This window comes from Filicampus tigris, chromosome 17, assembly GCF_054856515.1.
Source record: "Filicampus tigris isolate MCC_2025a chromosome 17, RoL_Ftig_1.0, whole genome shotgun sequence".
In the NCBI taxonomy this organism is placed as follows: domain Eukaryota; kingdom Metazoa; phylum Chordata; class Actinopteri; order Syngnathiformes; family Syngnathidae; genus Filicampus; species Filicampus tigris.
Window position 1 is genome coordinate 2,807,595 of NC_141233.1, and position 122,388 is coordinate 2,929,982.

General features: G+C 39.9%; 3 protein-coding genes across 7 annotated transcripts; 2 read left to right on the top strand and 1 right to left on the bottom strand.

Moving 5' to 3' along the window:
• Positions 1-5,118: 5,118 nt before the first annotated feature.
• arhgap32b (Rho GTPase activating protein 32b) lies at positions 5,119-103,747 on the top strand. 5 transcript variants are annotated; one of them, XM_086012840.1, is made up of 26 exons: positions 5,119-5,312; positions 5,422-5,537; positions 30,659-30,831; positions 42,108-42,213; positions 46,878-46,972; positions 47,230-47,314; positions 61,182-61,268; positions 66,463-66,600; positions 68,392-68,484; positions 70,428-70,550; positions 70,852-70,929; positions 75,045-75,126; positions 76,246-76,296; positions 76,568-76,642; positions 88,297-88,446; positions 91,663-91,765; positions 93,248-93,392; positions 93,461-93,543; positions 94,316-94,423; positions 95,724-95,869; positions 95,963-96,164; positions 96,419-96,564; positions 96,677-96,751; positions 97,075-97,860; positions 98,546-99,189; positions 100,487-103,747. In XM_086012840.1, exons 3-26 carry the CDS (start codon positions 30,743-30,745, stop codon positions 102,581-102,583), a joined length of 5,787 nt encoding a protein of 1,928 aa, XP_085868966.1. In that variant the 5' UTR covers positions 5,119-5,312; positions 5,422-5,537; positions 30,659-30,742; the 3' UTR covers positions 102,584-103,747. The 5 variants fall into 5 exon arrangements, with proteins under 5 accessions (XP_085868966.1, XP_085868967.1, XP_085868968.1 ...); XM_086012841.1 differs by lacking the exon at positions 76,246-76,296; XM_086012842.1 differs by lacking the exons at positions 76,246-76,296; positions 76,568-76,642.
• A 3,049-nt stretch (positions 103,748-106,796) lies between these two features.
• Positions 106,797-112,769, top strand: h3f3c (H3 histone, family 3C). Its single transcript, XM_086012766.1, has 4 exons — positions 106,797-106,962; positions 108,052-108,196; positions 108,480-108,633; positions 111,603-112,769. The coding sequence occupies exons 2-4, from the start codon at positions 108,069-108,071 to the stop codon at positions 111,729-111,731; spliced, it is 411 nt and encodes a 136-aa protein (XP_085868892.1). The 5' UTR covers positions 106,797-106,962; positions 108,052-108,068; the 3' UTR covers positions 111,732-112,769.
• Positions 112,770-114,896: 2,127 nt separating this feature from the next.
• On the bottom strand, positions 114,897-119,892 carry crx (cone-rod homeobox). The gene is made up of 3 exons (XM_086012823.1): positions 119,505-119,892; positions 117,886-118,037; positions 114,897-117,261 (listed from the first exon to the last, which is right to left on the bottom strand). The coding sequence occupies exons 1-3, from the start codon at positions 119,599-119,601 to the stop codon at positions 116,623-116,625; spliced, it is 888 nt and encodes a 295-aa protein (XP_085868949.1). The 5' UTR covers positions 119,602-119,892; the 3' UTR covers positions 114,897-116,622.
• Positions 119,893-122,388: the final 2,496 nt, after the last annotated feature.

Sequence of the window (122,388 nt, forward strand, 5' to 3'; positions counted from 1 at the left end):
TCTTTTTTCGGGCGGCACGGTGGTCGACTGGTTAGCACGTCTGCCTCACAGTTCAGAGGTCGTGGGTTCGATCCTGGCTCCGGCCTCCCTGTGTGGAGTTTGCATGTTCTCCCCGTGCTTGCATGGGTTTTCTCCGGGCACTCCGGTTTCCTCCCACATTCCAAAAACATGCATGGTAGGTTGATTGGACACTCTAAATTGCCCCTAGGTGTGATTGTGAGTGCGGATGTTTGTCTCTGTGTGCCCTGCGATTGGCTGGCAACCGATTCAGGGTGTCCCCCGCCTGCTGCCCGAAGACTGCTGGGATAGGCTCCAGCACGCCCGCGACCCTTGTGAGGATAAGCGGTATAGATAATGGATGGATGGATGTTCTTTTTTCATAACCATGTTGAACATTTTGCACGTGTCCCTGAGATGTCTGTCCACTTTGTCATTATGGGGTAACTTACCAGATTGCTGGAGAAACTGGAACTTTGAGAAACCCTCTTAAGTTTTCACTCACATTAGTACCAGCATCGTATCTTTCATGGAGGTTAAAACAGGGGATAGTTGCAGAATAGACACTTATATTTTGTATATTTCATAAAATTGTGTATACTGTACATGTATTCTGAGTGGGCGGCACGGTGGCCGACTGGTTAGCACGTCCACCTCACAGTTTAGAGGTCGTGGGTTCGATCCCGACTCCGGCCTCCCTGTGTGTGGAGTTAGTATGTTCTCCCCGTGCCTGGCGTGGGTTTTCTACGGGTACTCCAGTTTCCTCCCGTTTCCTCCTACATTCCAAAAACATGCATGGTAAGTTGATTGGACACTCTAAATTGCCCCTAGGTGTGATAGTGATTGTGTATGTTTGTTTGTCTCTGTGTGCCCTGTGATTAGCTGGCAACCAATTCAGGGTGTCCCCCGCCTACTGCCCGGAGACAGCTAGGATAGGCTTCAGCACGCCCGCGACCCTTGTGAGGATAAGTGGTGTAGATAATGGATGGATGGATGTATTCTGAGTGTGGATGTTATGATTAACATGTCCACTCTGTAAAAGTGAAACACAATTGGATATAAAAAGCCTTTCAAAAATTCAAGCTATATTTGTTGAGCAGTACACAGTAGCTTGCTAACAGAATTATGAAGGTTCGCTCATTAAATGCTAACATTAGCCAAAAATGTCCACGCTGTCATTGTCCACCCTCCTTTCAGCAAGCTCACATATTTGGCTTTTTGCATGCTGTGCATTGTCTGCATGCAGGTTATTAAAAAAAAAAAAAGCAATTGCGGGCAATTGACCAATACAATATAAAACAATATTTTCAAATTGCTGAAAGTAGGTAAAGACTTTCCAACACCTCGAAAGAATATGTGACAAAATATTGTTTTTGGTGGATCACTACTAGTGCTGATGCAGTCAATGTGAAATGCACAGTGGAATATTTTTAGTGATGTCTTTTTGCTGTTACTCTTTTTGAATTGAAATGGCTTTTTCCTTTTGAAAGTTTTAATCAGATTTGTTTTCCCCCCTCAACACTTTCATCTTTCTTCTTCCTCTGATGTTCCTTGCCCTGGTACAACTCGGATGAAGGGGAAACTATACCAACATCATGGGACAGCATTTTGGAAAAAGGTAAGAGAGCGATGAGGGCCAGTTGGGTGTTTTGATGTGGCACTGACATAGTTGCACACGCCAATTACAACAAAAATGACCACTTGCACAGTATCCTCATGTCTGCATAATAGGTGTTGCAGATGAACAGAACGACAAATGATAGTTTTCAATATACTGTACAATAAGTTCATTATTAATAATCTGTAGTGGTGTAGCCCTGTACTGCATTAAACTACGGAGCCAGTTGACTTCGGGTCAGTTTAGCAGCTAGCCTAGCATAGCCTCTAATGCGCAGCTGTTTGAGAGACGACAGTACGTCAGAGACGGAGAAACCGTGCTTAGTATCAAAAACTGATTTTAGGTATTTGTATTACAAGCGAATTTCAAAGCAATTCCATTAAACCCACCCACGGCTGAAAACGCTCCCTTTGTTGCTTTTGTTTTTCCGGAAAATGACCCGTACTGTACATAAACACGCATTTTTAAAAAATGCCTTCCCTCGCAAAAAACTTTGCGTTATCTCGCAAATCTTTGCGAAGGAATGCAAAGTTGTTGTTTTTTTACTTCCATGTTATGACCTTAGGGGCTCCGTATCAAACAGAGAGCTGTTGCTAATATTTGTTTACGTTCTCATGTAATGAATTAAGGTAACCACACTATCAGGCACAGATGAAGATTATGATGCAGTACGGAGCAATGTTATCTTTCTCAAGGGAAATATTTGATACAGCTCTTTTGATGTTATCATATTGTCATCGATGTGTCACGATTCCAATCCAGGTCAGAGAAAGTGGGTGGATTGCATCAGGAAGGGCCGTTATTTCACCCAATTTGGATTACTTTTGACCCAGCATTTTTAAGAGTGTACCATTCCACTGGCCTCCCTTTCATTGACACACACATATACTCTGTATTGCTGCAACTGACCTTCATTTCACGCCTCACCAGTGCATGCTTTTACCTCTCCAGGTTCTCTTCTGAATGTTTCCCACACTCACCGCGGATCACAGTGTCATCTGGTAACATCATAGTCCACGGAGACACGCAAGACGCTTGGCCTGTCATCCGAGCAGGCTTCATTAGTCATTTGGGTGGAATCCGCCTCATTAATATTCCATTCACTTGTAACAATGGATGTGGCTGACCCTGTTTTTGGATCTTATTTGTTGGAGACTAAAACAGGCGGAGCATGGGAAGACTATGAAAACTCTATAAAGGAAAGGCTGGATTCAAGATCCAAAACGAGTACCGCTCGAATGTGAGCCAGGCGAGCTAATTATTATGACATGATGTTACACCGGAAATGGGCATTTGAATATTGTCATGAGGTAAAGCTGCGCCTGCAGTGTCACAGAACCTAGTTTGGCTGCAGACTCATCTTCTGCCTGCATGATTATTGTCTTTGTGTAAGCTGCTAAACCTTTTTAAAATAGAGATTACACTGCGGGAACAGACTACAATATTATCTGCCGACGACAGTTGTTGCAACTGAATTAAATGCATTCATACTATAGAACAATGTGAGATCATTTCAGTCCTGGATGTTTGGGTCAGTCAAAAGGAGAAAAAAAAAGGGAAGGTTATTTAAATAAGCGCTCTAGTCAAGTAGATTCGGGGTTATTTAGTTCCTCATAAATTCCATAACAAAACAACTTCCTGTTTTCTTGGAAATTGCCAAGGAACTAAACTTTCTTTTGTTAGTCAGTCAAATAAAAAACAGTGGCACATTGTTTTTCTGAGGGCTGAATTTACGAAGGCTCTTCACTTTTATCTTCAGTCTGAGGCAGTCTCTCACCAAGGCCTGTAAACATGTCAAGAGAAGTAAAACAGGCCAATCCTCATTTGTCTGTAACAAGAATGAGCAGATGTAAAGAGATATGATTGGGGAAACTTGAAGTCATCCTCTTTTCCTTACTCAATTCTTCCTATGACAATAAAATAGAGCTAAATATGTCTTGTGTACGGTTTGGACAATGCTACAGTTGCACCAGTAGACAACCGATCACTCATACTCACACCGATGGACTAAACCTAATATGCTTGTTTTTTGAAAGTAGGAGTGAAACTTGAAAACATGGCCGGCCGGAGTCGTGAATCGAACGCCAAACCTCAGAACTGTACACACCATAGTGGGGCTAATTTTACATAAACGTCAGAGTTTCACTCTAGGCTGTCTTAAGTTTAAGAGCCACTTTCAACTGATGGCCAGAGTCCTGTGTTGTGCCATGCTTTGTAGCCCACAGTTGATTTTGTCGATTCAGATACAGTGTGTAAAGTGTATTACACTTCTTGACTCTTAGGGTGTTTTGATGAAATATTATGTTACAGACATTTTATTAAGACACTTGGAAATTTTTATAAATCGTGGGGGGGGAATGCGCAATTTGTCCGCCTTTAATGTATTTTGGAATGTTGCTCTTTGCATCGCTGTTTTCAGGTATGTTATTTATTTCTTGCTTTAGGTTATTGTGCATTCCAAAATGTGTTTTCTTTCCCCCCCATTCCTCTCTGTGAATAAAGTTTCAGAAGAAAATTTCTACTTGTCTACTGAGTGCTACTGTATGTTCTCTTATCACATTCCTAACTCCAGACTCTGGATTTCTGTTATCTTAAAAACAATAGATGGGTGGTTGGCTGCAGACAGTGATGACAGTGGGATGGGTAAGTGATCATCAGTAAACTGTAAAATTCTGCGAATTTAAGTTTATTTTTTATATAAACTGTTTTTTTCCATTAAAGTACAATAACGCAAAGGGTCTATAACTGTACTTTATTCAAACATGTTAATAAGGCATTCTGCTTTTTCAAAAATAATTATTTTGTTCTTTTTAATTATCTTTTTAAAGTAAAATTTGGCAACAGTTTTTAAACTATTATACTTGATCAAGAAAATAATTGAATATGATTGCCTTGCTTCACTAGTGCTTACACCCACAGGTGTTGTATATGTGTGGCAAGTAATTCTTTTTTGTCTTTTATCATTTTTTTATGAAACCCTTTGCTTGATTAATTTACTGATTATTTGATTGATTGGTTGATTGATTGAATAATAGCAAACATGTAAGCGTTTGTTTATTGATGTCTTTGATTTGAGTTTTGTACATTTGTTGAAAATTCATGTATTTTTTGGGATTTTCTTTTTTTTAATTAAACCAATACCATTACATGTTATTTTATTTTATACATGTCAACGACACTTAATTTGATATATATAATATATATAATAAATAAAGGATTATTTAAAGTGGAAGCGAATTACGAATATTGTATAAATATTTGAAAAGAAATAAAATGAATTAAAATGGGGCATTTAGTTACATTAAACAAACAAATGATTTCAATAGAATTATCGACGTCTTGTCTCACTAGTGTGAAAGAAAGTACGAAAAAAAGAGAAAGAATGCAGGATTGGTTTGTTGTCCACTACACATTAGATTGCAATGTGTCCCTTTCTTTGTAGTGATTATGTTGAAACCAATATTTCCAACTCCCGCGAATGCAACACTGCCTGAGCGCTCCTGCTCTGCTCCAGCTCGTAAATGTGATCACTTTCCTACTTGTGCTCCCGTTGCACATGGAGGGAGAAACCGGACACTTTTTATTTCAAACCTGAAAACAGTCAGCTGTGAATCAAAACCCAATGCTATACGACGAGATATGTGATTTGAAGGAAATTATAATCCTCCACACACGGAAATTTGACTGGAAACTGCTGGTGAGTCTCGGGGGAGTCTTTTTGTTATGTTGGCGCCGTTTCGTTCAAATAGGTAGGACACATTAAAATGACCTCAAAAGACGTTCTATCATGTCTTTTCGGACTAAAGATGGAATGTGGACAGAATCGGTGCTAAGGGAACGACCAGACGCAGACAGCGAAAGCTAAACTCGTCTCGCCATCCGACGGGTGGTCGTCAAACGCCACAGGATCGACCGAACGGAGGTACTTGTGGTTGTGCACACTCATGTTACCTACCCTCTTGTCATGTGGCCTCTGTCTGTCCCCTACCTATTATATTGCTCCATATTAGTTTCGGTCAGTGTTTTGAGACCAGACACGGAGTCTAGTCTGCTCGTGTGAAATGGCGTGCATGTGTGAAAGAGCCTCTCGCCCCACTCGTGGTGTGCATTGATTTGGCTAATTCACGATCCCTTTATTTTAGCTTCTGTTCTGCTTCAATGTTCATTTTTGTTCCGAGTACGTTTTGTTTTCTGTCATGAATGCTGTCTAACATGTTGTCCGGTCTGCTGGGCCAGGACAGTATGCGGACTGCGGAGTGCTATGCAATTATTATTTTAGATTGACAGTAAGGCTGAACTATTTTGTTCTACTGTAACTGCGATTTTTTTTTTCTCCGATTGTGATTCAAACAGGAAGTCAACCCCAAAATGTTCTTTACAATAATATGTTCTGTGCGCCTCCACTTGTCTAAAAACGGCATTCCGATTAATGTTGCATTTGTGGAATATGATCTAAGCAGTAAAATCCACCTGTTTTTAGACATTTCAGGAGGCCACCGTTTTGCCAATGTCTGTCGACTGAAAATTACATCAGTTGCTCAGGGCTCAGGTAACGATCAATCACGTCTCACTTGTTTTCTGAAGCTGAGCCATGATTGGTCATTACCTGAGCCCTGAGAAACCTGAGCCCTGAGCAACTGTGATGATTTTCAGTCAACAGCAAGTGGCAAAATGGTCGCCCCCTGAGATGGCTAAAAACGGGTGGATTTTATTGCTTAACTCATATTCCATGAACGCAATTCTAATAGAATCCCGTGTTTCAACTTGTAGGCCTGCATCGAACATATTCTTGGCAAGAAACATTTGGGGTTGACTTCACTTTTATCTCATTCACTGCCAGACATTTTCAGACGGTCTTTTACTCTAACCTTGGTAAAAATTTGAAAAAAAATATAAATAAGTTCCTAAGATTGAATGGCTGGACTGTGAAAAGACAAATACATTTGTCAATGGCATTGAGTGAGTTAATGTGATTTTTATTTTTTTTTCAAGGTCCTTTTCCCATGTATTCTTTTTAACAAACGCAAGCAATACATTCATCTGTATTACAATAAAACATTAGATTTATCATACATTTATGTTTTGGTCTTATAGGTTAGGCGTATTCTTAAAATAAAGACAAATGAACTGTGAATTAATGAGACAGTTATTTATGTAGTTCAAATAGAGTTATCAACTTACTAAACCCATTGATTTGGAGTCTTTTAAGCGTTCACTACAACAACTCAACTTTATTTATAAAGTACTTTAAAACCACCATTGCCGCATACGAAGTGCAGTACTTGGTGTAAAAATCGGTCATACAATAACGAAGGCATGAAAAACAGAAAACACCACAAAACATTAAAAGAATACCAAATACAGTAAAAGCCATAAATAAAAAATGTGTTTTAAGTTGTGTTTTAAAAATGGGCAGAGGGGGCTTGCCTAATGTTTAGCGAGAGGTCATTCCAAAGAGAGACATTTAAAGAGAGAAAACAAAATTCTACCTAACAAGTATGGTGTAACATAACAAATAGACATAATTAGTAAGTCAGAAGTCAGATTACAACAATTATGCAAACAAATTTGTGACTTTATCACTTCTACTTGTAATGTTTCATGAAACAATGATATGTAAACATGTGGACTGCATTTAAGAACCTAGACTATAGACAGTATATAGATACATAAATAAATAAAATATGCTTACTGCATATATACTGTATTCTGGTATATACAATAAAGACAATATGCAAATGACATTTTACTACACTGAATGTTGATTTTGAATTTGAATAATTGTTCAGCCCTTGTTGACAATGGAATGTGTTTGCGGTGTTCTCACATTGGAGTTGCATAGTAGATGAAATGCACCATGACTATCTGCAAGCCATCCGTCTGCTAAATTAGCATTCTCAGACTGCCGTATTCGGTTGATAAAGTAATGGTAGATGACATAGAAGACATGAATTCCAATAAAAATGAATAAAAAGCAGTTTGTCAAGAAATGTTCTTCATCAAGAAAATATCCTAGTCCTCGAACAGTTAGCAATTCCCCAAAAAATAAAAACAAAAACTGACCTCTATCGGTGCGCGATATATATCGTTATCGATATCATCATCAATCTTGCTTTCACGATGTGTAATTTTACATTATCGAGTAGTAATACTGCCTCGAAAAGCGAGTCAGCTGACGGCCGCAAAGTACAAGGAAATGCTGAAAATCAGTGTGCATTGACGGCAGAGGAGGAGGAAGTGATAATTTGCGGAATCAGCGGACAGGACCCGGTCATGTGACTCTGTCTGCACTGCAGCCGAGCTGTTTCAGATATGGAGGAGTGTCGAGCGAGGATTCATAGTGAGACGCGAGTCCACGTCGTCCATAGTCTATAAATGGTTTCGGGTTGACAAGACTGACGTCGGTGGGAATCATATTGTTAGATTTTTTATTTTTTTTTTAATATCGAGATTTTTTTTTTTTTTTTGCCCATATCGCCCACCCCTAGTCTACATATCACAGTGATGAATGAGTGGGAAAATGTACTTTTTGATAAATTGCAGTTTTGTTATTCAACTTTATTCTGAATATGGTGGCTAATGTATGAGAATAATGGGTGTTGTCATGACGTCTTTTTTTTCCCTCGCTGGGTGACACTTCCGTCACATATCAAATAATTTTTTTCCCATTCTAGTTGGCAGTGGTACACCAGTACTTACTCAAAATGTCACATCATTATGGAATAACAGCAGAGACATTTAAATGACATAAATATTCCCCAAAATCAATGTAAGTCTACACATAATTTTTTGTTCTTCATTGTTGAATATTGCCATAGAATATCATTATGTTTTGCAGAAGCTGTATTTAGCAATTTAAAAGAGATATTGTTCACAAACGCTGTCTATCCACAATTGGTCTGTGAAGCAAGTGCAGATTTAAAATATTTTTTGTAGAATATCGTCAAATTATCGTTATCGAGTTTTTAGAAAAAATATAGATTTTTATATTTTTGTTTTTTGCCCATATCGCCTACCCCTAACATATTTTTTGTTAAGATCGGAAAAACCTACTGTGTATTATTTATGAGGTGAGGGCTTTCTGTTTGTAAGTCTCTTTTAAAATAATCAGACTTTTAAATAAGGCCTTGGATCCCTACGCGACTGTGGGAAAGCTCCTCTTTCCCCGCACGTCATTTGATCCAAAGTTCTTCAGGCTTCTGATGCTTCATACCACATATTAGATTAAGGCTTAATCAGATATACACGGAGGCCCTTAATTCCTGTTTAACTAGTCAGACTAATCAGAACTGTTTTGGGGAACATGACCACACAAAACTTTCTCTGTGGATACAGCAATGGTGGGCATCATATGATAATTTAGTTAGGAATTGCCTTGCTTAAAGGCATTGTGAGCAAAGTATTCTCAGGAAGACAAAGTGTTTGCCAATGATTTCCCTTTTGCAAGTTCTCACAACCAGCAAGACTAATGAATTACTACTTTGCACTAGGGCTGCCATGATTAGTCGACTAATCACGACGACGTCGACGATCAAAATCGGCGATAATTAATTTTAATCATCGACGCGTCATTTATTTATATATTTATTTACTTGGCACATTATTTTTCTTTCGAGATTGCCGCTTCTCCCGCTGGCTGTTTTCCTATCTGCAACGCACATGCGCAGTGGTGGTAATCCGAGTGATGTAAACAGAAGCATTGAGGGTAAAGTAGTGTAAAGCTGTAAGCCTGGTTTACACTGCAAGGGCTAATTCGTGTTGGCAACAGAGTCCGAAAGTTACGGCGCATTTCACCAGATATACTCAATACAATGCAAACCTGCCTTTCATGGCAACACGATGGGATGCCCAATCATTTAAAAAAAGGAAGCCAGTTATGGCTTATGCCTGATTTCATATCTGACACAGGCACAGTTGTGTCTAGAACCTAGCTGCAGTTAGCATACACACGTTACGGTATGTTTGATGTAACGCTCCTATTTGGTACGCTAACACGTCGTAGCATCTTCTATGGATTAAGCAGCCATTATTCAGTAAACTCGTGTTGATTAACAACCAACACTCTGTATGTTTATGCCCGTGGTGGACATCAAAGCAGGAAGCGCATGCTTGCTCCGTCTCTCTCTCTTACTAGCGAATGGAGTGATGCGTTCATGAACTGGGAAATATCAGCACTCAACACAAAAACGACATATGTGCATCACATAACAATAAAATCTATAATTAAGTTTGTTGTAATGTACTATGTAATAGTGCCAAAAAAAAGGTCTTCCTTTTTTTGTTACAGGTGCATACCACATTTTGATTGTGTAGATCAATTTACTACTTTTAAATTATGCATACCAGTCAAAAGAATAACAAAACCTTTTTGATAAAGTTTAAATTAACACAAAATTAAAAACCAATACAAGTGTTTATTTCAGTTTTCTTTAGCACAGAGCATTTGCCCGATTTACTCCTCTGATTTCACTACCTTCCGTTAAAAAAAAAAAATCCCAAGAAGATTGGTGCCCAAGAAGAGTGAAATATGTATACAAGTACTTCTTTTTGTATTCATAGATAATTTCACTGGATTAGTGCAACTCTGCATAGTGTATAGTTTTGGTTCAATTTTAAAACGCACTAAATAATTACAGCTAAAAAATTTTAAGGCCAGAGTATCGCCATCAATTTAAGTTGCTCCTCTATAAACATGTCAGGAATGATGGCTTGAGTTGCAAAGTTTAATACAAGTTGAATGTACTATCATCTTGTCTTCATGATTAGTTTGTACATAAAGGAAGATGTAAGCGAATGATGCTTATTATAAGAGCAGCGATTTGCCGCGATTTATATATTATCCGATTAGTCGACTAATCGTGACTACTGTTGGTGATTAGTTGACTAGCAAAATAATCGTTTGTGGCAGCCCTACTTTGCACCCAAAACATTGCAAAGCTACTTCTGCCATGATTACAGCAATAGTTGACGAGCCACACTACATTATTTTTGTTGTTGTTGTCAAGGTCACGGTTCAGCACATACTCGGTGCAACAGGCAGTGTTTGGGTTTTATGAATGTAAATAAATATGTGCACTGAGAGCCATGTTAGCATTCCAAGCATGTTGAAACTTGATTCAATTCAGCCGTTTAGTGTAATGCACAGGCGTCAAACTCCGGTCCTCCGGGGCCACGCTCCTGCTTGTTTTAGATTTCTCCCTCCTCCAACACACTCGATTCAAATGATCATCTCATCAGCGAGCTCTGCAGGAGCCTGTTAATGATTCCGATCATGTGAATCTGGTGTGTTGGAGGAAGAAACGTCTAAACCTGGGGTGTCCAACCTCGGTCCACGTGGGCCCCTATCCAGCATGTTTTAGATGTCTCCCTCCTCCAATGCACCCGATTCAAATGATCACCTCATCAGCAAGCTCTGGGAAGCCCGATAACAATCCTGATCATCAGGTGCGTTGGAGGAGGCAGACATCTAAAACATGCTGGATAGGGGCCCTCGAGGACCAAAGTTTGAGATCCAAGGCTCGAAATAGAATTTTTTTTTTTCGTTGTGGAGCAGTTTTCCGAATCAGTGGCCTCTGGCTTCAGCAGCAAGGGGCTTGTTGATAATCCATTCGCCCGTGCCTGAGGTCGCTAACCGCGACGGAGGTTAATTCATTTCCGATTCCGGTTCAATTTATGGCTGTTCTCACCAAAAGACAATTTATTAATTGTCCTGTTATTTTTCTGTTCAAAGTTGGATGTTGTCCACTTTAACGTGGTTGCAGCTAGACATCTGTGAAAAGTTTAATTGATCACACAAGCACTTAGTATCAGTGTTAAACGCACTAGCCGTGTCACTCATCGGTTAGCTTAGCATTTAGCATGACTCTCTGTCCTCTGACATCATCCCTTCGTGAGTGTGACTGATACTTGTCGGAAATGTAGCTTCTTTGTCGCTACAAAGGAGACAATTACTAACTTAGGAGCGACTCTGCAACGTGTTTAAGCGCACTAGTAACCAGCCGAAGCTTTTTCTAGCTAACTGCTTCTGCGCAAATATCACAGAGCTTCCCTTCACCTCCTGACTACCTGCGTAGGTGACTTGAGCCCAGCTCTCTGTGGTTCTTTTTCTTCTAATGCTTTCTTTTGACTCATATCTTGGAGTTTGAGTACCAGTTTTGCTAATCAGAATGTATTAATGAAGCGCAAAGTATAAATTTTGATGTGAAACAACTAATTTGGAGCTTTGGACACCTGTGTCACTTTGAGCTGGAGGTATGAATCCACTCGCATCAGCTCTCTACTTTGCTCACTCTTTACTATTATGTTAAAATTATGCTGCCGTATGTATGCGTGCATCCAAATATGTGTGTATGATGCCGCCATGATTGTTTACAACCCTGCTCAGATGCTGATTGGCTGACACAGACGATACATTCCACCAATTTCAAATGAAGCGTTTACGCACAGTTTGCAGTGAAACTGCCGTTTGCATATTTTTACATTTACCTTTATAAACATGTAACGCCATGTGAGCGGGTTTGATGTAACTCAGGTTAGAAGTAAGTTAGTCTATTTTGGGCGCAGGATCGATCAATGGTAGGTTCAAGAGACATTGGTCTTTAAAATGTATGAGCATTCCTTGATTGTGCATCAAAATAATCTTTCATGCACGAAACAGCCCAACCTCTCAAAGATTTCCTGGTTTGACTCTTTCTGGGAGGCCATGCACAAATCCGGCCTTGACCTTTGACCCCAAGCTTTAGATACTGGTGCATTGTGAGGGGGCTCGGCATGCGTTCCTTTGCCAATGCTCTTTAATTATGCGTAGTGCTAACCGGGCCGCCCTCAGAAATTCTCCTATACATGCAAAGAGCTGCAGCCTTTCCAAGCCTAGTGTGAAAAAGCATTTCCCTCCTGGCCCCCTGTCTGCCTAGTAGCCTCCGAGGGTGCCGTGACATTCCCAAAGAGTTGCCAGTCTCCCGTAAACAATCCTGGCATTGACACAGGCGCTGATTAGGAAATTGCAGAGCTATTTCCACAAAGGCACAGTGGTGAATAATGAGATCAGGATTCAACAAAATGGTTTTCATTCATGACTTTTTCTGGCAATGACTTGTGTTATAGGGGAACACTTTTTAGGAAGCCATGTAGCTGGAAATATAGCAAGATAAAATCAGTAAAAGTCGTGTGTAAAATCCAGGAGCATTCCCTTTCTAATCTTCAAGAATTACCGTTTTTTTCCAAACATTGTCATATTGCTATTCCGCATGAACTGATCCGTCATCAAATTCATTTATTTTGGAAAAAATACTCATTAATTACATAATTACTAAGGATGGTCATTGAGTACGTTTCACATTTTGAACCCGTTCAGTTCAGATTCTCGGTACCTGGGAATTAATACTCGTACTTTTGTTCTGTTGTTTGTGGTAATAAATGTCAATTTATTTCACAATTAAATTTTTTTTTTTAATTGTTTTTCAAAAATATAAAATATAAAAATATAAAATTTGACTAATAACAAAACAACATTTTAATTTAAAACAAATCAGCGAGAGGATGGAATAAAAATAGGGTTAACAACATTTTACAATTAATAAAGTATAAATAATACAAACAATAAATGAATATTGTAAAATACAAAGCGCAAAGCAAAGTTCTTTGCATTGAGCCGGAATAAGGAGTTACAGTATACACATATACCATCATTGAATATTCATTCAAGTTGAATATTCATTGAGTATTGAATAGTCATTGCAAATCTGAGGGTATGGATACTTTGACTCCTTATTGCTGCTGAACAAAAAAAATACATCTCTGAAAATTTTATTTTTTAGAGAACATGTGAGAGACTATACTCAATTTCAAGGTTAAATTATTTGTCAAAAGGTCAAGTAACTGAAATATGCCGATCATGCTAATTCAGCCACGGCTCAGACAGATTTTTTATGCACGGTTAAGACGTGAAGTAATCGTTAGTGATGTCTCCATGAAATTAGATATTAAAGCCCCGCCTCATAATTCCCCCCAAATACTGTATTTATTTCTACCTGCTACCTAATCGCTTGACTGTATAAATGCCCCGACGCGCTGGACCACATTTACTTCCGCAAACACAACGACGGGATCGAGTGACGTCGACCGTCTCTTCTTCTGCGCGTGCGGGCCACTTTCGTGACGCATGTGTTCATACAGCAAAGACCGAGGTCGCATTTATAATGTAATATGAACGCTTACACAAAAAATTGAGCATTAAGACCTGCGGTGTGAACCTAGCCTTAGTATCCCCCGCCCCCTACTATGTGGGCGGGGGAGCAATTCTCTCGCTTGGTGCCTAGCTTGTTTACAGAGGAAGAGAGAGGTGTGAGGAACAAGATGCGTGATAATGCAGCGTTTAATCGACTAGTAAAATACTAAACGTTTAATAAATCGTAGACGGTTAAACGACTAGTCGCGCACATCCCTAGTATAAACCTCACCTTTAAAGAAGGTCCCTCAAGGGGAAATTCAACTCTTATTCAGATGTATACTTTGTGATTCTTTGTGTCATCTTCTTGCACCTGATCATCCTGGAAGGGGGATCCTCCAACTGCGGTCCCTTCTCAAGGTTTCTCACTTTTCCCCCAAATGTTTGTTTTTTTTAGTTTTTCCTTGCCCTCCTCGGGGTTAAGATCAGGGAATGTCGTGTATATGATCTGGTGCATATGTGAAGCCCTTTGAGACTTTCTTGTGATTAAGGGCTATATAAATAAATTGGACTTGACTTGATTCACACCACACAGAATGAGGTTACACACATGCAGGCATGCAAGGAGAGACTTAAGTGACAGTGCCACAGAAAGAGTGCTGTAACCCTTTTTTTTTCTGGAAAAAAACTTTTTTTATGCCGGCAATTATAACAAGCGTCAATTATTCTCGGATTTTTACTGTTCGCGGTCGGGCTGAAGAGTAGAAATATGTTAACGAGTATTTCTTTTTGTAATTACATGGTATTCTTGCTGAAACTTTTCATGGTGCGTAGTTTCTGGTTCCATTTTAAAATGTACTAAACATTTACAGCTAAATATTTGAAGGTCACAGTATGGCCTTCAATTTAATTTGTACCATTGTTTATAAACATGTCAGGAATATTGGTACAAGATGCAAAGTTTAATTAATGCTTAATTTCTTGATAATCCTTATTTTTAGTTTGCACATATGATGGCTCGATATAGGAAAGTATTTTTACGTGCATTAGTTCTTGGTAAAGGTAAGTAAACATTTGTATTAGATGCTTGTCTTGCATAAAAGCCATGTCTGCTACATACTGTGGGCTGTAGTTTAGAGAAAGGTCTGCGTGAGGTCAAGATTTTATGGTATAAAAACACCGTACGACATGCCAATCTGTCCTCGGCTTTCATCCCTGACAGCTTCTGATGCATTGCATAACCATTTTTTCCCACCAAATAAGATGATATAATGTCGTTGTTCGGCCATCGTTGTAATGTAGTAGCTTCGCATATATGGCCGTTGGGCAGTCGGAGAACGTATGTGGGCCAGATGTAAAATATTGAGTCCTTTAATTTGATTGATAACAGTTCTTTGAAGTTTACCAATGTGAATTACATTAGGTGATTCTGTTATAGCTCTTTAGAGTAGAACATATAGCCTAATCCAAGTCAAATTAAAGTTATTTCTCATGGGTACGGACTTCAAAAAACACATTGTTCATATCATGCCTTCATATGAACAATTCAATTTGGATAACATACGTTATAGGGAACTTTAGTAAAACGTGATGACATGCAGAAACATCAGTTACATTCAACTCTGCAGTGCTGCACTATTCAATTCTCGCCAGTGTTTTTATCTCGCTCTGATGGCTCACACCACCCTCCTTTGTATTCATGTAATGAAGGTGAATTGAATTAACGGGGTGACTTTTCTGACATCCAGTCTCAAGAGGCCGAATATTTCATGCGGGAGAGAGAACCACAGATGACACAAATGAGGAGATAAAAACTTAGCTAGCCTAACCTAGCTTGTTTAACTGTAGTTAATTTTAGAAGGGGGATGTTGACTTCACGACAACGCAAGATGGAGATGCACGATGGACAGAATTAAGTTCAGTGCCTGTCAGTATGGAAAATCAAAGGGCTTTGGAGATTATAGAAGAGTGGAAGCTCTGTGGTTGAACAAAATCCGTCTGTGATCTCCAATTTGTTCATATTTCAAAACAAATTGCCCCAAAACATATATGTAGAATCCAGTCGAACTGGTGCCATTATAAAACCTGTGTAAATTTTTTTTCAAAACATTCTTAAAGTTTATACAGGTTTAAAAGAAGTAGGGCTTGGGGAAAAAAGTTGACCAACTTGGTTGTGCTAACCCCAAAAATTGCTCGACACCAAAATGTATGCCGTGAAACCATTAATTATTCATTTTAAAACCATATTTGCAATCAGAATCAATGTTTCATGTTTCTGAACGGACATTTGTTGCTGCGGATGGCCAGACGCACGTCCCACTCTTCTGTCAACAAATATGAATTATGCCCAGGGTTTGGGGTTGATTTTCTTTCCCTTAAAATTGACCAAATTAAAGTTTTAGGTCCTTACTGCGAAGTTGAGCTGGGGCAGCCTGCAGCTATCATATATTTTGGTATTTGGATATTCTACTGAAAATTCTATCAGGTTTTCGAATAAATATATAATATTTTTTTTCAAAAAGACCAAAAAACACATTTCCACAACCAACTGGAACCGGAATCGAATCGAAGAACCGGAATCTGATCTGGAATCGCCCAAATTCATAACAGGGGGATTTTGCTGCTTAATTCATATTCCACAACCACAGTATTAATCAGAAAGCTATTTTTAGACTACGTAGACCACAAAGAACCAAATTTTTAGACTACGTAGACCACATAGAACATAATCTTGTAAAGAAAATTTTTTTGTTGACTTTTTCTTTAATTATAAAAAATAAAAATACGTTGTGCTTGTGCAAGTCGGAATTGCTTTCCCTTGAATTTAGGTTAGTACACAGGTATAGCCATGAATTCAATTGTGCAAAGATGCTGAATATGAAACAATCACTAAATCTTAAAATATTATATCATAAATATATATGGGTCCGGTAACGTTCCGGACAGGGCCACCACCTAAAAAGGCTTAAATATCGGACCCTGCATAGCTCTTCAAAACAAACAATAGCCAATAGGGTGAATGCCTATTTAGCTAGCATTGTAACATAACCACCTGCTATCTAATGGACGAGCGATGTTCATGTTTTTTGTTTTTTTTTTACTTTTGTCAGACGTAAAGGAGAGGCCCCTCCTCTTCTCCATTGTGGTTGGGTGCGAATAAAGGAGCTATGTTTGTTGTATCATGGGATTGAATCGCTGCGTAAAACATGAGGCGAACGTAGCATTACATCGAGGATGCCAATGATCATGAAGGAGGGCGACCTGTGCTGGTGGCGCTCTGATAGGCTTTATTGGATCGTCGTTATTTTGCATTTCGGCTGTTATGTCTTCTTAATTTGCCGATCGGATCCGCGAATTAAGACATTAGAGTTCCAATGTTTCCCATGTTGATGGTCCTCACCAGTAAGATTAATTAAAAAAAAAAAACTTGTTACGAATAAACTGGCTGGATGTCAATTCAACAAAATCCCGTTTAATTGAGTCCCACATGGTCCATAATGTGGTAATACCCATGGGTGCACATAACTGATACGCAGATACGCATGCGCAAGAGAAATCACTGACGCATACCGTCATTTGCGTCACCACGCGCATTTGCGTACCTGTACACACAAGTGGTGCACTGCAACGAATCCTCTTTGACCCGTGATCGGTCATCAAAGCATAAAAAATCATCACGGTTCGGGACGGGCACAATCCGCAGAATGGTTGGTGAAAAAAACTGTGCGCGTTCACATTAAGGAGACAGCAAAGGAAGTTGAAAAACCTCAAGACGTAAGTCGCATGTACAAGAGCCTTTTGCAAACATACTCAATGAACACACTGCCTCCGCAAAGGCCAACTTCAAAATAAAGCTTACCAAATGGTACAATGAGTCATTGATGCCAATGCCTTAGTGGACTTTTACTTTGAAGTTGGCCCGTGTGGTGGCGTAACGGCTAACATGACTTCCGTTTTAGACATTAAGGCAGTTTTAACGCTTTCCACCAACACTAACGCAATGTCATCCCGAAATCATATTTAGTCTCTAATTTAGGATGTGAACAAACCGCTGGTTAATTACGCTGTCTGTATGATATGGTACAAGTCTCTGGCGTTAGTGGCTAGCAGCTGTTATCATTAGCTGGTAGTTCAACAGCTGTTCCTTGGGTTACAGTACCCTTTTTTTTTTTTCATTCATTCATTATCCGTACCGCTTATCCTCACAAGGGTCGCGGGCGTGCTGGAGCCTATCCCAGCTGTCTTTGGGCAGTAGGCGGGGGACACCCTGAATTGGTTGCCAGCCAATCGTAGGGCACACAGAGACAAACATCCGCACTCACAATCACACCTAGGGGCAATTTAGACAGTCCAATCAACTTACCATGCATGTTTTTGGAAATGTGGGAGGAAACCGGAGTACCCGGAGAAAACCCACGCAGGCACGGGGAGAACATGCAAACTCCACACAGGGAGGCCGGAGCCGGGATCGAACCCACAACCTCTGAACTGTGAGGCGGACGTGCTAACCAGTCGACCACCGTGCCGCCCCTTTTTAAAAAAAAATGTTTTCAATATTGTTGACCAAGATTACTTAGTGATGTGCTGCCTATGTTGAAAGGAAGGTGCCTTAAATTGTACTTTAAGGTCTTTTTCATTATGAAAAAATAAAATAAAATTAAAATCAAACTGTGTCTTCATTTATTTTATAAAAACACTTTTGCTCTATAAATAATTCTAAGAAAACATTCAGCTCAAAATGTCTGGCAGGATACCTTGGAATTTATACACTGTATCACTTACAAAGTAAGAATATATCCTGCATTATATTGCGTTAAGTTGTGTTCTTATATCCTAAATGGCCATTTTAGACATCAGGAGTTGATTTTTTTTTTTTTTTTTTTTTATGGGCAAAAGCGTTTTATAAAATAAATAAAGACAAAGTTCTATTTATCTTTTCTTTTTTTTCTGATCCAAAAAAACGATCCGATACGTGACTCAAAATCCCTGACTGATCCGAACCGTGACTTATGTGATCCGTTGGACCACTAGTGCGTACCAAAGACAATCTCCTGGAACTCATGTGAGTACCCCATGGAAAAAATTATGTGCACCCCTGGTAATACGTCACCAGAGAGAATTACATTAGGTGCGTTTCCCTTCTGTGTCCACAAGGTGCCCCCGACGATCTACTACAGGTGTACTGTGTAGTTTCACCAGAACGACTTTAAATAAGTTGAACCGGAAGTTCAATGGGTTCCCTGTGCAAGACAATGTTAACATTTATTAAAAACGTAATTTTTAAATTTCTTTTTAAATTCTATGATGACCAAGTGAGCTACGTGCCAATTGTGAGTCCAGTTTCATTGATAACGCACGTTCAATGAAATAGATAGATACATTATTTCACGCCAGTTGCACGCACTATTTCTTCAGTGCATTCTGATACGCGAGTCAGCAGGATTTGAAAAGTGCACAGTCCAGCTGCTCATTTGTTGGTGTCTACCGTGCCTCCAAAGTAACGGTGTAACATGACGGCCATTGTTCACCATTCAGTGTTAATTTTTGTATGTACAATTGGTCATTTGTTCCGGTTTTTCAACTGAATATCTTTGTATGAAGGTGTTCAAGTGTAAAAATAAATAATTGCTGCTCAAAATTTTTTAAATGTTTTTTTTTTTAATACTTGAGTGCTCAGTGCTCGGTGCCCAAGGACCTATTATACAATGGAGTAGACCACGACATTGAACAATCTCTTGTGAACAAAGAGCAGAGTGAACTACCTTTATCTATTCGTAGCACACTGCAGGAAGGTTTGATTTGAAGTATATATCATTTTTACCTGGTTTTGAACATGTTTACTTGTGGGCTCTCATTTCACACTCCTGGATTATACTTTCTGACCACCACCCATATACATTACCTGTGGCGGGCTGCCACAAATGAATTTTGGCCACCATTTATAGATTTTGGCGCGGCCTGTCACTATGTAACATTTGTACAGTATTAAGTTTCTCTCGCTGCTGTGAGAAGCCACTCTGCTCCTTTTTACGTCTGCCAATCGATACCACTGTTTTGCTTTCTCGGATCATACTGCAAATACAGTACCTCAATTGACTGAACTACCCAAAATACAAATCTGAGAATTAATCCTAGTGGTATCAGAGGACTCAACTCAAACAGTATTGATCCAAGTGCCACTGCAGTAGGCGTACTGTCCATCTTGTCACAGCACACTCAGTGCTCTTTTTTTGTTGGATTTGTGTATATTTTATCTTGGAAACACAACTCCTTGGGCAAAATCTGAGTGCAGTCATCAGGATCCTCTGAGTTAAGTATTATGCTGCGAAAAGTCTATTACAGGAAGTGAATTGACCACAAGCATGATGATTGATTTTCAACCCCCCACCACCCTGCTCCCACCACACACCACATGATTCAGAGAGGGTCACTGTATTTACTCAATTGTCCGCGCTTACTTTTTTTAAGTTGTGTACATTTACTTTGTTAAACAAATAAAAATATATGCAACTGTCTCTAAATGTGACAACCGCGCAATTTTGGTTTTGCCGTTGAAGACATCCTTCATCAAGTGAGTGAAAACTGTTGACATTTTACTATCAACAAGCAAGCGTTTCTTGAAACATATCCCGTACTTTTCAAGAAATGCAAGCAATTTGACCAAGCTTTTCCTGTTTTTGTCTCCTGATATAACAGGACACACAGTAGTAGTCATTTTAACATAATCTTGAACTACTTTATTGAGAATAATTTTGAACATGCCTACTCGTGCTGAGCGATTTTAGGAAAAGATGTAATTGTGATTTTTTTTTTTTTTCTGGCAGATGTTGTGATTTTGATTCGAGTTCCGATTTTCTTCAAATCAAGCTTCAGTACAATATTCACTACAGTAACATTTACAAACCTAAAAGAAAATGACAACATACCATCAAAACATTCAAAGCTATTACTGGTACTCTAATAATTATGGCATTTTTAGAGCCGATTAATCTCTACATTTTTCCATCGATTAATTAAATACTTGGAAAAAAAAATATTTTGCAGTGACAGTGTATAAAAAAACATTTTCCCTCAATACTGTTTTTTAGTTTGTATTGTTTAGTAATTAGTGTTGTACTCAGTCACCTTTTTGAAACTGATTCAGTTATTGGTTTAGTTACAGTTTTCCAAAGTAAAAGCAGATGTTTGTAAATGCTTATTTTGAGTAAACACAAACGATGGTAAGTCTGCTTTCATGAAGAACTATATTAATCAACGAATAATTACAGTTGAGAGGCTGAAATCAGAGGATTTGGGCAATTTTAACCTCTATAACGGCTCTAAATGTTTACTTTATTATTATTATTATAATAGTTGTTGATTAATTTGATAATCGATTAATTGTCGATTAATCGATATATTTTGACGTCTCTGCTACTACTGTAAAGACACTGGTTGTTGCGACCCTTAACTCATTCATTGCCAGACATTTTCAGACCCTCTTTTACCCTAACATTTGAAAAAAATTGTTTGTTTATGCTGGTATGTCATTAGCGTGATATACTTTGCGAATCGGATGTTAAGACGGAGCAAACTGTCGGTGCAAATAAAGTGCAATTGAAGGTACTATCGGCAGCCGCGGTTCATTCTTCGTGAAATCGGTGCTACGGTGTGAAGCTTACACTTCAGCCCTACAGTTCACAACTTCTTGGCAATGCAAAAACTGCAAATAGGTATTACAGCTTCATGTTTTATTTTGATGCATTGTGCCATTGGAAACATGTTCAAAAAGTTCAAATCAGGATGTACAGCTGGAGTTAAAAATATCATGCTGGATTTATAAACATATTTCATTTGCATCGACTATTTTGGACAAAGAAATGGTTACACTCTAACCTGAAAAGATAGTCGTACAATACTTGATGAAGTGGCAGTCATATCGCACTGACTTAGTCAACATGTCCGACATTGCTGCTAGTTGGTGTGAGTGATGTGACAGTTGATATCCATGTGACGACTGTGGCGTATGGCAGATGGTTGCTCAGGAAAGTGCTTCATAAAATGTTTATATATTGTACATTTTGGATGAATAGGCCCAAAAGACAGGATTTATGCCACCGTTTGTGGAGTGTAGTTCTGGTCAATGCACTTAAGTGGACAGAGAGCAGCTCTGACAAGACATTATTCTGGGCTCATTAATCAGAGGAAGGGGAGGCAAGGTAATGTAGACATGACAAGCATGGAAGGACCCAATCGCTGAACCGTGAATTTGTGCCAGCCTGTCTTTCTGTCACACTTGAATTAAACATCTCTCTGATACACTTGAATGAACTTACAATCTTGTGGTAATATGGAGAATTTACTTTCATCACTTTTCAGGACATCCCAAAAATGGCACGTTTGTTCAACCATTAACATTGCATCGTCAAAGAAAGCAAGCCATTCTTTATACTTTGGCTTGGTGTATCATTTGCAAAATTAACACATAAATGCACATATGGATTGACCAAGAGTAAAGGTCTGCAAAAAAAAAAAAAAGTACAAAATATATTTAGCAAATTGTGACATAGGAGGTTTTGGCCTGACGTCAGTGATGTTTTTTGCATACCCGGATTGTCTGGTTCCTATTTCTGTTTATTTTCTTTTTGGTGGTTTGGAATGGGTCAATCATGGAATCTCTCTTGGTTTTTTACAGTTCTCATAACTGAGTCATATTTTGTTGTCGTATACCTGCGCTTTTATAGACCACTAGCAGCCACATTTCATCACGTTCTAGTTTCATTTCCCCAAAAGTTCGTTTGTATCATCACAATGGAACAAAAAATAGCTTGGATCTAGGGTTCTTAATATGATGTGTGAACTGAAGTACAGTTTAAATGAGAAGCGGATTAGGCCAAAAGTGGAGCACCAAAAGAAAATCCTCATAGGTTTAGTGATGCGCAGTCGGTCTGTTTCAACAGCTTTCACTTACCATGTGGGCATATCAAAATGATCATAACAGTGTTGATTTGGCACAATATCAGTGTTGCATCACAACCCTCAATTTCACTTTAGTGGAACTAAACCCTAGATTGGACATTTGTGCTTCGTAGCCAGGGGACCGGGACAATTTTGACAAGCAAATTGGTACTTTGTTGGTGTGGCGAATATGGGAAATATTTACGTCGCCCCTCCCTGTTTCAACTCATCATCGGTGATGTGGATTTGTGTTATGAATTAGAATACGTGTTGTCACGACACTAAAATTCTGACTTTGACACAATACAAATACATTCATAAAGTATTTCGATACAGGAGCTGAAAGGATAGCATGGCAAAATTAATTGCAGCGTCAAATGTAACCACAAGATTGTTCATCACAAAATAATTCAAACTCATTTGACTTTTAATTGAAGTCTTTAAAATGTGTCACTTGTTAACCTGTCGCTTTATGAATTTGTGATAGGATCTAGGCAAGCGATGTAGATGTGTTCCTGCTAGGGATGTCACAATATCGGCAATATCGTGATATCATAATATTAAAATGGCCATGATATCGTCGTCGTCATGCCACGATATTAATAGCGGCAAATCTGTTTAAAAGCCCCGCTATTCTGTGGATTTTTCTTCCACCACTAGGGGCGGTCTAACCGGAATTATAATACAATACAATACAATTGCCATTAACAAGATGTGACTCCAGGTGGAGGAGTTCAACAGGCGAGGGCGCTATGCACTAGGTTATAAATTACGTGGTATGCGGAAGTAGAGCTTTTCAGGTTGGCGTAAACTGACAAACTCGAGTGGCAGCGGGCAGTGAAATGAAGACAAGTACTTAATTTTCTCTTGGTTCTGTTCTGTTTTAATCAGCAAAGTTGCTGCCGTGTTAAAAGGAAAGAATCTGTTCAAGTAAATACATGTACATTTACAGTTCAAAATCGTTCTGTAAATGCAGTAAATATCTAATTTTTCAACATGGATAGGTGCGGCCTATATATGTGCGGCTTATTATATGTTTTTTTTCATTATTTTTTTTAAAACAGAGTGGGTGCACTTGTCTTGTGTTGAGTTCAGACTGACCCCAGAATTGACTTGAAAAATTGGACGTTTTTGACCCCAACACAATACGAGGGATAAGGAACATGTTCAAAATTCCCTTGCAACAAAGAAAAGTACAGGCGAACATCCGATGAACGTCTGACGACCCTTTGGCAAACCTTTACGACCTTAACCCTGACGTGAACACATTTTTTTCTTTTTTTTACCTTCGTCACCAGTAGGAAATATTCGCTCTTCATTGGGATAGGGGCTTAAAGGAACAGGTTGTAAAAGACATTCAGCTATAAAATATTGTGTTCTGCAGCGGATGCAGTTCCACAATGTGTTAATTCTCTTAATCTGTCCCCTTTTGTTCCACAACTGGCTCCTCTCCACCTCTAACAAGCAAAGAAAGAGAGTCCTCCTCAGTCTATCTTGTCCAATCCCTCTGCCTCATTTGAAAACAGACTGTTCTAATACATTCATATGCAAATTCGCTAGTGATGTCATCCACACATTTTTGAGTCAGCTCTTGGTGTAATCAGCGACAACTGCTTCAGCTCATCTTGCAGTTCACCATACTCAATATGATTGTTAGGTAAGGTTGAGCACCAAAATGTATTGATTGACCTCGTTAGTATATATTTTTTTAGTTATTATCATTATTTTAAGCGACTTCCGGAGTTGAAAGGCCCGTCCGTCCCTGCTGACTTGCACTGTTTCCCTTGACTTCATGGCTGCTAAAAAAGAGTGGAGCTAGTTCACAAAGGCACATTCAGCCAGGCCTGACATTAACGGTAGCGCGATGGCTCTGGGCCAGTATTGCACTTTGTCGGGCCACCACCTACTTGACAGACGACCGGGCCAGATTCCATTGGACATCGGCATTGAACTATGGAAAAATAAATCAAAACTCTTCGAGAATTTAAAAAATATGAATGCAACATACTCAGGCTATGTTCACAAAATTACATTTAAACTGTAAAACATAACACATCCAACCACATATCTGCAGTGACAGAGGAAAATGAAATCTCTTTTATCTCTTTCACCTGCTTGTATAAGGCTGGAATGGCTGTTAAGGAAATAATTTTTTTTGGGCAATTCATACTGCCTACCATTTCTTTAAATGCTGGTTCTTCAACACTGTTGAATGGGTACATATCTTTCACTACGTAGCCGGTAACGTTATCTGCGAGCCATTGTGATTGCAAGCTATCAGCAAATGGACGGCCCTCCATGTCCCGTGTTGTTTTCTGTTCCCAGCTGAAGAAATTGGGTTTTAAATGGACTTTGAGGTTTGTTGTAGTGGGACTTTCTTCATACAAATGTGACATACCAGCTCGTTGATGTTAGTTCATCTGGCTTGAATCCAAAATGTTTCCATTGTGATATTAGACTCATGAACAAGTTCCATTTATGCCACTCAAATTCCTGTAATTGTATAACAACAGCCGAAGGAAAACATAGCTTCGAGCACGCTAATTCTTTCTTTCTCTATGACGCAATGCTGTTTGCGCCGTCTGTGTTTTAGGGCGTGTGTGTGTGTGTGTGTGTGTGCGTGTGTGTGTGTGTGTGAGTCCCGCTTCCCACAGCGGCAAGCAAGTTGAGTGACAGGAGAGGAAATGAAGCAGTGCAACTGAATGTTGATGACCTGTGTAAACAAACATGCATGTTAATGACAATTAATCAAGTCTGGAAAAAACTATCGTCCTTTGTATTTATAGAACGATGAGTCGATATAGTAATTATTGTGACCTTACCGTAGCCCAAAGAGATGGAGATACCATTATTTTTTTTTTCCATTGAAGTTGGTGGTCGGAAACGCTAACGGAGGCCTGTTTAAAATGATAGTCGGACCGGTCTATAGACGATTACTATTTGGTCCGGCCGGACAAAATGGCGGATAAACGGACGGCGGAAGGGTAACTCGGTTGTAGGCAAAAGGCAATAAACGGACCGCAAATCTTTTGTAAAATGCCCAGCTCTGATAAAACGTTGGATTATTCTGAAGAAGCCTGATGTACAGTAAATATTATTGGAGATCTTTGAAGGATGTTGAAACATGCAATCTGAATAAGGCATTACTTATTTAGTTAGCCATTTTGTCACTTCTGTTGACTGAAAATGACATCACAACTGCTCAGGGCTTGGGTAACAACCAATCCTGACTGACCTGTTTTCTGAAGCTGAGCTGTGAGATGGCTAAAAAAGGGGTTGATTTTGGTGCTTATAACTTATATTCCACAAAAGCAATATTTATCAGAATGCCGTGTTTCAGCTAGTGGGCCTGCCGGGAACATATTCTTGGAAAAAAAAAAAAGTTTGGGGGTTGATTTCCTTCTTTGAACTCATATCCCACTGAGGGGCGAACATTTGTGAGTGTTGGTGAAGGTAGCAAATGTGCGTTCACGTCAGTGCTTTGGGGTTCGTTCAAGATCACAAATGTTCGTCAACAGTTTTAGTGTTTGTTCAAAATTCCCTTGTGACAAGAAAGGCACAGGCCAACGTCTGAAGAACATTTGGCGAACATTTGGGACCTTGAACAAACACCCCCGAGAACGCAACATATGCTACCTTCACAAACACTCACACAAACATTCGACCTCAGTGGGATATGGGTTTTTTCCTTTTTAAACAGGTTATTGCTTTAGTTTATATGATTAAGAAATCAGATTTAGACAACTATCAAATTATTTACATGTAGAGGTGGGCGATATGTATTGTTATCGATATCTTTGTCAATCTTGCTTTCACGATATGTAATTTTACATTATCGAGTATTAGTACTGCCTCTAAAAGCATAACGTCTCGAGTCAGTCGACGGCCGCAAAGTATGACGAAATGCTGAAAAATCAGTGTGCATTGACGGCAGAGGAGGAGGAAGTGATAATCATTCGCCGAATCAGCGGGCAGGACCCGGTCACGTGATTCTGTCCGCACTGCAGCCGAGCTGTTTCAAATATGTAGGAGTGTCGAACGGGGATTCATAGCGAGGCGCTAGTCCACGTCGTCCGTCGTCTGTAAATGGTTTGACATTGACAAGACTGACGTCGGCGGGAATAACATTGTTAGATGTGCCAAAACGGTCACCGCGAAGAGCAATTCTGTTGCACCCCAAGCCATATGGATTACGAGGAAAACTTGGCGACAGCGCAAGCGCGCTAAACAAAAACCTTAAACACACACATCCAGAAAACAGTCGCAGAGTTGAACCAACTAATATAAATGCACGCACGCAATCATGCACACGCACACTCAGTACTTTAGCGAGCAAGGCAAACGTGACATCCTGGATCATCGGATAATATCCAGTTTACATTCTTTGAGTCCGCATCATTCCTAACTAGCCTGTATTCACGAGGAATGCTGCACAAACTACGACGGTTTATTAGTGTGACGCCAGGATACACCCAAACATGAATAAAGTCACAAGTCACAAGTCTACATATCACAGCGATGAAGGACTGGGAAAATGCACTTTTCGGTGAAGTGCAGTTTTGTTATTCAACTTTATTCTGAATACAGTGGCCAATGTATGAGAATGGGTGTTGTCATGACGATGTCTTTTTTTCTCTCATTGGGTGACACTTAGTCACACGTCACATATCAAATAAATTTTTCTCATTCTTTTTGCTGTAGTTAATTCCTTTTTCTCATTATGATTCCTCTAGTAGTTGGCAGTGGTAGACCAGTACTTACTGCAGCTCAAAATGTCACATCATTATGGAATAACAGCAGAGACAGCATTTAAATGACAGAAATATTCCCAAAAAGCAATGCAAGTCTATACATAATTTTTGTTTTTTATCGCTAAATATTGTCATAGAATATTATTATGTTTTGCAGAAGCGGTATTTAGCAATTTAAAAGAGATGTTGTTCACAAACGCTGTTTATCCACAATTGGTCTGTGAAGCAAGTGCAGCTTTAAAATATTTTTTGTAGAATATCGTCAAATTATCATTATCAAGGTTTTTTTTTTTTTGCCCATATCGCCCACCCCTATGTACATGTACTGGTTGAAAATGACCTGATCTTATAGCTGATGAGGTATAATGCACACCTATATAATAAACTAAAGGAATTTTCCCATTTTTCTTAAGAAACCTGAGGTTGTTCTAATTGTTTTGTAAAACGGTGTTGATTTTCCTAATGTACTTTATACTGCATATTTCTTTTGTTTTTTTATTTTTTCTAACAAAGGAAAAACACAAACTTATTTATGTTAATTGTGCTAGGATTTTACTGGTCTGGGCCACATGACTTCAAATTAGTCTGTATGTTGCCCCAAAACTCCAATGAATTTGACACCTGTGGTTCAAAGTGTTCTTTTCATCAAATTACTACCATGTATAGTAAAAATTTGTTTCAAAGAATACAAATAAGTATTTTGTCATTATTAATTTTTCTTTACACCAAATTCTTTGCACATCCCAATTCTGTCATTTCTTCCTTTGTGTTTCTTCTCAACCAAATTCCCATTTCACAAAGATTGTATGTACTTGAGCCTTAGGAGAAGCTGTTGATAAAATAGACTTTTTTTCATTTCATAATCCGTGAACAAATTTGTTGTTCAAGTAGAGAAATAACCATAAATTGGCCTGCACTGCACCCCCACAATCATTTAGTTTGGAATCCCTTGCTGACACATTTACATTTATTAATGTCGACATCTACAATTGGCTAGCGGCCAGTCCAGAGTGTACCCCGCATCTCGCTTGATGTCAGCCGGGATAGGATCCAGTACAACCGCGTTCCTAGTAAAAATAAGTGGTATAGAAGATGAATGGATAACATTTTTGGGTTGACTTCCCCTTTAAAAAACAACAACAAAAACTAATCATGAAATGATTAGAATAAAATATTTTCTATTTTAGTTACCTGGTCTTATTTTCATTTTCAATCCAATATCATCATTAAAATGAATAAAATAGCGAATGAATGAATGAATGAATGAATAAAAAATGTCTGTGCCTTCAGCGACTACGCTTACATTAATTGCTGATAATTGCATAATTGATAATTGCTTAATTGCAGGCAGTTGGTGGGAGCCCGCACATGAGACATTTCTTGTCTTTATTCCACAAATATACAGTATGTGTTTTATCACACACGTACCCTATGTCTAATATATAAACATCAGACATGCAGTTATGATACCAGACAATGGACAATTTTATAATTATATAAATAGAATCTTAAGACCAAACGCTTTTTAATTTGAAAAAAGAGAGCTCAGCAAAAAAAAAAAAAAAAAAAAGGAATAAACTTGAATTTATATTAAATATTTTTTGTTTTTTCTTGCCGTCACATTGATGATCAGTGTGGAATAATTAAATATAATAACACACTATAAAATAATCAAACATAATAACATAACATAATTAAACTGTTTGAAAAGAATGAATACGGGAGATACGTAATGTTACATTGCATTTAATGTTTACACCATCCAGGGGAGATGAAGAGTCTGTGAACGCTTCTTTGTTATTGCCATTTCAACGCAAAAATAGCTTGCCTACTGAAAATCTATTTGTTTTTGCAATTAGTGTCTCTACTGCTGGACACTGCTGTTTTTGCTTTAAGCATGACCTTCCATACGGAGCACAGCGTGAGCGCTCTCAGAAACAATGAATACTGTAAAGCCCCACGCAACCAATTCATAGCCTTGCGATAGCCGCTCTACAACTCCACGATCAATGCACTATCTCTCCTTGATTAATATCCGGTGTAATCGGTTTAGCCTTAGCTGAATATGTTTTGGATATATGTAAATATTATTTTATTAATATTATGTTCAATAACACTTTTTTTAAGACCCATACCGGTATGAGTATTCACTCTTGAGTACTCACCGATACCAAGTACCGATATCACTAGTTTACTTGTACAATTTACATAACATTTCACTTGCCACAATGACAGATAATTTTTAACAAAGACCTTTCTGTCTTTCCGGCGCACATGATGTTTCACCAATGTGTTAAACGGCAGCAGTGTAGCACCAATTACTGGGAAGGAAAACTTATTCGATGTCAGATTTTTTTTAAAATTATTTGCCTTAGGTATCGATGGCTGTTATCGGCATCCTGATACGTTGCAATACGGCCATTATCGGGCCGATAACTTGCCCATACCTGGTAATTATACATATTATGTGTGTATATGTACAGCATATATAGTTAATAAAACATGATTCTTTTGCGGTCTAGCAGACTGGCTTAGACAATGGCACAGTAATAGATAGAAAACCGGCTGCTTAACTGCGTTCTGTGTGTATCCTCTCCACCTACGCTTCTTGCTCCTTGCCCCCTCCCCTCCTTGCCGTCACTCTCCTGTGTGTGCAATGCATCGTCAGTGATGGCTATCGACTTTTCTCTGTTTCACATTTATACTTGCAAAGCAATGAATTATTGTTTTTATGGGTTTCGAGATCATTCAATAGGTAAGCAGCAGGCTGGTAGAAATCGGATTTTAACATGGAAATGGATGGAAGATCGAGACGTCAGGCACCACAGGATACCAAGCAGTGCAGCCAATGTGTCTATTTAACTGTTGATTTATGCTGGGTTTTATAGGCCAGAATCTGCAACAAATGAAACCAGTGCTAAACCATGCTCTAAAAATCTCGATTTGCTGGAATTATTTGATGCACAGGCCGCATATGCGTTTAATGTTTTTTTTCTTATTTACCCACTTTTATCCCCATGCCAAATGACACTTTGCCCTTTTTGCATGTCTGTCACAATCCTAGACACCCCGAGCCCTCAGCATCCTTCCTCTTGCATCTATATATATGATTTATTTTATGTCATCCGTCTTTTTCCCTACCCCTACTCCCCTCCCTCTTTCTCTCCCTCCTCCCCATTTTTCTGGCAGGCTGCACATCTCTCTCTCTCTCTCTCTCTCTCTCTCTCCCTCTCGACTTCTCTGGCAGGCTACACATTGCGGTGAGTCAGTATCATGGAGGCAGGCAGCGGGGCTGCCGCAGCGGTGGGGAGTGCAGCACTTGGACTGCTGGGAGCCACATCCAGCCTTGACATCTTGGACAGGTAGGCCTACTGTAAGCAGCCGCACGCACATGCACGAGATGAAACTCCAAACCATTTATGCACCAGAGTGAAGTGGCGATGGAGATGATTGTGTGAGTTAAGAGACCACACCTTAGGTTGTGCTTAGGGTCCTCATGCTAGTTTGGAGTCAGAAGTGGATTTATAGTAATGATTGACTATACGCATGTGATTCATCCACTGATTGAGAGGCAGATGCTCAGGATGTGTCAGTTTGCTGTTTGTATGAGTGTGAACACGCGTGTGCGGGAGTGTTAATGACAGAAGAGGGTGTTACTTGTCTTTCCGTATGCTTGAAGGAGAAATGATACGAGTATATGCATGCAGGGGAGGAGGAGGTGGAGGTGGAGGAGGCATTGCTCAACATGCCCGAGCACTGTAGCTGAGTTAGTAGATTGAAATTGCATAGTCACCATCACACCTCCTTATTTAGTCCCCACCCACATCACATGCCTTCGACCTGTAGTAACTCGGTGACAGACGTCAATAACTGCCACCACTGGAAAGAAGATTCCCTTAATCGAATGACCGCCCTTAACTAGCAGCTCAACTACCAGTGTCTCCATTGACAGCCCAAGTGTATTAGCTTTCAGCTAGTTACGTCATTGCTACACTAACACCTAGATAACCGTGCACTGTCATCATGCATACACTCTCAAGCATTTACATGCGCAAATGCTTTATTGCACACTAGGGATAGACCGATATGGGTTTTTCAGGGCCGATACCGACACCGATCATTAGTTGTCCAGGAGGCCGATAACCGATATTTGAAGCCGATATTAATATGCATAAAAAAGAAAAAAATAATTTTAGAATAATAAAAACTCCAGCTTTTGACTGCTTATATGACTTTAAGCACATGTTTATTAAACAGCTTTTGTGATTTGCAATATGTTAACGTTTTTTTTTTATAAATTAGAAAATGGACAACTTAGTTTTAAAATTCTAACAAAATGTGCAGGGAGCGCCCAAGCTCAGCAGAATGTCTTATAAAGTTAAATGAAAACATACAATTAAATACAGTATCTCCTTTAAGTTTACAATAGAAATAGTTTCCCCCAAATTCAATATACTGTAATATAAATGTTCATCTTTCACGTATCACTTATTATCTTTGTTTTAAAGTTCAAAAACAAAAAATCCTCAACGGCGAAATGAACATCTCATCAACGCGACTGTCATCCCTCCGTTTCTTTTTGTGGGAGTTCCTTTATTCTTGCGTATCTCATATGCAGCTGCCGTCTTCGTCATCCTGGCTTTCTGTGGCAGAAAGTCTGTGACACAAGCACAGCCATTACTGACTTTCACTCGCAGTGCTTTATTATGAATTTCTCCATCAGCTTTAATGTGGCTTACAAACACAGACACATACACTCACATGCATTCACTCACGTCTTATTCCCTATCAATTTTATCAGCAACCTTATTTCAAGTGGTTCAGCCTTTCTCCACAGCCATGGGGTTGACGCAGCAAATTAATAATAGCTAGTTGGGAGCTTTCCTGCGAGCTAACTACTAGCGGGGGGAGGCAGCTTTATTTATACAGCACATTTAATACACAAGGTAACTTGATGTGTTTTGCACGGAATTAACATTGCTCTAAATTCAAGTGATTCACACTTAAGGCATGTGTAGAGTAACTGATAGTGAGCAGAGGTGCTGCTTCACTTGTGTTTATATAACGTTATTGGGCTCATAGTAATGTTACAAATAGTTGTGAGATTTACTGTATTACAATTTTGTCAACGTCTGTAGCCTTAACTTACCTTCTCTCACTGGACCGTTTGCAATATTTTCTCCTCTTACGGTACGTGCGTCAGTCTTGAAACTCAGTGGTCTTGTTCAACTCTCGAAGCAGCAAGCAGCTTTGACTGCTGATTGGCTGTTATCCACTGCACGAGCAACCAATCAGATGGTGCTGTGGGCGGGTCAATGCCGGACACAGCCTCAGGAGACAGCAGAGACGTGCGCTGAGGCTATGAGAGCCAAAATAACTGAGTTTTTAATTAATCGGCCACCAAATAAAAATAAATAAAAAAGGCAGATGTTGATAATCGCCAAAATGCCAAATATCGCCCCCGATAATCGGCCCGACCGATAATCAGTCTATCTCTATTGCACACACACACACACACACAAAAACCGAGCTACTCAAGGACATTTTGGGCCAAATAGTTTTGGCAAAGGGCTAGTGCATACAAACACACAAAACCCAAATTCATCTTATTTGTTACTCGCCATGATTCCCCATGCTTTGGAGGCTTTCCTATTCCCTGCTGCGTGCACGGGGGATATCACTCATCACGTCCACATTACATTTAATCATTACATTCCGCCAGTGAGTTTTAACTAACTTCCTACACCTTTTGTGGGAATCTCCTTTGAAATGTATCGTGCGGAGGACATTAAGGCTACTGCTATACATTTAGCTCCACTTCCCTCACTTTGTGTTTCAACTAATTACTGCTCATATTGTCACTCTTAGCAGGTCTATAAACTGCACCTACCCATGTCCTTCATTCTATAAATTTGAAAATAAATATCAGTCTGTAATTTTACTTTTGCCTCCATGTAGCTCAGCCCCCACCTGCTCACAGCACAGTGTTGTAACAGTCCTGAACTAGGTCTAAATCCTGCCCCAGGGTTACCATGGCAGCAGTAGCTTAGCATACATTAGACAGTGGTTCAGTATTGCTACAAAAAGCCAGTGATTGAAAAGCAGCGAAAATAAAGGCTGAAAAGGAATGAAGTGGAGACTGGGTAATTGTGAGCTACCTCTGTCTGCTCATTTGAAGACAGTCTACGCTAGCTTTTGCATTTAAAAATATTCAGTTAAATTGCCTGGTTTATGTCATTGAACATACTTTAAGTGGACTGAGCTCAGTTTTGACACAGCCAAAACGTTTGCCAGGGTTTCCAAGCCTCTCCAAAAAGTAATAATGTATGTGTTAATATTTGAAGGTGCAGGATGCAATGTTTCAATAACATATCGACATTCAAACATGCAATTCAGTTAAAGTGACTGGATGCTTAAATATTCTCCATCTCATCCCCATGCAGTCGTTTCTAATGTTCACACAGCACTTTATAGATTGAAATTAATTTTATTGGTCAGTGCATTTCCATAAAACCTCACATTGAATTTTTAAGTTGTACCAGATAATTTTTTGCTGCCCTACTGTGGCTGCTGCAGCAGCAGATGGGGTCCATTGAAAATGAATGAGAGGGCTGCGCTGCGTGAGCATGGCCGAAGGCAGTTTTGCTGCATCAACAAAAAACAAAAAAGCTCCACATAAAACGTCTAATCCTTTTTTTACTTAAAACTAGTTCATATCACAGAGGAGCTTCCACTTGCATCCACAGCAGTATAAATGACCCTTCCCTACATAATAGTATATTGCCAGCTTTGTAATTTGGAAAGTAGGCCCAAGAATATCTGTTTTGGCGTTGCTGTGTCATGCCGTCTATAAATGGTAAATGGGCTGTTACTTGTATATAGTGCTTTTCCACCTTTGGTATTCACATCACTTCAGACTGTACCTCATTTACCTACTGATGACGCAGCATCAGGAGCAACTGGGTGGGGGTTCAGTATATTGCTCAAGGACACTTCCACACGGTCACAATGGCCACGGTGTCAAACCCCACAGCCTCTGGGATGGAAGACGACCACTCTACCACTGAGCCAAGCCGCCCCCATACAAAATATATTAAAATTATATTCTTTAGAAGTTATCTTTTTGGAGAATAAACTCAAAAGTAATGTAAAATGTGTTTTTCATTTTTCACTTAAAAAAAATAAAAGCATTAAAAAAAAACACTAAGGTGCTGATACTTCATCAACAAAACATGCTGAAGTTCAAAATGGCACCATGCTGCAGTTTCTAAATTATTGCATATGGGAAAGGCAGATTTAGATTCAATCAGTTTTAGAAACTTCTAAACAAGAGTCCCTCTCTAAATTCTATTTTTTCTAAATTCATATTCATAAATTCTGTGATCAAAATCAATGTTGTTGTGACTTTTTTTTTTTTTAATCTTTCCGATATTTCCGAATTTCTAATTATGTTGCGTTTAGCATTTTCCACATATAGGGCAAATTAAGAGTTATGGTCGTAACACAGTACTGCTATTATTGTCCATAGAGGGCATCAAAAATAGCTAAATAAATATAAGATATATATGTATGGATAGATAAGACCCCCCTGAACATTTTGAGTGGTTGAAAGTGAAAAAGTATTTAGAAATGGCTGAGTTAAAACACTTCAAAGGCAGTGCCATTTTTTGTAACAAATACCGTAAGTGTAGTGTTTTTAGGAAAACTGCCATTTTCGAAAATACAGAGGTGCAAAAAAAATTTTTTGTTATGGTTTATTTACTTATTCAAGGCTCTATTTATGTCATATGAAATATTTGAATTTGAATTTGTTTTTAGATACATATACAGCGTAGTTAGGTTTGCTATTAGGACAACACTGCTATTATTGTCCATAGAGGGCATCAAAAATACAAAATGAAAAATAAAAACTATATATGTATGGATAGCTAAGCCAATTCTCGCTCTCTTAGCCAATGAAATGCATCAGAATATACATACATACCTACATATACATACGATGTGGCAATTCGTGAGTTGTCGGAGCATACCCGTAATTTTTTCGAGGAGTAATGGCGGACACCGTTGATCGCGGTAGTTCTGCTATAAGTTACGGCAGCGATATAGATGACACGCTCGCAGACTTTAAAGCCCTGAAACCATCCAAACATGATGTCCAGTTAAGATATATGTTCGTAGACAATGACGTTTTCAACGCCTTTGTAAGAGAATACAGCATGGTAATTACCACTCGATTTTTTAAAATTAAAAATAGTGCTTCACTTGCATCTTCGATTGAAACAGTAAAGATTAATAAACTCGTGCCTGCATGAAAGCCATATGTCTAAGATCTCAAATTCTTTTGGAATTATGTTTCTATCTGCTACAGGGGCTGAGATATTAATTATCTTGTAGGTGGCGAAAATGTTAGATCTTCTAGGGTGACTGCAAAGACGACCGCAGGTTTTAGAGAGATGTCTTACGAGGGTCTTCAGGCTTTAATGGGTTAAAGCAGTGGTCTTCAATCTTGTCCCTCGAGGGCCGGTGTCCTGCCTGTTTTCCATCTCATCCTGCTGCAACACACCTTATTCAAATGGTCAGATAATCAGCAAGGTATGCTGAAGCTGGGTAACGATCCTGACCATTTGAATCAGGTGTGTGTTCGAGCAGGGAGAGATGGAAAACAGGAAAGACGCCAGCCCTCGAGGAACAGGATTGAAGACCCCTGTATTAAAGATTACAAGTTCAGATAAATTCAACTAGTGGGTTTTTTTGTGTTTTTGATGTGTTGAACCCTTGAATTCAGCCGTTTCTATCTAACCATTCAGTCTTTTTGATGAGTTGAACCTTGAGTTGAGCCTTTTCCTTATCCATTCGGTCATTGCTAATTACTGCATATAAGGTATATCACACACGCATGCAGTCTAATAATAAACCTGAGTAAATAAGCATACTAATAAGAAGTTGGTAATTTTAGTGGTGGCATGCATCCACGCGTGTTCATTCCAGAACTGCTAACATGATAGGCTTCATAAACATAAATCATAGACCCTTAAATTGGCTCCTTGCCTGTGTTTGTCTGAGCTAATTGATGCTTAATTGCTTCTGAAATGGATTTGCTCAATCTTGTGTGACAAATGCTTGTCGAGATTCAGTACGTATGACTGGCTGTGATTTTGCGCATAAAAAGGAAAATAGTTTCATTTTAAGTTTGACCGGCATGTACTTTCAATCTAAAACACAAACAGAAAATAGTTACACCTTTCTATATGGACCAAGACATAACATTTGCAATATTACTTTACTCTTTCAAGCTTTTTATTGTTTTACTGTATTACTGTAGTAGTTTACGGTATTACTTTAGTAAATGTATGCACACAAGAATTACACAAACCATTGTTACTCCTTCCACATGACATGTCTCAGCCAATCAAATAGCTTAATTCAGAGCAGCACTGAGAGAGTGGACAAAACGTTGGAGGAAAAGGAAGTTCTGTGTAAACCAGGGCTTGGAAATATGGCCTTTATATGCTGTATTTTTCCAGACGATAAGGCACACTTAAAATCCTTAAATTTTCTTACGGTGCGCCTTGTAATCCCGCGCGTTTTATGTATGGATGTCGGCTTTTCAGTTCGTCATCTTTAATTCAAATTCCTTCCGATTTACTTTCACGCATCTAATCGCTAGCAGGCGTACATGTTTTCATCATACCGGAACTAGAACTGTGTCTGTGTTTAATAGTCATGTAGTCCTACTAGTCTAATCCTTCAGCACCGTGAGGAGGTAAATGATAGCCAGTTTCCAATAGCTGCTGGGACCGAGGAAAAAAGGTTGGATAGTGGTGAGTGCATTGACTATAAACCAAGATAACATTTAGCATTAGCCAAAGTACCGTATTTTCACGACCAAAAGGCGCAACGTATTAAAAGGCGGAATCTCAGTTACGGGTGCTATTTCTGTATTTTACTCATACACAAGGAGCACCGTATTATTGGGCGCAGGCATGGTAAAACATACGATAGCTTAAAACACACTGTAGCATGCATGCACACTAAAACATATACTAGCAAGTATGCTAACTTATGTTTTTAAAAAAGCAGCGGGAGCAAAACTGAGTTCAGTTGTTTTTTATTTAAACATTTAACAATGTACTCACGTAATTGTCAGTGATTAACTGTCATCCACAAATCCATCAAAGTCCTCATCTTCGGTATCCGAAACGAACAACTGGGCAAGCTCTCCATTAAACACGCCAGGTTTGCTTTCGTCATTGTCCGAGTCAGTCTCGTTGCCGTGCGGCTCCTCGGAAACAATGCCGGCTTTTACGAAAGCTCGCACAACAGTGCAAGCAGACACTTTAGCCCAAGTATCCACATCCATTCACAAATTGTAGCGTAACTTGCCCGGCGCTGCCTCCCAGTCTTTGTGAAGCTGTGTTCGCTGTCCATCATCCATCGCTCCCACGCCAAGTTTGAACGCCCTATTTACGCCAATGTCCAGTGGTTGGTTAAGCCTCCGGAAATAATGGCAAGCTCGGAGTTCATTTGCTTCACTTGGTTTTTCACAGCGGCTGTGAGATGGCCGCGCATGGAGTGACAGATTAACAGCGACGGTGACGCGTGGAAAAAAAACATCCGGTCTCTTTGGCTAGGTTCACACCGAAGTCTTAATGCTCAATTCGGAATTTTTTTTAAATTGTTGTTTAAAATTCTGCTGTATGAACACATGCATGACGAAAGTGACCTGCATGCGGGACGACGTCACTCCCGACGTGTTTGCGGAAGTAAATGTGGTCCAACATGTCGGGCTATTTATACAGTGAAGCGATTAGGCATGCAGTACAAATAAATACAGTATTTGGGGAAAGTCAGCCGCAGTCTCCTCGTTCATCCAGCCCTTTCGATTGGCCTTGATGATGACTCCGACCGGAAACCTTTCTTTAGGCAGCGTCTTCCGCTTAAAAATCACCATAGGTGGCAGTTTCTCTCCATTACAATGGCAACCAAGCACAACAGTAAAAGCCAACTTCTCATGCCCTGTTGAGCATATTGCTACCGTGCTGGTCCCCTTCTTCTCCAAAGTGTGGTTCATCGGGATGTCGAAAGTGAGCGGCACCTCGTCCATGTTGGTGATGTGGTTGGCCCGGATGCGTTTGTCTGCAATCTTTTTACTACAGTAGGAGCGGAAGATGGCCAGCTTTTCCTTGTAATCCGCCGGAAGGTGCTGCGCCACGGTGGTCCTTGCCGGGATGTCTAACAATGTGATATGTTGTTGTTGTTGTTATAAGTTACGCCAATAGGGGGCAAATCATGCACTGTTGAGAGAGTAGTAGCCGAACGTGTAACAGGTTGTTGACGCTGATAAACTGCATGTTCGAATTAATGCCGTCCGAGTTGGGCCATAGCAAAGAAGCTGGACGTGTTTTTTATTAAAAAGACCCACACTTTAACAGGGTGTATAGATGGCGTGTCTCTTCGTGGGTACCGTTTTCAATGTTTTTATGCACAATGAATGCATATACTTGATACCTACTGGGGCGTGCTTTAGCGACCTCTGTCACGCCCACCCTTCTCCCTTTAACGTCCGCATGGTGTCCTCACTCACGTTCGCCTTTTCTCTATATAACCAGTAGGCAGCAAATGCTCCCAGTCATTCAAACGCAGCGCTCAACAAAGTCACATAACATTCACATATATTGGAACTCGGTGCACACATAAGCCGCACTGCATCATAAGGCGCACCGTCCATTTTGGAGAAAATCTTAGCCTTTTAAGTGCACCTTATAGTCATGAAAATACGGTAATAACACAACCACCGGCCACCAGATTGACTTGCAATGTCCTCAATTTTATTTATTTTTTTGGTCTGTCGGAGGATCCCCTCCTCGTCTCCGCTCAAAGCAACCCCTGTGTAGCTGCACGGCGAACAATGCAAGCAAGATGCACGTACCCAATATTTTGTGTCTGCTCGCATTCTAGCGTAATAGCGCTAAATCTATCAAATAAACCTACAGTTAAATCAATGCCATCTTTCTGCTACGGGTAACCAAGGAGCCAAACTTAGCGAACGTAGTTCCTCCTCTTCATGACTACAGCATGTGCAATGCACTTACTTTGTCACTTGAGGGAAAAATTGGTGGTAGGCTTGTGACGTGTGGTCTCTCTGAGGCACCGTAGTGGTCATGCTTCAAAATGCACACACCTCAAGTTTAGGTTCTAGCATTCTGTTAGTTCACCACCAGATGACATTAAATTCTACATATTGGGCCTTTAACAAAGATAATGCGCCTTATATATGAAAATTTATTAAAATAGACTAGTTCATTTATGTTGCGCCTTATAATACACCTAATAGTCCGAAAACTACGGTAACAGTTCAGATTTTTTTCCGCCAAAATTCTATTTCTGAATTTAATCTTTTTTTTTTCAAGTTTGGTAAGATATAATTTTTTTTTGCCTTGGTTTACAATGTAGTGATGTGATTCTCAAAGTTTTATGTGGGTTCCCTCTAACTATAAAAAAAGCCACAAAAAAAAAACTCACCGCCTAAAAATGTGGTTCATTTGAATTCAACTTTCAAGTTACATACATTTGCATTTAATCTTTAAGGACTGTTTGTTGTCAAACGTATTTCCAGGTGCAGTTTTTATTTAACTATCATGTGAAGTTCATTTTCATTAAATCCATCCATTATCCGAACCTCTTATCCTCACATGGGCCACGGGCATGCTGGAGCCTATCCCAGCTGTCTTCAGGCAGTCGGCGGAATACACCCTGAACTGGTTGCCAGCCAATCACAGGGCACCCATAGACAAACAACCATTCAGACATAGGGCCAATTTTTAGAGTTTTCAATTAACCTACCATGCATGTTTTTGGAATGTGGGAGGAAATCGGAGCACCCGGAGAAAACCTACACAAGCACAGGGAGAACATACAAACTCCACACAGGAAGGCCAGAGCCCGGATTCGAATCGAGGACCTCTGCACTGTGAGGCAGACTTGCTAACCAGTCGACCAACTGACCGCTTTAATTGATTCTTTTTTTTTTTATCATTATATTATGTTTGAATGCAGTGTTCAAGTTCAAACAGTGCATAATGTTACACAGTGGCTCTCAATAATATTAAATAAACATTTTAGGACTTAAAACCCTCTCGCGCTCCTGTATTGGTTGGTAATGATGGTGGTACTTGGAGGCCTCAGTATTTTTTTTAGGTGATACATTGTGTAAAAAGAGAACCACTGTTGTAGTGTATTGTTGTTTGAGCAGATGCTACTAAGCATAGTAGTTTGCTGTTACATGCCTTCTCACACAGGAATCCACGGAATGCCTTGGGCGCCCCCACACATAAGAACAGAGAAGGGTGATAGTGGGCATGTGAAACTGAATTATTAGCTTTATTCTGCTTTGTTTACCTACATCTGTAGTCCTCAAGCATTAACTTGTGAGTGAGACTTAAGATTGCCATTAGTGCTGTTTAAGATGAGGCATGTGTGTCAGTGCCAGAAAATGTGAAGTTATTGCTCACCACTCTGCGTTTAACAAGAATCTAACCCATGAAAGGCAGAAGCTGTCTCAGATTGCATCCACATTAAAACCGTCAATCTCATTGGTATTGTCATTTTGAGTACCGTACATTCTTTTTATGACTTCTTACATTTGCCTTTCGTTAAGTGCAGTAAATTTACCAGTCGTTTTACAACTAAATCCCCACAAGAGCAAGTAAAAGGTTTCAAAGGGACAAAATAGATGATTGGGGGGAATAACAATCGATAGCAGCATCAATAATACTAATAGTAGCTTGCACTGTAGACCATCTCACCATGAATTCACACATACTTCCAGGTGGCCGAAGACAGATCTTCCCTCTGCTAAACAAAGCCTTACATTAATTTGACGAAGGCAGAGTGATTGAGAAAGCAGGTGAAGTGGCTTGAATGATGGTTTTAGCCTTTTTCTCTACCACCAGAGTTTGATTGTCATTTGAAAAGCTCTTATGTGATGTGAACTGGTAGCCGGTGGGCCTTAATTTACATTTTATGTTTGTCAGAAATAGGTGTGGTGGTTCAGACATGTTTGCTGAGATTAATTTTGACAGTGAAATGGATAACGCGTTATAGGGCTGACAGTAACTAGCAGCTAGCTGCTAAATCGATGAAAGACAACCGAACCAAATGTTTTATACATACCTGTGAGAAAATGCCTTGCACAAACCTGATAGTGGAGGTTTGGTTCCTGGTTTGTCCCTTGCACCACCATTAGACAGACTTACAATCTTCTCTGTACATATTTATATATTTACTTGATTCATCCTCCTCACCCACAAATTCCACTGGGTTTATTTCAAGTTTTTGTCATCATTTTCAGTTGAGGTCAGCAGTAATACCCCAATACCTGTTTTTTTCCCCAAACCTTATGAAAAGGTCTAAACCCATGGTGGACATAAACAATTCTGATCTGGTTCACAAAGAAGCACCAGAAGTTGTTACTTGGTGTTTATTTTTTTCTCAACCCTTACCTGGATGACACAGTGAAAGAGCTATTTTAAATGTAATATTTAGAAGCATTTAACAACTCAGGGAGTATAGTGTCTATTATTGTATATTTGGCGAAAAAGAGTCAAAAGATTTATTGTATTGTGTTTTATGCATGCAGGGGCCTTCGACTTGGACGGCCTCTGGAGGACGACGACATTGTGCCTGAATTGGCTCACATTCATCCCAGAGAGAGACCTGACTGGGAAGAGACCATTAGTGCCATGGTTAGACACACAAATAGATACATGTACACTTACATGCACACTCCATCATGATGATGATTTGAACTATGGGTCCTTTTCTTAGTCACATTTTCGTTGAAAAAAATTAAGAAAAATGTGTATGATTAGCTATCTTTCTCTTCTGTATAGAGAATGTGTGCTCTGCTCCTCAAACACAACCACACATGGAAGATTCATGAAGAGGGCTGATGGCTAACTAACTGATGTATTGCTGCTCTTTGCACGAGTATATATTTACTCACCACTTCTATTATTTTCATCACCATTCATCATTTCTTGCTAACTAACAAGGCTCATACTCTTTAGAGGTAGGACCGTTTAGTTATTTGTATGTGACAGAAAACCTGCAGGATAAATAAAACATATTTTTTCATATACAAGAAACCTTAAACACTAAACAGTATAAATTTTTCTATAAACTCAGGTTTGGGTTTGACTTCTTGCAACAGTATGGTGAAAATGAGGCCATCTCCATGGTAACATGCAGACGTGGTGCCTGCGTTGTTGGAGTCTATTGCGGTTGCCTTCTTTGACTGGGCACGAGGGAGAGAATCAACAAGCACACCGTGCTAATGAATATTGAATTTAAAGGCCTTTTCTGTCTACTTGTCTTAATTCAACATTTGATAGTGCACTTAGACTCTACGATAGTAGCATACATTATTCATGTCTCTGGTGGTTAAAGGAAGTGTCAAGAAGCGCTCAGCAACTTAGTGTTAACTGTCACATCAGCCTTGTTGCGTATACACTGTGTTCTTTAGCTGTATGCTGTTTTTTTTTTTTTTTTTTACCAGTTTCTTAAATAGTCACTGTAATTTACAAAGAATATTTTTTTTGATAATCAACTATATTAGCTTCTATAGTAATTGTTGTTTCAACAAAACTATCACAACAAAACAGTGATTGGTTTTTTTTTTTTTTTCAAAATTACTGAGTTGTACCAATTATAGTTTTCCAAGTTTTTATTAAAAAACACACAACTATGTTTTGAACACCAAACATCAAAGCGGGTCATTCCAAAGAGATCATTAAAAACAACAACAACAAAAAAACGCCAGCTAACCTCCCCTACTATGAAATTATTAGAAACTCCAAATTTTTGCAGAGGTAATTTTGGCACCTTTAGAAACCCTATAGGGCCCTACCATCTTATTCCCTATTATTGTTTTGAAAAGCTGGTCAGGAGACACACAACCCAAGGACTGTCACCCTCATTCGACTCCCAGGTCCAACAGGTCAACTGATGATGCTGTAGCCCAAGCGTTACACACAACCTTGACACATTTGGAACAGAAGAAAAGTCAAGCCAGGATGCTTTTCATCGACTTCAGATGGGCATTTAATACTTATTTAAATTGAACAACCTCTGTCTTCCTTCCGTACGCGGCCTGTCTTTGGATCAAGGACCTCCTTAAGCATCCACCCACAAAAAGTCATCGCTCTTCAGCCTTTAGCCTCAACCCTGGCTCCCCACAAGAACGTGTGCTGAGTACAGATAGGGATTCAGGAAAAAAAGTTTTCAACATAAAGCAACAAACACATTTGAGGCAGTACAGGTCAGAGTTCTGGAGGAGATCAATCTGTTTGACAAAAATGGTTCTCCTCCTGTGAGTCCTGCAGGCTGACTACCATAGCCTGTGACTGGATGGCAACCTCTCGACTGTCTTCGAGAAAGCGTGGGAGGGGTTTCAAGATCCGAGCAGTCATGCGAACTTAGCTGCTCATAAACAGTAGTCAGGGTCCAGTGATCCTTGAGCACCCCTTGACTGCCCTATGTGGGCGGTTCTTCTGCAGGTGGATTGAATAGTATCGACAGACCATCAAGAACATGATAGGCTCGCCCACCCAAGCACCTCCATCAAATTTTGCGATGATACAACAGAGGTTGAGGTTCACCACAGGGATGAAGAGTCCACCCCCAGGGATCATGATGAAAATACCTTCATCTTGGTGCAGAAAACAATAACATGTTCATCAACAACACTAATACTAAAGAAACTTAAAAGATAGATCTTATCTTCAGCCCAGAAACATCAACAGTGATTGTATGGACCCTGTCTGTAAATTTCTGGGCCTGCCACTGAATGAGGACCTAACCTGGAAAACAAAAGCACCAGAGACTCCACTTTTTGAGGGTCCTGCGAAACAAAGCCCTTGCCAAGCATCTTCTCATGTTCTTGTGTAGGTGCTCTTTGGATAGTGTACTGATATACTGCATTCCACTATTGTGGTTTAGGAATGACATTGCACAGAAAAAGGCAACGCTCCAAAGGATTAGCAACATACCACCCCAAAAAATTATCAGTTGTGAATTGGTGGTTCCTTAGAGGAGATGTTTGGGCAACATACTGAAGGACTCATCCCACTCACCAAATTTACCTATTTCAACTGCTATCAGGAAGGTGGTATAGGACAATAAAAGCGAGATCAAACAGACTGAGAAAGAGCACCTGTCACTGGGCTGGTACAATAATAAATGAACACTGGATTCTTTATTACTCTCACTTCCATTAACCAGGAGTTATGTGCAGGGAGGCACATAAACATTTTGGCATGGTTAGGGTTATGTCCCTGAATGATTCACATAATTTTGGTTTGCTGATGTCATGCAATAATTAATCAAACATTATGTGATTTATCGTACATCTTACATGGACATTTAAATGGGCATGTAGACACTGATCAAATGTATGTGATTGCAATTCTCCGCTGGTAATCGTACGAGCAATATTCATTATAAAAGACATCTGACACAAAATGGCTGAGGTTCAAGAGCGGATCAGTCCTTTTCACTGCTGTCCAGTGTCGTCCTCAGAGCACATCTGACCGAGTGGCAATAGGTCAGCACAAGGGCACATTCTGCGCTCAAATGTTTAGTTTTAAGGTCAACGCCTAATACACTAATCTAACTCTTGTCCCAAAACATGTGCTCGCATTGCCCAAAAAATGCGAGCGTGAGCGCTCTCACGCTCACAAATTCAGCATTAAGCATTATAAAGGGGTATGCCGCGGGAGGAACTGTAAGGTAAATAAAACACATGGCATAGCTTTAGAAGAGTTGTAGGCGGTGTGTGGGTACATTTCTATATGCGGTTCTCAGAGTGGGGAATTAAGTCTTGCACATTGCTGTGGAGGTTCCAAATGTTCGGCGAAGTCTGAAAGCTCGGTTGGCATCGCCATCAGATGCCTGTGATACTGTACTTTGACAGGATGTGATGTGCCCATATGCAAAGGAGTAACACTCTTCTTATTTTTGTTTACTTTTTATTCTTTATTTTTTTATACTCCGTAAATTAGCTGATTACAAATAGATTTAGGAAAATCAAGTTTGTCACAAAGAGGGGGGCAGAGAGACACAGTTATTATGATGGCCATGCTGATACTCGCTATTTTGACCGATTTTCTTCAGTTTTATGATGTCATTATATTTGCCTGAACGGTACCTACAAAAATAATGCTATAAACAAGAGCGCATTCAAGTGGGGTGCATGTGTGCTGAAAATCTTCATGCGCACACCAGATTCAATTCATTCAGATTGTGTCAGTGCACATTCATGTACCAAGCATAGGGCAGCCAGCGCAAGCCAGTATGACGGCAGTCACAACGAATGCTTCTGAGGACCAACTTCAAAATAAAAGCCTAACAAATTGGCATAAAAAATTGATACTACCATTGTCAACCGGATCCACTAGACTTCTTCCTTTGCGGGCTGCGCTAAATCAGCTATCTGATCATGCGGTCACATACAGTACTGCAAGCAATACATTTTTTTTAAGTGGCCAAATGAAAAACTGAAACAGTTGTTGAGGGCCATGCCAACACGCTAACTCTGTTGTGTTAAAGCGGAAGTCGACTGGACAGTGTTTTCAGGTATATGTTCGATGCAGGCCCACTAGTTGAAACATGGCAATATTACTAATATGAAACTATGAGTTAAACAGCAAACTCCACCCGTTCTTAGCCATCTCAGGGGGTGGCCATTTTGTCATTTCTGTCAACTGAAAATGACATCACAAACTCTCAGGGCTCAAATAACGACCAATCACGGCTCACCTGTTTTCTGAAGCTGAGCTATGATTGGTCGTTAGATGGATAAAAAAGAGATGGATAAAAACGGGTGGATTTTGTTGCTTAACTGATATTCCAGAAACACAGTATTAATCAGAATGCTGTGTTTCAACTAGTGGGCCCGCATAGAACATATTCTTAAAAAATATATGTTTGGGTTGACTTCTTCTTTAAATGTTTAAATATGAATTTAATGTCTTTTCATAAAGCAAACATTTTTATTGTTTTAATAAGATGCCACCGGTGAAGTCATGGTGTACACTACAGTATGTTGTTGTAACTAGGAAATGAAAATGACAATGAAAACTGGTGAAAAAAAATGTGTCACATTAAAATTACATCTACACATATAAACATTAAATTTCATTTGTGTCTAATGTCTTTATGTATAAACTTAAAACTCTGGATCTCTGTCAGAATTCCTCAAGCATTGTTTTGAAGCGTGAATTGCGATATCCGGAAGAGTTGTGCCATAATAATAATACTTAAACATTAACAATCAGTGAAACTAACATAATGTCCATCCCTTGTTATTACCACGAGCACAACAAAGTTTGTTTTCTGTGTGAATTTTCAGGCAAGAAGTGCTGAGATCCCCGAGCTGCGGAGCGAGCCCCTCATGCGCTCATGCAGCAGCAGCACAGCAAGCATGAAGGTCAAGAATGTAAAGAAGTTAGTAGACACTCCACTGCAAAGATACAACACCCTACTTGTCTGCCTTTCTTCTTTGTTTTAATCATGTGTGTGCATCTCTTCTCACATGCTGTTTAACGCCTCTTTTCTCCTTCTTGAATTTTTCCCCATCCTGGAGTCTATTTCTATCTGCAACCTCTTATTACTTTCGCTGTATGCACTAAACTCTGTGTTTTACTCTCAAGTGTTACTATGAAGTAGTGACTGACTGCACTCTGTATGTGTTTTTCACTTAGACTTTGCTTCACCAAGGGCCACTTCCCTAAATTGGCGGAATGTGCTCATTTCCATTATGAAAATGTCGACTTTGGCACAATACAGGTAATCCATGTTTTCCCATCATTTTGCTTATTACCGTATCATTGTTATAATATGAAGCCAGTGTGATATACTACTTTTTTTTTCTTCTTTGTTGATTTCTTTTTTTTTTTTTTTGGAGGGGGGCGGGGGGTCATAAAATACAGTGCATTTATATACAGTATTGCGCACACACAAAATACCTTTCCACATATTTCACATGATCAGAGTCATACTCTGACAGGCACAAATCATACTGCAAAATCTTGCGCCATTTCATGATTACAAATTCAATCTTTATCTTCAATCTATTTTTTGTCACAGTTCAGTGTTTAAAATTAATCAGCATGGTACTCTGTATTAATTTTCTTTGCAAAATTATTTGTAAATGTGTGAGACATTTATATAATTATTTATCAGTATCAATGTTCACAATATTCAATGATTTTGTCTGATTGACAGTATTCACATCAATGACGTAATATGTATTCAAAATCTTTGTGTGTGTGTGTATATAATCATATTTGAAAATGGGACATATCATTGGAGGTGGGTTTTTAGTATAGTCTGGCATTAACACTTAGATGCCCATCCTTTCCAGTATCCTCACCTCTTCTGTTATGAAGCCAGTAGGGGTCAGCAGTCAGCCAATTTGATCTTAAGTTCTGTTTGACCGAATGAACTTGATTCACCTGCAGCACAACCATTGCTCTAATTTGGGTTACTTGTTTCAAAATGGGATCTACCTGGTTTGTCAGTAGTTTGTCTTAGGTGACAGTAAGTATAGTGCTTCTTGTATTGTTTTCTAGTAGTGCTGCCATTTAGTCCGCTGGTATTCACCAGCCCTTTGGCTGCTTGGGTTCAGTGAACATCATCTCAAGCAAAACATCAATATAGTTTGTCTTTTGTTTTGTTTGATATTGCCTTATTTTACCTTTATTTCCTTTTTTATTGTGTTGTGTGCCTTATAGTCATTTGCCCTTATGGATTTTGATTGTGTTTTTTTTTTTAAACATTTTTTTGGGATGATTTTGTTCAAGTCAGTCAACAAATTGCCATCAGTGTTCCAGATAATGTTTTTCTTTTATGACATATGTATAATCTTCTTCAGACCTCTCGGACCTCAACCTATTGTTGACTTATATATTGTACTGACTAGCCAGGACAAAGGCACCAGACCGTTTTCCCACATTGCGTGTTGATTTCCGTTGTATGGTCCTCAACATTGTTCTCCACTTTGCCATCAGTGATACGTTCCTTTGAAGGCATCACAAAAGAAACCAAAGCCAAAACGCTTGTAGAGTTAATTCTTTAGATGCTCGTGAAGCTAATGAATATGAATTTGTCCGTATCCCCCCCAAACTGTAAGGATACACTCTGATAAAAGAATGTTGAGGCAACTGAAATGAACTTTCTTTGTAATAACCTTGATAGACTGGATGATTCATGCCAAAGCACATGATCCAGCTGACTATGTGCTTTTGGAATAAGGTTTCTGCTTCAAAACAACATGCATATTATGTTTACACACACTAAAAAACTATTTGAATAACAGCTGTGAAGGGGAGCTTCACTCATCTCAATAACGGTTTGCACCATTTAAACAGCCCTAGGTTTTTTTTTGTTTTGTTTTTTTTAAACATGCGCAGTCATGCAGCTAATTAAGACTGACACCTTGGTCAGCCTACCTTGTAGACCAGCTCACCGTGTGGTGCTGCATGGCTGATGCATTAGTTGCAGCTCGCTTTAGGCTCTGACGTGACAGGCTTAGCCTGAATGTGTGTGCACTTCATTTAGTCTGTGCTCTTACCATCCATCCATCTTTCTATCGATCTTCCCCCCCATCATTTGCCTGTGTCCGCCCCATTGGCTGAAGCACCATGACACAATATGCTCCAACTGTTCTCTCACCATCTTCACACAAAAGACCAAGAGTGACGCAAAGAAATGAATACCCTTTCCCAGTGAGATCCAATCCATCAACTGTGCCGTGATGCTCCGAGGCGAGCGCACACCCAGCCTTGCAAATTACAAACACGGGTTTAACCCAAAGGTCAAACAATTTGATTGTTTTGAAATCTTGATTGTTGAGTCTCTTGGTCTAGACAAAGCAATGTTGGGCTATTGCCCGCAAATAAGATGATGTTAAGCCCCTGTCACATGTTCTCACAAAAGAGATCTGTGGATTTCTAGCTGAGGATGATGTAACTGTTTGGACCCAGCACTGCCCTGGTTTGAGGAAACAAAAGAGCAGTTGGAGTGTACACATTCTCACCCCCCTTTTCCCTCTGCTCATGTGCCTCACACATTCAGTCGATTCGCCCATCCCCTTTATTGTGTATGCGTTTGATTTTTCTCACGCAACTGGAAGGATCAAGCGAAAATGTGCTTTTTTAAGACATTGATGATGCCTCATACCTTGTCGCTTGTCAGTATGCATCCTTTTTTTTGTGTGGATTAGCATTTAGGTAAACAGGTTGGTATTATTATGAAGTATTTTAAGTTATTATAAAAGTAATAATTTACTTGAGACATCATTGTGTTCATGGAGGTTACCATTAGTTGTACTCACTTTATCTTCATTTGCACTGTACATACATTATCCAGCACCACAGCAAAAATAATAGCTATTACGTGTGCAAAGAGAATAATGCAGACAACCATTCACACCTTCAGGCAATTTCAAGTTATCGATTAACCTAAGATGAATATTTTTTGGGAATGTGAGAGGAAGTCAGTACCCAGAAAATCGTTTGGAAGCGTGGGCATAAATTTGATATTTTGCCAGTTTCATAGGCCAAAATATTTTCGAACAACTATTAGATGTGTTTGAAAAAAAAAAAAAAAAAAAAGTATCAATTATGTGAATGTCCATGTTCCAGAAATCTGTCTGTTGGCCATGTGCATCCGTTCTTCCATGATGATGTTCTTCCTAGAATTTGGCCACTGAACTGACGCCCAGCTGGTCAGCAAGAAACATCACCGGTGCAAACATTTCTTTCAAGCATGCACACATTTTGGCCATGGAATTTTCATGCGTCACATACTGAACTGAAGTAATTTATTTTCCTTTACTCCTTGACACTTGACAAGCCTCCCTGTCCTTTTCTGACATTTTAAATGCCGGGGTGGCCGCTTGAGTAAATGCTTCCCAAAAGGAGACCTGAAATCATGTTTGGAACACATTACCCCTCTCATACAGGAAGTTGACAAGAGGAATTTTTAGGGGGTGAAGTGAGACAATTTATTTCATTTACTTGTTTGACAATTCTTCTATACATTACCTAAATTAGCATTTCCCAAGCTTTATTGAGCCAAGGCAACCATTTTACATGAGAAAAAATTCACACTATCAAACAAAAATGTTACAAAAAGTATCAATACCTGAGTATAAGGCGCTAATATAATACGCCACCCCGCCCCACCCCAGAATCAACCATGAAAACTATTTTTTTCCCCCGATTTGTTGGTATCCTGTAGTATCGGAGTGAATAATATGAATGAATAAAGATTCAAAACATGCTTGTGGGCTAATGTGGCTATCTGATCCACGACCATACAGACTATTATAACTGCAGCATACGAACACAGACCATGTACCGTATTTTCCGGACTATAAGCCGCACTGTTATATAAGCCACACCTATGTTGAAAAATTAGATATTTACTGCATTTACAGAACGATTTTGAACTGTAAATGTACATGTATGTACCTGAACAGATTCTTTCCTTAACAGTGCCTTTCAACACGGCAGAAACTTTGCTGATTAAACGGAACAAAACCAAGAGAAAATAAACGTACGTATCTTCATTCCACTGCCCCCCGCCAATCCAGTTTGTCAGCTCTACTTCCGCATACCATGTAAAACATAACCTAGTACATAGCGCCCTCGCTTGTTGAACTCCTCCACCTGCAGTCACATCTTGTTCATGGCAATTGTATTGTATTGTATTATAATTCCGGTTAGAGTGCCCCGAGTGGTGGAAGAAAAATCCACAGAATAGCGGGACTTTTAAACAGATTCCCAAACCGTGTTTGGGAATCACTGATCTAAAGAAAAAATGAAGGGAAGGTGAAGCATGGAAGAAATTGTGCACTTATGACATTTAATGCCCAATCCCACCTAATGCACTCTATCATCTGAACTCCTTCAGTATAACACTGCTCATTCTGTCTGAGAAGCATCCTACACTAAACATTTTGTCTCATAGTGGGATATGTTTTGTGAGCTCGATCCAAGTCATGATCTCACTTGTGTTGCATTTGCATTTCCTTCAAATGAACTGCCCAAATCCAATTCAATGTAACTGTCCCTTAATTTATTTCAATTTTTTTTTTCCATCATTAACGTGACCTATAACCTGTATAACCCAATTGATGTAATTGAAATAAAATAAACAACTAAGATGTGGTTTCACAAGTGTGCCACCCTTATAATTAGTGCGACTATTCAGCATTAACAGTCACATTCAAACTCAATTTAAATGGGAGTGAGCACACAGCTGCCACAATTTAAAGTGCCTCCGATTATCACCAAATAAAGTTAAGCCGTTTAATATGCTCTTCCTGACATTTTTTTTATGTCGTATCTTCAAGCACAAGCCAGTGTCGGCAGATAACTTCCACAGCATCAGAAGGATCTCGTTGTTCAAATGTATCAGTCAGCAGAAGGGTGCAAACAAATTTTCAAGATATCAAATGTACCATAAAACACAGTGAAGAGAAAATATGGCACCACAGTGACCAAAAAAAATAAATAAATAACTGTCCCTCCCTCCAAACTGATGACAAGACTGGAAGAAAACCGGTCAGGGAAGAGGCCGACAGTAACAATGAAGGAGCTTCAAGAGTTTCTTGCAAGTACTGGCTGTACATGTGACACCAATATCCCGTCTTCTTCATATACCTGGGTAACAAGTGGAAGCCTTGTTTTACAAAGAAAACTATCCAAGCCTGGCTACATTTGGCAAAGAACATACTTGAAAAAACAAAAAAACATAACTGTGCTGCTGCTCGAAAGCAAAAAACATTTGGGGCAGGAAAAGCCTACTAGAACACCCAAGATCGATCTTGGTTTTGTCAGAGGCACTTTCAAGGGTGGCAGGGGTGTGATGACTTCCATTTAACATGTTTTTGCAACCAAGACCGTAGTAAGGATAAGCGGTTCGGAAAATGAATGGATGGCTCTATCTACAACAGGCCAGCACTTGGGAAATCCCTCTTTGGAGGCCATCATGTGGGGAAGAAAAATAAATCAGTCTTTCATACTTATCTTCAAACAACCCATCCTTCCATTTCATGTTCAAAAGTTCTACTAATAAAAAAGCTTCCACAGTGTCGATGATAGACGTCTTGGGTAATAAAAAATGTTCTGCTCAAGAACAACTTGTATTTAATCCTAGTTTTGTGTTTCTTTGTGCCATCGATCACAGGCGGCTCTGTGACAGGACGGTGGATTAAAGTCTTCTTGAATAAACGCCTCTGACTTTTGCATTGTATATTAAATTATCCTTGCTTTTGAATTGTTCTTATTGTTGAGTTAGCCATACCGTTCTGACCGTTCTGTATAGAGATGTGCTAATTATTGACCGCATAGCTACTATAAGTAAGGCTAGGTTCACACCGCAGGCAAATGCGACCCGGATTGGATTTTTTTGCACATATTGTGACCTGTATCTGATTTTTTTTTATGACCGTCTGAACGGCTCAATTCCAATTTTTTCAAATGTGACCTGGGTCGCTTTCGCTTTCATATGTGGTCCTAGATCGGATACGTGTCCGATTTTTTTCAATGCGGCCGCGGTCTGAACGGCCAGGTCGCTTATATCCGACTTTGACATCATCCGCAGCCCAAAATGCGCTCGGCGCAGGCAGAGGGGAAGTGCTGGCAGCAGAGGAAAGGCGATCGTAGTAATTCAGGCATGGTTCAGATCGATTCATTTTTTACACACGGTTATGACATGACGTCATCGTTAGTGATGTCTCCATGAAATGAGATATTAAAGCCTCCCCTCATAATTTCCCCCAAATACTGTATTTATTTCTACCTCCTACCTAATCGCTTCGCTGTAGAAATGCCCCGACACGCTGGACCACATTTACTTCCGCAAACACAACGTCGGGACTCGGGAGTGACGTCGTTTCTTCTTCTGCGCATGCGGGTTACTTTGGCGACGCATGTGTTCATACAGCAGACAAGACCGAGGTCGCATTTAAAAAGTAATATGAATGTTTACACAAACGAATCCTATTTTTTTCAAAAAATCTGAATTGAGCAATAAGACCTGCGGTGTCAACCTAGCCTTATATGAGGCACTCTCTGTGGATTGGAGTTTGGGTTACATGTTATGTTAGGGCTGTGCAATTAATCGAAATTAATTTACAAAAACATTCCAAAGACCTGCGATGTGAACCAAGCCTAAGAGACCAAGAATAGTCAGCGGTCCCCCAATGCGGGGACGTGTCTGAGGTGAAGTTGCATAAATAAATCAGCACGTTTGTCACAAAAGTGTTGATTCTGTGTATACAATTTAGAGGCCAGTTCTTAAACTTTGAGACTCTTACAGATGTCTTGATGCAATGAGTAGACTCTGTCTGGGAAGATGTCATCATGTCACATATTCGTGTCTGAACTATTACATTTTCTGAATGTCATCTTAAAATCTTGGCTACTGTGACAGTATTTGCTTGAATATCTTATAAAAGACAAAGACCTGCAAGTGTTTCTTTTTTCATGTTTTGAACCGTGGCTACCTCCTTAATTCTTCATACTTGCCAAACTCCACCTCCTAAGAAAACATCACTGGCTAGACCTGGAACAGTATACCGGATATTACTTTATGCACTTGTCTTCAGTGGAATGTGGCACAGGGGGTTTTAATGGACTATCTTATTTATTTTATTTGCCAGGAGTTATACCTTATACAGGTATTTGCGAATAGCTTTGGGGAGATACAGAGTGCATTATAAATGATTGCAATAAGTTTCTCAAAAACCTCAGTCATTAAAATTGTGGAAGTTACTAATAGTCTTCTTCATGCATGCCTTGATGAACACTGGAGGTCAAGATTTTATAGTAGTTAAAGGGGAAGTAAACCCAACCATTTTTTTCAACAATATGTTCTATGCAGGCTCACTAGTTGAAACAAGGCATTCTGATTAATATTGCCTTTGTGCAATATGAAAAATCCACCCGTTTTAGCCATCTCACTGGGCGGCCATTTTGTCAATTCTTTCGACGGAAAATGACATCACAGTTGCTCAGGGCTCAGATAACAACCAATCATGGATCAGCATCAAAAAACAGGTGAGCTGTGATTGGTCAATATCTGAGCCCTGAGCAACAGTGATGTCATTTTCAGTCGACAGAAGTGACAAAATGGCCGGCACCTGAGATGGCTTAAAGCGGGCGCATTTTGCTGCTTAAAGCGGAAGTCAACCCAGACATATTTTTTTCAAGAATATGTTCCCAGCAGGCCCACTAGTTGAAACACGGCATTCTGCTTAATTTTGAGTTTGTGGAATATAAGTTAAGCAACAAAATGCACTTGTTTTTAGCCATCTCTGGAGGCGGCAATTTTGTCTTCTGTCGACTGAAAACGACATCTCACTTGCTCAGGGCTCAGATATTGACCAATCACAGCTCACCTGTTTTCTGAAGCTGATCCATGATTGGTTGTTACCTGAGCCCTGAGCAACTGTGATGTCATTTTCAGTCGAGAATCACAACTGCTCACAACGACCAATCACGGCTCAGATTCAGAAAACAGGTCAGCCGTTTCCACAAACGCAAAATTAATCAGAATGCCGTGTTTTAACTAGTGGGCCTGTTGGGAACATATTCTTGAAAAAAATATGTTTGGGTTGACTTCCGCTTTAACTCATATTCCACTAACTTGTTTCAACTAGTGGTCCTGCATAAAACATATTCTGGAAAAAATTGGTTTGGGTAGACTTCCTCTTTAAGGCACACTGAAGTTATGAATAATTGAAAGTGAGAGATGTCTTCTAAAAGTGGATTGATTGGTATCTCAATGTCGTGTGGTTGCCTTTCCTGGGAAATATCTGAGAGGTCAGGTCACAGTTTTAATTTTTTCATACTATATCTCTTCTACCCATCTCTGGCATAGCAGGCCAGTGCAAGGTTGAAATAAGTGGGTCAACAATGGATTGTCATTTTGATATTCATAAGCAGATTTGTGCTCAAGAATAATTTGATTCACATGCTGCCACTCAAATCAAACAATTTTTCACGAAAGCTGGAGCAATTTTCAGAGCTTTTTTTTTTTCTAAAGCTTTTTTTAAGATTTCCTTTTATTGTGAAAGGGACAAGCGCACGATGACAACACACACCACAGCGAGTGTGTGACCACTGCAGGTTCCAGGCGGCTGCCTAGTGACCTCTCCTGGCTCTCATGTTGTCCTCGGTGGGTGCAGTCGTTTGGCTTTACTGTTTTCCCGCCCCCCTCACCAGCAATGGGGTTTTGCAGTTAAATTGGTAATGGAAAATAATTAATCACAGCTGATGCAATCTACAGCATTCTTTTTTTTAAGTATTTGGCTGCAATTTGAGAGCATGGCTGGGACACGTTTTGATGAGTTCATGTGAGTATGGTAGACTGCTTCTTTTTTTTAAAGTTGAGTGACTTTTTAATTGCGGAAATAGAACGCTCACAGCTAGATGAGATTCTGCTTTGTTCATCAATGTCAGGAATAATCAAATCTGAATTGAAGCCCTCAGTAGCTGTGAAGTCTAAGACTTGCACGGTCTGCGGAGTTCCTGAGCACTGTGCAAGAAGGCAGTCAAGGGGGAGGACCGTGCATGTGGAGGGAAAGAAACGAGTTTTTCCGCAAGTGCACCCATCCTCCCCACTTTTTTCTTTATTTTCACCCCCATTTACCTCCTGCCCCCTTTCCCCTTGCATGTCCTTGTTCTCTCTGGCGCTCTCCCTTCATCCTCGCTCTTTGTCCCGGGAATGTACCAACCAGGGAGGAGAAGATGAGGACAGGAGGGGGAGGGGTGAAGTAGCATGTCAGACATGGGGTGAGGAGGAAGAAGGGAGAGAATAGCATGTGGGATAGAGAACACACATGGTACGGACTGCGGAGAAAACAGACGGAAAGTTTTTTTTCTTTTTCTTTTTTTCATTTCTGGTGCTGATTTAATGTAGTGGCCACATAGTGTTATTGTTCGCTAGACCACAAAGAGAGAAAGCTCAAAAGCAAACGAAAGAAGAATCAGGATTGGACATCACAATGACAGGATGGCTGCCAGGGCCAAATGGTGGAGATGAAAGCTCTCCAGTTGAGGAATCAACCATTTTAACATCACCTCCAGTCCTCTAAAGCCGCAAGTATTATTCTCTCCTTTTTCTTTATGTCACCGAGAGAGCTCATACTGTTTGTGGAACAATCAGCAGCGCTAGTATTTAACGTCCTGCCCATTGGAATTGTGCTCCGGACGGCTGAAACTGGACTCTGTGAGACGGGATGAGAACAAGAGACTGGAGACAGGTGTTGGGCATTAAAGGAGGGGGAACATGTTGGTGTGAATCTCCACTGCATGAAGGGGAAGGAAAGTGTGGCAGCTAAGACGTCAAATGCATGAAATCCACACTTGACATTGCTGTGAGTACTCAAGTGTTGTGGTGTGTTCTTTTCCTTCAATTTTATACTATCACCATAGTTTGCACTGGACAACTTGAACATCAACTTGCTACTTTATGGAAAATCACTCTTATGAATGGCATATATTTTCCATTCCATTCTGTTTTGATTTTGCTCCCAAATTGCTCTCGTCTCGGGGCTGGGAAGCTCCGGTGCCCTGAAATGTCATTACAGTTCAAAAGAGTGTCTTGCTCCTTTCTTGAAGCTTTTTCACTGTTTTCATTGCCCCTGTGCCCGTTGTTAAAATGGCACACAAATTTGAAGACATTGACATCTGCTACAAAAGTTCCTCATTGATTACTATGTAGGATTTTGTTGTGCACAGGTTGGAGTCACATAAATATTAATATAATTCTCCCCAGGTCAAAACATGTATGTCAACCTTTGCGATGATGGTTGACATCCTTTCCAGAATACCTTTCAGTCTGAGTGGCATTTAATCTTATTGTGCTTGTAATGTAGGCCAACTACTCGCCAAAAGCAGAAGCACTTGCTAGCCTATAATGTTATTTCCATTGGAGATCAAATTGCTGTTTTGAGCAGTCTTGTGTTTATGGTTTCCTGTTCTGTGTATCTTTAGAACCACTTTTAATAGCGTGTGCTGTTCGGGTGCAGCTGTGAGTCAACCTGCTGGCTTTTTGCTTTCGAGCCTCTTTTAATGATAGTCAATTTGTAATTATTTGATTTTTGTCAGGGTCTGCTGTGGTCTTTTTTTTTTTTTTTTTTTTTTTAACTGTACTCTATACGATAGTCATTGTGTACACCGGGGTCACGAATGTGGTGCCCGCGGACACCAGGTAGCCCTCAAGGACCCCATGAGTAGCCTGTTCTAAAACTAGCTTACTAGCATGGGCCTGTTCTAAAACTACCTTACCAGCGATGGGACAATGTGATTTTCTAGGCATGTGGTACAAGTGATCATTTGAAAATGTAACCACTGGCAGAGTTAATAGTGTTGCATATTGATATTTATCTATTTCCAAATTATTGTGAGATCTCATGAACTGTAAAGATACTCTATTGACCTATTTTCATTCTGCGGCTTCATTTTAATTAAACTCACTTTCCAAATTCTCCAAACCTCCCCGTTCTTATTGTAGACACTTTTGTACAATAGTTACACTTGCCTTCATTTGACCTTAGTTCAACACTTTGATTTCAAACAGAGATGTCACAATAAGCTCCTTCCTTAGAAAGCACTCTTATGTAAGATTACTTGGATGAAGGTGCTTGTTAGACACTCTATTCATACGGCTGAAGAAGAAATTGTCATCACACATGTTTCATATTTGACCCAACTAAGTGACAGGACAATTTGAGAATTTTCTTTTTTAGCACTGCTTAGGTCGCCCTTGTCACCCACTGATCTCCCTTAAACTTCCTGGGATCATGCTCCTTTCCCATTCTCTTTTCCTTCCATTGCGATTGCTTAGCACAGACACATTACCAAATATTTTTGTTTTCAAATAATGTATTTTATACTATCACTGCCAATCCAGAATCAGCAGAGGAGCTTACTAAACAGAAAAAAACCCTCACTAATACTCTGGGATCTGCTTATTCAAATAATTTGTCAACTCAGCTTTTCTCACCCACTCAAAACTATTACCGTTGCCTATGTGGCCTTACAAAAACTGCACAATGCAAAAACAAAACATTATCTGTAATTAGAAAACTATTTTGGAGAAGATTTGTGCATTTTAGTATCTGCATGTCTCTTTTATAACTGTAGAAAACAGAGAATACCAGGCTCTTATTGCTGCTTTATTTGTACAAATGCTTTTGCTATATAAAATTGTATTGTATTGTATTGTGTAAGGGTACGGTCGGTTAATGGGAACTGATTGGTCGGCAGAGAATTGTTACTTCGCTGGTACAATTGGAATGTGTATCTGCCTCGCATTCGCAGTTTCTGTTTGAGTATGTAAATGTGTTTAGGAGATTTTGTTACAGTCTGATGGTTGAAGTTTTTGGCCATAATTCCAAAAGGTAAATTTGGTGCAAACACAACTCTGCTCATCATCAAAAGAGCGTCATAGCTATATTACAGTACAGCGAAGCATGGTGCTGGCAGCATCATGCTTTAGGGCTGTTTTTTTTTTATTTTTTTTATTTTAATACAGCTTGAACACAGGCCTCAGACAAGGTTGATGGAATTGTGAAAAGTTCAAAATAGCGGTCAGAAAACTTAAGGCTTCTGCTAGAAAATAGCAAGTGACCTACTATAACATCTGGAGTTTATTTGGGATTATGGTAATCATAGACACTTTATGTGATGCCATGTGTTTGCTGAATCTAGTTTAACAGGAGTTTGAATGTGATTGGTTAATTCTGAACACTGCCACATCCCAGGTCAGCACCCTTGTGCAAACACATTATTTTAGTTGTTTATTTTGTACTTTCACTCATGAAAATATTTAGGAGAAGCAAATCTATTGAGTTGTAAATATTATGTCTATTATATATATTTGTCTTGGTCTCAGTTTTTTTTAATATCACAAAAACCTGTCGTTTGAACGGGGGTGTCATTTCAACTTCTTGTATATCCTCTGTACATTTGAGTTTCTTATTTTCTTTGTTGAATTGACTGAGTTCCATGCTTTTCTGCTTCTATGATACCACATTGTTTATGGAGCTCATACAGCTTTCTGTCACGCTGATCCTTCATCAGCTACTAGCCGACGGTGCATGGAAACACTAACCAAATCAGGGAGTAGTGTACCAGACCATGCCCACATGAATTTAAACGAGCCCAAACGTGGCTGCGCTAAATTCAAGTGCAAATACCTGGCACTACTACCTTCTTGAGCGGGGCAAAAAAAAGGATATCTCGAAAATATTTACTGAGTAAGTCGATCCTTGCGATATTACTGGCGGCTAGAAAGATTTTATGCTTTCATTAATCAGCACATTGGAAAGGCCACACCTCGCTCATTATCCTCTACTGGTGTCATTCATAAATTTTAAGTCCATCAACCAACAGAAGACGGGGCTCAGAACTGTCATTTTGGACACTTCATCATTTAAAGTGGAAGTCAACCCAAACCTATTTTTTTCAAGAATATGTTCTATGCAAGCCCAATAGTTGAAAAAGGGCATTCTCATAAATATTGCGTTTGTGGGACAAGAGTTAATGCACTTGTTTTTAGCCATCTCAGGGGGCAGCCATTTTGCCACTTCTGTTAACTGAAAATGACATCACAACTGCTCAGGTAACGACCAATCATGGCTGACCTGCTTTCTGAAGCTGAGTAGTGATTGGTCGTTACCTGAGCCCTGAGTAGTTGTGATGTCATTTTCAGTCGACAGAAATAACAAATTGGCCACCCACTGAGATGGCTAAAAAGGGGTGGATTTCGCTGCTTAACTCATATTCAACAAACACAATATTAAACAGAATTCCGTGTTTCAACGAGTGGGCCTGCTGGGAACATATATTCTTGAAAAAATATGTTTGGGTTGATTTCCTCTTTAAGTGCCTTCAACTATTTTGTTGACATACCAGGAGCAACATTTTGATTTCTGGAAGGAAAGTGTAATTCAATGCCGGAACATATTACAGTCACATCAGTGGCACAAGTGTATTTTAGTTCCAGCTTGCGGGATATGTTTTTGAGTGAAAGCGGGTCAATAAGGAGTTGACAGAACCAATGACATTCGAAAGAAACAAACTGGAACTGTGGTCTTTGTTGAATGGAACCATCAAAACATCAATCAAGTTATGTCTGTTTATATCCGCTACATATTTTAGATGTAACGATGTGGTTTATGGTCATCTTTCGCACGTATTCAGTTCCCGAAGCATCACACGCTGTTCTTTTCAAGTTGTTCTACTTTGAAGAAAGTAGGAAACAATAGCCTTTTGAACAAAACTAGATGCACCGCTCTTGTCATCATTGGATTGAAGCTAATGAGTGACGATAGGGGAACTTCTGTTTCCTTCTGATTAAGATGTAATATCCTCAGACATTAAGTAGCTTCAAAGTGAGGGACACCCTTACTATCATAGTTTGACATGACAGCTAATTAATTGCAGTCTTGTATTTACGCGAATTCACTAAAAGCCAGTCTTAAATAATAGGAGAAAGGTCTTGGTTTATTGGTTTTATTTTCTAGGTTTTGGATGATGGCCCGAACCTTGGCCATGAGAATCCACTTAAAAAAAAAACACACATTGGTACACCAATGAAACTGTGAAATCATAATTACTTTGTTGTCTTTCAGTTGTCTCTCGGCGATGAGCAGAGTGAAGTGACACGAAACGGCCATGAGTCCAAGGAGCTTGTGTACTTGGTTCACATTTACTGTCAGGTGAGGCTTCATTTCATGAGTCATCATAAAGCAGTACAGACACGCACTTTAATGTTTTTAACACTAACACACAAAAATGTATCCAAGGGATTTAAGTTCAGAAAGAGATTCTGATATACAAAACCCTCCTCAGAGCAGAGACTAAAATAATACCTGGGTTGATTAAGTCATTATTTTAAAAGATCTAATCTCCTGAATTGAATTGGAAAGAGCAATAAAAAACAAACAGTTGGGCTAGTGAGCTATTCATTCATTTATTTGTTGGGGAGGGGTGCTGAAAAAGGTCCCAACTTTTTTTGAAAATTGAAAAATAGGAAAATCCACTATGGCCCTGGACGTGACGCTATATGTGGCTGGGTGAAATCTTCCCAACTTTCTTTCAAATGTGTGCAGATGACCTGGAAATCATAGCAGTAAATGATTACAGGCCAATTGCACTTACCTCTCTGGTAATGAAAGGCTTAAAAAAAATAAATAAATAAATAAAAAAGTCAGAAAAACTGCATCCATTACCGTTTGGCTATCAAGTGGGTGATGGTGAACGAGACACTAAGCTCTTAATTTCCCGTAATGTACAAGTATCTTGAACACCCTGAACCCCATGCAAGACTTTTATATGATTATTTTAATTCTGCTTTTAATGAGATGCAGCCACATTTTTAATTTAAAGGTTAACCTCTCATTTTATGCTACCATTCAGATTTTATTGATGATCCTAAACTTTTTAACAGGCAGACTGCAACAGGTTTTTGTGAATGGACCCAGGTCCTTAGTCATGCTCAAACACAGGCTCTGTCCTTTCTCTCCTTCTTTTTATCTTTTCCATGGCCAACTGCAGATCCTCTTACCAGAACGGTCATCTTGTCAAATTTACAGATGACACAGTCTTACAGTTTTTTCTTCACGGCCACCAATCAAATCATGGCTGTGCCTTCCCCAAATTTGTAAAATTTTGTAATGATAACTTGTATGAGTAGTAGCTATAGTGAAGAGGTAGGAATAGTTATCTTTAGTTATAGTTAATCATATTAGGTGTTTGGGACCAAGTTTGACTTCACTGAGAGCCTTATTAGGCAACCAAATTAAAGAATTAATGTGCTGGCAGTTGAAATATGTTATGTCCTTTTTTATCACGATTTTATGGAAAGTCTTTTAAGATATTCTTTTATATCATCACTGTCCTGTGAAAAACACGTATGCCCAATTTTTTAAATGTTCACGTTAACGCGATGTCTGTAACACAGAAACACCAATTAACGTAAAAATAAGAGAGAAAAAAATGCATGTGTTTTTCACAGGACAGCGACGACATGCTGTCTATAAAAGACAAGAAGTGTCTGAATTAGATCATGAGAATGTGATCTAACCCATTTTAAGCTCCCTTTGAACAGTGTGGGTAGTGTAAAAAGCAAACCAAATTTGAACCCAATTACCTGATCATGTTAATTTGCAGTCATGCCCTCAGGTCGATGGTATTATTTGCAGATGCGGAAAAGAAACGGTAAACTAAAGAATTTGAACACTTCTGCCAAAAAACTGCTAAATGCAAAAGAATGTGCACTAAACCGAGAATCATTCCGCTTCCCGTTCTCCTGTACGGTCACTAGTTGCGGTTGTTGATATAAGGATGATATGTTTATTATTTATTTCCTTTAGAGTGCTAAATATGTTTTTTGTTCGTTGAACTGGTTGACCTTAAACTGAATTTTCCTTTTGGGACTAATAAAGTATTCTGAATCTGTATCAAAAGAATGGCTGCGGAAAAGGGATGCACAGTTTCCAAGTTTTAAACAGAGCACATTTTGTGGCGTATTGTCTTTCTTGACTTCATCATTGATCCTGATTCTTCATCAAAGGGGGTTAAGATCGGGGATGTCGTTAATATGTTGTCAGCTATGGGCATGTGAAGCACTTTGAAACTTTCTTGTGATTAAGGGCTATATAAATAAATTTGACTTGACTTGGCTTGACTTGAAATGATAGTCTTTATCATTAATTGTTATGGATGAAAGAAGTGTGCTGCTTTACATGCTGGCCTTCATTTTTCCACCCGGTTGAACATTCACTGTTTGGTTGCATTTCTCTATATAATTTGACATGTGTACTTCTGCATAAGATGTCATAAACCCAAACAAACAGACCTAGTCCAGCTGCAGAGTAGTTTTGCTACTCCTGTGACATTTTTTATTTTTTTCTCATACGTTTCCATCCGCAGAGGGTATTCCTTTTCCTCGTCCTTGGCAATGACACACAAGTATGTGACTGTTTGGTTGGAAATTCCATCTACTTGGAGCCACTGGAAAATTGTTAGATCTTCCCCAGAACTTTAGAAAAAAAGACGGCAACTCACAAAGAGTTGAGTTTCGAGTTTGAATAGAAACAGTGGTCCAGCACAGTCAGAACAATTTATTTCCACAGAGCCAGACGTGGAGGGTAACTGGAGTCCCAGTATGAAAGTGGGGCAGTAAAGCTTAATGTGTTCACTGAGCCCGCAGAGACTTTTCAGCCCCGCCTGCCACAGCCAGTGCTTTAAACACCACAAGAATCAGTGGGTTGAGTGGTGTGCTGCACAGACCTTGGCCCCAGTACAAACGGATCTTTTTAGGCCATATCAAAGCAAAAGTCATTTTCCACCACAAGTTTCTCTCATTTGGATTGGCAATTTAGAGAGTTGGTAGAGACAAGAAAAAAAAGAATGACTATCTTGTATGTGGCCTTACATTCATAATGGTAAATGTAGGGCAAACGTCTTATGGTTGCTCCGCATTTTGCTGTGACGACCTTAGTCATGGATTGCTTTCGCACGCAGAAGCAACACTGGGGACAGAAACAGAAAACAGTGCCTGTTGAAAGGGATTATTGCAGAAGTGTCTTAATCCAGATACTGGTGTTTTTCTGCAATGTCAAGTTATTGATGACATAAAAAGCCTGGAATAGGTGCACATAAATGTTAGAAGGTCAGGTGATAGGGAAGTAACAGTTTTCTTTTTCATTTTGACTTTGAAAGTTTGGGCTGCTTGTATTTGTAACCCGCACAACATATGAGAATGCTGGGGGGGGGTTCCCAAGGTTGCACTGCAAATGATTGACACTCATTTGGGTTTGTTTGCCCATCCTGGAGGATGGAGAACAGATCATTCTGGGGGGCGGACAGTGCTAGTGATGCCACGGCGACTCATAATACCCCCAAAAATAATTCCTATTTCCACCTAATTCAAGTATTGTCTTCATTTAGTCGGTCACGCAACGCAACTGCGTGGCATCCTTCGCTATACAAACGGTGCCTCGTTGAATGGAACCAATGGGGAACAAGAACACATTGCAAAATAATGAACATATGTTTAAAATGTGTCACAAATGAACCCTTAAACTCTTTGAATTATTGACAGAATTCAGCACACCCGGTCCGGGCATCAGTGAGCTCTCTAGCTCATAGCAGGTAGCTTTAGAACCCAACTTTCTCCGTGTGTCCGTTCGGCGCACCCTGCAAAATTAGTATGTGTGCGTATACAGTGTGTGCGTCTTGTTCCTCCGCATGGAGTTTAATGTCTGCAATAAGCGTGAGAGTTTACAGCCATGTTTGTCTGTCTGTGTCTCTGTATTCATGTAAAAGATGTCAAAGATTTTTAAAAAATAAATAAATAAGGTACAGTGTGTACCCAGGGTCAGTAGAATCTCTTCTAAAGTTAACTAAAAATTTGAATAAATCATTCCTTGAAGTTAACACTGTTTTAAATTGATTTATTCTCTTCCATCAATTAAAAAAAAAAAAGGCCCATACCGATATTTGCCAAAATGTCAAAAATCGGCACCGATAATCGGCCCGGCTAATAATCGGTCCATCCCTAACTTTGACTGCCATTAATAAATTTTGGCGCTGCTACCTGTCAATATGTAACTATTGTATTAACTTCCTGTTGCTGCTGCTCTGCAACTTCTGTGTGTCTGCGAATCAATAGCCTTTCCTTTCTGGTAAAATATTGCAAATATAGTACCTCAAACAGCTTAAAGTATCAAAATGATCATTATTTAAGTTTGAGAAACGATCTTATCAGTGGCATTCACATTTTTGCCAGTATCTATCCGCCCAAATTAAATCAGCAGGGATAATGGCTGTCTCGTCACAGAACACTTAATAAGTGCTGTCTTTGTTGTATTTGTGTGTGTTTTTGTTTGGAAACGGCACCCTAAAGTTGGGCAAAACCTACGTTTTACGTGCAATCATAAAGTCAATTTTCCATAATGTGTCCCCTTGTGCAAGTAATTGTGTGAAGGCCAATTAGTGTCACAACTCACTAATTGCAGAAGAACAAACAAAAATGTCAGTCACATAAATTAGCTTGCTATACAAAAGAAGAAGGCACTGATTAGCATTCGGACTTGAAATCACAGAGAGAATTATGTTTGTTTTTTTTGTTTTTTTTTTAATCTTAAACCCGCAGTGTCAGGTAGTTTTAGTTGTTGGATTGAGGGTAGGGCTTAGGAGGGTAAACTTCCCTCAACTGTAACTTTCAGTGTTGACTTTGAGGTCAATAAACATTAGGCTGGACCTTTTTTTTATTGTTTGTTCCTTGTTACTAACAATCAGATAACAAACTAATCCTTCCAAGCGGGCTAACTTGTGTAATAACATACAGTTTGTACGTTTGCTACGTTCATCAGAGATGGAGATATTAATTGGGCATTAAAGGGGGAAATCAACCTGCAAATACAATAATTACAATCATATGTTTTATGCAGGCCCAATAATCCAAACGCGGCATTCGGGGTGATATTGTGTTTGTGGAACATGAGTTAAGTAATAAAATCCACCCATTTTTGTCCATCTCAGAGGGCGGCCATTTTGCCACTTGCTGTCGGATGAAAATGACATCACAGTTGTTCAGGACTCAGGTAAGAACCAATCATGGCTCAGCTTCAGAAAGCAGGTGGGCCGTGATTGGTCGTTACCTGAACTGTGGTATCATTTTCAGTCGACAGCAAGTGACAAAATGGCCGCCCCCTGAGATGGACAAAAACAGGTGGATTTTGCTGCTTAACTCATATTCCACAAATGCATAGAACATATTGTAAAGAACATTTTGGGGTTGACTTCCTCTTTAAGTAGCTTTTAGTTAAGTTACCTGCTCACACACACACAAAATAATCATTACTGCTCTGTTCCTTTGACTCACTCAGTGTTTTCTTTTTGAAGGGCCGAAGCTGGATTGTGAAACGTAGCTATGAGGATTTTCGTGTCTTGGACAAGCACCTGCACCTTTGCATATATGACCGCCGTTTCTCTCAGCTGCCTGAGCTGCCAAGACTTGACAGTTTGACTGATCAACCAGAGGTGAGCTCTTAAAAGTCTGTGTCTGTGTGCATGCGTGCATGTGGACTGTAAATAACTTTTCGTAGGATGTCGCATGACAGTGTTAAACCTTCTCCAGAAACTCAATTTTATGGGTTTAGTGTTCCAACAAACTGACTCATAGTCATAAACAAAATAAATGTCAGTCAAAAATGAAAAAAATCTCTCTCCAATACTTCTTAGTGATCTGTGAAATACAGTTGATATACATACATACTATATACATACTGAAAGATGCATTCATTAATGTAACAATAACAACAATAATTGAAGTAATGTTTTCTTTGGAATATACACTCAATTAAAAAAAAAAGTATTGATAAACTTGCCCATCAAGCAGATATGTTACTAATTTCATTTAGCTTCTGAATCTTCTCAGCTGCCTGAGGTCCCTTCACCCTGCTTCTGTTTGCTAGTCTTATGCCCAGTTGTTGTTGTTGTTGTTGTTGTTGTTGTTGTTGTTGTTGTTTATGGAGGTGAATATTCCACCATAGTTTCAGCAAAACTCTTGAAGCAGAAGATGAGACGCTATGGCTGTGCCCTTGGGTGTATAAGAATGATTAACAGATCGTTAGTCACGCCTTCTGTCTTTGGTTGGTTGTTTTTCTTTGGCCGCGGTGGTTGGTGGCAAAACATATTAAGATAGGTTCACACCGCAGGCAAATGTGACCCAGATCAGATTTTTTTGCCCATAAGCGACCTGTATCTGATTTTTTTATGACAGTCTGAACGGCTCAATTCTGATTTTTTTCAAATCCGACCTGGGTCGCTTTCATATGTGGTCCTAAATCGGATACGTATCTGATTTTTTTCAATGCGGCAGTGGTCTGAACGGTATATCCGACATTGACGTCATCCGGAGCCCAAAATGCGCTCGGCGCAGGAAGAGGGAAAGTGCTGGCAGCATGGAATCGAATCTCCAAAGTTGTTTTGAGTAACACCATTGACTTTATAGTTTACTTTAATCCCACTTGAAACATGAAGCATAAAGTGGACATTTATGGCGATTGTAGTAATTCAGCCACGGCTCAGATCGATTCATTTTTTACGCACGGTTATGACATGACGTCATCGTTTGTGACGTCTCCATGAAATGAGATATTAAAGCCTCCCCTCATAATTTCCCCCAAATACTGTATTTATTTCTACCTGCTACCTAATCGCTTGACTGTAGAAATGCCCCGACGCGCTGGACCACATTTACTTCCGCAAACACGTCGGGAGTGACGTCGTCTCTTCTTCTGCGTATGTGGGTCACTTTGAGTTCATACAGCACACAAGATCAAGGTCGCATTTCTAATGTAATATGATTGCTGACACAAAAAAATCGGATTTTGTCATGTCATGTGTGTCACATTCCACACCGCTTATTCTTTACGGGGTTGTGGGGAGGTGCTGGATTCTATCCCAGCTGACTATGGGCGAAAGGCAGACTACACCCTGAACTGGTCGCCAGCCAGTCGCAGGGCACACACAGACACTGTCACTGAGCGGGAACCGATCCCACGCTGCCCGCACACAACTCAGGCCGCACACCACTACGCCATCGGCGACCAAAATCTTTTTTTTTTTTTTTTTTTTTTAATCCGAATTGAGCATTAAGACCTGCGGTGTGAACCTAGCCTTATAGGCACAAGATGAGACCAGTGAGCGCTTTATTTTACAAATCATTTTACTCACGCACCACTGTCAAGTCATACTAACATTTTTACCATGAGGCGACATTTTATTTTTTTGATTACAAGTTCCCTCTGTTTTTTTCTTCCATGTTAGTCTGTTTCCCAAATGTTGTTGGGTTACCTCTCCCGGCTTTCGGCCATTGCTGACAACAAGATAAACTGTGGGCCTGCCCTCACATGGATGGAGGTATGTATACGCTTTCCTCATTTGCAGAAGAATCAGTGTCTGGCAGTGGAAATAAATCGAATGATTAAATAGACTTCCGCGATGCTTGAATAGTCATGCCACCTGTGTTCAAATTTTCACCGGCCCACAGCCTCTGGCATAAAGTTAAAGTGTGGCCCGTCAGCACTGTTGACTACAGTACAAAAAAGCTATTTTATATTTCACCAGAAGATGGCAGCAGACTCGTGGCTGCGCTCTCAGGTGCGCTCGGAAATATGCTCCAAGTTTGCCTCTCCGAATTCAACACTCTCAGAGTTGAGTTTGGCGGATTTTGGAACGCACCCCTTGCTGCATGACCCTTGTGTGACCCTTTCCAGCCCATTTCTTAAATGTAGACTGTAGCGAAGAAAAAGAAAGTTGAAAGAGAGGGCGGTCGCTTCCCAGGACAAGAGGAAATCGGAATTTCTTTTTGCACTGAATTACAAAACAACTGTTTTCAAGGAATTCCATATCAAGAGTCATTACCAGATGAAACATGCAAACTGTGACAAGGTGAATGCAAACCATGCTGCACGATGTGGGTTTATAATTTGCTGAATGTTCACACTTAAGCGTTTTGTATTGTGATTATAATGGGGTCAGTGTAACAAACGGAGCTGAAAGTGAACCACATTATTGACCTAACTTTACATACACAGTTAGCACTTAGCTTTAGCCAGCTAACCTGAACACAGTTCACACAGTTGAGTCTCACATGGAAATGTACTGTTTGGTGCTAATAATGGTAGCAGAGGCTGTATGCATGTGATGATATTCATGTTATTTAATTGTGTGTTTGTCTTGGTGGTATCAGCGACCACACTGTAGTGGCATGGCGAGACAGAGAGACACTTCGAAGAAGATCTAACAAGAGATATCTTCTTTGCCTTTTGTCTCTCTTGAAATGTACAGCCACTGTTTTTAAGATTCAATGGGCGATTTTTCTGATAATTGCGCATCTTTTGTCTGAAAAAAAAAATGCTATGGTGTAGGACTGGCTGAAGAGCACCTGTTGCGGGTGGATCATATTTCATTTACTCTGCTGTGCATGTATAATTGAACACATGCACGCAGGTGGAAGCAGCCTATGAGTTACATTTCTTGAAAAGAAAAACATTGTATTCTTCTTCATACTTACTAGGCCTGCAACGAAAGATTATTTCAATAATCGATTAATCTGTTTATTTTGGCAATTAATCATTGAATTGGATTGAAAAATGTTTAATTTCCATCACTTTATTCAAAAACTGGTCATTATTACAAATTGACAGTGCAGAAAATGCAAAAACTTTAATTAAGATTCAGTTACTGTTTTTTTCCGTAATTTGTTAGAAAATAGGCAAACGTGTTGATTAATGTTTTCCAAAGTAAAAGCAAATGTTTTGTTTTGGTTCAATACAAATAATCATCTGCTTTCATGAAGGATGACAAAAATTGGAGAAAATCTACTGTTGATAAAATGAAATTATGAGTGCTTGGACAATTCTAGATTAAAAAAGATCTCAACGATTAATCAGTTATCAAAAATAATCATCGATTCATTTGGTTAATGATTAGTTGCTGATAAATCGGTAATCGTTGCACCTCTAGTAATTATGTTTTGAGGTGAATAAACAAACTCTTGCAGATGTTTTGCCTAAATTGGTTAATACAATACATTTTAACACTACCCTATTATGTGGGAGGAGCCTGACTCAGCAGTATTGTGTGTAATAGACTCAGTGTTGACTAACGTTTCCACCCGTGATTCCTTCATCTGCCGAGTTGCTATTTCTTTTTTGGATTCTCTTTTAAAGTAATCAGATAACCTTAAGTCTGTGTTGCATGTTTTGTATTTTTTCATTTGTGACATTTTAAATCTGTCGTGTAAGCATTGCAATGACTCAGTTAGAGCCCCACAGGAATAATGTATGTTGGTTTTCCAGGTTGACAATAAGGGAAATCATCTTTTGGTTCATGAAGAGTCATCCATCAACGTGCCAGCAATCGCAGCTGCCCATGTCATCAAGCGCTACATTGCACAGGCTTCAGATGAGCTGTCCTTTGAGGTGACACCAATACACAACACTGTCTCTCAATCTCTCACTCAGACTGACTGACAGCACACAGAGAATGCATTCCATTTCAACTTTATAGTTCTCAAGACAAAAAAAAATACAGCTGAAAACTCATCGTATCTTCCAGGAAAAGTGCTCAATTTTGCAGGTGAAACTAAACATGTTTGCTAGAGCCCAAGCCTGGAAATCCTGTCGTTTTAAAACAATCCTTGTGCAATTGTAGCACAGGATTTTTTGCACGCCACAGTTTACATCTGCAAAGTGACAATAACCTATTTCCTCTTGCTTCCAGGTTGGTGATATTGTGTCAGTGATTGACATGCCTCCTAAAGAGGACACCACATGGTGGAGGGGGAAGCACGGCTTTCAGGTGTGCCATTCAAAGCAACATACACTATGTTTACATGCGGTCAATATTCGGGTTTCTGAAAGATTCCGAATTACCCGTTTTTAAATGTGTGAACCGATAGTAGGGCTGTTCGATTTTGTCTATTAAGAAAATCCTAATTATTTTCTCTCAAACACGGTTTTACGATTACGATTTTATTTGTAAAATAAAAAAATAACGAAAAATGAAGTATTTTGAATGTCATGTCATGTCATCTTCCAAACCGCTTATCCTATATAGGGTCGCGGGAAGTTGCTGGAGCCTATCCCAGCCGTCAATGGGCGAAGGCAGACTACACCCCGAACTGGTCGCCAGCCAGTCGCAGGGCACACATAGACACTGTCACTGAGCGGGAATCGATCCCACGCTGCCCGCACACAACTCAGGCGTGTGTACCACTACACTATCAGCGGACTGTATTTTGAATGTCTTTTATTTAAACTGAATTTTTCTTTCTTTGAACTCAAAATGCCAGTCAATTTAACTTAATACACACATACAATCCATTGGGATTAACAGCATTTTACTTACACAATAGATTTCAGATCTGTTCTTAACTAAACCAATAATGAAAGAAGAAATTGCATATACCATCTGAAACGAAATCATCAACATGAGAGAAGGTAGACAGTCAAGTCTGTAAATCAAACAGTCTGTCAGCAAGTCATTTTGCCAACTAGCTAGTGACTAGCTTTTCACCTTTCTCCCTGGTCTTAATTAAACATAAATCAATGATTAGTGAAAAATTGTCACTCAATAATACAATGCACTGTCAAGCTTAAATATGGATGCATAGTCCAGCTGGACCAGAAATCCGTTGTAGAGGAGAAAAAAAAATGGACGACTTTCAGACATTGAGTTACTTGCTCACAGGTTGTGTTGTACATGCAGGGCACACACTACACTACAGATCTATTTTTGCCTGATTTATTAACTAAACTCTCACTTGCCTGAGCAAATAGCAGAATCGCCGGTAGCCATGGATGTTGTTGTTGTTTCGGACTGTGCGCTCGTGGGAGGAAGCGGAAATGCAGAGGAAACTACGGTGGCTTAGATACACCAAAAATAACAAAATCGAACGTGCCAATTTGAACGTTTTTAACATCGTTTTCCCGAAAATTCGGTTTCGGTTCAAAATCGCTTAATCGAGCAGCCCTAACCGATAGTTACTCCTGTATACATGGTAAATTGAAATGGATTGGAATATCCCGATCCAAACCACGACATACGGGTAAAGTCATGGCGCAAATAGATGCCATTTCCGTTTCTTACTTAATAAAACGCATTATATTCATGACACCCACCACAATAATAAAACAGTGGTTTTCCTCTTCGCTCCAAAAGTGTGGTTCTGTGCTGCGTCTGACTTACGCCATGTTTATATTCCTCTGCTTGTTTTTGTTTTCTGGTGAGTTGCGCGCCAGACTTATATACACACACAACTTGAAATCTCCACAGAGAAATCAATGTATTCAAGTTGGGCTCACTTTGTGAGTAGCAACCTAAAATGGCTGCTGGTGGCCTCATTACTTCAATATTGACTTGCTGTCGACTGAAAATGACATCACAGTTGCTCAGGGCTCGGGTAACGACCAATCACGGCTCACCTGTTTTCTGAAGCTGAGCCATGATTGCTCTTTCCCTGCGCCCTGAGCAACAGTGATGTCATTTTCAGTCGACAGCCAGTGACACAATGCCCCCTGAGATGGACAAAAATGGGTGTATTTTACTGCTTAACTCATATTCCACAAATGCAGTATTAATCACAATAACATGTTTACTAGGGGTGTTACGGTATGCTAAATCACGTTTCGGTTCGGTTTCTTGGAAACTTCAGTTCGATATTTTTTCGGTACAAAACAATTATTTTTTTTTTTTTTAATATGTTTATTTTGAAAAGATGACAAGTAAACGGTGCATGTTTTCGAAAAAATAAATAAAAGCGAACAATTCGGGTCATATTCTAAAAAAAAATTACACTAGAATAAAAAAATTTACTAACAATAAAGATTTCTTAATTTTGTAAACTATTAAGACACTGAAATCTTTGAACACTCACCAGCAACAGCCTATGGCACATCTAAGTATTCAAGTTAAAGACAAGTTGTCATTACAGTACATGTATACACTTTTTGTAACCCTAACCCACTTTTTGTAATGAAAAGAATACATACAACAATTACAATTATTGCTAACGATATCAAAACTATTTTTATAATGAAAAAAATACAATAACTGTAAAAAGTCTTTATGAAATTATATACACTTTTTAGGCATTGAAATCTTTGAATGTTTAACAGCATATTGTAATGAGTTGGGTTATCTGTGTTGTGGTCGGATTTGTGTTTTGCTGAGTTGTGATGGTTCCGAGGTTCATGAACGCATCGTACGGCTAGCGAGAGGAGCAGCGAAGAACGAAGCCGTTTTAAGTGCATTATTTTAGACGTGCTAGCTGCAACATAGCCGCCAATCTCATGTAGCAATGTCGGCACACAACTTTGGGACTTATCCACGTCCCTTTCCTCATCTGCGATTTTAACAGGAAAGCCACAATGTTCCCAAACAGGAGAGCTCAGTGTTCGGGTGGACCTTTTTAGCTGGCTTGTTTGCGTATGCCATAATAATGCCATTTATCCACGCATTTATGATTTATCACGGCTTCTGGCGTACTGGCTCCTCTTTTGTGCCGCGACACTACTCTCCCGCGAGCAACAGTCAATAGCGTCCGTGCGTAAAATCATGCTAATAATAAAAACTGATCAGAAACAAAACATTCCATACCGAAACGTATTAATACACCCACGTATACCGTTATAACCCTAATGTTTACACTAGTGGAGGTGCATAGAACATATTATTGTAAAGAACACATTTGGGTTGACTTCCCCTTTAAATGCTTTTGTAAAACACAGTAAATCCTATGTGTAATTGATAATTGAACACAGTGTACCCGTTTTCAAATAAATCTGAACTTTCTCTCACCCTCTGCCCAACTTTCTCTGCAATGCCCTTTTGATCATGCTTGGCTCTTTGCCTACAAGAAGTCTGACATTTTAGCGCGCTGCCGGAGTTATGGGCATCAGGATGTTTCTCATTAGTTTGTTGCTATTTCTGAAGTGTTGTTGGTTGGCAAAAATCTAGAGAGAGCCTTGTCTGTCAGTTTAAAGCTCATGTCAGGGGGCATGTTTGGAAATATATCGCTGGTGAACATAGAGTTGGGATTATGCTGTGCCTTTGCTCTACTTGATTGAAGCTTAATGTTTTTGGGATGATCTGAACGTGGCACCTAGACGTTAATGTCACTGGAAGTACATTTGGGAGTAGAGAAGTGAAATAGTGAATTTTTCCCATATTAATTAATGGGTTAGATGATCATGCCTCTGATGGTTCCTTGTAAATTAAGGATAAATGAACTAAAAACCTAGATTAGATGCTCAAAACAAAATGTATTATGTTTGAACTGAGTTCCAAATGTTTTGTGATGTTTGGCTTTTTACCCGTGTCTGTGGGCACAACTCAGCCGTCAACAATTTTAATGAAACTTTTAAGGTCCTTATGGGTCAATTGATACTTGTGTTGCAGCTATTATTTATAGTGTATAACATAGGGCTGCTCGATTATGAAAAATATATTACCGGTAATCACGATTATTTTGGTAATAAGTGAAATCACGATCATTTGTTTTTTTGGTACAAAACAAAAAAATGTTAAGTGGAAAAAATATAAAGACAAATAAATGTAAGTAAGTACCTTTGGGCCCAAACAAAATTTATAAAAGTAGTTATAATTTTATTTTTTTTAAAAGGAGCAAATGTATGACTTCCTTGTGTAAACAAAGTAAGTTGAATATAAATGCATATTAATAATCGGGTTTTACGATTATGCCAATTTTGTAATCGTGGTGTGTAATAATCGTAATTCTAAATGAATTTAGATTAATTGCACAGTCCTAACATAACATAAAACCCTAACTTCAATCCACAGAAAGTGCCTCATATAAGACACTCAGGTGTTGGCCTCAACGGAGACTTTCAGTCATTGTGCTCCAAGACTGATTTTCTTCTGGTTTGTTTTGTACTTTCTCTCACTCCCTCCAGGTTGGCTACTTTCCCAGTGAGTGTGTGGAGCTCATAAATGATAAAGTGCCACAGTCCATGACCAACTCTGTGCCGAAGCCAGGTACTCTTCTCCTTTACTTTCAACCCATTCATTGAAATGTTGTCAGAAGGAAGTAATTGTTGATGACACTTGAGATATACTGTAAGGCTGCGTTTCCAGCAAGTCGTTCAGTTTGAGATGCAGGATACGTTTGGAAGTGTACGTGTGCGTTATCCCTTAGTCAAACCCTTTTTTTATTTCAACAATTTTTTGACTCGGCACTATGTAAATGTACAGTATACCCAATTTGAATATGTACAAGCCAATAAGCATGTTGAAATATTACTGGGATATTCAAATGCATACGTTACAAATCTTGATAACAATGTTGTGACTGGGATGTACTTTTGGGAAGTCACATGTAAATTTCAACGCAAAAGACTGATTCATTGATGATGACATTCATTCACAAGAATCTGGCAGGCCTTGAAATGAGACGATTGCAGCTGGACGTTCACCATCAGAAAGCCTGATGTCATGACAAAATTATAATGCTGGAAAAAAAAAAGACCACCAATGCTAGAAAATGCAAGTTGCTGGATTTTCCGGCGCCTGACCGATCAAACGGATCATAAATGCTTCTCACGATATTGTAATCAGTTGTAGCACATTTCTCACAATATTGTAATCAGTGGCAGCACATGGACAAGTTGATATTTTAATTGTGTGTCAGCACACTCTCCAGCTTTGGTACACACTGCTTGTTCGGGTTCTCTTGTATGCGTATTGCACATTTTATTCCCACAATTTGCCCCTTCATGCACATTTGAAATATTTGAATATTCATCAAAATAGTTTCCCCCCCCCCTTCATTGTTCAAATATTTTAGTTTTGTTTTTATACAGATAGCCAATATTTAACTTATTCAGTACCAGACTTTTTCAGACCCTCTGAAATGACATATAAATATGTCATTGAGATAGAATGAGCTAACGTTTAATTTTTCAAACTCTGCTGCGGACAAAAGCATTATTACGATAACAAATACTTCACCGTTACGACCTGCATTGCTTGCTCTCACTGCCTTGACGCATCTTTGACATTGATGTCTCATCGCACACGGTTGAACTGTATGCAGCTGTATGTAGTACTTGCATGTGTCTTGATGTGTTGCATTTGACTCTGACTCCTCTGCTTCAGCGTCCCCGTGCTCTGGCCTGCCGCCTGCCTCATGGAGTCTCTTCCCTCCCTGTGCGTGTTGGTATACAACTACTTCCACCCGCTCCATGCGTTTCTCCCTCACTAGCGCACTCAAACATATAAACTGTGATTGTGTTGCAGTTTGTTTGTCAAATTTGCGATGATTTTTGGATACAATTGCGTTGTTGTCATCTGAGACTTAAGTAAAGGATTGCTATTTGTTTCTAATGTAAAATGCTTCTCTCCCTCTGCTGCTTCTCTCATGTCTCCATCCATCCATCCATCTTTCTGTTGGTCCATCCGTTCATCGGGATGCATGCAGATTTGGAGATGGAGAGTGTAATACAGGACAATGCATGGGTGGCCGACCCGCTTAACCACTACAGCCTAAGTTCAGGTAGAAAAAGCCCCTTGGCGTGCTGCCCTAAACTAACCCCAAACCCACTGTTTATTTTGTGCTACTCTCATAAACGGAGTTTGTATGGAGTTAGAAATGCAGTGGAAACTGTAAATTTGACTGCAATCTATTCTGCAACACCGGACAATGATTCCCCCCCATCGCAAATCATCTCCCCCCCAGTGAGATGAATGGACATGCAATGAATCCGTTCCAGCCACCACCAACCCCACCCAAAATTCATTTGTAACATGTTTTTTCTGAAGGAACGTCACACTCACACAGTATTCACAGTATTGCACTGTAGAAAAACTCACCGTAATAAAATTTCCTCTCCATATAAATGCGAGCACAGCGCATGACTGTCTATACCAAGTGAATTGTCTTTCCATGTTGTTATCTTTCTGTGGGTTCTATTGGCAGTTGGCAAACCAGCTGAATGGTGCCACCAACTGATATAGTTCTTCCACTTGAAGGAAACCAATGTGAATTGATGGTGGCTGGATGTTGCCAAGTGTGCTTTCACCATGCCGCGGTCTGGGTCCAAAGCGCACTTATAGCTCAGATTTTGCTCATATCACAAGACAAAAAAAATTGGGTCAAGTGATGGCTTGTGTCTTGAAAAACTTGCAAGTCAAGGCACTTAGATCTCAAGACAGCACTGAACTTCAAATTAATCTGGTATAGGATCAAACTGTCACTATCATAAAACCTTTATTAACTGTATGGGTTTAATCGTCTTTTCAACATCTACAACTGTTATACAAGCGTCAAAAGTAGTATAATTATAATTTTAAAAAAGAAGACCTGTACGGTTTATTCACCCTTTTATGATTGGCAACAAAGGTGGTGAAGGAGGAAGGATGCATGTTCCTTCATGTAAAATGCAACTCATATTGTGGTAAGCGTTCCTCTTTTTCCATTATTGTTGTCGTATCATGTTGAGAAGTCTGGACAGAGATATGTGTACCAATCAGGGAGATCAAGACAGATTTACAGGCGTCTCCCTTAATGTCATACACAATGATGGGTCAATCTCCTTATTTTAGTGAGTATCATATGGAAGTGTTAGTTGAATTCTAAATTTTACAACGTTTAGGTTCACAATTGGGAGTTCCACAATATCCGTTTCAGCACTGTCATTCTAAATAGAGACAGGAATCGACCTTATGATGCTCCACATAACAATAAATATTTGTTTGTGACCTCCCCAAATTATTTTGTATTAACTCATTCGCTGGCAGACATTTTCAGACCCTCTTTTACCCAAATGTTTGAAAAAATTTGAAAAAATATTAATGAGTTCCTGGGATTGAATGGCTGAACTGTGAAAACACAAGAGATTTTGTCAATGGCAGTGAATGAGTTAAAGTGGAAGTCACCCCAGACATATTTTTTTCAAGAATAAGTTCTATGCAAACCCATTAGTTGAAACGAGGCATTCTGATAATTATTGCATTTGTGGAATATGAGGTAATCCATCCGTTTTTAGCCATCTCCAGGGGCGGCCATTTTGTGGATAGTTAAGATCTTAACCTCATCTGGTTGCTACATAACAATTGTATAAGCCCATGTGAAAATAGACTATGCGAAAGATTGCAAAAAATGCAAATAATAGTCACATTTGCATATTAGGTTAGTCCTGCCCATCAAACTCTTCTTTTTTGCATAATTTATATTTTAGGTTTGTCAGAATATTTATTCCGGGCATCATCAAATGCAATTTGTCTATAAGAGAAGAAAACCTTAATGTGGCTGAATATAGAAGATGCATCCCTACTTTGAAGAGAGCAATCTTCTGTTTCCAGCTCTCGGTTCTCTGTCTTAGCCCCTGAAGGTATATGCAAATGAGTTGAGGGGTGAGCCAGGTTACTGGAGCATTTCTCAAAGCTGCTCAAGCTATCCTGTGTCTGGACGAGGTCCAGCTGTGTTTGTGCATGTCTGTTTGGTCGAACCTGAAAGACCGTGCTAGGGGTGTCGTGGTTCTGGGTCCTGGCTAGCCGTGATTTATTTAATCCTTTCACAGCAAGGGGGGGCCTGTAAACCCATCCATTGAGTGGTAAGCTTTGTTCTGCAACAGTATGAATCGCTGTCTCCCTCTCCATGGCGACTAAAAGAGCACATTCCTGCAGGGATCTACACAAGCATTGGGCAAAAAATGCACTCGTTCTTCCTAGATCCAATCTGCACTCTCCTAACTATTGCCATGCCCCAGTGTAATGATGGAAACGGATAGTACATGAGACTGTTAACCGTGATAAAGCGAGGACTTTGTGACACCAGATGCAAATGATTGCAGTGGACGCTGGGGAGGAATTTAGCATCATCACAGTGCAAACGGGGCATATAGTTTAGTTGCCATTCATTTGTTGATGAAAATGGATATTCAGCCTTCTTTTCCTTTGCCGTACCAGTTGCTGGCCCAGATGTAGAGCAACCCCCTCGTTTCCACGCCTATTGTCATGTCTGGGGACCTGTGATTTGGGCAGCTGCTTGAGCATAAACTCAATGAGCTCAAACAGCTGGTTATGTGAAGGAGGGAGGAAGTGATTGAATAGCGAATGTGTGAGGCTGAGAGTCTGATTTGTTCCCAAGGATCCCGGCTCATTTCCTGGTGCTCCAGCTCTGGGTTGTGAAATTCCCAAGGTCCCTTGTGTAACTTGTCTCTCCACATGAGTAATCTTAACGACTGAATCTCAGTTTGGTGGAGGCTGGTGCTGGAGCTTCTTAACTTGTTGCGTGCATGTGTGTCAAAGCTGGGAGTTTTTATTTATGTGTGGGATTTAACACTTTCATGTTTTCATGTTTAACACCACACTCTACTCATATTGTAATGCGGTGTTGGGCAACATGACAGAGGGCTTCTTGCCCTGTTTGTCCTGTAGGTTACCCAGTGAATACTTGTATCAAAGGTCAACTCCACCCCTCTACTTTACTGTCCTTACAATGTGACTTACAAGCAGTCTCTCTCCGACAAGTTTACTGCATACTGCAAGCTTGATGTTCTACCACTTTGAAAAGGAATGAGGAATCCCAAATTGAATGCACCTTTTTTATATCACAATTTGAGCTGCTAGAGTTTGTGCTGATTGCCTGGAGTTGTGCTCCATACTAGGCCGTTATTGTTCGGCAGACTTGTTGGAATTCTGAACCACTAAATAAAAGCCCTAAAGTTGGGACTAGCATGACCAACGTTCCATTCCATTAACAGAAAATGACAAACTAGGACATGAAGTTGAACGTGAATGTCAAGTTGAAGTCACATGAAGTGGAAGAGTCTGACTGCAGTCTCATGATCCTGGACCGTCAACAAATCAGTTTAGCTTTATTTTGACTCAACATCCATCAATAACAGCTAATTTCAGGAATTACAATAATTCATGGGAAGCAGTGGGGCCGCATTGAGGGAGAAAGTTGAAAGAAAGTCAAACTGTAATTGGCAGTTTTCAAGCGTCACAATCGGATGAGCTGGTCAATAATTTCTAATCCCAAAGTATATCGTCACTGTCCTGTGAAAAAGACTTATGTCCTTTTTTTTTCATTTTTCTTATTTTGATGTGAATTGGGCTTTCCGTGGATATTTCATTAACATGAAAATGTAAAAAAAAATAAAAAAAATGGACATGCATGTTTTTCACAGGATAGCGGCGATATCTTCTTCACCTAAACCAAACCTGCTAGAGTCTGACAATAGTTTTACCAGTATTTTGGATTTGTTCAGGTGGCAAAAATATGCAAAGAAAAATTACATGTCCTTCCTAATCTTGAAATATTTATTTATTTTCACTGATTTCACTACCTGCTGGTGGTAATTAGTCCACTCGCAAAACAATCGTTTGTGGCAACCTTAGTGTCGAACATGGTTTCTATTTTTTTTTGGTAATGCTTCATAAATAACAGATATATTTTTGTTTCTGTACATTATTTCTTTAGTATATTCTTGCGTGTGACTCAGCAGGATTTGAAAGGCGCATGATTCACCTCCCAGGCATTTTGTATTTTGCGAAGCGAATAGCTAATAAGTTGTGGTGTCCAAGTGATCCTGGAATGTAACCATGTCACATGATGGCCATTGTTCAATATTCAGAGGTCATTTGTACCAGTTTTTTAACTGAATATTTTTGGATGACGATAATGAAGCTGCTCAAGTGTAAAAATAAATAATTTCACCCTCCCACCCCAAATTTATTTGAGTGCTCAGTCCATGGTGCTCCGGTACCAAGCTCTTCAATATGAAACAACGGAGTACTAGTACAAGCAAACTCCCGTGAACAGAGGGCTGAGTATATATACCTTTATTTATTCATAGCACACCGCCTGGAGGTTTGATTTAAAGCATTATTTGTACCTGGTTTTGAACTAGTTAATTGTTGGGCTGTCGTGTCACACTCCTGCACCATACCTTTTTAATGACAACAACCCCTACAGTAGTTATGGACACTGTTGTGTTTGATTTCACCGTTATAAACCACGAGGTCAACCATTACTACTGCGATGTCGCCTGCGATTAAAAAATAAAAAACAGTTTGAGACACAATCGCATGCTGATATGATCCCCTTCCCTTAGTTTTTATTCTTCATTAAAAACTCTGAAACGTTTTCGTAAATCTCTCCCCAAGTGTTGTTCTGAAATGACCCATATATATTGGAGCACTTGAAGGCAGCACGAGTCGGCATGTAAACCAACGCTAAAGCGCAGGCGCGCGCACGTTTTGTAGTGGCACGCGTGTGGAGGGGAGATATTAGCTGACAGAGCAAAGAGGACGCTGTGGTCTGCGTTTCTCTTTTCGCCTGATTGTTTTTTATTCTTCAATGTTTAAATCTAGTTTCCGAATGTAGGATTGGTACACTTTTGTGCAGTTTTACGGCCGCTGAAGAAAAGTCCGTTTGGACTTTATTCGGGGGAGACCCCGGGGCGAGTTTAGTACTGTAGTGTGGAAGTAAGGTAAGAACTAAAATGTACTAGAATATCACGCGGTAGTTCCTGTATATGCGTTTCATAGTCGTACTTCCCGCTAATTAACTCTTTGGTTGGCTAAAGAGGTCAGCGATTTGGAAACTTGGAGTGTTGAAATGAATCGTTTTCTTTCGAAAGGAAATATGGTCACGACTGTATTGTTATCCTCCTTTTTATTCAGTGTGTATCCCTAAGTGTAATTATTGTTCATTTCTTTCACCTACAAAGAGATGTATAATTACGCTTGAATTTTCGAGTTGCCCAATACAATACAAAAATCGTTTACAGTATTTTATCTGCACACAACCGTTCAGAATTTTCTGCTACAAAGTTCACAACCAATCTAGTAAATGCGTTTTTTTACAGGTCTGTAAACGTGGTTTTAGCTCTCAGAATTTTAAATATTAAATTACGCCTTGTGACGTGTAATTTTAGTTGGATACGTGATAATCACCCCAGCAATTGTCTGTCAAGTATTTTTGTGCCCTGAAACCTGTTGATAGAAGAGAATATTTTTTTATTGTTATTGAAACAGTATAACGCAACGAAATGAGGTCAGCATCTCTGGTAAATACATAAATATCAAAGGTAAATAATGGAACTTCTGTCCTTCAACTGGCCAAAATTAGTGTTGAGTTGTGATTGGCTTGTTATTGGAGACTTAATTGTCCCATGCCCACTTTTGTTCAAACAAGGTCAGTGTTACTCATGCCTGCGCTGTTGTTTACACAGTCTTTGCAATGCAGACAGGAAACGTTAAAGTTGTTTGGGCGTGTAAGCACCAGGGTTGGGAGGGTTACTTTAAAAATGCATTCTGCTACATTTACTAGTTACCCGTTAAAAAATGTAGTCAAGTAACTATTCAAGTACCATCGTATTAAAGTAATGTAACGTGAATACTTTTGATATGCTAACGTGATCAATACTGCAGAGATGGGTGGATGAATGAATGGATATATAGATGTTAGCGTCAACCCCCCTGCGTCACAAACACATAAGCACACACACGTTTGTATAAATATGATCGATAATAAGTGAAGTCAACTGCGAAATTTAGCAGATGATATTGGCAATATGGTGTTTAAAAAGTGAAGATATGTGTGATTCATGACAAGAATTAGTGAAGTATTTACTTAAAGGTTGCAAGCATAGGGCTAGCCTGTATCGCAGTCCAAAACGCGAAGGCTTTACGTCAGGGGTGTCCAGCTCCGGTCCTCAAGGGCCACTTTCCTACCTGTTTTCCATCTATCCTTGCTGCAACGCACCTGATGATCGTTATCAAGCTTCTTCAGAGTTTGGACACCCCTGCTTTACGTGATTTAGTGTCAGAAAAGTATGACAGATTGTTCTCAAAATTCACATGCACATCTATATTTATGCCCACTTCAATTTCTGAAAATATAAAATTAATTGCCACAGTATTTGGGATTTCATAGGCATTACACTTTTTGCTCCCCATAGATGTATAGAGAAAAAGCTTCATATTAGGAAAAATACAATCAATCGTTACCTAAATTTATGTGCATGTCTCCACCTATGCTCACAATAATCCCTGAAAATATCAAAACAATCGCCCTAATATTTGGGATTTTATGGACGTGTAATCTGTTTGTTTGTTTGTTTTTTTTCTGTAGTTTTAACAGTTTCATTTTTGTATCCTTAATACGCACTACCGGTACATGTTTTTCGTTACTCCCCAAGCCTGGTAAGCACTGTTGTTTTTATGGTTTCTGTGGCTGTATTTTTTCATAGCCTTCATCACTTGTGATTGTAATGAATTAAACAAAACAATATACACATTTGGTTTGTAAGACAAACCTAGTATGTACTTTCTTAAAGTTGTAATATGTTCATTTTTTTGTTTATTGATACAGTAGAAATTGAAGTCAGACATTTGTTCCACAAACTTTTCCAGGAGAACTGTTTTAAGTTTCCCGCTCGAGCACCTCCAGTAACTGGGTGTGTCCAACTGTTTATTCCGGAGGGGGTTTCGGCCAAAGTGAATAGACTTAGATCATTTAAGACGATTATGTTGATTGTTGTATTCAGGGCAAGGTGGCACACAGTGGTTGTATCAGATAACTCAGGCTCAAGCTTTTTCTTTGTCTCTATGGTGTCGCTCTGTAACATCACTGGTGCGTTTCTATGGAGCTGGAATTTTCCTGCCCAACTGCTTCTCTTGAAAAGTCTCTCTCTGATTACATTGACAGGGCTGTGGCTTTTGGGTTGAAGCAGGGAAAAGAATGAACATTTGCCATTACATGGATAATTGTTTTCTGCTGTGATGCTTGGCCTCATGTCCTCGCCCCCCCACCCCCACTCATCATAGCCAAGCCTCAGTGGGGAAAAATGTTGTCACACACAAGCTGCAACTTAAACCAGCCAGTGGTCCTCAGGCTACAACTCCTGTTGAGCTCTATCCTGTCTGGATTTTATCTGTTTTATATTCAAATGCCACGGCAGGGCGGCAGGCTCAAATTTCCCCAGCTATCATCATCTGGATCCCCACCCCGCACCAGACTGCCACATGTCAAAGATTTATGACTGTGTTTGAAGAATACCATCTGATTAGAAATGACTTAACTGTGTTTAAAAGTGAATATCCATTTACTTTTGGGGGGGCGGCAGGGTTTGGTTAGGTCCTTGTATGTTTTAGTATTGTTTTCTGTGGTTCTGGGTAAAATGTTTCCAGCTTGATTACTAGCCGTGATATTGTCACATCCCAACCTTCTTGGGAATTGCCAATGAATGTTGTTTTGTGTTTGTGTGTGAAGCTTTAAAGGGGAACTCCGTCAGACAGGAATAGTCAAGCAAAAGATGCTATAGCATTGCATCATGCAAAATGTGGTCACTAGGGATATCTTAATATCAGCAATATCGTGATATTAAAATTGCCACGATATATCGTCGTTGTCGTGTCACGATATAAATAGCAGCAAATCTGTTTCAACCCAAGTTGGTTTCCATTTGTGCAGTTCTAGCACCCTCTGGTGGTTGGTTTACTCGTGCAGTTTAATTTGATGCCACCTATGTTTAAGATCCACGGTAATCGCCAATAGGAGCGCATGACTGGCCAAGCCGATTTCTTTGTGAATGCTGTTATGGACAAAAACAATATTGTGATCTTTTGTGGTTTTTTTTTTTTTTTTTTTTCAACAATAGAGTGAGCTTTTATACAGTATCGTGAGCTTTTTATATATAGCCAACCTCTCCACAATATCGTGATAATTATCGTATCATGAGGTTCATATCGTGACATTTGGATATCGTGACATCCCTAGTGGTCACCACTAGGGTTGAGCTGTTGCCAACCACTTATTTTAGAGGCAATATAATTAATCAACAGAGGTGGGCATTCCGTCTGACCGATGGACCGGTCCGCCTGTCCATCACTGAGGGATGCCCATTTTGTTGACGTTAGACAATTGACGGGAAACAAAAAAAAAAAGACGGAATAAGCACAGACAGAAGTGAATTTTCATCCGGCTGTGCGGACATCACTAACCTGGTTAAGTAGGAACGGACCTCCCAGTCCATCATTGACAGACGCCCGTTTTGCTGGCGAGAGACGGAAACGTGTCCCAGAGTGCATTGACTGTATATGTACATTAGGTGGCGGTATGCACCAAAGAGAGAATCATGAGTTCCTCAGGCTGACTAAGAAGCACCGTAATAAAGTAGCTCTGAATACAGAGAGAGTTTAACAGAGATGTTCTTGTGAGTTGAGTTTTAATGGCACAAAAATAAGTTGTTCTTGATAGAAACAATGAAAATTTGTAAGTGTTGACTCATGTACATTAAAACTTCTTCTGATTCCAAAACCACTATCCCTATAAGAGGTCTTAACGATAAATGTACTAGGGACAGAGTAGCAAAATTAAAGCCTAGCTATCCTTAAATTAAATGACTTTTACACAGCTGGATGATCAGCAGTGTTAAGCAGAAAGCTACTGCCTCACAGGCTGTCATCTCTCCTGACATAAAGCAGATGGGGAGTCTGTCTGACCTCTGGAGACATACGCTTGCTATTACGTTCCTCTTCCTTATGTCTCTCAGCCAGTCTGGATACATAAGAGCAATGTGCCTGATGTAAACTTTGTATTAACGTAGCTACCTCAACAGACTCATGTTTGACACTGTAATGCCAACATTTAATAATACCATTTTAAGTAATGACCCACTGTATTCCACACCAAAAATATTAGATAACTATTAAATTAGCTCTGTGGACTGTCAGTTAGGTTCCTGCATATAGTTTAACCCCATGGTGTATACTGTACCTGTATTCAACATGGAAAAACGATTCTTTATCTTAACTAATAGTCTCTAGCGTAAGAGACACACTAGACACTGGTTCTTTTTGTTGTGTATTCATAGTAGGGCTGTTCGATTTTGCCTAACAAGAAAATCCCGATTATTTTCTCTCAACCCGATTTTACGTTTACGATTACGATTTCTTTGTAAAATAAAAAATAATGAAAAATGAAGTATTTTGAATGTCTTTTATTTAAACTGAATTTTTCTTTCTTTGATCTCAAAATGCCAGTCAATTTAACTTAATACACACATACAATCCATTGGGATTAACAACATTTTACTTACACAATAGATTTCAGATCTGTTCTTACTTAAACCAATAATGAATGAAGAAAGTGCATATACCATCTGAAACAAAATCATCAACATGAGAGAAGGTAGTCTGTAAACCAAACAGTCTGTCAGCAAGTCATTTTGCCAACCAGCTAGTGACCAGCCTTTCACCTTTCTCTCTGGTCTTACTTAAACATAAATCAATGATTAGTGCAAAATTGTCACTCAAGAATACAATGCACTGTCAGTGTTTGAATACGGATACATAATCCGGTTGTAGAGGAGAAAAAAAGGGACGCCTTTCAGGCGTTGAGTAACTTGCTCATGGGTTGTATTGTACATGCGGGGCACACACTACACTACAGATCTATATTTGCCGGATTTATTAACTAAACGCTCACTTGCCTGAGCAAATAGCAGAATCGACAGTAGCCATTGATGTTGTTGTTGTTGTTATCGGACTGCGCGCTCGTGGGAGGAAGCGGAAATGCAGAGGAAACTACGGTGGCTTGAATACACTAAAAATAAAAAAATCGAACGTGCCGATTTGAACATTTTTAACATTGTTTTATCCACAAAATTCGGTTTCGGTTCAAAATCGTTTAATCGAGCAGCCCTAATTCTTAGTATCACATTTATTGGAGGATTGGGTTGCATGACTATATTAAGGTCATCATGGTAATATCGCTTTTGATCAGAGATTAAACAACTTCAGACGTTATGTACCGGTAGTCAAAAAGGGGGTGTTGATAGACGATTCAACGTCGATTTAATTAATAATATCATTGATTTTATTTACAGTTCTCTACTCTTGTGTGGGCTTTCACCTCGAAACACATGCTCCTTCACTCACTTTTCCCGTCGTCCTCGGGTGGACTGACTTCGCGGTAGGCCTGAACGATTTATCGCTTTGGGATCGCAATCTCAGACAACCCGATTTTGAGATCGTCAAAGCTGTGTTTTTTTTTTTTAAAGCGTACTTATGCTACTGTGAGCAGGTCATACTAACCAGCGCAGAATTGGTTTGAATAAAAAAAAAGGAAAGAGAGTCGTGTCCACGTCACGCTGTCGCCCGAATTTCAGGCTTATCGCTAAGCCCTCGGTCTCTGGTTGAAGCAGTTAAGTCTCTTATGAAAAATATGGGAAAAGGATTGACATATAAATGTTACATTTATGTACAAAGAACATGTGCAGTAGTACAAAATGTAAAACATTTTTGGGTTAAATGTAATTTCATATACAGTTACACATAAATGCATATTTATACTTGACGGCAAGTAATACAGTAGGTCTTGCCTTACTTGAACCATTTTTAAAAACTTGAAAAAGGACTGCCGTCCTCACAAAATCTGTTTTAGTGTCCTTGCATTATTAGAGTAATAACTTTTAATGTTTTTAATGGTAAAATGGCATTTTGTGTGATGTTTGTAAATGTTACTGTACATTGTGACCATTGCACTGAAGCTTGATTTTAAGAAAATCGCAAATTGAATCAAAATAGTAAAATCGCAATACATGTTTTTTCCTAAAATTGTTCAACACTACCCCACCCCCTGACTAGTTCATCCAGTCACATTCAGACACTTTCTCATGCATTAGTATGAAGATACCTTCATGGCCTCACAGTCAACTGAGTTTTAAAACTTAGAGGGGGAAAATACCTTGCAGCTGACCTGCACTAGAACTTAATCCGTAAACTCTTTGTCGTTCTAAATGATGAATAACACTCACTTGGTAAAACATTGTGTGGATAACAAATAATGAAGAGCATTGGTCAACACACATACAGTACAGTGACTTCAACACAAAGATCAGTCCGCTTCATGAAATGTAAACAAATGTAGTATTTACTGTTGACAAGCTGAAATTCCGAGCATTTGGACAATATTAAATTAAAAAGGTATCAAATATTGTTACTGTTTAATCTGATAGTCGATTAATCATTGCACCTCTCCTAAAGTTGTTATTTTACGGTGGCGTCGCATTTGACTGAAGCCAAAATGAAACAAAAGAGACAGAACTAAGCGACTTGTGTAGGAGTGAAAGTTGAGCTTGTGTACTTCATTTAGGGGTTCTCATATCTGTTCTTCCTACTTTCTGTCTTCAGTGTCCAAGAAGCATGGCAAGCTGATCACCTTCTTGCGCTCCTTCATGAAGTCCAGGCCCACCAAGCAGAAACTGAAGCAGAGGGGCATCCTCCGCGAGAGGGTGTTTGGCTGCGACCTGGGGGAGCACCTCCTCAACTCTGGACATGATGGTGAGACATCGTTGATTTTGATTTGTTCTGCAGAAGTATAGTGAAGACTATAATCAGTTCTACATGCGTTTTCTAAATTAGCACAGGGTCACGATTGACTCAGCGAGGTCACCAAGCGATGAGACAGTTTATGCTTGATCGATAAATCTGAATGTGATTTCCGACGGTTAATTTTACCGCTTCAAATTGAAAGTATCGTTTTTAGCATCAGGCAGTTGTCTTCTGACTTCTCCCATCCTGTGCGCGCCACAACAGCAAAGAAAGAAAGAAGACACAAACTATACACTGGCTCCCAATTAACTGTAGAATTCATTTTGAAATGTTGCTACTGCTCTATGAATTACGGGTTGGTTCGGTTCCTGAATACATTAATGAAATGCTGATTGAATATAAACCCTGAGATGTGCAGACTCAATTAGTCGAGCCCAGAGTTCAAAGTAAACATGTTGAAGCTGCATTTAGCCGTTATGCTGCACACAAATGGGATAAGCTGCCAACAGAAGTGAAGTCAGCCCCGAGTGTAATGGCTGCTTAACTCATATTCCACAAACGCAATATTAATCAGAAAGCTGTGTTTCAACTAGTGGGCATGCTGGGAACATATTCTTGAAAAAAATATGTTTGGGTTGATTTTCCCTTCAAGCAGAAAAGTCCACTCCTTTTTAGCCATCTCAGGAGGCGGCCATTTTGTCACTTCTACTGACAGAAAATGACAACATGACTGCTCAGGGCTCAGATAACGACCAATCACGGCTCAGCTTCAGAAAACAGGTCAGCCGTGAAACGTCGTTACCTGAGCCCTGAGCAGTTGTGATGTCATTTTCAATCGACAGAAGTGACAAAATGGCCGCCCACGGAGATGGCTAAAAACGGGTGGATTAACTCATATTCCACAAACACAATATTTAACAGAAGGCCTTGTTTCAACTAGTGGGCTTGCAGAGAACATATTCTTGAAAATAAAAGTTTGGTTTGACTTCTCCTGTAAATGAGCAATTCTGTGTGCATGTGTCATGAGGTCAGTCGCAAATTAAAATAATTCATCCAAAAAGCCAGAGGAGGAGAGAGGGGGCTGATCTAAAATTAGCGTTATTAGCTAATGCTAAATCAATCAGCAGTGGCACATAACAAGAACCTCAACTGGCTTGACGTTAATGTTAAATCTAGGACTTGAAGTTAAGATAAGACTCAGAATGAATACCATTAATTATTAATCTTAAAATATAATAATAACACATGATTAAAGTTAATATGAGCACATTTGTTATTTCAAAAGTGTGTATCAAACTGATAGCCCTTGGCACTAATCGGTAGCCAAGAAGTAGCTTTCAGTCCCAAAAAGGTTGGTGACCCCTGCTCTAAATCTTTTTGTGTTGCTATTCTAAAAAAATAATAATAATCATGCCACTTGCATCTGAGCTACATCTAAATTTGTTTCTACTTTTCTTTTAAAACATGCTTGCATTGGTGTTAATTTGGAAATAACAATGTTATGAAACTATATTTCATATAGTTTATATACTTGAAAGGTCAGTCCTGTAGTACATGACCAAGCCATAGCATTTGTGTAGACAAGCTAGCTGGCACGACGACAATGAGATTTACCCCCAAATAATTGAAGCAAATTCCAGGAGGAGTGTATATGAAACTGGTAGCCCTTTTTGTTATCAGTTCCTAAGAAGTAGTTCTCAGTTTCCAAAATGTTGGTCATCCTTGCTTTTTGAATGTTAAAAAAAAAATCATTTTAACCCCATCTTGCAGAGACCCATGATATCAACATTATGCCCTCTGCTCATCTTTACAAGCAAGGCTGTAGAAGGGAGTGATCTAATATTGAGAAGACCAATTCTCATTTGAGTGGGCGGGTCGGTGCTATTTTTCTGATATGCATTCTGAGTAATAATATCAGTAAGATTTCACCATATAAAACCTGCCTTGGACTTGAACTCATGACACAGCAATTATTTCATCAGGTGACAACACGTCAGTCTGCAATACAACATTCGCTGGTGGATCAGTATGTCCTACTATGACGCTTTGTTCTTCCAGATAATCTGTGTGTTGGAGGCACTTAACCAGTTAAACAGTATGCTACGGTTTTAAAAACTCCTGCTTTCAAAACCACTAAAACTTTCCGTTACCAGGATATGTTTTTCTTCTATTTTGTTTGAGTCCAGTAAGTGCAGGGCATCAACAGTGGCAGCCAATGTTGTGTTTTGAATCTCACGTAAATTCGCAATGCTGCAATGATTGGCTGATACTCAAATTGCCACTGGATACAATAAATTCCAGGCCATGACGACAAACCAACGACTCGACTTCCTGGTACCACCCAGCCATGTGGTCATAAATCAGAGTTTGGAGTTTTGCGTTGATCCTTGACCCCTGTAAATCAACAGATACCCTTTTGTCCTTCTTTGTTGCAATATATGATAACCCCTGCACATGCTAAAGACAAATGAAAGTATTTGGAATTCCTTGAATATAAATCCGCGTCTGACTTTCCTCAAAGGTGTATGTAACACACATTTGCAGAGCTTGATAATTGATCACAAAATAATTTCCACATGGAATAAGTGGATTTGTTCATCCTCATTGTTTTCTTTTGTGCTGTAGAATGTCAGCTAGTTCCTCTAAAATATGAACTTCCCCACTCCGACCCATCTGTCTTGCTGTGTGGGGATTTTTTTCAGAGGAGCAAGTGTCATCCCTAGCATTTGAGCTGTGGGAGGCCTGGGAACGTTTTTATACATTATCTCCATTATTTACACAGAAAAATAACTGTGATTTATGGTTTGCAGCTCATCTCATTTCACATATTTTTTTCTTCTCCCTCACACTCTCGAAGTGCCTTTCGGGATAGGTTACGTCTGCAGAATGTGGTTTGAATATGTCAGCTTCATCCTCAAAACTCTGGTTGATGGCAAATCACAACTATCTAGGACAGGACAACAACAACAGCACAAAAACAGAACACAGTCGCAATGTTTTCACCCTGGGCTGGGAAAAGCGCTGTTCCTACCTAAATGCAGAAGAAGAAAAAAAGCAAGTGACCCATATAGCCTACAGCCTCTTTCTCAAAGTCTCCAAATTGAATTTTCAACACACATGCATCATCCTCAAACTTGCAGCGTTCAGCGAAGACTAGACAAATATTGACGGAATGTGTAAGGGTTTTTTTCTTTCTTTCGCTTTATTTTTTTTTTCTGTGTGCAGTTCCCCAGGTTCTCAAGAGCTGCACCGAGTTCATCGAGAAGCACGGTGTGGTGGATGGTATCTACCGCCTCTCTGGAATCGCTTCCAATATCCAGAAATTGCGGTAGGAGCCTCACTGCATGACCCTGCAGTCGAGCTGCCTTATACACTATATATGATGAAGTCACACATGTTTGGGAGTTGTTTTTCATCTGTTGCTGTGGTGTCTCTTCTCTGCTTACACATAAATATATATATTACATGACTGGAATGTGCTTGTGTATGTGTGGCATGGATCACTTAGCAGGGTGCAATTTCCAGTGGGGGTGGGCTGGCTTTTCGGCCACTAGCACTGTCGCATTGCACAGCGTCCTAAGAGCATTAGTGTAGTTTTGCGCTATTGACTGTTGCACGTGGGAGAGGAGGGTGGCGGCACAAAAGAGCCAGTACGCCAGAAGCCGTGATAAATCATATATGCATGGATAAATGATTATTATTATGGCATATGCTAACAAGCCGGAGCTCGAAGGTCCCCCGTACACTGCGGTCTCCTGTTTGGGAACATTCTAGCTTTCCTGTTAAAATCGCCGATGGGGAAAGGTACGTGAATTTATCCAAAAGTTGTGTGCCGACATTGCTACATGAGATCGGCGGCAGGTAGCACGTCGAACATGCACGGCATCAATTATGAATGTTTCTCAGACGAGTAAGCAAGCAGTCTTTTTAGCCAAAACATCAAACTTAAATAGCGAGATTTATCATATTGTAGCGTCTTCCAGGAACCCACCTTCAGACATAGTTTAATTATCACGTTTTTATTATTCCAAGTACAACTGCTCGCACTCGTCTTGGTTTACGCTGCTCCTCTCGCTTGCCGTACAATGCATTCATGAACCTCGGAAACATCACAACTCAGCAACACACGAATCCGACTACAACACAGATAACCCAATTCGTTACAATATGCTGTTGAACATTCAAAGATTTCAATGCCTAAAAAGTGTATACAATCTCATAAAGACTTTTTAAAGTTACTGTATTTTTACCATTATTAAAATAGTTTTAATATAGTTAGCAATAATTGTAACTGTTATTGTATGTATTTTTTTTTCATCACAAAAAGTGGATACATGTACTGTAATGACAACTTGTCTTTAACTTGAATACTTAGATGTGTCATAGGCTGTTGTGTCTTTACAAAATTAAGAGATCATTATTGTCAGTGTATTTTTTATTCTGGTGTAATTTCTTAGAATATCCCCCGAATAGTTCATTTTTTCTAAAAAAAAAAAAAAAAAAAAAATACAGTTTACTTGTCATCTTTTAAAAATAAACATTTAAAAAAATAAAATAAAATCTGTTTTTTGTACCGAAAATATACCGAACCAAAGTTTAAAAAAAAAAACTAACCGAACCGAAATTTAGCTTACCGTTACACCCCTACTTAAAACTAATTGTTGTTTAGACACACCTGAATATTTTAGTGTATGGATGTATTTTTTTGTGTGAAATTGGTCCTGTATCTAACCCCAAACTACAGGTGTTCACATCAAGTTTTCTTCCAGTTTTTTTACCCTCTGTTTTTGTGATCTTTGTCTCTCGTCAGGCACGAGTTTGACTCTGAGCAAATCCCCGACCTGACCAAAGATGTTTACGTACAGGACATCCACTGTGTTGGCTCGCTGTGCAAGCTCTACTTTCGAGAACTGCCCAACCCCCTGCTTACCTATCAGCTCTATGAAAAATTCTCTGTAAGTTATTTAGATTCTTTCTGCTCTGTCACTGTATGATGATCCGTGTGTGTGTGTTTACTCTGCAGGAGGCTGTATCAGCAGCAACAGATGAAGAGCGACTTATTAAAATCCATGACGTCATCCAGCAACTTCCTCCTCCACATTACAGGTCAGAATAGAGGCACACTGCCTCCCTGTGGCATATGTAAGGAGTACATTTGAACAATAGTTTACTGTCTGCCAAACTAATAAGCAAATCAAAATAATTATCCCATTTAACACATCTTCTAAATGGATAATACCATAGATATGAAACTTCTATATAACTTCAGAGTGGCCATTGTAATGCAATGTAAAATATATCTTGTAGGGGAAATCAACCCAAACATATTTTTTTCAACAATATGTTCCCAGCAGGCCCACTTGTTGAAACACGGCATTCTGATTAATATTGCATTTGTGGAATATGAGTTGAGCACTAAAATACACCCCTTTTTAGCCATCTCAGGGGCGGCCATTCTGTCACTTCTGTAGACTGAAAACGACATCACAACTGCTCAGGGCTCAGGTAACGACCAATCACGGCTGAGCTTCAGAAAACAGGTCAGCCATTATTGGTCGTTACCTGAGCTCTGAGCAGTTGTATTAAAATGGTCGCCCCCAGAGATGGCTAAAACGGGTGGTTTAACTCTTATATACTCATATAGCATATTCTTGAAAAAAATATATGTTTGCGTTGACTCCCCCTTTAAATTTCATTTCTATAGTAGTGTCACTTAATGTGACGTGTGGGATTAAATGGTTGCTGAAATGTAGGGGGACATTTGCAAGGAATTCATTGATACATAGAAAGTAGAAAACTTGGGAGTGGCTCAGTCATTCACTGAGTTGGCATATCACAATGTAAAAAGTGAAATTAATAAATATATTTGCTCTTCTAGAACTCTTGAGTTTCTCATGAGACACCTTTCCCGCCTGGCGGCATTCAGCTACATCACCAACATGCACAGTAAGAACCTGGCCATTGTCTGGGCCCCCAACCTACTGAGGTGAGATATCCAATTACTAGAGGATGGATTTTCTTAAAGCAGTGCGGAGTCACCTTACTGACAAAGATGAACGCTTTTGTGATCGTTTTAATGTTGTATACGAACAGAACACCAGCAAAGCGGCCATGAATATTCTTGTGCATGTGCAGGCGCATGATGCTCAGGTCCACCTCTTAAAATCATGCTGCCGCCACAAATATGGCCCATGTTTGAATGCGGCATGGTCCAAGGAGTCTCCATTCGCTTCTCATAGTTAACGTGAAAGTCAAACCAAACATTGTCCTAACATTAATATGTTCTATGCATAGTCCAAACACGGCATTCTGATTGATATTGTGTTTGTGGAACATGAGTTAAGTAGCATCTCGGGGCCGCCATTTTGTTCATTGCTGACGACTGAAAATGACATCACAGTTGCTCAGGGTTCAGGTAACAACCAACCAGAGCTCAGCTTCACAAAACAGGTGAGCCGTGATTGGTGGTTATCTGAGCCCTGAGGGTCTCTTATGTCATTTTCAGTCGACAGCATGTGACAAAATGGCCGCCCCCTGAGATGGACAAAAACGGATGGATTTAACTACTTAGCTCAAATTCCACAAACACAATACTGTATTGATTACAATGCCGTGTTTAGTGGAGGTGCATAGAACATCTACCGGTAATTGTAAAGAACATTTTTGGGTTGACTTCTTTAAAAACACAATATTCAAGGGCCTTTCAAAACAAAGGAATTCAAGACATTTAAAAGCAAAGGGGGTGGGAGACAAATGTAAGACATTTAAAAGCAAAGTAAAGAAATAAAAAGTAGTTTACTAAAAGAATGTCCAGCGCTAGAACAAGATTTGGGAAAAAGTGTATTCTAAGAAATGCTTTAAGAGCTCAGTCATAGGTATGGTCGAACAAAACATAGTTTTTCACCTGAAAACTAATGACAACTGTACAGTCAAACAATTGACACTTAGGGTGTCAAGTGTGTCCAAGCATGGCATGGATTTTCTAGTGTGAGTGTGCCCTAATGATGTATTATACCAATAATCTGATGTGGAAACGTTATGCTGCTGTGTGATGTGGGAAACAATACTGATTGTTATATATTAGCTGCTGACAGATTGAATGGATTTAAGGAGCCGTTTGTTGGACTTCAACACAAAGTCAACTGCTGCCAGAAAATCTTTGAATATGCGAAAATGAAACCATTTTAATGGAACAGCATACATGGAATTAGGTGGCTTTATCACAAAACCTATTCTATTGAATTGTGACACTTCAACTGTAGCCAACTGTTTGTTCACGTTCCCAGATCAAAACAGATTGAATCCGCATGCTTCAGTGGCACGGCAGCCTTCATGGAAGTCCGAATCCAGTCGGTTGTGGTTGAGTTCATTCTCAACCATGTAGATGTTCTCTTCAGCACCAAACTTAGCTCATTAATTCGCGAGGGAGCAGGTATAAGCATCAAAATCCCTTCACGCCCGTTCATTCAGTGATTTTCTATTTTGCGCTACTTCCACATAATGGCTGTGCAAATGACATCCACAGGGCATAACACATTGTCACGGCCCAAGTCCCTGCTGGTTTCATCACCCTCGACGAAACTTCTAAGTTTGGAGGAGGCTCAGGCTAGAACTCAGGCTCAGATCAACTCTCCAGTCACTGAAGATAGCAAGTACATCGAGGTTGGCGAGGGTCCTGCAGCCCTGCAGGGCAAGTTCCACACTGTCATCGAGTTCCCCACAGAGAGGTTTGTCTCGTCCGGTTCCTGTTCTTTAACTACTGTCCTTGTTTTAATGATGTTTTTAAAGACCAACATACACAAATTTGAAAGCTACAGAAAAGTGGCGACTCAAAGTATGCTGGATTTGGACTCTCCCACAGACAGATCTTAGAAATGTGACTTTTTGGATATTGCCCTTGCTTGGATTTTGTCAGATCTTCCAAATATTCTGTCATACGGAATTCTACAGTTTTCGGGTTGTTGTTTTTTTTTTAACACAGAAAGAGGCCTCCTGTTAAATCGAAGAAGTCTCCTGTGGGTAGTTGGCGTTCTTTCTTCAACCTGGGCAAGTCTTCCTCGATGTCCAAGCGTAAGCTGCAACGCAACCCGAGTGAGCCCAATGAACTAAAGGCCATGGCTCTCGCTGGTGTGTTTTTTTCCTCAAATGTTTTGGTCATTCTCTTTGATATTGTGCAAAAAGCAATATTTCAGCAAAATGGGCTAACTACTAACACCTTTTTACGCACCAATTGTTTTAGGAGGTCGAGGAGATACAGCTACATTAAGATCTGCTAAAAGTGAAGAGTCACTGAGTTCACTGCATAATGTTGAAGGTAATTACAACATACCTTTTTCTTTACATTCGATTTATACTGTACATTCGAAAGCTGTATTGTAAAACCAAAATGCATCCAGACGTAATCAATTCTTCGCACAAAAAAAAAGACTACTATATTGTCAAATTAGGTTCACGTGTGTTGAGTTTATGTAGGATTTTATTGCATTGCCCCTTGCATCCTGAAGAAATGATTTCAGCTTTTAAATTTTCAGCTATGAACAGGTTAGATTGTAGCTGTTTTCATATTGATTTAGTAAGTCACAGATTTCTGGGTGCAGGTCTGCACTGTAGTAATGCTTGTCTTGTTTATTTCACCAGGAGAGTCCAAGGTGTACCGTCCACGGCGGCCACGGTCGAGCAGTGACGCCCTTTCAGCCTCGTTTAATGGCGAGTTGCTGGACGGTCGACAGCACTGCAACTCGTACGACCACCTTGGTGCCACAGAGGACAGCGACGGAGATGACGGGCCCATCTGTGTACCGGCTCTAATCTCTCCTCCCCGCTCAGCCGGCGAAGACGTGGACCTCAGCCCACCAGACATCGGCATGGCCTCCTTGGACTTTGACCCGATGTCTTTTCAGTGCAGCCTTCCTGACGCAGCCTACGCATTTCCTCTGGTTGCCGGAACAGAAGGCTGCACTTTAAAGAAGAGCCCTGGCAGCCTCTGGGAGAAGACCAATGGGTCTGACCTCGTCTCTTCCTCCTTCCTTGACAACTTGACATCCTCCTTGTTGCCCTCTGAGTTTAACCTGGCCGCAGGAGAGAAAGTGGAAAGTCAGAATCTCACCGCTTCTTACTCGTACACTGACAAACCCACACAAGCTGTGTCACCCATTCGAAGTGTAAAGACTGCGACTTCTGCCACTTCAGAGCGATTTTCAGTCGAGATGCCCGACAAGACAACCAGTGAAGAGGCGGGACCTCCAGAACCTTTATCTCCTACCATTGCACCAAAAGATTCTCCTCTTTCTGTAAAAGATGAGCCGTCTCGAAGTGAAGGTTTCCAAATGGAGCTCCACTCCAAGCTGGCAACCCTTGACAGCGTGGATTGTGAAGAGCTAAAGCGAGAGGACAGTGTTCAACATGCGAGCCTCGAACAACAAGGTAAGGAAAACATTTTCCAACATATTCACACTTCTGTGTCGGGGTTTACATGTATGTCACCTCTTTTTAAATTGTACTTGTAATGCAGCACTGCTGTCCTATTTTACTCGTTGTTTTTTTTTTTTTTTTTCTTCAACATTAAATGGGAAGTCAACCCCAAAATTTTCTTGACAATAATATGTTCTATGCGCCTCCACTAGTCTGAACATGGCATTCTGATTAATATTGCATTTGTGGACTATGAGTTGAGCAGCAAAATTCACCCATTTTAGCCATCTTAGGGGGCGGCCATTTTGTCACTTGCTGTTGACTAAAAATGTCATCAAAGTTGCTCAGGGATCAGGTAACCAATAACCAATCACGGCTCACCTGTTTTTTTTAATCTTAGCCAGGATTGGTCGTTACCTGAGCAACTGTGATGTCATTTTCAGTTGGCAGCAACTGACAAAATGGCCACCCCCCTAAGGTGGACAAAAACGGGTGGATTTTACTACTAAACTCATATTCCACCAATACAATATCAACCAGAATGCCATATTTAGACTAGTAGGGCTACATACAACATATTATTGTAAAAGACATTTTGGGTTGACTTCCCCTTTAACACTTATTTGCCTTCCTTCAATCTATTTTACAGTTAATTGTTTTTTTGTTTTTTTACAAACATCACTTGCTTCCTTGGTAGGAGGAAGAGCTCCAGATTCTAAAGATTTCACCACACATTCCCTCAGCACTCCAGCTACCACTTGCGGTCCTCCTCCCCCTCCTCCTAAAGATACCGCTCGAATGTTGGCCCTGGTTCTTGCTGAGTCAGCACAGCAAGTCTCCATACAGTCCCAGCCTTGGTCCGGTGAGCCCCTGACACCGGCGCCGCCTCTGCAGCCGCATGTTTCCGAAAGCCAGGCATCATCAGGTCCACATTTCCAGACCTCCTTTGAAGAGGGTGTTGAGCCAGGAAGTTCAGTCTCACAAAATAACAGTGTGTCTGTCACCTCCATCCAATCTTCAAACCTGTCGAAAGAGCAGCAGGCGCTTGAGTTAACCAGCATGACAACCAGGCCGCCAGACAGTGCTAAGAATGCAACTATTCTGTCTGGAAAACCACCTGAAATAGAATCTATTCCTTCAGATACACTTCATAACAAGATCATACCTCTCCCTCAAAGTACAGCCAATGTGAATTCTCCAACCAGGAGTCCAGAAAGTCAGTCCTTTGTACATGACTCAGTCTGCACCAGCAGTACCAGTACCAAACCAGTGCCCACTAGTCCACCCCTGCCCAGTGGCAGCAAGAAAGACAGCAGAGCCTCTCGACAACGTCTTGCTGAAGTAAGTGTCTTGTCATTGAATTATACATGCATCTGTATGTCTTGTCTGTCTACCCAGCTCATATGTGTCAACCTCCCTGCCTGTGGGCCACATCCAGCCTAATAGGCAATTACACATGGCGCTTAAGTTCAACGGATGCAAGACTTGCAAAGCTGTTATCAAATAAGAGGCCCTATGTTAAAATGTAACTTGACCTGTTAAGATGTTTAAAGAATAACTTTAGATTTCAACAATAACCTAATGCTGCAAATTCAACAAATGACTACTTTCAGTTCTTTGTAACCTATAAAATATCTCGAAACACTGCTGTGCGTAATGATTTGGAACAGTGCATTTGAACAAAAAATGTTTTTATTTTGGAAAAAAATAACATCATTGGGAGGTTTGTTTAAAAATATAACAAATTATTCTCTTACAGTCTTACAGTTCATGTGAATTAAATTATGCTGAGTGTTATTTGCATAGTCTACATTATTCATAAATCAGAGTACAACATAATTTGCATAATAATTGGGAGCACATTGTACAGTAAATATTTATTTATATATATATATATATATATATATATATATATATATATATATATATATATATATATATATATATAGTTCGGCCCACGGCCTAATGTGCACTTTGATTTTTTGGGGCCCCCTGTGCCATTGAGTTTGACAACCCCTAGCCAAATATCCATCCAGTACGTCATTACGTTCACCAAATCCTCTGATTTCAGCCTCTCATCAATAATTATTCTCTAATTTCTGTAGTTCTTAATGGAAACAGACTATCTTTTGTGTTAAAAATAAGACATTTTCAAACATCTGCTTTTACTTTTGGAAAACAATGACCGAACCATTAACTGGATCAATTTCAAAAAGATTGGTGAGTATAACATCAGTCTGTCTTGTATGATATTGCATAGTTGTTGTTTGGTTGGTTTTTCAACAATAAGCCAAGACCAAATAAACAATTATTGGTTAATAAACAGTAATCGGGGGAAATTTAGTTTTGGAATACACTTCAATGCAAAATAAAATGTTATTTGACTAATCAATAGAATAATCGATTAAAAATATTTGCTAGTGACAGCGCTAGAAGACACATAATGAAGGGTGCATTATTTCGATATTGCAAAAATGAATGAGAGATGTAATCCTCTGCATGTTTGCTGGATTGTATTCAATGTGATTCCATGTTTAGAATTATTATTGTTTGTTCTCTGACAGCGTTTACACGTACAAATGTGTGATTGTTCTTCTTTGTTATTTGACACAGCTTAACATTTATGTCACTTTCTCAGGTGAAGCCAAAGGAAGACCCAAAGCCCATAAGTGTTCCGAAACCTTCCTCGTCCTCATCATCATCGGAGCAGCCGCATCCAGCAGCTCCAAAGGCCAAAAAGCCGGTGTTGTCACCATCCCAACATCAAACACAAACTCAGCGGCAGTGCCAAGTTCAGATGCAGCACCAGTCCCAAACTCAGCCACTTTCAAAGACCAGTTCCGTAGTGGCACCCATCTCTTCTGAGCATGTTGATGGATCCACACCTCCCGCCCCTCCAATTCGCACAATGGAGAGCAAACTGGCAACAGCCGCACTCAGTCAGGGTGAAGCTTCTTACAGTAACTTAGGTGAGACCTCTACTGCTGGCCATCGCGAGGATGCCCTTCCTCATCATCCTCTTTCTCCTCGTAAGTCTTCCACACATCCCTACCATGCTATAGGTGAAGCAGCTCTTATTGAGCCTCCAGGAGTTGCATACTACCACCAGAGGCCCGTTTCGATGGGTCCACAGCCCATGCCACACCACTACAGACCAAACAGCGTCCCCTCGCACCTCGCGTATGTGTCCAAGTCCGAACCGCAGATACCTTACAGTGCCCGAGTAGACAATAGATACAGCACTTTAGGCCCTCGGTCCTACCACCATTCGATAAAGACAAGAGGGAACACACGGAGTGTTTATGGGGCTCCGGGACATCAAGGTTATAGCCATGACAGAAACCACGGCTATGCCACAATTCGCAGGGTGCACTCGCTCCATGTTCCCACCACTATCCGCACGGTGCCCATCCAAAGGACCGAAGTCCCTCCGGATGACATGTTCTATTACCATCGACCTGTGTATCAGTGCAAACCTTACCAACAGCCCCCGCAGCAGTCCTCACAAGCCGACTATCACGTCACTCAACTGCAGCCTTATTTTGAGAATGGGCGAGTGCAGTACCGTTACAGTCCATACTCTGGTTCTATCCCTCTGGAGGGTCCTTATTATGATATTGACCACTATGGCACCATCCGTGTCCGCCACGTCCAGTCAGCCTGCAGAGATTCAGGGACCGTTGTTTGCAGACCCAGCGGAAAGGCTACAGGGTACCACTACCTCGCTCGCAATGTTCTCCCGGCTGGAAAGGAGCACAGCTTTGTGAGCAGGGACATGCCACCGAGTCACGGGCCCAAGGAACTTCCTTCTTACCTCTCTTGGGACCCCGAGGAGTCGGAATGTTTGCGCACGCAGTCTATCCGTAGAGAGAGCCGGGCCAGACAGAAGATTAAAGGTCCCGTGCTCTCACAATATGACAATGTCGGCTCATTCGCACCACTAGACGTAACTGGCTATGACACCCTGCACTCGCGCAGTAAGTCCGATCCAGGTAAAGCTTTGTCGAACACAACTGAGAGCAAAGATAGTCGCTATCTCCCCAGACACATGGTCTCTGACCCTAACGTCCTCAATTGTTTGGAGAGTGACAAGCACCTCCTAGGCGCTCCAACGGGAGACAAGTCGGACAGGCCGGCGAAGCAAAGCGGCTCCAAGAAATGCCAATCATCTCATTGCATTCCCGCGACGCTGAGCGGTCTCTCCCATCAGCAGGACGCCAGCCAACGCGAAGCCAAGCACGAGAGTGCAGGTGAAAAGCTGGGCGAAAGCAGCAGCCGGTCCAAAAACCGGCAGCCGGAGCACGCCAACAAGAGGAGCTTCCAGACATGGCACGAGTGCCATGATGCTGACCGCCACCACGGGAAAGGCAAAACGACAAGCAGCTATCACGGTGCAGAAGATCAGCCAGCCGCTCCCAAAGAACAGCTTGCCCACTGCAAACCTGAACGCTCGCACAGCATGCGTGAGCAGCATCCCTACAGCCACAGCAAAGCTGAAGTGGACGCAGACTACTCGTATCTCAAGCACGGCAGCAAACCGGTGCAATCCCACTACGATAACTTGGACGATTACCACCCAGTACCTCAGCCCCAGGCCCCCATTCAAAAACGCAGCGGCTGTAACTCCTATCCGGCGCACAACAGCAGAGCGTATTCCACAGCGTTAGGCCAGGGAGCCTTCCTCCAGACCGAACTGGGTATGCAGAGGCCAGAAACAGAAATATGTACGGAATGAAACCTCTGCACCGGCGGGATTGGGAAATGAAGAAGAAAGACTATGAGCTATGGTAGTTCAGCCTCTGCAGGACAGTGGACTGTTGTACCACCAATAATTTTTGCTCTTCTGTATTTTTAACAAATTGTAAAGGAAAATGTAAGACTTTTTACAGAAAGTCCTGAATGTACAGGAAGTTTTTGTCCAAGAGCCCATTTTTGCTGTGTTTGAGTGAAACACGAGTCATAAATGTACAGTATATGATATGAAAGATGTAAGGTACTTTAAACGGGAACCACAAAATGTCAAATATCATACAATGTAATGTCATATATATATATTTATATATAGATATATATGTATGAATCTATAGTAAAAGGGTATGTTGTATTTTTTTAGATGTGGCCGCTGGGTTTGAGCATAAATGGGAATAAGGTTTGCATTTTAGAAATGCATGCACTCTTACAGAACAGTTCTGTGTACGTCACTGTTCATTACGTTCTTTCTAAATATTGCAGCACAAGGTATGGGAGGAGGATTGATGTTAGCACCATCACACCCTCCCTCCACCAATATGCACACAGGTAGGCAGTACACTGTGTCCACGTTTGTCTTTTGAGAATCCGACTGCGTGAGTCTGACAAGGATCTGCAGTGGGTGACTGTCAGTTCAAATAGCGGGTGTCATTGTCTTTTATGTTCTTTGTGACAGTGCCACTTTATGTACATTGACTAAAACACATTTCAGTTACTTCTAACGGAAAGTTTTGGTACTTCGTCAGAAGGGGGACCAAGCATAGCGGCACAGTGCTCGCATATACCAAAATAAAAAGTAAAAGAGATGGTACATTTCAGATACGCATATGAAGAGGTTTTTATTTACATTTCATGTCCCCATTACATTATCTATTTGTGAGACCTGATCTATCATTAATAAAAGCTGAAAATGTTTTCCTCTACAATAACAAACATGTAAGTCCTACTTGGTAGGAAAATGACCATTTTTTCTTGGAGTTAGAAATGTATTTTACTGCTAATGTAAATCTTGCCCAGATTATGCAAACAATTTATGTAGTTAATTATTGAACCGTGTATTTCAGCCTAAAAACTGATGTATAGTACACTCATTTGGTACTGCCCAGTGAAGTTTCAATTATACTAAAAATAAACGGATTGTGTTCTGTAATTGTTTTACCCAGTATATCGCTTGCAGATGTCGCTCCTCCTGCCTTATCTAAAGCCTCTTTCTTTTCAGTCAAGGCAAAAGTAAGGCACTGTACTTTAATGTGAAATTCTTGTCTCTAACTAATGGGTATTAAGATTAGATATAAAAGAAATAAAACTGTTCAGGAATAGCACTTAACAATGTGTCCATGATGCTGAATATTTCGTTTCCTGGTTTAACATGTCCAAATTAATGTAGGTGACAGACATGATGCTATATCACATACTGACAGCATGTAACAATAGATCTGGGAGGGTGGTGGCAAGGCCATTAATACATGGACTGGATTTCTTTTTAATCCATTAATAGTAATCACAACCGTTTTTCAACAATCATAAAAACAAAAAATGTACATGTCAGAAATGGTGGGCCAGAGAAAGAGATTAGGGGATGGGATTCCATATACAAATATTCCAGATTGGATAATAACCGCCAATGTGGGGTGGGGGTGCTGACATATATTCCAGATCGTGATGTATATATTCTACAAAAATTTACATGTATTATCATTATTAATTTATTTTGGTACCGAGTGATCAGTGGATCGGTGTTTGGTGACCACTGGTTTACAGTATATAAATCCTCTTGTGATTCAGAGGACCTGGAAAAATCTCTGCCCACAAGCGTAAAGGCCAAGAGCCAATAGTGAATGCCTGCTGTGATCGTCAATCCCTCACGTGACTCCACACAAAGGTGAAGCAGCTGTTATTGAGCATTCATTGGGGGAAAAAATAAACATTGTGCAAAGGATATTACTAGGTGACCTCAGAAACACAAGGGAAAATCATCATCAATTAGCAGTTTGTTGGTACATCATCAGGTCAAAGTTAAAACTACAGTGCACTTGAATTTCATAATGATGGGTTAAAATGTGTCCATCCATCCATTTTCTATTGCACATGTCCTCAGTCCTCATTGGGATCACGGATGAGATGGAGCCCTAACCTAGCTGAGTTGGGTGAGAGGTGGGGTACACCCTGGACTGGTCACCAGCCAATCACAGAGCACATACAGTACAAATAACCATTTACACTTATGGCCTAATTAGAGTTGTCAATGAGTCGACCGTGCAAGTTTTTGTAATGTAGGAGGAAGCCTGAGCAAACATGAGGAGAACATGTTAATAACCCCACACAGGAAGGCTTAAACTGAAATTCAAACCCAAGACTTCGACTGTGAGGGCCTTTATGGGAAGCTATTTGTTCGAGGTCCATCTTGAGATCCAAGCTTGTGTCCTCACTAAGCGCACCATGCTGCCACATTAAATTGAAAGTGACTAAATATTTGCGGCAGCAACAACCACAAAAAAACTTTTGTTCCAGAATTGGGAGACAATTTAAGCACCAACAGTTTTGCTGAATATACTGTTTTATCCTCTTTTTTATTATTTTTTTTATTTATTTACACTTTCAAAAGCTACTTAACCGTTGATTGGTCCAGCTCCACTATAAATGGACCTTTTTTTTTTTTTTTTTAAATAAGATTTTATTTGTCATATGTTTTGCTGTGTATGGCACAGTCCTGATACAGACACTCGGGCACCTGAAAACATACTGGTATTCTAAAATATTGCTAAGAAAAACCTTTACAATTAAAGTTGAGTTTCATCTGAACTAAATAAAATGACTTAAAGGGGAGGTCAACGGAAACATTTTTGTTCAAGAATATGTTCTATGCAAGTCCACTAGTTGAAACAGAGCATTCTGATATTGCAGTTGTGGAATAAGTGTTAATCCACTCCCTTTTAGCAATCTCAGGGGGCGGCCATTTTGTCATTTATCGACTGAAAATGACATCACAACTGCTCACGACTAATTACAAAGGTTAAAATAAAACAAAATAACACTCAAAATGTGTCACAGGGTGTGAATATTTTGTCTTTAATTCGAACCGTCACTATTAAAAAGCCTTAAAAGGGGGAGTCAACCCAAACGTATTTAAGGCTGACCTGTTTCTGAAGCTGAGATGTGATTGGTCATTACCTGAGCCCTGAGCTGTTCTGATGTCATCTTCAGTCGACAGACGACAAAATGGCCGCCCCCAGAGATGGCTAAAAATGAGTGCATTTTGCTGCTTAACTGATATTCCACAAACGCAAAATTAATCAGAATGCCGTGTTTCAACTAGTGGGCCTGCTGGTAACATATTCTTGAAAAAAATATGTTTGGGTTGACTTTCTCTTTAAACAAAACCATTTTAGTTATTTGCTATTTAAAATGTTTAGGAAGGACTTACAGCTACATTTTGTCTCAAAGCAGCTATAATTTACATAATAAATTCATAATTATGTATTTTGTGCATGGATTATTTTTAATTTCATGGTCGTGGAGGACAGAAAATCCCATCTATTTATGTTGTATTCAATTGAATATAGATTGAAAATTATGTCCAATAGAAGCTATACAGTAAAAGTAGCCTATTTAAAGGCATAGCTAACAACCATGTGAATCCATCGCAGGTAACTTGTGCAGGATTTGCTGGATAATAGATTTTTAAGGAAATTGGCTATTCGCCTGCTTTGTCAGTGTATTTGATTTAGATCAACAATCCCACTTATCTTTCATCTTAACTACATTAAAAACAGCATTACACTCACATTTAATTGACACTAATGAATAGATCAAACTTATAAAACGAGCAAAAATGTCCCCAAGCATAAAAAAAATAGTTTTGTCTTGCCACGCCACTTTTCTTCCAAAACAAATATATGCTAACATTTTCTGTCATGTTGACAGTTAACACTTTGGTCGTTTGCATAAGCAGATGAAATGGGTCACCCAGCCTGTTATTTGGGGTTTCATCGGGTTACAAGTCAAAAGGTAAATCTTACATATGACAAATATTGCCTTGAACTTGATTACATTTCCTAAACCTTCTTTCCCAAATTTCATCGGTTTTGTTTCGGGGATGTAGCAATATATAAAGAGCACAGTTTCCATAATACATAATCTTATACTAGTTTTCTGGTGGTTGTTGTGCGTGTTTGGTGCTTTTCTGTAAATTAAGTGCAAGTCCAGTGTTTGTTTACACTCGCTAGCAGTTGCATTGTGGGAGACATGATTGACACGGGCGCCATTTTGCTCGCCGCGCTACCATTGTGTGCAAGATAGTAAATATCTGACACTGCAACAACACGCTCGAGTCACTGCGAGGAAACCACGCTTAAATTGCCCTTGGTGAGTCAAATACGATGATATTTTCATACCGGGACGCTCGCTCCATGGTGTGTGTGAAATTTGAATGTATCATTGTTTTAGTGTGTGTTAAAAACGTCGTCTTATTTCGACGTTGACGATGAAGTGGAAAAGCAGTACAAGTGAGGAAACGGCTCAGTGCTTCTAAACGCCGATGTATGTGCTCTTTTCATCGTCGGTTTTTAACCATCTACTTTGGTTCAGCAGTCGCTCCACATGATTTAAATGTCAATCACACTTGTTTTCTACGTTTTTGGTGATAGTCTTTGTTACAGTGAGTCGCTGGAAAAGTCGTGTGTCCGGCTCAACGTTAATAGTCTTTAACGTTTCATATGCGGCCATAAATCCTGCGGTTAAGAGGCGAGCGATAATTCAGTGTCCCCGCCCACCAACGACAGCAACATGACAGCTCATTGGTTCCTATGCAAGTAAAAGCCAACGCTGATTGGTGGGCTTCAAAGCATCACAGTGTATTGGCCAGTTCGAGGAGTAAACAAGATTTGTGGATTGGTTTGCAGTTAAAGAGCGACAAATAGTCAAATATTACCGGAATCCGTAAGCGGCCAGTTTGTGAAAAATGACTGTTTTAAAAAATTAAGCCATAGTTATGACTAAGAAACATTCTAAATACACACAACGAACACACGTATGGGTACCGTCGCAGACATGAAAGAGCCCTGTCATTAACGATGTTTGTAGGCGCATTAACGTTATGCCATTGGAAACTGTCACATTAGCGATGCTTAGGAATCCCCTACTGCAGGATGACGATAAATCGAGGTTGCTATGTGACGTCATACCAACTCGTGCTAAATTACGTATTTTGTAGCGCCACCTTGTTATTTGGACCAATAAATGTGTCTCAAAGTTGATCTTGAGTTGTATTTACTAATTTCAAGGATAATCTATTTCAGTGAGTGTTTTTTTATCAGTACTCAAGTTATTGGAACGTAAGAAATTTCAACAGTGTAAATGTGGATCTTAAATGCAGTATGAAGTCATATGTTGCAGTTGTCAATGTTTATATCTAATATCGCATTTGTGTGTCTTAACCTCTGATACCTCTTCTAGGTTGATACTTTGTGGTCATGGCTCGTACCAAGCAAACTGCCCGTAAGTCCACTGGAGGAAAGGCTCCTCGTAAGCAGCTGGCCACCAAGGCTGCTCGCAAGAGTGCCCCCTCAACCGGTGGCGTCAAAAAGCCCCATCGTTACAGGTAACCTTTGTAACCCACATGGACAACTATTTGTAATATAGAAACCAATCGTAATATGACAAATTGTAGATCATATTACAAGGTTGGAGAAGTCAGGCAACATGACAGGATGTAAAGTTTGATGCAGTGAACGTATTTGTTTTTAGACTCAAAACTTGCACTGACTTTTCACTTGTCGACACTCACAATACAATTGGATGTTGAAGGTTTTTATAGGTGTGTGAAGGGTGTTATTTTTAGATTTAAAGTAAATAATTACAAAGTGCTTGGTATTGCTCTTCAGGCCTGGTACCGTGGCTTTGAGAGAGATTCGTCGGTACCAGAAGTCAACGGAGCTTCTGATCCGTAAGCTGCCCTTCCAGCGTCTGGTCAGAGAGATTGCGCAGGACTTCAAGACTGACTTGCGTTTCCAGAGTGCTGCCATTGGCGCTCTGCAGGTTCGTGTGTGTGTGCGTGCGGGGGGGTGCACGTGTGTGTCTGCGCCAGGTTTTATAATACTTTTGGTTTGTAGTTTTTTTTTTGTTTTGGCTAATTGTTTTTTTTTTGTATATTCAATTAGTTTTATTTATTTATGTTTTAATATGTAGAGCAGTGATTCTCAACCAGTGTGCCGTGGCACTTTAGTGTGCTGTGGCACTTTAGTGTGCCATGAGAGATCATCAAGTGTAAATTATCCGATATAAAAAAATTTTTCGCTAATTTATTTATGGCAACCATGTATACTAACAGGCTAAACAATAAAATTTTCTTCCTCTAGATGACACAAGGTACATACCCTGTATAGCCACTTTTTATTTCAGTTTGCTAAGTGGTGTGCCTTGAGATTTTTTCCGATGTGAAATATGTGCCTTGGCTCAATAAAGGTTGAGAAACACTGATGTAGAGCATATAACAGTGCAAGAAAAAAACAAGGTCACAATAAGTAGCTATTGTGTAAAAAATAAAGCTACAATTCTTAAACAACTGTTTGACTTACCTTCTTCTATATGGCCAGACATTAATAGCGAAATACATTTATTTAACTAAAAACCCAAAATCTCATTTATGAAATCAATCATTTTCACTGTAGTTAGTTAGTATTATAAATGTAAAATGTAGTTTCAGTTCATTTTAAAAGATCTCTTGCTTTTATTTTATTTTGTTGACAAAAATGTTTTTTTCAATTTTTGTTTTTCTTTTACTTCGGTAAAGGAGTGTCTGAAAATGGCCAGCACTGTGCCCCCACTAGTCTAAACACGACATTCTAGTTAGTATTGCGTTTAGGGAATATGAACTAAGCAGCAAAATCCATCCGTTTTTATGCATCTCGGGAGGCAGCCATTTTGCCCCTTGCTGTCAACTGAAAATGACGTCACAGCGCCTAAGGCACATAGGTCAAAGTCAATGCCCGCGGGCTGGATGTGGCCCCTTGAAGTTTTTCTACGGCCCCTGGGATGATAATGTATTGCTTTATTATTAAGCCGGTGTGGGTAGCAGATGTGATCAGGTCCTTCGCGGCTGCTGATGATGTCACGCTTTAAAATATATTGTAGCATCTTCCAAGAACACAGACATAGATTAATTAATCACGTTTTTATCAGTCCACCCGGCTACTGTAGGCCGCAGCCGACGCCAATACAGTACGACAATTGTTCAGTCAAAAAAGAGCAACGGCTCTCCTCTTCGTCCTCAGCTCCTCTCGCTTCCATTTCCTCCCATCCAGAGCGAGCCGCGCGATGTATTCACTAACCTCGGAAACAACACAGCCCGGCAAAACACAAATTCGACCACAGCACAGACAACCCAATTCGTTACACTATTTCTGTAATATATTTCTTTGCATCTATGTTTGCCACCCCATGGCTGTTGTGTTTGCTAAATATAAAATAAAATAACAAACATTACCGCTACTTTTGCGAGGGTCGTCCTTCGGTAGTCTACCTGCCGACTGAAGACTTCACGTCACTGTTTCGTGGCTTTCAGAATCGGATTGTGGTGAAAGGTTATTTGTAGTGAAACACGCTTTATTAAGAAATAATTCATGTTAGAAAGCTCATGTTGTTTTACTATGAGTAATTGTTGGCATTTGATTAATTCATTGAGTTTCGACTCAGTACTGAGATGTCCCACACTGTGAGCAGGCATTGAACGCTCCTCGAGAAGTATTGATAGCGAGTGACGTGTTTCTTTTCTTTTTCCTCCTTCGACACAGCTCGTAGTTTGTTCATGCCAGCAAACTCAGTAGTTGCAGATTGCCCGTGTTTCACCATGTTTGTTGTTGTGTGTAAATGTTAAAAGGTGAGTTTAATAAGTCAGGTTCGTGTCAGGTAACTGCTGTACATAATAGCCTGGATATGTTCTCGTGAGTGATGTCACGTTGATGAACACTAGTTAGTTATTTCGGCTAGTATGCTAACTATTCTAGTGATGAAACGTGTGAATGTGTATTGTATGTATTGTTTAATTGCGTAATACAGTGAATTGTAATGTTTAGGCATATTGTTAACGAATGGATGTGCATTGGATGATATTGCTAGGTTATTCTTTGTCTGTTATTGCAGACCACAATAAATAGACGTGTCAAGTGGAATACGGGCCTGTGTTCTCTGACAGGAGCACCCACATCCATACCTTGCCACTCTAAAATAGAGTCATCTGGAGACATCATACCAATCACGCGATCCTCTGCGTTTTACGTCACATTATATACAGTTCATACAATCTTGCAGCCCAAGTCAACCAGAAAATTGTTTCCAGTTTGGCAGGAGAAAAGCAAACGTTCGACTGAAGACGGGCAGCGGCTTCTTCTCGGAAGTGAAGTACGAGCTGTCTCGCAAAAGTAGCAGTAATGTACTTTATTTTATTTTTTATTTAGTAACTTCGAACATAAAAGCACAACAGCCAGGGGGGTGACAAACATAGAGGCAAAGAAATATAAAGCGTGACATCAGCAGCAGGCGCGGACCCAATCCAATCTGGACATTTTTTTAAATTTCAATGAACAGTCTATCAGTCCGGCCCTCGGCTTTTAGCAAAATTTTTCATTTGGCCCTCCGTCCATTTGACTTTGACACCCCTGGCCTAAGGGTTCAGGTAACGACCAATCACGGCTCACCTGTTTTCTGGGTTTGGTCATGTGACGTGATGAACCCTTTGGCACTTGTGATGTACCGGTAATTTTCAGTCAACAGTAAGTGGAAAAATGGCCGCCCCCTGAGATGGATAAAAACAGGTGAATTTTGCTGCATAATTCATATTCCACAAAACGCAATATTGATCACAATACTGTGTTTAGACTATTATTCTAAAGAAATATTTTGACTTTCCCTTTAATTCTAACCTTGCTGTGCACACTCATGTTTTGAAATGTGTCATGATCTTTGGTGTGTGTGTGTGGGGGGGTGCGTGCGCGTGTGTCTGTCTTCAGGAGGCCAGTGAGGCATACCTGGTGGGACTATTTGAGGACACCAACCTGTGTGCCATCCACGCCAAAAGGGTCACCATCATGCCCAAGGACATCCAGCTGGCCCGCCGAATCCGTGGAGAGCGTGCTTAGAAAGCACCTTTGACCTTTGACCCTTTCTTTATATCCTCACCCCCTCCCCATATATCCCTCCCCAGCTTCTTTGTAGACTTTTAAGAGGTAGATTTATGTCGATGTCTGGTCTCTGAGGTTTCTTCGTCTTCACCAAATGTTTTAGGGTACCTTTTTCGTTCACGTACGAAAGATGTTGCAGATCAGGTGAACATTGGCACGCGCGTTTGACCATGTTGGGTTTGAGGGGCGTATCCAGACACCAGTCACACCTTTGGGTCCACATTGATGCCTGGGCTGCAGACAGGGTGAGCAGAGGGGCTAGTCTGCTTAAGGGGAGCTGCAACTTCCACAGCAGGGTGCTATTAAAACTAGTCCTGACACTTCTGCCCTGTCTTACTTTATACACCTATCGAGTACGTCGTCAGCCCCCCTCTCATTACGCACCAGCAGCGTGACGCCTCGAGATACCTTCTCAAAGCACATCTCTGCCTCCGGAATGTGTGCAGGCAGTCACTTTGTGTGCATGTGTGAACGCTGATCTTTTCAACCAGGTGTAATCATTAAGCAAAAAATCTTAGTATGATTATTGTGCATGTATGGTGTCTATTTTTGTTTTACTCATCATCATCGCAAATAATCCCATCCTCTTCCACTTCCAGAGTCAAAGCATGAAAAAGTAAACGTGGTGAAGGTTTTTCTTTTTTTTTTCTTTTCAGTAACGAGTTGAAAATCAGGGTTTCTGTCCAACATGAAGAGTTGTATTTGCAAAATGCAGCCACTCTGGGGCGATGTTTCACCAGCCGTCGTTACCTGTTGGTCAAACCTTTTGGATTTTTTTCCACAACATAATTTGGCAGGACATTCAATTGAGGTTGTCATTTCTCACTTTTTTGCAGTTCTCTGTCCCCTTCTCAAAATTTGTAATACTGGGTATAACCTCATTGCTTTCTTTTATATTTTTGGTAAATGCTCAAGGTTTTCAAATGTATGAATAAGCTGATCTTTGTATTTTCCAAATTTCTCATATGGTAGCATTAAATAGATGTTAATGGGAAACGTATGAAAGTTTGTTTCTTTTGCTCAGGTGGCACTATAATATGATGGTTTGCTAACAGTATGTAAGATACAAAAACTGCAGTGTGTGTTCTGGCTAAATCTGTATGTCACTTAGTGCAGAAGAAATATAATTGGGTATACAGTACAGAATTTTTAGGAGGAAATCCTTCAGAAGCCACAGCAAATAGTGAATGTACAGCAGGTTTTCTTCAGGGCTCTTACAAACGAATTTTTAGACTCGATTACTCAGGTATGAATGTCACATGATTAGAATATTCCAACGTCTTCAAATTGTAAAAGATTTAACCCCAAATGGGCGTGCAATACTATGGAGGCGCATTGCTGCCACACCAGGGGAAACAAGTTAAATATAACATGATACAATTTGCCTTTCAACGTAAGAAATGTCACATTTGATCATAAAGCCATTTTAAAAATTGAACAGAAAATACATACGGTACATATTTCTCCGCCAACCGGAAAGAATTGCTTCGTTTTGTTTTGCTGAAAGCGGAAGCCCAAATTTACCACGATTTAACGACAGGAATCACAGTGGAGTTTGCTTTAGTCATACATGTGTGGTTACCAAAGTCACCAAACTAAATGTGTTGCGGTTGCGGTAAATTTTAATTCTCTTTCACATAGGAAATACCAGCAGGTGGCAGTGTAACCCCAAATTGAATGCGAAAAAGGGTAAAGATACACACACACAGACAAAATTATTAGTGCCACGTTACCACTGTTATTGAAAGAAAAATCCACACTGGTCACAGAAATAACTTGAGTCCGTCGGGGGGATGATAATAGAATAAGAATTGAAAGAAAGAAAAAAAAATGCTTTTGAATTGTGGTTCAATAGACCCGGTGGGCATCTGATGTCAATTCAACATTAATGTGAAATAATCCAGGTCATCAATTTTCCTCCAGTAGCCATGTTCAAGGTGGCATTCTACAGTCCCGAATCAGGATCTTAAATTTCTGAATAATATAGTCACAGGAGCGCCAACCTGCTTGGTCTCATTGCCTTTACCTTTAACATACTTCTCTATAATTCTCCTTTTAAGATCCTAAACAACTCTCTCCTTGGCTTCCTCTGGTCCATGTTTAATGTGGTACACGCACACCATGTAACCAAACAGCACAACGACTGCTTGTCAACCTTTAAATAGACTGATTACAAGTTTCAAGACACCTGTGATGCTAATTCAGGACAAATCTTGTTTAAACATATCCATACGGTCAAATTGTTTTAAATTTTTTTCTCGGGGTACCATCATTTTTTTTTTTTTTTTTGTCCAGGCCTGTTATATGAGTTTGTTTTTTAAAATAACTGTTGAAAACACAATTGAAAAGCAATAAGTCGTTTTAATTGGTTATCAATAAAATTCTTTTGTAATTGAAATATCCTAATACTTTATGAAGGTGTCATAGGGACGACTATAATAACAAAATATAACCATGTAAAATGATTTCAACAAACTATCAGGAGGCATAGACCGCGTGTCATTGTGTTCTGTTTTTAATGTTATGAGCTGTTTTATCTCTGATAGCCTGTAATGCTCTGACGAGGAAATCATGAATTTGTGTGATGTTGACTCCATATTTGTGACCAGAAAAATCCATCATTATTAAAAACAAACAAAAACAACAGTTTGTAAGGGTCAAACTATGCTAAGAAATAACATGTTATCTTTTATTGTCGAATTCCTGCCTCTTGTTTTGCGACATTTTTTACACACACACGCACGCACACGCCCCCACACACATATGCGCGTACACTGTAATTTATCGTCCTGCTCTGCACTGTGCGTCCCTCCCCCATCACATCTGCTCCTCCCCAGGATTACAGTACAAATGCCTGTCTGTCCTTGTGTGTGTGTGTGTGTGTGTGTGCGTGTGTGCGTGTGGTGGGGGTAACATAACTGTAATGTGCCCTCTCTGAGAGGTTAACCAATCAGGGTGCACAAATGCAGGGATTAACCAATCACACCACACCGCCAGGGTGGGAGGGAGGATGGAAGAGATTACATTGTGCGCAGAGTGGGATTAAATCTGTGTGGAGTGCAAAAAAGTGCTTTGAAGTGCTGGTCGTCCACTTCTCTTCATCATGAAAATATTCAAACCACATAAAAAGCAACAAATAGAATCTGGTTTTATTATTTATACGAAGATTACATCCAACATCTCTTTGGAGTGATCCATTCACGTTATTTTAATGTACCCTTTTTTTTTTTTTTTTTCAAATCAACAATGAATTAACCCTTCTACGACAACAAAATGAAATAGAAATCAATCAAGATTTGGAAACATGGCAAACTGAATGCATTCAAAGTCATGAAACATCTAGAGCTGTAAGGATTGGACGGATGGCATTTGCGACATAAACATGTTGTTGTATATACTGGACGTTCGTGTGGCAGTAATCAGGTCATGCTGGGATTACCAAATTGTCAGAGGAGGAGTGTGGCAAGGGTCGTAAGAAGGGGGACCGCTGAGATTCATAGTGATATGTGGAAATGTTTGAGCCACTGTAAAAAGGAATTTATTTTGATGAATGTGCCAGACTCAACAATCTGTCATAAAAGGCATGCAAACAGAGGAAAGGACACGCAAATAGCGAATGGAAAGAAAAAGATACACAAGAAGGAAGGAAGGGAAAAAGCAAGAGATCTGGGAAAAGGAAGGAGAGGAGGTGACAGAGACAGAAAGAGAGGAGGATAGGGCAATAATCCCAAGTAATTCACTTAGGGCATTGCTGAAGGGTGGCTAAGAGGATTGGGACACTTCCAGAATCAGATCAACGAAAATAACCAAGACGGAGCAAGGAAATGACGAACGGGACGCTTTGGACCTGACCGGAACATGATGTGTTCGTACTGACCTCGAGCTAACTGGAACAAACCGTCTCAAAGCGTATACACTCCTGAAGAATGATTATCAGTGCACAAAGGTGTACGGATTTAGACCACTTTAATATGAACACACAACTAAAAACAGAAGGTCCTAATTGTCAAACTGATTCGGACGATGACACTAAACGCAAACACTGTAGAACTGAACACAAACGCTCAAGAATATATAGTTGCGAACAAATTACATATAATGAAAGAAAGAAATGCAAAGAAATTGCAAGTGGAGACGTCTGCAGCTCTCCTTAGCTAGCCGAGTTGGTCGTGTTAATAAAGGAGAGTGCTCTCACTTTGTTTTCATGTGCAGGCCTCCTACAAACGGATAAAGGCGTTTTGATCTGGTGGTTATAAAATATGTTTGGAGCCTGGCAGCATCTGCTGTCCAAATGTATTCTGGTGGAAAGAGATTCTCTACCAGGCACGTGCACACATAGACCCCGAGTGGTGCTTCAGCACCAACCCTTTAGTTCTGGATGAAAAAAGGACCTTTTTTTAGTGGCGCCCTTTTTTCCCCTTCATTCATCAATATAAAAAAAACAAAAACAGTATTTCCCTTTTAGTCATCAAGTGTTTTGATATTGTCAGGATGATTTTTTCGAGTCCTTGCGAGAATTGTGCACCTGCTGATTTGCGGTAAACATATGCTAAGATTTTTTTTTAATCGAGTTGTCGTTATATTTTTCAACGGTGTAAAAAGTTATGAAATGATTTACCTTGGTGTCATTTTTATACATCGCAAAAAACGTTTAAAGTGTCAGAATAATTTTGCCGATGGGTGGCCTTTATGAATTAATTTTTTTTACTTGAGCACTTGCCCCTAAAAATGTCTATGCACGTGCCTGTTCCCTACAACGCTAGCCTGATAGTAAAATGAAACGCATACAAAAGAAAAATCAGCAGCACGCCTCACACTAACCAAACTGGATGCCGCCCCGTGGCGCTTTCTAGAGGACCTGGAACTTCCAGGAGTTTTGGTCCTTATGGTCCAGGCAGTCCATTGTAGTGAATCCCAGTTTCCAGGCCTGCTGGTCCTTGTAGTCCAGGCAGTCCACCGAAGTGAAGCCCAGGGAGGAGGCGGTGCTGTAGCCCTGCGAAGACAGTGAGGCAGGCGACTGGCTTAGGGAGCCCCCCATGGAGGGCACGGTGATGGGGCTGAGAGCGCCCCCGGTGCCCGATAGCTGCGAGTGCATGGGGGACAGGTAGGCGCTGCAGTCCAGGCCCGTGAAGTAGGAGGTGGTGCTGGCGTAGCCTTGGGCGTAGGCCGACGGCTGGCCGTAGCTCATCGGGTAAGGGGAGGGCCTTTGCATGCAGGGGGCTGTGGAGGAGGCCAGCGGGTCAGGGAGGGGTGATATGGCCGGGCTCCAGATGGACACGGCTGTGTTTCCCGCGCCCGAGCTCTGGACCAGACCGGGCCCCGACTGGACGGACGCGGGGCTGAAGGAGCCCGAAGGGTTGGGAACGGGCTCGGGGGCGCTGGCCTCCTGCACTGGGGAGGCCTTCTTCTTGGGAGGGCGGGGTTTGGACTGCCCGCTGCTCTGCTGCTGCTGCTGACGGCACTTGGCACGCCGGTTCTTGAACCACACCTGGACGCAGACAACGAGAGGGTTTGTCCCGGAAGCACTAGTCCCACTATAGAGTCTTTTTTGACCCTTTAAGGAAGGACACCGGTGAGCCAAAGCAATTCACATCACTTTTTAGTTCAAACGTCAGTCTTTGGAGACTCCATAACTCCATGACGGACTGGGATTCTTAAACCGTAAGAAGGAGGGGAGCCATAGGAGAGGGCAACGGGGACAACCAAAGAGCAATTTAAAAATCCACATCTCCATTTTGTATCTATCCTGTTCAGGGTTCCAGGAAGCTGGAAGTCTGACTTTACCTGGGACTGGTTGCCAGCCAATCGCAGGGCACACATAGAGTTGAACAACCACTCATATTAACGCCATTAATCCACATTGGAATTAATAAACACATTATTTTCATGTTTTTAAGTGTGATCACTTCTACTACGACTCTTCTTTGCAATTAGCTTTTTTTTTTTTTTAAAAAAAAACAGTAACAATGTCATCACTAAAATTCACTCCTACAGACTATATGGAATTATCAAATGTGTTTAAAGAACACGTGTTGTTGAAGTGTTAATGTCTGACCTCCAACTTGGCAGTATAACCTATTTCTCCCCCAACCCCCACCCCGCCCCTCTCTACCTGCACACGTGACTCAGGCAGGTTGATCTTAAGCGCCACTTCCTCCCTCATGAAGATGTCCGGGTAGCGGGTTTTGGAGAACAGGGCCTCCAGGATGTCCAATTGCGTTCTAGTGAAGGTGGTCCGCTCCCTTCGCTGTTTCCTGGGTGTGGCTGCAGATAAAAAAGGATAAAAAGGGAGGTGTCAGCACACAGATGAGCTGCTTGAAGGTCACGTGACGTGATCGCTACGAATCAACCCCCCCCCCCCCCCCCCCATTGTTTTCCTGAAGCAGATCGGCGTGACTACAAACAGACAGACAGTTGGGAATCTCCTTTAGTGATCTTGACTTTGCTGCGGGGAGCGTTTCGCGCGTATTTGCTCATTAGACTGAAATATTCAAGTCCGCGGTGTCAGTTTCCCCCTCAGAGGGAGAAAAACTTTACTCGCTGGAGTTTAGTTTGCGCAGTCAAAGTCCCAATTATTTGTCCTCCGGGGTGCCACGGCCAAAAGCCTCAGAGTATTTGTTTCAGAACGAGTCGAGTGAGGAAGACGTGAGAAGAAGGTTTTGGCCTCGCTGAGTGTCTCAGTCGCATGCCAAGCGACATTTAACTGAATGTTTACTTCGGGGAGAGTGACTGCAGGGGCAAATTAAGAAATAGAAACGCGTTAAACCTCATCTGATTTACGATTTGACGCACAAAAAATCGAATCTGCCTTTCCTTTTCAAAAACATCCTGAAAGTTTGTCTAAATCGGATCTAAATATGAGGACAATTTCACCAATTATGTTACAGGTCACATTGACCCACGTTAAAGTTTAAAACGAGAGAAAAAAAAATATTTTAAAGATATATGATTTTCATCATCTATTATTTCATGTAATTTTGTTTAAATTTAAACATATTTATGGTTGAACAGGCGGCGGGTCATTTCGTCACCTGATTTTTATTTTTGCGGCAGGTGTAGAAAAAAACCCCTGAAATATCGGGAGGTATAAATATATATATATACACATACATATACAATATATGTACACTGTAAAATAACAAGAATAATAATAATAATAAAACTTGTCCGTCCAAGTAGGCCTACACACAAAAAAATAAGCAGTTAATTCCCCGTTCTGGACTAGTAGGCTATTTTCTTAGTTCAACACAAATACAACATTAAATTAAAACTATTATTCATCCAATTAAATGATTCGTATCTTATTTTATCTTATCTTATACCTTATCACATAAATAAATTATATTTAGCTTCCGCATGAGTTTATTTTTTATTTATTTATTTTTGGAAAATGTTCAATTTTACATTTCAATGACATTTTCTTTGTCAATATAACAATATGAACACAAACACAAACATACATATACACAGTATATATACATATACACAGTATATATATATATATATATATATATATATATATATATATATATATATATATATACACACACACACACACACAATCAGACATTCAAGTTCAATTACATCATAAAGATTACACACTAACCTAACATTTAAGTAACCGCTTGTGGTTATTTACGCGCGGCTTTCCGCAACATGTACGTCATCAGGAGATACTGAAAACCAAACAAGCACAATTCAAATGATATCAAAAATAGTTTTTTTACTTACACGGATAGGCGACGGTTGTGTGCAGCACGTCCATCCCCGGGCCGGGCAAATTTAACCCGTTCATGGTGTAATGAGGTTGTTTTATGTAGGACATCATCTTGACTGCAGCCTCTTAAATCCCGACGCTCTTGTTTGTGTGTGGGATGGACGCAACGCAACAGCCGAGGACCTCAGCTGAGGCGACAATTAAGTCACTGAATCCCCGTGATTCCAAACCTGCGCTTTTTAGGGGAAAAACTTCACTTTGTAGCGATCAGTTCGTAGGAAGATGGCGAGCAGCAAGCATCATCCGAACTGTTCTTGTTGTCTTCTTTCTGAGTTGTCGCACAGGTGTAGCGGCCTCGGGTTCGCCTTGATGGCTTGAGGAAAGGATGCTCGACTGACTACGCTCGCCAGCACAGGCTGCTAATTAGAGGGCGTAAGTTGGTTGCAGCTAACCCCGCCCACCGCATGCACGCGCAGACGCAACAGGTTGTAGGCACACTCGTGTGGGTTTTTTGAAACTCAATGGAAATATTTATTCCCCAATGAGTAAACTTCCCATTAAAGGGTAAAGTCCATAAAGAGTGTATACAAGCAATGATACGGATTGGTGGCAAGATGGATGAAGAAACAACAGAATAAAATAAATAGGCTTGATCAGGGCTCAGTGAAGATAACCAAAGATGTAAAGAAAGTATACTTGAGGCCTACAGAAAGATGCAATATTCGGCTTGTCCATTTGGACATTTCGTGAGGAGAACCGAAAGCATGCAGAAAGAGAAGTGATGCTGATGAAAGGACTGGGGACTCAAGAACAAAGAACAAGTAACCTATACCAGATGGAAAGACTGCATTAAATCAAATGCGAAACAGAAACAAGTGGATGATTGGTACACCCTTAACAGGAATATATGGATATATATGATGCCTAAAAGTGCATGGCAAAATAAGATATACATTGTGTAGATACTTATGCCCCCAAAAAAATAAATAACAACAACATCAATAATAATAATAATAATAATAATAATAACAATAAAAGTAATCATTCTACTCATTTATTTAGGTAAAACTAAAAAAAAGCACTGACACTGAAATGTAGGTCTATACTAGTACAATAGCAAAAATACAGTTTAGCACAATGGAAAAAAAATTCAGACTGAAATAGTTTCCCTATTTTATTAACTTAAATAGTACTGAAACTGATTACAAGATACAAGAAACAAAAATATATTATTGATATATATATATATATATATATATATATATATATATATATATATATATATATATATAAAGTGTTCAACCTAGCGTGTTATCAGGCAGTAATTAAACTTTGTAATTGATCACATGCTAAATTATCTTATAATTAATGTGTCTCTCTCTCATGCGTGCATGTATGTATGTATGTATGTATGTATGTATGTATATATATATATATATATATATATATATATATATATATATATATATATATATATATATATATTAGGGGTGTAACGGTACATTCGGGTGTAATAATACGTTTCGGTATGGCATGTTCGGTTCGGTCCTCTTATTAGCACGAGCTTACGCATGAACGCTAACTGTTGCATGCGGGAGACGAGAGTGGCGGCACAAAAGAGAGAGCCAGAAAAGAGCCAGGGCTCGATGGTCCCCGCGTACACTGCGGTCTCCTGTTTGGGAACACTCTGGCTTTCCTGTTCCCCATCGCCGATGGGGAAAGGTGCGATAAATCCGAAAGTTGCGTGCCGACATTGCTACATGAAATCGGCCGCTATGTTGCGGCTAGCACGTCTAACATGCACGGCATCATCCGACTCCCGCGGGAGTAGAAAGAAGCATTTCGAAAGAAGAGGGCAGCTTTAAATCTCAGAAATGTGAATAAATTGGTTTGCCTCAGCGACTGAGGGAGAGTAGAGAAGAGGGCTGACTTGTTTTGTGTTAATAAAGTCAGTTAATCTAACACACGACTGCTGAACAGAACCTAATACTAACCCGTCATATGAGCCAATCACATTTGTGTGCACTTTAGGAACTACTCGGTAAACTTAAACTCTCAGAATATTATTGGGCCACATATAAATGTGTACATTACACACACACTTTGTTTGCACACATTTGAAATATTTCTATCATTGTTCTGAGGCCCTTTTGCATTTTTGTTTTTTTAGTGAATACAAATACTGTCTACTACAGAAAGAATGTTAATAATTTTAATTCAAAAATTTTCATTTTCATTTCATGAGGATTTATTGTAATATAAAAAGATACATTACATATGAACAGTATGTTGAATGTACATATGCGTCTTGTGTCTCTTATCTTTCCATTCCAACAACAATTTACAGAAAAATGTGACATATTTTGGAGATAGTTCGAATTACACTTAATTACGATAAATCGATAGATTCTTTTTTTAAATGTGATTAGCTCGATTAAAATTTTTAATCGCTTGACAGGCCGAATATATATATATATATATATATATATATATATATATATACATACATTTTTGCTATTGGTGGGTTGGCCCAGTCCACTGTGTTTACAGACCCATCACCAGACCTCAGAAAAAGGGGAGCACATGAAATGCATGGGGGACTTACCTTGCTCCATATAGCTGATGCTACCGTACTCTATTCGCGCTGCACTGACGCTCCCAGTCAATAGTCTTGAATGGTGTCCTTTGCAAAAACTGCTGGCAAGTATTACCATAGAGTAGATATATGCAATCTTGAGTACGTTGACTGAAGTGATTTGTTAAGATGCCTTGTTCATATGCTGCTTGGATATGTATCATGAAGCCAGAACTCATTGGATTAATACCAAAGCATTGATTTTCATTGTATTACCATTCTAACTAAATTTAATGGGTATTATTTGCCGATTTTATGGCTAA

Excerpts from the sequence above, each read along its gene's own strand:
- crx (XM_086012823.1), bottom strand. The coding sequence starts at position 119,601 with ATGATGTCCTACATAAAACAACCTCATTACACCATGAACGGGTTAAAT. Across the intron at positions 118,038-119,504 it reads CACAACCGTCGCCTATCCGT|CCACACCCAGGAAACAGCGA; the intron begins GTAAGTAAAAAA and ends TTTTATCTGCAG. Across the intron at positions 117,262-117,885 it reads TGCCTGAGTCACGTGTGCAG|GTGTGGTTCAAGAACCGGCG; the intron begins GTAGAGAGGGGC and ends GTCTGCGTCCAG.
- h3f3c (XM_086012766.1), top strand. The coding sequence starts at position 108,069 with ATGGCTCGTACCAAGCAAACTGCCCGTAAGTCCACTGGAGGAAAGGCT. Across the intron at positions 108,197-108,479 it reads AAAAAGCCCCATCGTTACAG|GCCTGGTACCGTGGCTTTGA; the intron begins GTAACCTTTGTA and ends ATTGCTCTTCAG. Across the intron at positions 108,634-111,602 it reads CTGCCATTGGCGCTCTGCAG|GAGGCCAGTGAGGCATACCT; the intron begins GTTCGTGTGTGT and ends GTCTGTCTTCAG.
- arhgap32b (XM_086012840.1), top strand. The coding sequence starts at position 30,743 with ATGGAGGCAGGCAGCGGGGCTGCCGCAGCGGTGGGGAGTGCAGCACTT. Across the intron at positions 76,643-88,296 it reads CCACTACAGCCTAAGTTCAG|TGTCCAAGAAGCATGGCAAG; the intron begins GTAGAAAAAGCC and ends TTCTGTCTTCAG. Across the intron at positions 91,766-93,247 it reads TCCAATATCCAGAAATTGCG|GCACGAGTTTGACTCTGAGC; the intron begins GTAGGAGCCTCA and ends GTCTCTCGTCAG.